Source organism: Jaculus jaculus, chromosome 1 (assembly GCF_020740685.1).
Source record: "Jaculus jaculus isolate mJacJac1 chromosome 1, mJacJac1.mat.Y.cur, whole genome shotgun sequence".
Lineage (NCBI taxonomy): Eukaryota > Metazoa > Chordata > Mammalia > Rodentia > Dipodidae > Jaculus > Jaculus jaculus.
The window spans coordinates 82,746,116-82,868,011 of record NC_059102.1 but is presented as its reverse complement, the minus strand read 5'-3'; the positions used below and the strand labels follow the sequence as shown (position 1 = coordinate 82,868,011).

The following is a 121,896-nucleotide window of genomic DNA, read 5'->3' as shown; positions in this document are numbered from 1 at the left end:
AAAGTAGCCTGAGGACCTCTATACTTAAGCTAAGTACTACTCTATCCCACAGCAAAGAATTTCAGGGGGTGGAGAGATGGCTCAGAGGTGCTTGCTTCCAAAGTCTGACAGCTTGGGTTTAGTTCCACAGTACCCATGTAAAGCCAGGTACACAAAGTGGCCCATGCACTCAGAGTTTGTTTGCAGTGGCAAATGAAGAGAGAATGGTGTATCTATTCTCTCTCAAATAAATAAATTATAAAAAATAAAAAAAAAATCAGGATGTCAGAGTGGGTAATTATAGGTAAGGTATATTACATGTGTCAGACTTAATTGCAGGAGAGAGAGAAAAAGACAGCTTTACGAAAAGAAAAAAAGCACACAAGACATAAAAGCAAGCTTCTTAAACTTTTTTAGTTTTTGGTGTTTCGAGGTAGGGTTTTGCTCTAGCCCAGGATAACCTGGAATTCACTATGTAGTCTCAGGCTGGCTTCAAACTCACAGCAATCCTCCTACTTCTGCCTCCCCAGTGCTGGGATTAAAGGTGTGTGCCACCACGCCTGGCTGCAAGCTTCTTAAGAGAGAGTTATATTTAAGTATCCTCATAATGAGTATATATAAAATTCAATATAATATAGTGTATATTATATTATATATATAATCTATCTTTTGGGGCTTTCTAAAATTACAAGGTTGAAAAATTAAGTAAAGTTTAAAAATTAAGGAAAATACAAGAACTGATATTTATTCCTCTTATAGAATTTCCTTTTTGTAAATGATACTGTAAGGTAAATGAGGTGTATAGTTTAGATTTAGAGACTAGAGAATAGTGCTAATATGGTTAAACACAATCATGCTGGCCCTAAGTAAGCATCATTCATTTATTGTTTTTAAATATCCTTGTCTGAGATGCCTTTCTGAGAACAAGCATCATCTCTGTAGGCACTTTTAGTTTTATCAGTTGTGTCGAGGTTTCTTGACTCCCAGCCAGCAGGAAACAAAAACTTGATCACAGGATTTAGCTTTTTTTCTTTCTGTATCATTTCAGTTTTCTCTTTCTTGCCTCAATGAGAGAGGAGATAGAGAGCATTTTACAGGAATGACCAAGGGAATTCTAGAGGAAACTAATCAAGTCAGTTGGAGGTGTGACTGGAAAATTAGTGTGTAACCACGATCCCAGGACCCCAATGGTCGGCTGCTAGTATTTCAATGCCCCCCACCCCGGCTTTTTTTAATTTTTATTTTTCGGAGGTAGGGTCTCACTCTACCCCAGGCTGACCTGGAATTCACTACGTGTCTCATGCTGGCCTCGAACTCACAGCGATCCTCCTACCTAACGCTACCTCGAATACTGGTATTAAAGGCGTGAGCCTTCACGACTGGCTCAGTTCTGTTTCAAACGTCCAGACTTCCCACAGCAGGCAGTTTTCTCTCATATCCACAAATCATCTTCTCTTCCTGTGGCATGTAGGTACAATCATCAACTTCACACCCTTGAAAACCGTGTAAGCTTTCCAAAGCACTTGAAAAACTTGGTGAGGTAGAAAAAATGTTATTGTATCTGAGGTGTTTGGTCAAGGTAACAGTTAAAGAGAGTTGTTTGCATTGTTGAGTCTATTTTTGCTAGGATACCTGAATGGGAAAGCTGGCATCTTTTAGAGATCTCCTGAAACACAAGTCATGCTTTACTTAAGCATGGATTGAGGTTGCTATCATGGGAAAAATCTTTGATGGCAGAGGCATCCCCATAGAGAGTCTGAAGCAGGTAACCGTGCAGTGCCTTTTCATGTTTCAGGTGCATCCTTGGAGATCACCTGGAGATCATATTAAAGTGCAGGTACGATTGAGCTGGCTTCTACAAGATCCCAGAGATGCTAAACACGGCCGATTGCACTTTGAAGCAAGGTACCAGGAGTCAGCCAGAATGCATCAGGGCGGAGGGAGGTCGGCGAGCTGTCTCCTAAAGGAAGGGGGATAGGTGCAGTGTTCAAAGATGAGGCCCTGTGGGGACAGAAAGAGGGGCAGCCTGAGCAGGGCCCGGGAGAAGGCGGAAGGGGAGGGTGGAGGCGCAGACCTACGCCAGGTACGACCGCTCAGGTAATGGCGGCCCGCCTGGCACGCGGCTTGGGGGTTCCGCGGTGCGACTTGTGGTCTTTCGGCCCTCGGCGGCTGCCATCGCAGCTCCCGGGCGCGAAGCGGAGACGGCGGCGGCGGCGGCGGCGGCGGCGGCGGCGGCCGATCCGTCCCCGCGCGGGTACGCGGGCATGCGGACACCCACTCGGCCGGTGCTAGCGCTGCGCTCCCGGAAGCGGAAGGGGAGCGCGGCCCGGCCTGGGTGGCGGCGGCGGCGGCGGCGCCGGAGCCGGCGGTGGGGACGAGCTGCGGGCGGCGGCGCGGGGCGAGCCCGCGGGCGGTGAGTGTGAGTGTGAGCGGGCGCGGGGAGCGGGCCCTGGCGCCCTCCGGGCCGAGCTGCGCCGCGCCGCGCGTCCTCCCCGGCCGGCTGCACCTGCCTCCATCCCGGCCTCCGCGGGCCTCTGGCACGACGGCCTTCCGTCCCCGGCATCGCCCGCAGACCCGCCCGGTCCCTCGCCGAGCTGCTGGGGTGGGTACCCGGCCCCCGGGGAGGGAGCCGACCCGGTGCCCGAGTTTCTCGTCTGTAGACTAGTTTGTCTCCCTCTTCGCTGCGGCCTCTCATTCATTCCAAGATCTCGGGTGTCTACCTGCAGGGGACCCGACTAGCTGGAGGAGTAGTAGTTTGCACCTGCATTGACCTCCCTCCACTTACTCAGAGGCCAGCGAAAATGGCTTGAGGGAATAGCAGCAGTTTGCGCTTGTTACATGCTCTGTAAGCTGTAGCTGCATTTTAACTGCGGAGACCATTTAAATTATTGTCTTTCTCAAGCTGTATTCGGGTCACATTTTAAAATCCCTTGTGAGTCAGATGTCTGTATCTCCAGGGCCAAGAGTACCTGACCAATTATTATTTGACAATATTGCAAATGTAGCAGCAGCCCATAAAAGTACAAGAGGGAAATGAAATCAAGGTCATTGTGGGTGGGTCGTAAATGACAGTGTAAAAGTTACAGTTCAAAATAAATACAAATAAGGATCATTAAGTGCGAGTTAAAAAGGATGTGTCAAACTGGGCTTCCGCCTACTGTGCTAATATTTGCACCAAAGAAAATTCACTATCCACTTTGTGGCTAAAAAAGAATCCAGATTCTAGATCCATTTCTGTAGTATGGCCTTCTGGGAAGGTGACCTAGTTTCTTTCCTCATCCATTCAACTAGGTAGTCAGTTTAGTTCCTTAGGAGTACTTTAAGCTTTTTCATGTTTATTTGTTAAATACCATGCTTATAAATAGTTTGATTTAAAACATTTACTGCATGAAAAATATTAGTAAAATGTTCACGTAGCATCAGAAGTCCAGAATCCATTATGAATGAAAACAAGAGAATTAAATTCAGTATCTTTGGAGTGTTGAACTTTTTCATTAAACTTAATTAACATCCTTTAGAAGTTGTGGGTAAATACAGCAAATAGCACAAATTTAACAGAAACTGACTGTATATCTGTGGGATATTTTTAAAATTTACAGTGTGTGACTCAGAATCTGTGGGAAAGCACAAGACTATAGTAATGCCATGGATTAGTAAAGAAACTGATCGAGAAATCTAGTAATGTCTGCATGGAGCTTTTATTAAGAGTGAGTCAATGAAAACTTTTTCAGCACAGGAAACTACACAGTGGCAATGTCACTCTAAAAGCATAACAGGGAAAGCAGAGGAAAAGCTATTTTCCAGGAGGCTTGATTTTTTTTTTAATTCAGGAATGTAGATATTTTACATGTTCTTAATAGAATATGAGGGCTCAGTTTCAACTTTTCACATGTGCTGAAAATAATCTAGTGGAATCTCTATGTATAAGTGCCTCTTGTGAAAGTAGAAGAATTTTGAAGTACATACAGTCAGTGAAAAGTGCAGCTTGGGGCTGGGATACTTATGGTGCTAGAGTGCTTGCCTGCGATGTGCAAGGTCATAGGTTTGAGCATTGGTACTGGGGGCAACAAAGAGAGCTAAAAACAAGAATAAATGGGAAAATGCCAGTCTTTTTCATCTTGTCAGAATTGCGATTTATTGAAGAGCCCCTGATACATTGAATCAGCTAGTTTAAAATGCGTATTCTCATATGTGAAGCAGTTAGCTGACCCCAGACACTGCAGTATAGAGATGGTAGTTTATTTACCTCTTTCCTTGTTGAAATCTACTCAGAGTAAATAGTGACATTTTCTGAGTATGTCTTTTACCTTTCAGGCCTCTTGCCCCCTCTACTAGTCCTTTCCTGATAGATTAACTTTCTTTCCAGTTTGAGAGGTTGAGTAGGTAGATATCTATTCTCTTTACTTATCCATTGCCCCTTTCACAAGAGACCAGATTATGTAAAAATTAGTATTCTACCCTTCCCTGATTTTGACCTAAAATGCTCATGTGTGATCTCAGCCAGTTTCTGATTTTAAGCCTTTTATTTGTGATTATTGAGTGAATGACATTTTTGTTGTTTTGTTTTTTGGGGGGTAGGGTCTTGCTCTAGTCCAGCCTGACCTGGAATTCACTATGTAGTCTCATGGTGGCCTTGAACTCCTGGTGCTCCTCCTTCCTCTGCCTCCTGAGTGCTGGTATTAAAGGCATGTACCACCATGCTTGGCTGAATGAATGACTTTTACAAGCAGGTAAGGAGAGATTTTTCTCTTCTAGTGTTAGTGCTTAAATCCTTCCTCCTTGATAGATTCTGGTATGCAAAAACAACCCCATTCAGCCTCTTTATTTCCAGTGTGTGGTCCAGTACGGCTACTAGGAGGCTGGTAACTGGTGTACCTTACTTTGGGGAACACCATGCCTTATTTATACCAGGAGAAGCTTTAGTTTCCTCACTTTTGGGTTTACCCTATCTGCAGGTTTTCTTCGTGCTGTTTTTGTTTGGAGCAAAAGTTATTGCTGCTGCCTGAGCCTACCCTACATTTAATGTTGTGTTCTCTATTTTTTTTCCTGCACTCCTACCTCCTTAAATCACGAGTCCCACAAAGAATTTGTACTGACAATATTTGGTAGTTTTCAGTCAGTGCTATTTTGTGTTAGGTGATTTAGCAGAAGTATATCACTTTAGTGCAGGATTGTTAATAGAGGCACAGCAGTTAGATGTGTTTTTCACTCCTGGATCAGGTATACAGAACAAGTGTATGTGGGGAGCAGCAGCGTATGCTCAGTTTTGCCCAGGATGGAGTGACTGAGAGACTTGCTCTACTGAGTGGTGGTACGAGTTATTCTGTGCCTGGACACTATCATACCCACATATCTTTCAAAATCTTGGAGAACTTCCGCCTTTGTGTCGGAATGCCTTGTTTTAATCATCCATTCTTCATTGGCTTCTGGAGTCAAGTGCTGATTTCTTTCATGCCTCATTCCTTAGCTCGCATTCCCGCTTTATGCTACTGAAAATTAAGATGATAAATAGTTTAGTCACTACTTTCGATCTGACCTCTAGTTTGGTTTTGTACTTGACAATACTCCAGGGCAACATGTGGAACTGCAATGTCCCCACATGCTTATAGTATAATGTTAATAGACTACAGTGTGTGAAGTTTTCTCTGACAAGTTGTTCACAGGCTTTTAGTGTGAGAGAAAGTAGAAATTAGATCAGTGGCTAAAATTTAGCAATACCTTCAATGATGGGTCCTAGAAATTGTATTATTTGTGAGTTCTTATTCATCTATAAATAAGCCCCCTTTTCCACTTCTTTTTTTAAAAATTTTATTTATTTGAGGGCAACAGACGGAAAGAGAAAGAGGCAGATCGAGAGAGAGAATGAATGGGCACGCCAGGGCCTCCAGCCACTGTGAACGAACTCCAGACATGTGTGGCCCCTTGTGCATCTGGCTAACGTGGGTCCTGGGGAATCGAGCCTTGAACCGGGATCCTTAGGCTTCACAAGCAAGTGCTTAACCGCTAAGCCATCTCTCCAGCCCTCCACTTCTTTTTAAAGTTACCATTGGAGAGACATTGCTTCTCTGCTAGGAGACACTTCATTTGAGCATGACAGCAGTCCTGTAGTTAAAAGAGGCCATGCCAACAATTTGAATGTGGCTCTCTATTTTTTAACATTTATGCAAGATTTAGGTCTACTTTGTTGATTCTAAGCTGAATACCTGTGTGGCATTTAAAAATTGAGTTAGGAGCTGGTGAGATGGCTTGGCCTTGCCTGCAAAGTCCATCGATCCCAGTTTGATTTCAGTGCCCATGTAAAGCCAGATGCACAAAGTGGCTTAGCATCTGGAGTTCATTTGCAGTGGCTAAGCTCCCTGAGATGCTCATTCGCTCTTTGTCTTTCTCTCTCTGCTTGCAATTTTAAAAAATTGTATTAGCCATTAAAGGCTAATTATTAATTGTATTAGCTATTAAAGGCTATTAATGTTAGATTAATCAATTTTCACAGTAGAATAAAGTCAAAAGTCATATTTTATAGATAATTTATCCATCAAACATAAAGGTTTACAATTGTAGTTTTAAAAATACTTATTTGCTCTCTTTGTGTGTATGGGCATGCCAAGGCTTCTTGTCACTTCAGATGCCAGATGTTTGTGCCATTTTTTGATTCTGTTTTTATGTGGGTGCTGGGGAATTGAACTTGGGCCGGCAGGCTTTGCCAGCAAGCACCTTTAACTGTTGAGCCATCTTCTAAGCTCCCTGTAGCTTTGTCTTTTATATTAATTTTTGGCTGCAATAATGTTTTACGTTCCACATCTAATAAATATCTAATAAAGTATCCATTTTCTATTGGCCCAGAAGAATAAAGTTTCTTGTGGTGTGTTTGAAAAATTGTTTATTGTATTCTTTCAGAAATAAAGTGTCAAAAAGTTAATGATATTTATAGTTTTGAAGCATTGGGCATTGTTTCCCTCAAAGTTTTAGATTTGGGGCTTAATATTACTTTTCTCCCATAAAGGTGATATTTAATCTCACAGGTGGGATATTGATCTAAACCTGAAATGTTCATTATTCCTTGTATGCTTTATCTGCCACATGGCTCTGAAAAGTAAATTTGAAAGAGGCTTTCTTAATTTTAAGTCACCAAGTGACTGGGATTTGACTCATAGATGACTAACCTATGCTATTACCTAATAATGTGACTGACAGAAACTATTAGCTAAAACATGTGGAAGCCACTCTGGAGTCATGACCTTAACAGCATTACTACTGACTTAGCTATGGTTCAATGCATAATGTTGTATCACATTTGATTCTGTTTGATTTTTTTTTTTTTTTCTGGAAAAAAATTACTATTGGGTTAGTAGCTACTGAAGTTTGTCATGCTATGTTTTGTCCCAAAGAAGCAAGCTCAACCAAGGAAACCACTTTAGGTTAACCAGCTAAAGTAGACCATAGAAGTAGACCCTAGGAAAACAGACTCTGTGAGAATGCACAAGCTTTTTTGTTTGCATCCCTGAGATTATAGAGGGGACAGAGATGTAGTGGTACTGATTTTGATGGATTTTCACTTCCTCAGTATAAGATGGCAAACAGTATAAACACATTCATAATCTTTCTTTCCTCTTCTCTTGGATAATGAAACTTGGACCCATCCTGATGACTTCCCTTTGCTTTCAATGTACCAGTAGGTCCTTTCAGTTTTGTTCATCAGGTTTCTCTGGAAGATGAGCATGATGGTGCATGCTTATAATCTTAAGTCCTCAGGGCTGAGGCAAGTGGATTGCAATGAGTTCATATATATATATATATGGGTTATATAGTCAGACCTTGTCTGAAAAGAACTTACCCTGCCCTGCCCCCCCCCCAGCCAAAATAAAACAACCACCACCACCCTTACATTGTCCTGCTTCATTATGCATGCCTTCTGTTTTGTCTCTTGTGTGCACATGTACCCACACAGACTACTTTTTAGATTAACATTTTGGGGTTGCAATTGCCCTGTGCTGTTACCATTTCTGTCCTGGGGAGTAGTCAGTTTTCCTTGATTCATTAATTGAACCCAGTGCTTATCCATTTAGCCAAGTGCAGCCTTCAGGTTGCTGGTATTCTCAGAATGTGAGTTTGACCTTGGAATTTACTCCTTAAAAGCCTTAATCTTTCTATTATGTGAAGTTCATAGTCAGTGACATGATTTTTACAACATTCTAAAATCTGAGAACTGTTCTCTACCTGAGAATAAGGAATTTAGTTTAATAGGTTGTAACCATTATATTATTATTAAAGTCAATGGAATAAGAAAGCAATATCAGTTATATCATGTTTTAGCGGTAAAACTTTTGTTATTCATACTTTTCTGTGTTTGTAGATAGTATTATAAAAATTCTTAGCATTGATTGTGGTCAAGAGTTGGGCACATCTTATCCAGTTCTTTCGAATGGAATGATTCAAATCATTTTTGTTAACTTAGATTTTCTCTACTTTCCCTCATACCTTGATCTGTTCTTCATTTTGGTCAGAAGTACCTCTGTTTTTTGTCTAGTTATAGACATCAATGTCTCTACGTTTTTTTTCTTGATGATAACTTTTATATGATAAATGTGAAAGGTGTTTGTAACTCACCCAGTACACATAAAAATATGAAAATTACTGAAAAAGCTCCAAGAACTAATATCCTTACTCTAAGACATGCATTCTTGCTCCTCATCCTCTGTCTCCTTTTCTTTTAAACAATATTTTACTTTATTTATTTATTAGAGAGAGAGAGAAAGAAAGAGGCAGGGAGAGGAAAAGAGAGAGAGACAATAGGCATGCCAGGGCCTCAAGCCACTGCAAACTCCAGATACATGTACCCCCTTGTGCATCTGACTTTATGTGAGCACTGGGGAATCAAACCTGAGTCTTAAGCTTTGCAGTTGAGCTACTTAACTGCTAAGCCATCTCTCCAGCCCCTCTGTCTGTTTTCTTTTGTAGTATTGATCATATCTCTTTGCTAGTCTTCCTCCACTGAGAATGATTTTTTCCCCATTTATATCCTGTACCAAAGAATAGCATATAGTTAATAAATATTGGTTGAATAAAGAGGTGAATTGATATATCCTATGTAGAATTCTTTATATACATGAACTTGAACTGCAGGAATTTACTTTTATAGTTGATTCAGTGGTTTCTTAAAATATTTTGATCTGAAACATCTACATTAAACCTTAATGCTCTTCATCAGTTATGATTACATTCTTATAGCTCCCCATCTTGTAAGATACCACACTAAATTTTCTCATAAGATGATTTCATATTATACTGTGATTTTCTGATTTATGGCTAAAGAAATTTAATGAAGCATAAATGTGGGATACGTAATGCTTGTTTGATTTTTATGGGAATTGGGTGATTTTAAAAGGCAGAACTAGCTGAGTCATAATGACACATACCTTTAATCCCAGCACTTGGGAGGTAGAGGTAGGAGGCTTGCTGTGAGTTCAAGGCCAGCCTTAGACTACAGAGTGAGATCCAGTTCAGCTTGGGATAGAGTAAGACCCTACCTCAAAAAAGAAAAAAAACAAAATAAGCCAGAACTTCCATGAACAGTGGTAATCTATGCAGATGGCGGGTAGTGGAATATGAACAATGATAATCTATGCAGATCAAGAGGAATGGAATATGAACAATGGTAATCTATATAGACAGGGAGGATTGAATATGAACAGTGGTATTCTATGCAGATCAGTGAGAAGAAATGGAATATAAACAACGGTGGTATATGCAGACAGGGTGAGTAGATAGAAAATGAATAATGGTAATCTATACAGACCAGGGTAAAGAGATGTAATATGAACAGAGGTAATCTAAGTAGATCGGGGGGGGGGGGGGGGTAGAATATGAACAGTGGTAATCTATGCAGATCAATGAGGATAAAATATGAACAATGGTAATGGTAATCTAAGCAGATCAGGCAGAATGGAATATGAGCAATAGTAATCTATGCAGATGGGGGGATATGAACAATGGTAATGTATGCAGATCAGGTGGGATGGAATATGAGCAAGGGTAAATGAGCAATGGTAATCTGAGGATCAACAGAAATAACATAAACAGTGGTAATCTATGCAGATCAGGGTGAACGGATGGGATGTGAATAGTGGTAATGTATACAGATCAGGGTGAAGGAATGGGATGTGAACAGTGCTAATTTATGCAGATGAGGGTGAAGGGATGGGATATGAACAGTGATAATCCATGCAGATCAGGATGAAGGGATGGGATGTGAACAGTGGTAATCTATGTAGATGAGAGTGAAAGAATGGGATGTGAACAGTGGTAATCTCTGCAGATCAGGGAGAAGGGATGGGATGTGAACAGTGGTAATCTATGCAGATCATGGTGAAGGGATGGGATGTGAACAGTGGTAATCTCTGCAGATCAGGGAGAAGGGATGGGATGTGAACAGTGGTAATCTATGCAGATAGGGGTGAAGGGATGGGATGTGAACAGTGGTAATCTCTGCAGATCAGGGTGAAGGGATGGGATGTGAACAGTGGTAATCTATGCAGATCAGGGAGAAGGGATGGGATGTGAACAGTGGTAATCTCTATAGATGAGAGTGAAGGGATGGGATGTGAACAGTGGTAATCTCTGCAGATCAGGGTGAAGGGATGGGATGTGAACAGTGGTAATTTATGCAGATGAGGGTGAAGGGATGGGATATGAACAGTGATAATCCATGCAGATCAGGATGAAGGGATGGGATGTGAACAGTGGTAATCTCTGCAGATCAGGGTGAAGGGATGGGATGTGAATAGTGGTAATCTATATAGATGAGGGTGAAGGGATGGGATGTGAACAGTGGAAATCTCTGCAGATCAGGGAGAAGGGGTGGGATGTGAACAGTGGTAATCTGTGCAGATCAGGGAGATAGGATGGGATGTGAACAGTGGTAATCTATGTAGATGCGGGTGAAGGGATGGGATGTGAATAGTGGTAATCTATGCAGATAGGGATGAAGGATGGGATGTGAACAGTGGTAATCTATGTGGATGAGAGTGAAAAAATGGGATGTGAACAGTGGTAATCTATGCAGATAGGGATGAAGGATGGGATGTGAACAGTGGTAATCTATGCAGATCAGGGAGAAGGGATGGGATGTGAACAGTGGTAATCTCTGCCGATCAGGGAGAAGGGGTGGGATGTGAACAGTGGTAATCTGTGCAGATCAGGGAGATAGGATGGGATGTGAACCATGGTAATCTATGTAGATGAGGGTGAAGGGATGGGATGTGAACAGTGGTAATCTATGTAGATGTGGGTGAAGGGGTGGGATGTGATCAGTGGTAATCTGTGCAGATCAGGGAGATAGGATGGGATGTGAATAGTGGTAATCTATGCAGATGAGGGTGAAGGGATGGGATGTGAACAGTGGTAATCTATGCAGATCAGGGTGAAGGGATGGGATGTGAACAGTGGTAATCTCTGCAGATAGGGGTACGGGATGGGATGTGAATAGTGGTAATCTATATAGATGAGGGTGAAGGGATGGGATGTGAACAGTGGTAATCTATGCAGATGAGGGTGAAGGGATGGGATGTGAACAGTGGTAATCTATGTAGATGAGGGTGAAGGGATGGGATGTATATAGTGTCAATCTATGAAGATCAGGGAGATGGGATGGAATGTGAACAGTGGTAATCTGTGCAGATTAGGGATATGGGATGGAATGTGAAAGGACAGCATCGGGTTCTGTTGAGTCACCTTGTTTCTGAATTGACAATTTTTTGCCACTTTCACAGATATTGAACTGTTTGCTGTTTTTATATTTATGAGAGCGTATTTGTTAAACCATTAATAGGTACTGATGGAGAGCTGTAATTGAAGAGACATGTATTTGGTGGAATATGGTAAAAAAATAACCAATAGATTAAGGCAAGATAAAAGCTAAATGCAAATACCAAGTAGTCACAAACCATCTCAGGGAATTTGTGAGTGGTAAGTTTGTATTTGACTTTACATGGGAATGTTTGATTTTGTGTCATATTTTTTTTGGAGTCTAATGCTTAGATGTACTTAATTGTTCACTAGCAAATGTAGTTAAGTTATGCTTACTTGCATTTATGTTAAGTTTTTTTTTAAATATTTCTTTTTCTTATTTTACTGAGAGAGAGACAGAGAGAATGGCTGTGCCAGGGCCTCCAGCCATTGTCAAACTCCATGCCACAGACTCCACCTTGTGCATCTATCTAACATGGGTTCTGGGGAATCAAACCTCGATCCTTAGGCTTCACGGACAAGTGCCTTATTTTTATTTTGGTTTTTTTTTTTTTTTTTTTTTTTGTTTTGTTTTTTCGAGGTAGGGTCTCACTCTGGCTCAGGCTGACCTGGAATTCACTATGTAGTCTCAGGGTGGCCTCGAACTCGCTCAGGCTGACCTGGAATTCACTATGTAGTCTCAGGGTGGCCTCGAACTCACGGTGATCCTCCTACCTCTGCCTCCCGAGTGCTGGGATTAAAGGCGTGCGCCACCACGCCCGGCTTATTTTGGTTTTTTGAGGGAAGGTTTAACTGTAGCCCAGGCTAACCTGAAATTCAGTGTGTAGTCTCAGGGTGGCCTTGAACTCACAGCAATACTGCTACACCTCTGCCTTACAAGTGCTGTGGTTAAAGGCATGCACCACCACACCTGGCTCATATAAAGTTTCAGCTAAACATTTTTTAATGAATATTTCCACATGAAAAAATAATTTGTAAGTAATACAAACCTCAGAAACATCTTTCCACATTATACCATCTTATATGGCTTTATTCATTTCTCTGTACACTCCATTTTAAAAACTAATTTTAAATTATAAACAAAGGCTCAAATTATGGACTGGGAAGATTGCTCAGTGATTAAAGACTTGCTTGCAAAGCCTGTCAGACTAATTCAATTCCCAAGCCACCCATATAACCCAGGTGCAAAAAGTGTCACAAGAGTCTGGTGTTTATTTGCCATGGTGAGGCCCTGGTTTACAGTTCTGATTTTTTTCAAGTTTAATTTACATTCCATGGAACCATAGATTTTTGTTTTTGCCAATATAGCTCGTTTTATTCTCTCAGGAATATCTTGTAAGTAGCCATAGGCAGGTCGAGACATGTAGGTCTGCTTCCTTTTATCTCCCGCTCCCCCAAATTACAGCTGCAGGGGAAAAGTCCACCCTATTGATTTTAACTTATTTAATCATTTCCCTCTTTTGCACAAGAGTGTACCTGGTGCCATTTTGTATGATGACTAAAAGTGTCATATCCTTGGTCATCCTTGTAGTATACATGTACTTGCATTACTCCTCAGTATTTGTGCTTGTAGTGCTATGAATAAGCTGCTGAGCTTTCACGTTTAGATAGATGTCACCAAAGCACTCTCCACCATGGTCATACCAGTTTCCCTTCCTGGCAGTGATGTGTCAGAGTGCTGCTCTTCTACGCTGGGCCCTTGCTTCATTGTATAGCATCTGTCTAAAAGTTTTTCCTAATCAGTAATGAGTAGCAGTTGGGTTTTCCTGGTTTGTGAATTGCTTGCTTATGCATTTGCTTGGTGTGTCTCATCTTAGTTATGTGTTAAAAATATTTTTTTCCAAAGATGATCAATCAGGTGGGTCTTAGTTGTGGACACCCTAATTCCTAGCATTTAAAATCACTTGCTTTTGACTTCTGGAGTTGGTATTTAAAATTTTGAAATTTAGATGAAAAAGCAGAATCACTGTGTACTAAAGTGCCAGGGGAAATTCTGTATGGTGAGTCAGTCAGATCAGCTTTGAATTATGAGTTAACTTTAAGTCAACACTGATAGGGACATTGCAGATGTGAGAAATGAATGATGCAGTATGTTTTTCATACAGGATAGCAATGAAACCATCTTGGAGAGTCATAGAAAAAGTTTAGAGAGGGCTGGAGAGATGGCTTAGCGGTTAAGCGCTTGCCTGTGAAGCCTAAGGACCCCGGTTCGAGGCTCGGTTCCCCAGGTCCCACGTTAGCCAGATGCACAAGGGGGCGCATGCGTCTGGAGTTTGTTTGCAGAGGCTGGAAGCCCTGGCGCGCCCATTCTCTCTCTCTCCCTCTATCTGTCTTTCTCTCTGTGTCTGTCGCTCTCAATTAAATAAATAAAAAAATTAAAAAAAAAAGTTTAGAGATATTCTACCACATTTCTTGTTAACAATTTTGGCTAATCTCTATTTATTTTTAAAATTTCTATCCTGATGTTAGTTTTCTGTGGTAGTAGCTTTTTAAATTTTTTATACCTGGTGTCCTGAATATTCTTCTGAGGTAGTGAAATGCAGGAGGCTGAAATGGTAAGAAAGGGAAGGTTGAATCCCATCCAAATAATTTGAGCATCATAAATATTTATTCAGGATAGTTTATGACAGTGGAGTTATAATTTCCTTAAAAATAGGTTGTGCTGTAGTAATTTATATCATTAAGAAGCTAGTCAGCGCTCACAAGATAGCAATCTTAAAGAATGTTGAAGTACCAGCGTATCCAGTGGTCACCACAGAGTTTGAGTTATGAGCTCACCAGTTAATATCCAAATTAGGATGTTGGGATCTCTGGCTAATGAAAGTATTTTATAAATGTGGTTCTCGTACCTGGGCAGCAGCCTTGTGTTCAGTTCAGTTTTTGCTCAGGATGTGTAATAGTTTCTGTTTGGCCACAAACCACGCCTGGTAGATATTAACCGAGGCGACCGATCTTGCCACTCTACCAGTTACGTGTTTGTAGTTCTAATCTGATTTGGAGCTCTTAGAAGACTACTGTTTTCTTCTCATTATCAGGATTATGTGGCATAATTTTTACTAATCAGGTATTAACTTTAAATATTCAATATTCTGTTTCTTGTTTAACCTTTCTATCCTGGGTTCACTTTTCCTTGGGAATGCTTGTTTTAGAGTGTGGCATCTTGTATGTTTTTATTTAGCAAAGACAGACCACCTTAAGTGATAGTATATTGTGTTATTTTCTGTGAGAGATCTTTTAATAATAAGAAATTTTTGTTATTTTCTGGGATAGTGAATAAAAATGGAGTTCATAATTTGAATATTTGATAATTTTCACACTTGCTTTGCAGGCTTGTATGTCTTTTCTATTTCTGATGTTAATACATTAGAAATGAACGATGTAACAGCCTAAGTAATTGTTGAAATTCACAATTTTGTAGTCCTGAATAGAGCTGAGGCATGGAAAAGAGAAAAGTACATGAAAGTAATGTTATAAAAAGACTATTGAGAGACAGCCTTCTGTCCTTTCTTTTAGCACCTCCTAAATAGTAAGTCTGTAAACAACCATTAACTTTGAGACCAGCTTGGGCTACAAGCTTTGGTAGCAAGAGATTTGGTCTTGCTACCAAATCTCAAGTTCCACCCCAGGAAAAAGAATCAACATTCTTTTAATGTTTGCATTTTTAGCTATGTAGGTAGCTTTTTTTTTTTGAGGCTGGGTCTTACTCTAGCACTGGCTAACCTGGAACTAATTCTGTAGCCCAGGCTGGCCTCAAACTCATATCAATCTACCTCAGCTTTCCAGGTGCTGGAATTATAGGTGGGTAAGAGCCACCATGCCTAATTCTCAACTTCTACTTTCTAAAAGGCCTAGCTATTATTTCTATTTATAATTTCTAGATGAAGATTAAATGAACCATATCTGGTTTGAATTGTTAGACAGTACTATATTTGAGTTGTTGTCTCTTTTTGAGGTGAAACCTGGGTGTGTGTGTGTGTATGTGTATGTGTTTGATTAAAATCAGGCTTTGAACAGTAGATAAGTGGTAGCCCTAAATTGTGAACCTAGCCTGTTCTTTTCTTTTGTATCTGTTGCCCCAGTTGTTTGCAGTGTATGAGGATGACAGGAAAGATGTTCTTTAAAAAGTAAGTATCACTTAATCTTTCTTAGCTTCGAGGCTCTTCAATGGAAGATAAATTATTCATAGAATGAAGTACAGTTTGGAAGTCTAGGAGTCATTTTTGATTCTTTGGTAACTCATAATGGTGAATCAATTAGCAAGGCTCATGGACTTGATTGCATTTTATCACTTGTTTCCTTCCCTCCTTAATTTTGCCTTTTGTATTTTTTTAGCCTAACCGATAACTGTCTTGCATTTTATTCTGTACAACAGAGCTTTAATAATTATTTAAAGTATAAATCTTACTTAGCTCCTTGATTTGATGGTAATCCTGTGACTAGGAATGAAATCTTAGTATTCCAAATGACACCATTTCCTTCATGGTGTAGATCCTATTCCTCAGTGTCACTGTCTGCAGCAGCTTTATGACATGTGATGGTGATTTGTGACACCTCTTGTGTGCTCACCTTCTTGCTCTTCTTCAGTGTTCTTCCTCATCTTCCTCCTGCTCTTCTTCAGTGTCCTCACTCGTCTTCCTCCTTCTCTTCCTCTGTGTTCTCCCTTGTCTTCCTCCTTCTCTTCCTCTGTGTTCTCCCTCGTCTTCCTCCTTCATCTTCCTCTGTGTTCTCCCTTGTCTTCCTCCTTCTCTTCCTCTGTGTTCTCCCTCGTCTTCCTCCTTCTCTTCCTCTGTGTTCTCCCTCGTCTTCCTCCTTCTCTTCCTCTGTGTTCTCCCTCGTCTTCCTCCTTCTCTTCCTCTGTGTTCTCCCTCGTCTTCCTCCTTCATCTTCCTCTGTGTTCTCCCTCGTCTTCCTCCTTCTCTTCCTGTGTTCTCCCTCGTCTTCCTCCTTCTCTTCCTCTGTGTTCTCCCTTGTCTTCCTTCTGCTCTCCCTCAGTGTTCGCCCTCATGTTCCTCCTGCTCTTCCTCTTTTTTCACTCACACCTTTCTTCTCATTTTTCTTGTGTTTTACTACTGTTTTCAAGTTCTTTGTTGGATAACTTGCATTCAGCTTTCAGTGTTGAGCTCAGTTTGGATTTGTTACGAGAAGTTTTGCTAAATTCCTGATATAACTTAGTTTCAATCATCTGTGTGCTTCATGGCTAGTCCCCAGATATGGAATTTACCACATTATAATGGCTCAAGTTGCAGTTAGACTCTTTTTTAAAGCAAAGATTATGTCTTACTCATAGTTATGTGTACTATATCTTTCAAGTTAGTAGTATGCATTGGAGTCTGAACAAATGCTTGAAGTGAGCAGGTTCACTACCTGCTGGAGCTAACATTTCAATGATGTTTCGTGGGCTACTTGATTCTTTGCCAGCAGCCGGTAGTATAATGCATCTGCCGAGCTTTGTGGGTATTCTAGCAGATAGATGGTGGTGATGAACGTTGTGTACTCTTTAGATACTCCCTAGTGGAATCTGGTTTATTTATAGGTTTGAGAACTATTGTCTTTGTTTCTTATTAAACCATTATGTTTTATGTAAAGTGTATTTCTAATATTATCTGGTAATTAACAGTTTAGCCTTTATCAAGTTGCATCTTTACGAATATATTTTAAACTACTTTGTGGATATCATTATAGAGGTATCAGCATTTGGAGACTGGCTTAAGGATCTGTTGGTGGTTTGTTATCACTCAATTGAGTGAAAAGCTCTATTAAAGCAGGAGGTGTCTTGAATTGTTAACAGTGACATCAACTGGACTTCATTCTCTGTGTGTAGTGTTTTTATCAGTTTGTAATTTTTATTTTTTAACTTTAGCACTGAAAAGATTTTTAAAATACTTTATTGTGGTTTGAAGTGCATAATTCTTAAGTTCATCACTATTACGTTTACATATGTACCTACAAAGTGCCAATCAGGTCAAGAGGCAGAGCATTATAGCTCCACAAAGATACTCTCAAGACTCTTTCCCATTATAGCCCCCCCCCCCCACAAGACAACCAGTACTTTGAATTGTGTCACTGTCAGTTAATTCTATGGTTAACAATACTAACATTTTTTGCATACATATTTTGCTGGGCATATGCTCTCATTTTTTGTGTTTATACATGGAATAGCTGGATTAAAGATAAACATGTGTTTTGATTTCAGTATGTAATGTACCCTTAATAGTGATCTATTAATGAATAAGTTAAATTATTTGAAACTTTAAAAATGAATATTTTTATTTATTTATTTGCAAACAGAGAGAGAGAGAGAGAGAGAGAAGACAGACAGAGAGAGTGGGTGTGCCAGGGCCTCCAGCCTTTGTCAACGGACCCCAGATGCACGTGCCACTTTGTGCATCTAGCTTACATGGGAACTGGGGAATCAAACTCAGGTCCTTAGCCTTTGCAGACAAGCATCTTAACTGCTGAGCTATCTCTCCAGTCCCTATTTGTAGCTTTTGATGAAGTTTCTGTTAATTTCCTAAGTGTTTCATTACTTAAAAAGGATGATATACAAAGAAAATTTAGATGTCATTTTATAGTTGCTTGGAAAAAAATTTTTTTGTGAAATAATTTTTTTCTATGCTAGTAACTTCTTCCTTTCTTTCCTTCTTAGGGTCGTCTGTCCTGTGGGTTGGCAGACTGTTGTAGGCCTGCACAATGGGTCTGCGGATTCACTTTGTTGTTGACCCACATGGTTGGTGCTGCATGGCTTTGATTGTCTTTGTCTGGTTGTACAATATTGTTTTAATTCCCAAAATTGTCCTCTTTCCTCACTATGAAGAAGGACATATCCCAGGCATATTAATCATAAGTAAGTTTCTAAGTCTTTCTTTATGTAATTAAAGATTTTCCTTGTTGTAAATGTTTTTGATGTGTAGTGTCACTGTGTCTTTGAATATATTTATTTTGGTATTGCTGTTAATATTATTATTTATTAAGTTACAGAACCTTAAAGTAACATTAGCCTTTATATATTTGCAGTTAGATGAAAGTTTTATATTCACAGTATCTAACTCTGAAAGTATAAAAGACCCTTTAAGAAAACTGTAATGATGTGTGTGTGTTTTTAATACTTTTGTCTTGTATTTAAACTGCAGGTGTGAAAGGTGTTTTTTTAAAATATGTATTTTTGATACCAGAGGTTTAAATAACATTTTTTTTTTTATTTATTTGAGAGCGACAGACACAGAGAGAAAGACAGATAGAGGGAGAGAGAGAGAATGGGCACGCCAGGGCTTCCAGCCTCTGCAAACAAACTCCAGACGCGTGCGCCCCCTTGCGCATCTGGCTAACGTGGGACCTGGGGACCCGAGCCTCGAACCGGGGTCCTTAGGCTTCACAGGCAAGCACTTAACCGCTAAGCCATCTCTCCAGCCCAACATATTTTTACTTTTAACCAGTTGTAGTAAAAATGCTACAACAAAACAAACACACACACACACACACACACACACACACACACACACACACACACAAAACAACAAAGAAAATGAAGAGCATTTGACTCCGGTACTTGAAGTACACAAAGTTTAAACTGGTTATGACAAAAGTCTATAGTTGTGTTTCTTGAACTATAAAGAAGGCAAATTTTGGCAATCTTTAAGTATATGTGGCTTAAAAATATTTTTTAGCATTTGGCACCATATGAATGCCATTATATTTGATTTTGCATTACTGTTTCACAATGAAGCTTCGTTTAAGGCTTTGATTTTTATGATTATAAAAGAAGTAAGGCACAACCACAGTTTTTCTTTCTTATTTAAGTTTTATCACTGTTGATGTTATTCTTTTTGTTGAAAAAGTAAAACTATTGAAACTAAAAATTATAGAGTAATATTGCTGTTATGCTGATTTTAAATACACAGTACATCATACATACTTTATAAGCAAGTCACATGGAGATAAAGTTGAAATCATAGAAGATGCAAATGGCCTTTCAAAATCAACACAGTGTGCTCTGAAACTTTGTGATGGAATACCATGCATCTGTGATCAATGAACTATGTGGTTGTGAATCAGACACAGACTATTAGCACGACTACTTGAGCTAAACCTCTGCATGGCTCATAATTTTTAAAGTGTATAGTTAATATTATGCATGTTATTGTTCTTTCTTCCATTCTTACCAGTATGTGCCCATTTGCAAAACAAAAATGCCAATAATCAGTAATAGTCCTGTAAAAGATGTTAACTCTGTTTAGTCATTGACTGATCTTGCTCTAACCTTAAAATTTTGTGACTATTGACCTCTGTTGCATTTATTGTTATAAAACCCCTGAAAATTATCAGCCATTTCAAATATTGGCATTACCTTGGTGTATTCACTGCTGTATGCATTATTGTTCTTTGTTGCTGTTTTATGTCTTCATATTAGCAAAATATGAATTGTGTGAAGAAAAACCCTGATCTTTAAAAAAAAAAATCCCCCTCTCCTTCTGTAGCAGGTAAAATATTTTTTTTGTTCTTGAGAACTTAACTATCAAGAATTTAGTAGAAGCAGGTATACTACTCTCATTTTGATGTTTTTGTTAATGTTTCCAAACAATGCACTTTGAAGTCAGAATCACTTCTTACTGTTTTCATATACTTCTGATGTGCTTTATCACATTAGTGATCAGAAATGAGGTATAATTCTCCAATCCCTGCCCATAAGAGCTAAATAGGATCTTACTGTAAGTTGAAGGGAGTTCTGCTCTAACTCATGGATTGTGAAGTATGAACTGTTGTTGAGTTTGATTGACTGTCGATAGATTGTGGTATGGCGTATCTGGAGGCTATTGAATGCAACTTACAATGTGTAACAAAAATTTTTATTCTTTTAGTACTATATATATATGTGTGTGTGTACATGTACACACACACATATATATATAAAGACAGAGTCTTCCAGTGTAGCCCAGGCTAGCTTTAAACTTGCAATCCTTCTGGTTCTTCCCAAATGCTGGGCTCACAGTGTACCTTCACTGTGCCTGGCTTAAAAAGGTATTTTTTTTTTAAGAGAAAAAGGTTGATGTTTCTGGGGGGGCGGGTGGTGAGAATTTCATGAGACCAAAATCATTGATTAAAAAGCTGATTATGGGCCAGGCATGGTGGCACACACCTTTAATCCCAGCATTCAGGAGGTAGAGGTAGGAGGATTGCCATGAGTTCAAGGCCACCCTGAGACTGCATAGTGAATTCCAGGTCAGCCTGAGCTACAGCGAAACCCTGCCTCAGAAAACAAAACAAAAATGCTGATTATAGTAGCACTTTAAACTTTTGCATAATTTCTGATATAGCTTATTGACATACTTGACCATGTCACCAAAACAAATCAGATGAAAAAAATGCATCATACATGGCATTTGCAGTTTTCTGTACTTCCCTCATTTGGCTCATAAGAGCTATGAAAAGTATAATCTCTACTATACAGATGATAAAACTGACTCCAGAATGTATGCCTCTAGTCCTAGCACTTAGAAGGCTGGAGCAGGGTCGTGTATTTCATCCTGGGCAACATAGTGAGACACTTTAGCAAAGCAGATGGACAGATGACTAGTGTCATACAGTGAACATTTCGGCTGTTTACTTGAACATGTGCAGTGTGTTTTTTAGTCTTCCAACATAATGCCTATATTTTAATTGAAAATGTGCAATTATGGTGATCAAATCTCAATTTTTCCTTACTGTTAATTTTTCCTGGTTATTTTAAAGTTCAACAGTTTCCCATCCTACTTGAATCATCTTAAAATCCCAAAGAAAGGGCAATGTATTTGAATATCACTTATGCAGAGTAATTTTAAATAGTGTTAATAAAAGGTTAATGTGGATTATTATTTAAAGTATTATTTTGATACTGTCAAATAAAGTATGTGTTGTTAAAAGGGAACTCATTTATACCATTATTGACTAGAAGCCTCTGTTACTGGTTTGTATCTGATTTGTAACAAGTTACATCAGTTATTATGCAAAAGAATATAAAATTGGTAAATTTAGTATAGTTCTCTTGATAGTATTATTTGGTAAGTGAAATGAATTTTTCATTTTATTTTTCCTTCTGATATTTTGAAAGTTATCTAGATGGGGTCAATTAAAATATACTTTTTAAATTTTAAATATTCTTGTTGATAAAATGACTTATTTCTTTATTTTATAGTCTTCTATGGCATTTCTATATTTTGTCTGGTTGCCTTAGTGAGGGCCTCCATAACTGATCCTGGAAGACTCCCTGAAAACCCAAAGATCCCACATGGAGGTATGGTGCTCTCTGGATTTATCAGTTGTGTCAGAATTGTTATCTTTATTAGCACATTTTATTGCCTTTAAAAGAAAGTCATTTGATACCACTTCGAAGTGTTTGGTAATGTGCTTTGTTCTCCATATTTCTGTGTTTAAGCTTGTAGGCCCTCTCCCACTTAACCCCTCTCCCTGCTGTCCTTATCACCGATGTTGTTTTCAGTTTGTTGTTGTTGTTCAGTATAGTATCCTTAGTTGTAGAAAGATTTCAGTCACATACATAATAAATATTTATGGAATGTAATAGAACTACCTGAGAAATTCTACTCACTTAAGAACATAATTTTATTATTGGTGCCATTCACCTCATAAATTGAAAATACAATATTGTTTATAGTAAATGTTTATAGTACTATGAACATTATTGCATATCTTATATTTTAAAAATATTTTAAAAATTCATATTTTAAAAATTCAATGAGGACTTTGCAAATATGTTTTTCTTTTTAATGTGTATGTATGTGTGCTGTGCATGCATGTGTGTGTGCTTGTTCATATGTGTATAGGCATATAAGCACACCCTGTGGAGGCCACAGGACAATGTCTAGTGCCTTATTCCATTACTCTCCATCTTATTTTATTTTTAAAAACTTAGTTGTTTATTTATTTGAGAGAGGGAGGGAGGGTGAGCAAGTAGCATGCGAGGGCTTCCTGCCACTGCAAACAACTCCAGAACATATGCACCTCTTTGTGCATCTGGCTTTATGAGGGTACTGGGGAATCAAACTTGGGCTGTTAAGCTTTGCAAACAAGTGCCTTTAGCCACTGTGCCATCTTCCCAGCCTTCCACCTTATTTTCTGAGCTAGAATCACTCACTGAACTCAGAGTTACTGACTAAGCTAGACAAGTTGGGCAGCCAGCCCTGTCTCCCCCTTGGCACTGGAATTACAAGTTTGTACCACCCTGCTCAGCATTTTATATGGATGCTGAGGATCCAAACTTTCTGCATGCTTATGTGGCAAGCACTACTCAATGACCACTTCCCCAGCTGTGAAAACCTTTTACTCTTGTGTGATATAAAGGTAGTTACTGATGGTCATGTTGCCAAATAACCACTCAAACTACAAAAAGCATGAAATTGTATTGCTTGATTATATACCAGATATAATATACTCACTCATCCTTTATCTTGGTTACTTACTCTGTACGTTTTGAGAATTCTACATGTTACATTTTTGAAGTCCATTATAGAACCAGATGACATTTTTTTTAGTATTATGGTGGCCTCTGAGCTACTGCGCATAAGAATTGTCTGAAAGCTTTAAAAATCCCAGTTTCTAGGTCACATCCCATATTAATTAAATCAGAATATTTGGAATGGGACAGCTATTAGTATTTTACAAGGTGTCAGTGGTTCTAGTGTGAAGCAAACTTTTGGTACCAGTGTAATAATTCCTTATGAAATGAGATTAAGTGAAAAGTCACAGAGCCTTCAATATTGTTCTTTATTTTATTTTTAGGCATATGTACTCATGTGTTTATATGTACATGTGTGTTTATATGTGTGTCTGCTTTCATGTGTGTATAGAGACCTGATGTCAACATTGTGTTTCCTCTATCACTTTCTACCTTATTATTTTATTTTTATTAATTTATTTCCAGGGAGAGAGAAGGGGGGAGGGAGGGAGAGAGAAAATGAATGATGGGCATGCCAGGGCCTCCAGTTTCTGCAAACGAATTCCAAATACATGCACCACTATGCGCTCCTGGCTTTATGTGGGTACTGGAGAATCAAACCTGGGTTGTTAGGCTTTGCAGGCAAGTGCCATAACCATTGAACCATCTCCTCAGCCCTTCCACTTTACATTTTGAAATAGGGCCTCTAACTGAATCCAGAGCTCAACAATTCAGCTAGACTAGCTAGCTATAAGTCCTGGGACCCCATCTCTACCTTCTTATAGGAGCCACCACTTTTGGCATTTTTACATGGGTTCTGAGGATCTGAACTCAGGTCCTTATGCTTATGCAGCAAGCACTTTACCCACTGAGTCCTCTCTCCAGTCTCTTGATTCTTGTTTTTTATTTTGAGATTTGTTATTTGGGGGCTTACTTGACCTTGCAAATTTAGAGATTAAATGCGAATGTTACACTGCTGCTTATGTAGTTGTGAACACTACATTGAATATTTAGGCAGCAATAGTAATACTGCCACTTAGCAGTTAGGAAGCTTGTATTTTGGGATGGGAGCAGAGAGGGTGGCACTCTGCAATCTTTGTGGAGTCCTTCTTTCCAAGTAACAAAAAGCCGAGAGCTTTCTAACATACCACATACAGGTGCTGTCTGCTTCAACTCTGAAGTCCAATAGTCTCAGCATGAAGTTTTTCTAACTCGAACCATTTCTGATGCTCTTGTTTGCAGTGGTCAAATATTCAAAAACCTGGAGGCTCCTGACATTGCAGTCAGTAAAAGGTTGTTAATTAATAGGAACAGCCATGATTCAGCTGTTATGAAATTGTCATGCAATTAGATTACTAGTTCTTAAAAATTTAGAAGAGAAAATAAGTATATTAGCTTTTGTCATAATGAAAATGCCAAGGAAGGCAGACATTATAAAGAAAAGATTTCTTTAGCTTGCAGTTTAGGATGCTTACCAGTCCAAATGATGTGATGCTGCCTGTGGTAAGGCTTTAGTCCAATTTCCAGTAGTAGTCTCATTTCCATCTGACATTAATTTTCTAGTCTCATTTCTTTCCTTGAGCCCTCACCAGAAATACCTATGTAACTCTGACTACAATATTCTAAGCGTCTTGTAATCTGTTCTTCCAAACATTTTTCCAAGCTCTGCCAGCAACCTACTTCCAAAACCAGCTCAACATTTTAGGTGCAGTGACTGCACTGGCTCAACTATGGTGAGGCCCTCTTGGCTATGCCACACCATGATGGATGGCAGTTGGGGCAGTGCTTGTAGGTGCAGGTGATTACGTTGCTAAACAGGAAGCCAGAGAAACGTTCCTGAGAACTCATTTCAAGAGGTTAATATCACTTCCAAGGTCAGCCCCTCTCCCCATGACCCAAAGACCTTCCAGTTAAGCCCCACTTCTTAAACATTCTGTCAGCTTTCACATTGTCGTACTGAGAACCAAACTCAACACAGAGACCTTTGGGTTCAAACCTCATCCAAACCGTAGCAACAAGGAATTGCAAGGTGTTTTTAATTTTATTTTTGGTTTTTGAGGTAGGGTCTTACTCTAGCCCAGCCTGACCTGGAATTCACTCTGTAGTCTCAGGGTGACCTTGAACTCATGGCTATCCTACCTTGGCCTCACAAGTGCTGAGAATAATGGCTGCACCACCATCCCCCCCCCCCCCCGGCTGAGTAATTGCAAGTTTTTATGAGAAGTTTCATCATTTAAAAAGAGTCTGGAGCCAGGTGTGGTGGCACATACTTTAATTCTAGCTTTCAGAAGGCTGAGATAGGAAGATCCCCATGAGTTTAAGAAAGGTCAGCCTAGGCTACAGAGTAAGTTCTAGGTCAACCTGGGATAGAGTGAGGAGGCCCTGCTTAAGGAAAAGAAAAATGTCTAACTGGGTATGCTAGCATACACTGTAATCCTATTACTCCTTAGGCTAAAGGACCTCGAGTTTGAGCCCACCCTGGAGTACATAGTAAAACCCTCTCAAAAAAAACAACTAACTAAACAAAAACACTTAGCAACAGCAAAGCCTGGAGTTCAGTCCCCAGCCCTGGAAAACGTCAAGTAATTCAAAATGTACCAATATGGTGAATACTTTACTGTTGCAGTCTGCTTCGAATTGCTGGTAGAAATCATCTAACCAAGAGCAGCTTCTGGAAAAAAAGCAGGCTTATCTTGGCTTACAGACTCGGGGGGAAGCTCCACGATAACAGGGAAAACTGTGGCATGAGCAGAGTGTGGACATCACCCCCTGGCCAACATAAGGTAGACAATAGCAGCAGGAGAGTGTGCCAAACACTGGCAAGGGGAAACTGGCTGTTAACACCCATAAGCCCGCCCCGAACAATACACTCCCTACAGGAAGCATTAATTCCCAAATCACTATCAGCTGGGAACCTAGCATTCAGAACACCCAAGTTTATGGTGGACACCAGAATCAAACCACCACACCAAGCAAGTAAAATCTTAATTCTTGGGATGGAGAGATGGCTTAGCGGTTAAGGCATTTGCCTGCAAAGCCTAACGACCTGGGTATGATTTCCCCAGTACATACATAAAGCCAGATGCATAAAGTGGTGCATGCATCTGAAGTTCATTTATGGTGCTAGAGGCCTTGGTATGTCCCTTCTCTCTGAGTCACTGTTTCTATTCTCTTTCTCTGCTTGCAAATAAATTAAAATCTTAATATTTGGAGGCTACTTGAGTTTATGTGGACCTACTGTATTGTTTTTACATTAAAGACTAGTTCCAGAGTATATGACATATTGCTGGCTTTTTATTTAGATGTTTGCATTTGATAGTGGCAGTTTTTCTTCCCAGAGTCCAGTGAACCTCCCTGTTACCCAACTGAAAACAATATAGGTATTTGCCATATTTTGATGTCTTCATAGGTTTTCTGTATTTCATATTATGATCTTCATGATGTCGTCTAGGTAGGTTAGTCAGTCAGGAGTGTAGATTATCCTAGATTTCACAGCACTATTCCAGAGTGTGTGGAATGCAGAGTCTTGCCTGTTATCTTTGTATCATGGGTATATATATACACATTAATAATTTTAGCTCTTTATTCACCTGGGATATAATTTTGGAGATCATTAGAGTCATCATATGCTTTTGGTATCTAGTGCTCTTGTAAATAAGGTTTAATTTAATTTTAAAAATGCTTTTATTTTCACAACAGTGTCTCTTGTAGCAAATAGTGGCCTCAAAGTCACTATGTTGCAGAGGATGGACCTTGATTTCTGATCCTCCTGCCTCCATATCCCAAGTGCTGGGATCACAGGCATGGGTCACCATGCTCAGTTTATGATGCACTGGGGATCAAACCTAGGGCTTTGTGCATTCTAGGCAAGTATTCTACCAACTCTGCTGCATCCCCAGCCCCGCCAATACCAGATTTTGACATTGAAAATAATATGGCATAATTTAAGTGTTGAAGGCATTGAATTGTGACGTTTATTTAGAAATATTAAAGGTTGTACCAGGCGTGGTGGCGCATGCCTTTAATCCCAGCACTCGGGAGGCAGAGGTAGGAGGATTGCCGTGAGTTCGAGGCCACCCTGAGACTCCATAGTGAATTCCAGGTCAGCCTGGACTAGAGTGAGACCCTACCTCAAAAAAAAAAAAAAAAAAAATTAAAGGTTGAGCAGTTTTATACGATTATGTTCTTCAGAAAAAGAAACTGAAAGCCCTAATACTTTTATGACTCTTACCATTTTTCATTCAATTAATCTGAAGTATTTTACGTACTTTTATGTTTATGAACAACATATATGCCATCCATTAAATACAAACTACTTAAATATAGGAGAATATCTCGTTTTCCCTTGAGGAGATCCTAAAATTTGATTTTAAAGCCTATTGAGCATGTTGATGAAATAGTCAACTGAAATAGTTATATATCTCCTCCCTAAAATGCTAACATGCATATTTGGAATAACAAATATAAAGTATTTGCACTGTAACTTAAAAATATCACTTTATCAGTTTCATATTTTATGGAATAACATTATTCAAACCTTCATTTTTTTCAAACAACTTGCTGTGGTGAGGATAACTCCTATGCCCAGTGAGCGACCTGTGGTTCAGTGCTCAGAGTGTTCACAGCTATGCAGCCCTCTTCAGCGGTGGAACAACTTTGCATCATTTTTAACAAAGCATACTGTATTTATTTCTTTTTACAAAAACTTTGATATGCTGTTTCAAAAAATTGTTATAGGATCTTCAAAATCAGGGGGTGGACTGAGCCTCCTTGCATGCTGCAGTTTGCCAGTCTCAGGCCTAAACCCCAACATCTTAAACCGAAGGTTGTGTAGCTGCATGTGGGGGCTGTGAAAATTTTGGCAACAGCAAAAGTTTTCTGAGCATGCAAAATTCGTTGGAGATCAAATGTGTCATGAATTGGAGGTGTTTCTCATAGTGTTGGCCTGTGCTGTATCGTGGGTAACTTCATTGCAGCTGTGACTGACACACAGCGTTGCCTGCTGCCCGCAGCCCACAGCTCCTACTGGAGACCATTGGATGCTATAAATTGTAGTATTTTTACTGTAATACAAATTTTTAAACTTTTATACTTAGACACTTAGTGACCAACTCTTGTGTGCAGTGGTTATACTGAATGTTCTGGGGATAGGAATTAGGATAATTTTACTCTGCCCATCCTTTAAGTATAATTAAAGTGCTAAAAATTTCTTTCATTAGATATTAAAAAGATGCATTTCACATAAGGAATTAATGTCTCATCTTGGAAGATGGGCTTGGTCAGAACAATTTATAATGAAAAGAAATACTTTCTCTGTGTATGCAAGTCTCCTGTTTTTCGTACAGGACATAATTGTATGCTGTATATGTAATCCAGAGGTAATTGCTACTTGAGTCAAACAGAGCTTTATAAAGAACTCCTATATTGAGGGGAGTGGTAGTATATATCTGGTAACCCCAGCATTCAGAAGGCCAAGGTAGGAAGATTGCAAATTCAAGGCCAGCTTAGGCTATAGAGTGAGATCCTATCTCATGAAAACAAAGCTGCTTCCCCATCCTTATGTGTATTAAATAGTAGTCAACACTATTTCTTTAATTTTTAAAATAAAACTTGTATAAACTTGTCTTGATAAAATTATTCTTAATATAATTATTGGATTTGAGGGTTTTATTATGAGATTTTACTTATATTCTAATAATATGCCTCAAACAGTGACTTTCTATCATTTACTAGGACTATAACAATGATGTGTTATTTTTGTAGTGTTTACCACTAGAAACATATAAATTAAGACATAGGTAGAATAAATAGCAACACTTATGACAAAAGTGTTTACATTGGAGTTTAGAAAAAGAAAAACCTCTAAGAGATATTTGTTGTACTCTCTATAAATCTTGTTGCTAAGCTTCATTACTTATTTGCCTTTAGTAAATGGATTCTAATTTCCTTCTCTAGAAAGGGAGTTCTGGGAATTATGTAACAAGTGTAATTTGATGAGACCAAAGCGTTCCCATCATTGCAGCCGCTGTGGCCACTGTGTGAGGAGAATGGATCATCACTGTCCATGGTAAGGAAAGAATGATACACGTCTACAAAATGAACACACACTGCTGGTAGCTTTGAACAGCTTCGTGGTGTGCTAGTGTGCACCTGCAATCCAAGCACTCAGGAGGCTGAGTCAGGAAATGCAAATGGATGAGGCAAGAGGATCAATTAAGGAAAAGAAAGAAAGAACAATCTAAGAATTTACAGGTTTAAATAAAGTCATCTCATTAAAATATTTTTAATAAGAATATCTTTATTTGATCATATGGTTTTGTTAATTTTTCCACTGAGATCTTGTCTTTGCTGACAAGGAAACATTTCAGCAGAAAAATAAGAATTAATATGTACCCACATATACAAAAGGATTAACATACTTACTTATATATTAAACATGTGAGGTGGCTCAGTGGCTAAAGCTCTTGCTGCACAAGCCTGGGGACCTGAGGTCAGATCCCCGAACCCACCTTAAGCTACCGCCCAGCAGCTCATGTCTGTAATATTAGCATTCCTATGATGATATGGGAGACAGAGAAAGGAGAATCTTCAGAAGCTGGTGGGCCAGCTAGCCTGGCATATGCAGTACTAACCCAGAGATCCCATCTTAAGGTGGAAGATGAGGATTGACACTCCACGTTGTCCTCTGACCTCCACACACATATGTGCTTTCCCTCCCACAGCAAAGGTGTTAACAAAAAAGGCAATGTGTAGAGTATTTGGTAGAGTATTTGATGTGTAGGAAGTACTTAAATACATGCTGTTACTTCATATTGGGGGATGTACAAGCCATTTACATTATGGCTTATATTCCTATGCAATTGAAGAACACATTTTAAATACACTGCTCTCTTCTACCTGTTGGGCTTTTAAAGTATTTTTTATTGGATATGGGTACGATCATTTTGTGCATGTTGGATTTGTGTAAGTGCTAAATAGCTATTTCTGCTGAACTGCCAACATTTTTAGTCAATAGGGGGCTCTCTTGTAATATTTAAAGAAAATCTGTTGAAAATATTTTTTTTAAACAAATGCTGTGAGAATTCTGTATTGTATCTCATTTCAAAGCTGTCACAAAAATCTGTGAACAAAATGAACAAGATATTGTATTTAATTCTGTTTTCCTAGCATTGAATCTTATATAAATATTTAAACTGGTATAGTGTAGCACTTTATAAATATATGTATATACATATATATTTATGTTTGTACACACATGCATGCACATATATGCAAAGTTAACTATATAATAGGCTTCTTTAATTTGTAACTTTATTCATGTAACATTGACTGCTAGCAATGCTAAGCAATTGAGTTTCCTTTGTTTTTGATAACTGACTTTAATGACACTATAAATTAGCACACTTAGTGGATACTGGATTTTTTAAATAAAGTGACTATTTAAAATGGGAAATTTCCTGAGATTAGGACAAAGTAATATTTTAAATAAAAGTATTTCAAGTTTTAAAAATATTTCCAAATCCACAAGGTAGTATAGTATATGACATATTATGAAATTGCCTTCTTTAAGGATTAGTTTCCCAGTAGTTTGTAAACCACAATGTTCCTTGCATTCACAACAATAGCAGATTGAAAAATGCTGTGTGATGCTTGTGTTTAGATAGATCATAATAACTCAGATACTTTTTATGGTAGTTTTTCTGATTAAAAGGGTAATAAATCTCCATGGTACAGTTGGATAATTGATGTTTCCTTATAAAAGAATGCCATAATTTAACAATTTAGAAAGAAACCAGGTTAGGAAATGATTTTTTTTTTTTTTGGCTTTTTGAGGTAGTGTCTCACTGTAGCCCAGGCTGACCTAGAATTCACTATGGAGTCTCAGGGTAGCCTTGAACTCATGGCGATCCTCCTACCTCTGCCTCCTGAGTGCTGAGATTAAAGGCATGCACCACCACGCCCGGCAGGAAATGAAGTTTTTAAAACTAATGATATTTGTTTATTTTTAAAAGATAAGGACCACTTTGGTGAGAAAATAAAGTTGGCTAACTTGAAGTCTAACATTGGAATGGATGATACCCAGTTCTCAGCTTCTTGCTTCCTGGCACCTGCTTAGTCTTGACAAGAGGGAAAAGGGAAGTAGGAATGCTTGGAAGAGTTGAAGGAAGTAGACAGGATCTAAATAGATTTGGAATCTTTATGATTGAATCTCCTGGCATGGCACTGCTGAGATGTTTGGAGTGAAGGACATAGAAAGCATAAATTAGAGACGGAATGTTTGATGTTTTCAAAACTGTTACTTGAGCTTGTCAGCACGTGTGGATTTGGTGGTCAGTTCTCAGAATATTGCAGTTGTTCTGATCTTCTTTCTAAATAGTTTGAATATTACTGACAAAACTCATGTAGATTGCATACTTTTGGGTGTGTTCAACCTCCCTGGTTAAGAATAAATGTTGTGGTTATAGCAGTTGTTTCTGGGGCTTTGGGGAGAGGAAGAATGTGTCAAGGATGCCATCTTTCAAGCAACAACTGTGAAGGAGCATTTTTCAGTGTGTGCCTAAGCTCACTTCTGAAAGCTGGAAAGTCTGACCAACAGGTAGCAAAACTATTGAATTACCTTTGCTACTGAGCATGTGCTCTAAAGTCTGAGAATGCCTCACAAGGCATTGCAGCTCAGTTCTAGATTTGATTTTTTTTAAAAAAAAATAGTTAAAATTTGAAATGGCGTATCTTAGAAGTAGCGATTTAATTTAGGAATGGAACCTGTTGTATCTTTTTAAAAAAAAATTTCCATGGTAGTATGATGCTATTTTGAAATGAAAACATTCATGTTAGATAATTTTGAGATAAAGTTTTCTGTTAGAATGAATTAGGCTAGATTTTCTGTTGGCATTTTAAACCTTATACTTTAAAATTTGGGGCATAATAACTTTATAACCATAAATAGTCATTTTAAGTTAGCCTTGAATCTTTTAGGGTAATGGCATTATCTTTATTCCTAGTTATACTTCACAATTGTTTTGGTGGACTGTAGCTCAAAGTGATTACCAGTAGTTTTGAATACTTGTGTTTTTTTCAAGGTAGGGTGTCACTCTAGCCCAGGAATACATTTTTATTTTCATCAGCCAGGGATAGAATTTTTAAAAGTAATAATACAAAGCAAAACATGTGCCTGGCAGTTATGTGAAATGGCAAGTATACACTATGTTTGCTTGAATGCATTCCCATTGCTCTCCAGCTAGAGGCTGCATGATGGGAAAGCAATGTTGTAAGAGTTCTTCCACCCCCCTCTGTCTCCTCCAACTGCACATTTCTGCCTAGTGACTTAAGTCCTTTGTTTCTGTTTCCATATCAATGACATAAGAAGACTAACCACCATCTGCTCCCCCTGCCTCACTGGGTTTGTGTGACTTGAAGAAATGTACTGTCTAAGTTGATTTCATTTGTAAAATAGAAAATGCTTTTTACAAATTTAGAGTGATCTATATGTATAGCTTGCTTTTAGGTTTGAACGAGACATCTTCAGCAAATTAAGAGTATGTGAGTTTAATTTTAGTCTTACTGATCCTGAAATGAACATCTTATTAAAGTTTAAAATATTGTTTCTTTTTCATTTTTTTCTCCTTCAGGATAAACAATTGTGTTGGTGAAGATAATCATTGGCTTTTTCTGCAGTTGTGTTTCTACACTGAACTTCTTACTTGCTACGCACTGATGTTTTCTTTCTGCCACTATTATTACTTTCTTCCACTAAAAAAGCGTAATTTGGTAAGCTATGTTTCTATCCACTAATGTTAGAGCAGTCTTAGCATACAGTGATTACATTGTGGGTCCTGCAAGTGCAGATTGAAAACAAAAACAACAAAAATAAGTCCCAAATTGGTTAATTTAAAAATACATTGTAACTGAGAAAATAGACCTTAGTCCAACATTTCTTTTTAAATAGATCTCCTTATAGCTATTTTTGTTGAATGGATTTCTTTAGAGAACATATATTAAGTCTTTCAGCATATGTATCTTGGTTTAAAAATACCTAAAATAATGAAAAGTATTGAAGAGAAAAATACTAAATTCTTTCCAGGAATAAAAATACAGACATAGACTTAAAGTTCTCAAAATAATAGTAACTTATTGAGAACAGGACTTTTTGTTCCTTTTATATTTTTTATTTTCTTCCTTTGAGAGAGAGAGAAATAGGTGTGTGTGTGGGGTGGGGGGGGGGAGACAGACAGAAGATGGCCACTTTAGGGACCTTTAGCCCCTGCTAATGAATTCCAGATGTGTGCGTCCCCTTTTGCATCTAGTTTATGTAGGTCTTGGGGAATTAAACCTGGGTCTTTTGCTTTGTAGGCAAGCGTGTTAACCACTAAGGCATTTCTTCAGCCCATTCTTTCATATTTTTTATATTCATTCATTCATTCATTCATGGTAGGGTCTCACTCTAGCCCAGGCTTACCTGGAATTCATTCTGTAGTCCTAGGCTAGCCTCAAACTCACAGTGACCCTCCTACTCCTGCTTCGTGAGTGCTGGGATTAAAGGCATGCATCACCATAACTGGCTTATATTATTTATTATTTAATTTATTTGAGGAAGGGTTACCCATGCTGACCTAGAATTCACTATGTAGTCCCAGGCTGGCTTTGAACTCACAGTAATTCTCCTACTCCTGCTTCCTGAGTGCTGTGATAAAAGGCATATGCCACCATGCCTAGCTATTTTTTACTTGTATCCAGGGTAGCCTTGAACTCATGACCTTCCTGCTCAGTCTCCCCAGGGCTAGAATTAAACACATACATCACTATATCTAGCTTTCTTCCATTAGCTTTTAAACATAATAATAATAATAATAATAACAACTTTCTGGTTGTTTTAGAGCCTTATATCTACACTATTTGAGGCCGTGCTTTCCCGATATTAGAGAGAAAGTCTAGTAAGAGGTTCAGACGTCCTAAAATGGTGATAGTAGATGTGGTAATGATGGTAGCAACTGCTGAGTCTTTTATTCCTTGACTCTGTCAACACTGTACTATGGACATATCATTTTAATGTTCTCAGCATCCTCATGAGAAAATAAAGCCTAATAGCTTAGATAAGATGTTGAAGACAAAAAGGCAGGTAGTGATTATTCCACTGGTTTTTATTTGTAGAGCTGTGATTTGAATCTGCATTATGTTTTTCAGCTCTTATTTTTACATCTTAGCTGATCTTAGATAGTATTTAAAAAACAACTGTGTGCATGTCTTTATGTGTGTGTATGTGTGCATGCATGTGCATATACACACAACTGAGAGACAGTCACAGAGGGATAGAAGATACAGGGATAGAAAGAAGAGAGAGAATAAAAATTTGAGGCAGTTATTTTCTTTACTATTTATATCAATATATACTCTATATATGTAAATTATAAAAATTACATAAAATGCTATGATACATTGATTAAATTTTGGAGTAACAGATCTATATATGTTTAGATTGTTTTAGCATGTTATACATAATTATTTTGAATAATTAAAAGAATATTTGAGGGCTCAGTATTTAAGGCACTTGCTTACAAAGCCAAAGACCCAAGTTTGATTCCCCAGGACCCACATAAGCCAGATGCACAAAGGGGCACATGTGTCTGGAGTTCATTTGCAGTGGCTGAAGGCTCTGGCATGCCCATTCTCTGTCTCTCTCTCACACAGAAAATATTTTTAAAAAATAATATTTGATAATTTTGTTTGACTGTAATTATTAATTTGGGGTTCCTTGTATGCCAATGCACTGATAATTTAAGGTGTTCCTGGAGCCTTGTCCTATGAATTCAAACAATGAAATCCACAGACCAGAGGATAAGGTTCAGAAAGGTTTTATTATAGCTTAAAACTTTAGGAAGAAGAGAAAGGGGGTTAAAGAAAGCAAAGTGGTGCTCTTATCCAGGGAGGCAAGAGGTGGCTTTGAGAAGCCCACCTCTGGATTCAGATCTGAGTGTTTTAAGGGGAGTGGCTATGTGAGAAGGACCAGGTCCACAGATTACTCTGGACAAAGACCAGATTTTTCAGCTTTGCCAGTAATCCTAGGTAAGGATTAGAGTTTCTGTTCTCTAGGAAGGGTGCAAACTTAATCTAGAGATCTTTCTTGGAGGGTATAACATCTGAGTTTCTTCAGGCTTGGTGACATTTCCCTCTTTTAATTAAGGAAAATTAAAAAAAAAAAACACACACACACACACATTCACTTAGGGTTCTGTTACTCTGACTACTGAATTTCTGTCTTCTATCATTAGTAGGTCCTTGTTTTTATTATATATGTTAAATATGGTATGTGTAGTTAAAATTAGGTACTAATAACTGAAAAAATTTTTTAAATTTTATTTTTATTTTTAAATTTTTATTTTGTTTTAATTAGAGAGAGGGGAGGAGAGAGTGAGGAAGGGAGGGGGAGGGAGAGAATGGGCCTTTAGCCACTGCAAACGAACTCCAGATGCATTGTACCTTGTACACCTTGTACATCTGGCTTACATGGGGTCTAGGGAATCAAACCTGGGTCCTTAGGCTTCATAGGCAAGTGCCTAAACCATTAAGTCCTCTCTCTATCCTGAATTTTTATTTTGAAAGCATTTGCTAGGCATGTGCTCCACCACTCAGCCACATCCCCTAGCCCTTCTGTTTTTACTTTTTAGTTGAAGATATGAGATCACTAAGTTACTTATTTAGCCCTGAACTTACTCAGTCACCTTGTCAGACTTTGAACTTACAGAATTCCTGCCTAAGGCTCCTGAAAAGAGAGCATTTTAAATATAGGTATTTGGCATTCTCACATTGAGAGTGTAGTATTTGCTCCTATTACAATTTTAAAAATCTTTCATCTTATAAAGTTTTTGACACTATTACAGTTATTACACGTAAAAGAGCCCTCCAATTAAACTTTCTATTATAATTGATTCTAAAGATATTAAAATTGTTTAGGAGAATTAATGTCATTATTTTCAAAAAGTAAGAGAAACATATTTTAGAAATATTTATGTAGACCTAAAGATCTCAGAGAATGAAGAGTACAAGGATTTGCTACAAGGCAAGAATGTGCCTTAGGTTTAATTTGGCACTCTATTTTTTAAAAATTTTATTTATTTCTTTACTTGGGGGAGAGAGAGAGAGAGAGAATTGGCATGCCAGGGCCTCCAGCTACGGCAAACAAATTCCAAACACATGCACCACCTTGTGCATCTGGCTTACATGGGCTCTGGGGAATTGAACCTGTCTTCTTAGGCTTTGCAGGCAAGCATCTTAACTGCTAAGCCATCCCTCCAGCCTAGCACTCCATATTTTATTAAATTTAATTTCTTAAAGAATTAGCTTACAAAGTAACAGGTTACCTTAGGGCATATATGCTCCATTTTGGTTCGTTCCATCTGATCATCTCCCTGCCCATCTCTTACCCTGCTCTGCTTTCTGGCCCCAGTATACAGTATCTGACACATTCTGTTGTCTTTCCTGCCTTCCTCATTTTTTTTATTTTTAAGAATATTTATTTTATTTTTATTTTATTTATTTGAGAGAGAGAGAGAACGAAGGCAGATAGGGAGAGAGAGAGAATGGTTGTGCCACAGGGCATTCAGCCAGTATAAATGGTGGGGGAGGGGGGAGCAGATAGAGAATGGACATGTCAGGGCCTTCAGTTGCAAATTAACTCCAGACACGTGTACCACCTTGTGCATTTGGCTTACATTAGTCCTGGGGACTCAAACCTGGGTCCTTTGGCTTCACAGGCAAATGCCTTAACCACTAAGCCTTTTCTCCAGCCCTGCCTTCTTCTCTTAAAACTTCTTTTTTCCCCTTAGTTTCGTGGGCCCCTTTCTAGTTTCCTGACCGATCTGCTCTCACCTAAATATACATACTAACAGTTAGAAACTAGGATCTGCATGTGAAAGAACTTATGCTTATTTGTCTTTCTGAGCCTGGGTTACATAGTTTAATGTTTTCCAATTCTATCCATTTCCTTGAAAATTTCATTTTTCCCTATAGCTGAATAATACACCATTGTAACATTTTTGTTATCAATTTTATCTGTTGATTTATTTGTACAGTGATTCCATTTCCTTGCTATTGTGAAAAGAACATAAGTAAATACAGTAGGGTGTGACATCCTTTAGCCATATGGCCAGGAGTAGTATAACTGGGTCATATGGTAGTTGTAATTTCAGCTTTTTGGGAAGCCTTCCACACTGATTTCCATAATGGTTACACCAGTTTACACAACTGACAGTGATAAAGGTTCCTCTTTCCCCACATCTCACCAGTATTTGTTGTCATTTGTTTTCTGATGGGATGAGATGAAATCTCAAAATATTTTTAATTTCATTTCTTTGCTGGCTAGCGATTTTCAACACTTTAAAAAGATCTATTGGCCATTTGTATTTCTTCTTTAGAGAATTGTCTGGTTAATTAGCTTATTGATTGGAAGTTTGGGTTTAATTTTTGCAGCTTTTCATGTATTCTACTTGTCTATGAATAATTGGTGAAGATTTTCTCTCATTCAGTTGGCTAGTTGTTCACTCTAGGAGATTTTTTTATTTCATCTTATTGTATTTGTTAATTCTTGGAGGGCATTTCCTATACCATTGAGGTTCTATTTAGAAATTTCTTGCCTATATCTATTTCTTGAAGTGTTTTCCTTTAGCATTTTATCATTTCCAGTTTTAAATTAAGGTCTTTGATCCAGTATGAACTAAAGTTTGTACTCAGTGAGAGATGGATCTAACCTTCTTTTCCCACAAATGGTTGCTAGTTTTGCCAGTACCATTGAAAAGGCTGTATTTTTTCCAGTGCATTTTGATACTTTTGTCAAAAGTGTCATGGCTGTTACTTTATGGACTTATGTTTGAATGTTCTGTTATGTTTCCTTAGTCTGCATGCCTGTATTTTCATGTGTATATCATACTATGTTGTCTTTTTGTCATCGTGGCTCTGTAGTTTAGCTTAAATCCAGTAATGTGATACCTCTGACTGTGTTCTTTTTGCTTAGAGCTGATTTGTAGGTCAGGTTCACTGATTTGTAGGTTCAAGTCATCTACTTGATCTTTAAATTAAAAAAAAAAAAGGATTTTGAAATCTTCCTGGCATTTCAACTGTGTCATCATCTTTGTTTTCTAGCATGAGACACTGTCAGCCTGAGGAGTTGCCATAGTGGGAGTGTTTTTGCATGCTTGTTGTTATTGTCTTTTGCATATCTGCTAGGGCATATATGTGCTTTGGTTTGTGGCTTTCCACTTTTTTTTCTCCACTGTTTTTGTTTGCTTGTTTGTTTATTTTATGTGAGTCCTCCTGGTGGGTTTTCTTCACTTGCAGTTATGTTCAAGGGAAAAGTTGACTGCAGCGACAACTATGATGGGTTGATAGAAATATTAATTTTAGTTGCAGGGAGGAGATTGTGCTCTTGACTTGAGTTCCTGTAAAGTTTGAAGAGAGGAATTGTAGAGTCCTGGCTGGGGAAAATGTAGTACATTTAAATGTAGTATGTATATTTAAGTATTGAAATAAAGGGGGGACAGAGAAGATAGAGTAGGAAAATAGGTTACAGATATGAACAGCAGTAGAGAAAGTATTATATATTAGCTTGTATATAAGAAGGATAGCCCTAAGAGCTTTTTCTAACAACATACAACATATGAGTTACACACTTAAAATCTGAAAGTGTACATACTGAGAGAAATAATTGGAAAATAGAAAAAAGTTAAATAATTTTTCATACAAGAAGATACATACATACACACACACACACACACACACACACACACACACACATGCATGTGCATGCTAGGGAGGTGGCTCAGCGGTTAAGTGCACTTACTTGTAAAACCTGCAGGTCCTAGTTCATATTCACAGTATCCATGTAAAGCCAAATACACAAAGTGGTGCACATGTCTGGAGTGTGGTAGCAGTAGCTCTGGCACTGTATTCATTCTCTCAAATATATAGAGTATTAAAAAAGTAGAAAATAAAAATTCAACAACGATAAACACAAATGAGCAATAAACTGAGATAGGTATTATGTTCTCAGCCTGTGCTCCTTCTTGGCTAAGGAGATCCAGCTCCTGTGTTTACCTCAGATGTGTCTGTTAGGACTCTACCTCAAGTTCTGTCACAGACCTCCCATGTTTCCCATAACTTCTCCCTGCTGTGGCCACACTTGGGCTATCTCCACATTCTGTTTGTCTTGTCTCTGTTGTTTTGATCTATTTGCAGCAACACATTCCCTCTTCAGCCCAAGCTTTCTGTATTCCCAAAGGACGTGGGGTGATGTATGGTTTGAGATTCTCAACTTTAGAGGTGCTTATCCTTTCTCTGGAGCTGTGTCTGTGAGTAGTTTAGCTATTTTCCTTGGCTGGGGAATTCCCAAGAGTTGAGATTAGCTCCTGTTGAGTTCTAATTTCCTTTTGCAGTCTTATCTATTCCTATAGCACATTGGTCAAAATGTATTGAATGCTTCATAAATTTGCATGTCATCCTTATATAAGTCTATGCTAACTAATCTTCTCTAAGCCATTCAAATGTAGTATATGTGCCACTGAATTAAGCACCCATATTTACTGTTCTTAATAAGTCTTACTGGAGAAAGGGTGTTCGCACTTATTTATGCATTGTTTAGGGCTGCTTTTCTGCTTCAGCAGAGATGAGCAGTGTATGAACAGCTAAGCCCAAATCATTCATTAACTTTTGCTTTTTACATTAATTTTGCCAACTACAGACTCACCTGGGATCAGAGGCCTGGCTTTCCTTATTAGATATATAACTTTTTTTAAAGTATATATTTTATTGACAACTTCTATACTTATAGACAACAAACCATGGTATTTCCCTCCCCTTTCCTGCTTTCCCCTTCATAACTCTGCTCTGTGTCATATCCCCTCTCATTCTCCATTAGTCTATCTTTTTATTTGATGTCATCATCTTTTTCTCCTATTATGAGGGTCTTGGGTAGGTATTGCTAGGCACTGCAAGGTCTTGGATATCAAGGCCAATTTCTGTTTGGACAGTTGCATGTAAGGAGTGGTACCCTTCCTTTGGCTCTTACATTCTTTCTGCCACCTCTTCCACAATGGACCCTGAGTCTTGGTGGGTGTGAGATGTTTCAGTGCTGGACACTCCTCCATCCCTTCTTCTCAGCACTATACTACCTTTTGGATCATCACAGTGGTCATTGCATTCTGAAAAAAGAAGCTTCTCTAACCAAAAGTGAGAGTAGCATTAATATATGAGTATGAACATTAAGTGTAGTGATTTCAGGGCAACTTGGTGAGAATAACATGTGCATTTATCCAGACAAGAGCAGGCTTTATACCCCTAAGGCTCATGACCTGCCCTGTCATAGGATTTTGATTAGGTTTTCAGTACCAGGCATGTATTCCCTCCCATAGAGTGGGCCTTCAGTCCAGTTAGAGAGCAGTTGGTTTCCCCCAGAGCAGACATGCCACTGTTGCACTCATTCAGTCATTTGGCCTGTCTGGCCAAACTTGAGGTTTCCAGTGTCCACTGTTTTCACCGCTGATGACTTCTGTCTCCAATAAGACTGTATACAGTGCTGCTTTTCCCAGCTTTCAGTTGACTGGGCTACAGGGAGAAGGTTTTCTGCTCAGCACCAACTTGATTTCTCAGTGACTTTGCCTCTTAGGCATGTGATGTCTCTAGCAATAGGGTCTTACTATCTCTTTCTCATGGGGAACCAAGGGCCTTGGCATTGAAAATTTTCTAGTAACAATCTTTTGCTTCTGGATGTGCCATTATTCAAGAAAATAGATTTTCTTATGTCTTATTCAGAATATCTTGAATTTGGATTGACCCTCTCCCCACCCTTCTTTTATATAGTCTCTTTCCCTGACTTCGCTTAGGCCTTTCTCCTCCCTGTAATCTGTTCTACTTACATATATGCAGTACCATCCTCTTAAGACCTTGTCTCTCCTCCCTCCCTTTTTCTAGCCTTTTTCTAGCTTGTGGGCCTCTGCTACTAATTTTTGGTTCTAGGTCACACACAAGTGTATATATTTGTAGCTTGGATCCACATGTAAGAGAGAACATGTGATGTTTGGCTTTCTGGACCTGGGTTATCTCACTTAGTATAATCCTTTCCAGATCCATCCATTTCCCTGCAAATTTCATAATTTCATTTTTCCACTGAATAGAATTCCATTGTGTAGATGAACCACATTATCCAGTCATCTGTGGCTGGACATCTAGGCTTGTTCCACTTCCTAGCTATTGTGAATAGATAAGCAGTCAATGAAGTTGTGCAAGTATCTCTAAGGTAGTGAGAATACTCATTAGGATATATGCCTAGGAGTGCTATACCTGGACCATATGTCCAATCTATTTTTAGCTGTCTCAAGAACCTCCACACTGATTTCCACAATGGCTGTACCAGATTATATTCCCACCAACAGTGCAGACGGTTTCCCCTTTTACCATATCCTCGCCCACATTTATTGTCATTTGTTTTCTTGATGGTAGCCATTCTGACAGGAGAGTGATGGAATCTCAAGGTAGTTTTAATTTGCATTTCCCTGATGGCTAAGGATGTAGAATACTTTTATTTTAGATGTTTATATGCCATCTGTATTTCTTCTGGTGAGAACTCTCTATTTAGTTCCATAGCCCATTTTTTTATTGGGTTGTTTGGTTTCTTATTGTTCTGTTTTTTGAGTTCTTTGTATATTCTGGATATTACTCCTCTGTCAGATGTGTAACTGGCAAAAATTTTCTCCCATTCTGTAAGTTGTCTCTTTGCTCTATTCACAGTGTCCTTTGCTGTACAAAAGCTTTGTAATTTCATGAGATCCCAGTGGTTGATTAGTGGTTTTATTTGCTGAGCAATTGGGGTCATATTCAGAAAGTCATTACCTATGCCAATATGTTAAAGGGTTTCCCCTACCTTTTCCTCTAGCAATTTCAGAGGTTCGGGTCTGATATTAAGGTCTCTGATCCACTTGGATTTTATTCTTGTGCATGGAGAAAGACAAGGATCTATTTTCATCTTTCGACAAATAGATATCCAGTTTTCTCACCACCACTTGTTGAAGAGGCTGTCTTTTCTCCAATGAATAATTCTGGCATTTTTGTCAAAAATCAGGTGGCTGTAGCTGCCTGGATTAACATCTGGGTCCTCTGTTTTGTTCCATTGATTACATGTCTGCCTTTGTGCCAATACCATGCTTTGTTACTATGACTTTGTAATATAGCTTAAAATCGGGTATGGTGATACCACCAGCCTTATTTTTGTTGCTCAAATTGTTTTGGCTATTAGTGGTTTTTTTCTGCTTCCAAATGAAATTTAGGATTTTTTTTTTCTATTCTTGTGAAGAATGACATTGAAATTTTAATGGGGATTGCATTAAACCTGTAGATTGCTTTTGGTAAGATTGATATTTTCACAATATTGATTCCTCCAATCCAAGAACATGGGATATCTTTTCATTTCCTTGTGTCTTCTGCAATTTCTCGCTTGAGTGTTTTAAAATTCTTATTGTAGCGATCCTTCACTTCCTTAGTTAAGTTTACTCCAAGCTACTTTATTTATTTATTTTTTTGAGGCAATTTTGAATAAGAGATTCCCTGATTTCATTCTCTACATGTTTGTTGTTAGTATATAGGAAAGCTACTGATTTCTGTGTGTTTATTTCATATCCTGTTACATCGCTAAAAGTGTTTATAAGCTCTGACAGTTTGCTGGTAGAGTTTTTAGGGTCTTTTATGAATAGAATCATATCATCTGCAAATAGTCATAATTTGATCTCATCCTTTCCAATTTGTATCCCTTTTATGAGTGTCTCTTGCCTTATTGCTATAGCTAAGACTTCCAGTACTATATTAAATAAAAGTGGGGACAGTGGACACCCTTGTTTTGTTTCTGAATTTAATGGAAAAGCTTCAAGTTTTTCTCTATTTAGTAGTATGTTGGCTGTAGGTTTGTCATGAATAGCTTTTATTATGTTGAGATATGTTTCATCTGTTCCCAGTTTCTGTAGGACTTCAACCATGAAAGGATGTTGGATTTTGTTGAGTTCCTTTTCTGCATCTATTGAGATGATCATGTGGTTTTTGTCCTCTAGACCATTTATATGATGTATTAATTTATTGATTTGTATATGTTGAAACATCCCTGCATCCCTGGGATAATGCCAACTTGGTTGGGGTGAATAATCTTTTTGAGATATCCTTGTATTCTGTTTGCCAGTATTTTATTCAGAATTTTTGCATCTATGTTCATGAGGGAGATTGGTTTGTAATTTTCTTTTTATGTTCTCTTTGTCTTTGTCTGGTTTGATATGAGGGTGATGCTAGCTTCATAGAAGGAGTTCGGTAGAATTCCTTCCTTTTCTATTTTATGGAAAAGTTTGAGAAGCAGTGGTGTTAGTTTTTCAATAAAGGTCTGTTAAAATTCATCAGTGAATCCATCTGGGCGTGGACTTTTTTAAATTGGGAGGCTTTTTATAACTGCTTGGATCTCTGTACTTGTTATAGGTATATTTAAATGGTTTATCTCATCATGATTTAATTTTGGTCGGTCATATGAATCAAGGATATCATCCATTTCTTTCAGATTTTCAAATTTAGAGGCATATATATTCTTAAGGTATGTCCTTATGATTTTCTGAATTTCTTTGGTACTTGTAATGGTGCCTGTTTCTTCTCTAATTTTATTAATTTTTTTCTCTTCTTATCAAATTTGCTAAGAGTTTAATAATCTTGTTTATCCTTTCAAAGAACCAACTCTTTGTTTCATTGATTCTTTGGATTTTTTTTTTTTTTTTGGTTTCTATTTCATTTCTGCCCCAATCTTTATTTCTTCTCGTCTACTGATTTTTGGTTTGCCTTGTTTGTGTTTTTGCCTTGTTCTTGCCTTGTTCTTGTTCTTGTTTCTCCAAGGCCTTACGGTGAAGCATTAAATTGTTTATTTGTGAACTCCCTAACTTCTTAATATAGGCACTTAGAGCTATAAATTGCCCTCTTAGGACTGCCTTCATTGTGTCCCAAAGGTTTTGGTATGTTGTATTATCACCATCATTTGATTCTATGAATTTATTGCTTTCCTTTCTGATTTCTTCAATGACCCATTGATCATTCAGTAGTGTACTGTTTAGTCTCCATGAATTTCTGTATGATCTGTAGCTTTTCTTGTTGCTGATTTGAGGTTTAATACCATTGTGGTCAGATAGATTACAAGGGATTATTTCAATTTTCTTATATTTGTGGAGATTTGCTTTGTGTCCCAATATATGGTCTATTTTAGAGAATATTCCATGTGATGCTGATAAAAATGCATATTCTGCAGCACTTGGATGGAATGTTCTGTTAGGTCCGTTTGTTCCATGACATCATTTAATTCAGATATGTCTATTTTTTGCTGGGATGACCTTTCAATTGATAAGAGTGGGATATTGAAGTCTCCCACTACAGTTGTTTGATGTTATCTGTGACTTTAAGTCTAATAGTGTTTGTTTGATGAAACTGGGAACCCCCATGTTAGGTACATATATGCTTAGGACTGTAATGTCCTCCTGTTGGGAGTGTTCCTTTAATCAATATAAAATGACCTTCTTTATCTTTCCTCACTATTGTTGGTTTGAAGCCTATCCTTTCAGATATTAGGATAGCAGCCCCTGCTTGTTTCCTAAACCCATTTGCTTGAAATACCATTTTCTATCCTTTCACCGTAAGGCAGTTGTCTATCTTTTATTGAGAGATGAGTTTCCTGGAGGCAACAAATGGCAGGATCCTGCTTTTTAATCCAGTCTGCAAGTCTGTGTCTTTTGGTTGGTGCATTGAGGCCATTGATATTAAGTGTTATTGTTGTTATAAAGGTATGCATTTATTCTTGCCATTCTTCTTATTTTGTAGTGTTTCCTGTTTTCCTTTTCCTCGTTTAACTGTTATTTGACTGTAGTTTATTTTTTTCTATTTCTTCCTGTGTGTGTTTTGCTTTCTCTTCAGCATAAAGAATTCCTGCAAGTATTTTCTGTAGAGCTGGTTTAGTTGTCATAAGTTCCTTTAGTCTGTTTTTGTTGTAGAATGTCCTTATTTCTCCATCAATTTGGATAGATAGCTTTGCAGGATAAAATAATCTTGGCTGATAGTTGTTACTTTTCAGAATTTGGAATACATCATTCCGAGACCTTCTGGCTTTTAAAGTTTGTGTTGAGCAATCTGCAATTATTCTGATGGGCTTGTCTTTGTAGGTTATTTGCTTTTTCTGTTTAACTGCTCTCTATATATTTTCTTTGATTTGCGTGTTTAGTAGTTTAATTTTTTTGTTTTTATTTTTATTTATTTATTTGAAAGTGATGGACACAGAGGGAGAGAGAGAGAGGCAGATAGAAAGAGAGAGAGAATGGGCATGCCAGGGCCTCCAGCTACTGCAAACAAACTCCAGATGCGTGTGCCCCCTTGTTCATCTGGCTAACGTGGGTCCTGGGGAATCGAGCCTCCAACTGGGGTCCTTACGCTTCACAGGCAAGTGCTTAACTGCTAAGCCATCTCTCTAGCTCATGTTTTCATCTTTATTCCTTTCATTTCTTCTCTGATTTCTTTGAGCATAGATATCATTTTTCTTGAAATCTTTGTCAGGCATTTCATCTAAAACAGTCCATTGGTGTTCATTTCTGATGGACTTACAGTTTTTGTTGGGACTGTATTGTCTTGATTCTCTGCATCCTGAATTGATTTGATGCTTGGGTTTTCTACTTGTCTGCAATGCTTCCCAGACGCGATCCACTTCTATATACCCTCAGGATATGAGTTCAAGGTGCCAGGTGTAGCTCTTGTTCCCCAGTCAAGCCACAGAAGTAATCCCAGGTGTTGAATTTTTTTTTATTATTTATTTTTTTTTTTGAGAGCGACAGACACAGAGAGAAAGACAGATAGAGGGAGAGAGAGAGAATGGGCGTGCCAGGGCTTCCAGCCTCTGCAAACGAACTCCAGACGCGTGCGCCCCCTTGTGCATCTGGCTAAAGTGGGACCTGGGGAACCGAGCCTCGAACCGGGGTCCTTAGGCTTCACAGGCAAGCGCTTAACCGCTAAGCCATCTCTCCAGCCCCAAATTTTCTTGTTAAGCAAGTATTCTAGTGGACTGGGTTGAACAATATACTGGCAAATTCTAAACTTCAACTGAGCAATATACACATTCAATAAAAACCAGCACAGAGTATGCAGTTTTGGGAATAAAACAAACAGCGTTATAAAGCCAAAATCCCTATGGTGTGTGTTGCTCAACACCCTTAATCTTGTCAGCTGGGAGGTAGAGATTTCTGTTCTGAATTGGGTCCAGGTCAGCCTGGATCTGAATCAGACCCTCTCCCCAATGACAGAGGCCCTATAAATATGAAAGCATCAAAGGCAATAATATTCAACACCCAAATACAGGTTATTTGAAAATGGTGAATTCAACCAAGAGTATACAACCCACAACCTGCCCTGATAAGGAAAGAGAGGTTAGCTCTTCCATTGCAGGCCTATGTACGTGTGTGTGTGTGTGTGTGTGTGTGTGTGTTTCCAGTTGGCCTCGTTACCTTTTGGGGTGGCTTCCATTCTCACCAATGCTGAGTGTCCACCTTGATCTCTTGGTGTTGTGCTGTGGAGCTGGAGTTCTGATCCGCTGTACTGGCTGTGCTGCCACTGGGGGCTGAATGCTGGAGGTTCTCGGTTCTGATGGTGGTGGATGGGAGTGTTCAGACTTCTGGAGTTGCTCACACTTCCATTAGCTCTTTAGTTGATCTTAACTGTCTTCCCTTCAGATTTTTTTTTAACTTTTCAAGAAAGCTGATGAAGTTGAAAAATCTGTTGTTTAGTCTGCTGCTGCTTCCACCTGGTGCACCTGGCAGGGCAGCTGGGCAGGTGCGCAGGGTCCATGAGCACCTCAGTGGGGCTCTGGTAGTTCTCCTCCTTCCTGGTGGATCTTGGTCTCTCAGGATTGTCTGCTGTGTCTAAGAATAACCTATACTCCTTCACTTTTCAGATGAGTGTATTTTGCTGGGGTGTTGCGTAAATCCCTCCTTAGGCTGGTTTGCTGTGGTTCCAGTGCCGCCACCTTACTCAGAAGGCAAGATGTATAACTTTTGATAGATTCTTTAACCTCCTGGAGTTTTAATTTTTCTTTCTGAAAAATGTGAATAATAATGAAATTAAATGAGATAATGTATGCAGCTGGGCATGGTGGCTCACACCTGTAATTCCAGCACTTTGAAGACTGATGTGAGAAAATCAGGAATTCAAGGTCAGCCTTAACTATATACCAAGTTTAAGGCCAGCCTGGGCTACATGAGACATTGTCTCTAAAAAGTAAAATAAGTATGAAGGTAATGCAAGTATCAAGGTAATATGCAAAAGTACCTGATTGATAATAGAAGTTCAGTTTCTGTTACATGTGGTTTTATGAAAACTCTCAGATGACCATTTTCTTTAGCCTGTTACTTTTTTTTTTTAATTTAATTTATTAGTTTTCATTTCAGTGAATACAGGCAGTTTGGTACCATTATTTAGGCTCATCTGTGATCTACCCCCTCCCATTAGACCCTCCTTGTTAATGAAAATGGGTCGTGCATTGTGGAGTTAGTAGCCTGTTACTTTTTATGCCAAGTTTGTAGACTAGTTCACCATATACTGGGAGATTTATGGTAAGACTAGAGAAATTCCTGTGATCAAATAGTAATAAAATGATAGTACTTAAAGATTAAGACATCTGAAATTCCAAAGTAATTTCTTTCTTTAAACAAAAAGTTAAATTGGGTAGATTGATACTAGTTAGAGGAGGAATCACTTTTTAAATTAAGAAACTGATGGTAGGTAATATTAGAATATACTTTCAAACATATACTTTGTATATATACTGAATGTTGAACAGAAAGGCTAGCACCATAAAAGTGTGCTAACATATTAACATACTTGGAAGAAAATGTACAAAAAATGAGTACAGATTGAATTTTGAAAACTCAAACCCGAACAGTGCTGCTAAGTGAAAATCAGATGAAGTGATCATATTGATTATAGTAAAGCAATCTTTGTATACACAGTAACTTATATGTTATCCTAGGGATCTAACCTTTATGTATGTCTAGTAGGACTGAGCATGCCTTGTTCTCATGCCCTGACTTAAGAATCCTTTTTTTTTTTTTTTGCATTCAGTAGATTGCGGAATAGAAGATGCTTTTCTATAATTTATCATCACATTTGAGGTAATAAAATGGGAAATCAAAGAGATCCATTTCCAAGATCATTTTGCATGGCATTAAGGAATCTTATTTAAGATACATTCTTTGAGGTGGGCATGATGGCTTGTACCTATAATCTCAATACTTGGGAGGCTGAGGCAGGAGGATTGTTAGAAATTTGAGTCCACACTTTGTGAGTTCCAGGACATTGAACACTACAGTGTGAGATTCTGCCTCTAAAAAAAAATGAGCAAAACAGGACAAAAAAGATACATGCTTTGATGAATGAATCAATTCATGTATATTATCCAGTGAGCATTTGGACATATGTAGAGGACGATTTATCACATGGTACATAGTTTAACAGAAGATTTTATTTACTTACATTTTTTTTTTTTTTTTGAGGTAGCATCTGACTGTAGCCCATACTGACCTAGAATTTTTCTATGTAGTCTCAGTCTGGCATTAAACTCATGGTGATCTTCCTACCTTTGCCTCCCAAGTGCTGGGATTAAATGTATGCACCACTGTGCCCTGTGAGAAAAGACAATTTTAATAGACTAATTTGAATACATGAAAAATAAATGATTATCGTTAGTGTACCTACCACTTTTATGCAGTAAAGCTAAGATCTAGAACCAGACTTATAATTAAACTTTGGGTAAATGCTTTATAATATATGTAGCCCAAAATATTTCTAGAAGCTGAAGGAAAATGCAAGGCTATTAGTCATTTGATTTCCATGGAAATGAATTCTATCATTTTATTAATTTAGATGTTGAGAATCTGAAGCTTTACAACTACACATGTACAAGCTTAAAATTCTTGTGTCTTGAAAGATTGACTTGTATCAGTATAAAATACACCTCTTTATCTGTAGCAGGGATTCTGATCTCAGGGTCATTCTTTGTTGTCATTTTTCTTTTTTTATCCTGATAGTAGTTATATCTCTTGGTTAGTGTTTTTGTGACATGTCTCTTTCTGTCTTTTTTTTTTTTAAATTTTTTATTTATTTATTTGAGAGCGACAGACACAGAGAGAAAGACAGATAGAGGGAGAGAGAGAGAATGGGCGCGCCAGGGCTTCCAGCCTCTGCAAACGAACTCCAGACGCGTGCGCCCCCTTGTGCATCTGGCTAACGTGGACCTGGGGAACCGAGCCTCGAACCGGGGTCCTTAGGCTTCACAGGCAAGCGCTTAACCGCTAAGCCATCTCTCCAGCTCATCTTTCTGTCTTTTTATTTTCTATCTTTCTTGGTTCTTCTGTCTGAGTCTTCCATCTGGTCAATATTCATTTTGATGTATCAACTCACAAGCCTCTTGATGCTTTTCCTAGTCCTTCCACCTGCATACAGTTCTAAGCCTTTTTGGGATTGTTTTTCTTCCTACCTTTTACACCAAGTCTGCTAGAACAAATTCCCTGTTTTCATAAACTTGAACATATCTTTAATTCTTCTTTATTGTTGAAGCTTTACTGGCAACACAGGATTATAGATTAACCATTTCTTTTAGTTTTAAAAAGTTTTTCCAATGTCTTTTGGTTTCTATCACTTCTGTTATTAAGTCAGTTGCTGGCTATATTAATACTTCAACATATCTTTTCTCTAGCCACTTTTGTAGTTTAAAAAAATCTTTTTTTAAAGTCACTATCTGTGATTCTGTAATGTATTACAGGGTTGTTTTCTTTGCATTTTTCTTATTGAATACTTTGGGTAAATTTTTAAATCAATGGTCTGATGAAATATTTAAGTTTACTTAAATATTACTTCAGCCCATCTTTTTCTCTCACAGACTTGAGATGCTGATAATGTGTTTATGAGGCCTCACTGCACAGCATGCCTTTGCTTTCTTTTCTGTGTCTTCTGCCCCCATCCTTTTCAGTATTTTCTACAATGAATCGTAAGATTTGCTAATCATGGTTTTTCTGCTCTCATCTATTGGGTTTTTAATTCTGTTATATAATACCTTTTACCTTTTGAATTTCCATTTGATATTTTTTTCAAATCAGTTTTCTGGTGGAATCCTGCACCTTGTCATTTTATTGAATATTTTATTTTAAGTTATTTCAGTGTCTCTCTCTGATATTGGCTCCATCTTGACATGCCTAGTGAGTTTTTATTGTCTGGTGGATAAATTGTGTGACAGTTTTATTTGGTTGATGTTCTTGAACGCCAGGTATGATTTGCTCTTTTATCTATCTGTTTTGTATAGATGAATGAGAAGGATCATGTAGCCTCAAGTAGAAGATTGGTAGTGTTGTTGTTTTTTTTTTAATCAGTAAATCACAATATTCCTCTTACCTACAGTAAGCAGTTCTTTTTGGAAGAGGATGATCATTGTATTTGTTAGCATTTTTGTAAAGCTTTTTGGTTGCTGAGTTTGCCTTGAGAAGGACTGATTTCAGACTACCTTTACTGTACTTCCAGAGCTCTGGCTAAGGACTGAGGTGTTGTTTACTGTGGGTTGGGTCTCTGTCTGCTTCCCTAGGTGCAAGGCAGTGGAGGATGTAGAATTGTCCCTAAGGCATTTCTGCTCTCTGGGATCCTAGCCTTTTAAGTTCTGGCTAGTTTGGCTACTCTCCAGCATCCTTCAGCAGCTATTTTATTAATTGGATTTTATCTGGCTTTTCATAGTGTTTGGAAGGTTGGTCTCCTGCTCTCATAGGTGTCAGTGGTAATGACACTTGTTAAAAATTCTTCTCAGGTGATTGTAATCATTGTTGTCTAATGGCACAGCACCAGGAGGCAATACTTGTGTCCTATCTATGTAAATGATGTCCTAATGAGTATAGCACATGTTTGTAAACTGAATAATAGAGCATTGTTCTTCCTGTAGAAGTTCTATTGAAGATGGTTTTCCTTTTCTCTTAAGGCAGTAAAAAATGACCATTAATTTCAGTATAGAAGTAACCATTATTACCACTGACATTTAAAAAATTTTTATATGGGGCTGGGGAAATGGCTTAGTGGTTAAGGTGTTTGCCTACAAAGTCTAAGGACCCTGGTTTGACTCCCCAGGACCACCTAAGCCAGATGCACAAGGGGGTGCAGGCCCCTGGAGTTCATATGTAGTGGCTGGAGGCCCTGTCGTGCCCATTTCTGTCTTTCTGCCTTTTCTTCTCTCACTCGCCCTTTTTCAAATAAATAAGTATATAAAATATTTTTAAAAATGTTTTATATGGGAATATTCTTGGGTAATCCTATTCCATAGGGATTTTAAAAAAAGTATTTCTTTGTGTCCCTTTTATTTTTCCTACGTCATTCACTTTGTCTTCCCTTTTATTACCTGCGATATGGAATACAGATCCCCATAAGTTCTCAAGTGTGTTTGGAAATTGTTTTCAGGATTACTGTGTTTCTTTCATGTGGAATAAATGATGCAGCTGCATATGCCATAGGCTTTGCTCTTCTATTCTTTGGTCAGCCAGACAAGTGAAAAGCTGGTCTGCATTTTCCCTATACCCTTTCAGGTAGATAGATGGCAGCATAGTATCTTTTCTAGCCTATCTTTGGGTTCCAAAGTGAAGTACCTTATTTTCTGGGTTGGAAAAGAAAGCATTAGCTACCCTTAGGTGTTTGCTTGTTTTTTGAGGTGAACATATGTGTTGATTCATTTAAACAAAGGAATGTAAGTTGCCCTTTGCATGGCACTTAACTTGTGTTCAGAAGATGGTGGTACATTATGACACCTCTTGGAAAATAAACTTGAAAGAAAGCAGGCTGTTCACAAGTTGTGGGAAATGAACTACTTAGAAGTATGATTTTCTGGTTTGTTTTTCTTGTTTTCTGTTTTTAGAAGAGCTGTTTCTGAAGTGGATTACTTTAATTTCTTTTCAGTTTTTTCCCCCTTAATGTAACTTAATGATTTAAACCCTCATGCAGTGCTGGGGATTGATCTCACGTCTTCTGCATGTTAGGTAAACACTCTACCACTGAGGTGCAGCTTTTAGTTTTTTTCTTAATCTTTACTTCTGACTATCCATCATTCCTTGCTGTTCAAAGACTTATATGTTCTTAATCAGTAAAGTTTTTAGGAGATACTTGAATATATCCTTTGTTGAGGGAAGGAAGGAGTAGGAAGTTTAGGAGGAGTAAGAAATTCATGGCTCACCCTAAATTGATGCTTAAATTTAGGATTTATTTCTTAAGCTAAAAATATTGATATGTATTCTGTGTCTTCTACTAAGGAAAGCCTATGCGATCTACTCTCTTAGAAAACAGTAATTTAAAAATTCCAGAAGTCGCCGGGCGTGGTGGCGCATGCTTTTAATCCCAGCACTCGGGAGGCAGAGGTAGGAGATTGCCGAGAGTTTGAGGCCACCCTGAGACTACATAGTTAATTCCAGGTCAGCCTGGACCAGAGTGAGACCCTACCTCGAAAAACAAAAACAAAACAAAACAAAATTCCAGAAGTCTTAAGTACTGTAAGAAGCAAATGAATAGATATCTAGAAAAATTGCAGACACATGAGTAATCGACTCTTTTTCTAAATAAATGGAGATAAAGCAAACGTTTTTGAAAATGTATAGACTATAAGCTTTGAGTCTAGAAAATTCTGTAAAATTAAATGATGTTTGTATTTATCACACCAGTATAATGTTGGATTTTCCTTTAGATTCCTTGAACTAATGTTTTGCTTTAATGGAATGAAAATGATGTAGGCTAAAAACATGCATACAAGTACTCTGAGGTTGCCATTCTGTATTCGATAAAATGTAAGTTCTTTTTTAAATAAATAATTTGTAGATCTTAATATCAGGGGCTGTGTAGCTAATCATTTGTGACATGCTGCTTTCGTTCTAAAATTATATCTTTTAAATTATTTTTAGGAGAAGTAGATATGAGTGACTTCTGATTTATTCTTTCATAGTTTTTTTGTGAAAGGAATAAACATACTGTACTTAATGATATGAAAGCAGGGCTGACAGAAGGGAAAGAGAGTAGAGAGAATTTAAATAAAGGACATGCTGCCAACATTCAGAAGAAGAAAATAAATAATGTGCAGTAGCCAGCCAAATTTTTTTGCTAGGAAGATACATCATTGCTATTCTGATTGGCTCATGGCTAATAGTGTTGCTAGGGATTTGATGTCAGAGAATTGTGCTGCAGAGTCATTTGCCTAGGCTTTGGCTAATAAAGAATAGAAATAGCTGCAGACTTGGGTGTAGGTAGCTCTTAATATTTATAAATCTCTTTATAATTTATTTTTATGTACTCAGCCGGACTGTAGACTATAACTTCTGCTCTTTTTTTGTTAACAAAAATATTTTAGAGCTGGAGAGGTGGCTTAGTGGTTAAAACACTTGCCTGCAAAGCCAAAGGACTCAGGTTTGATTCCCCAGTACCCGTATAAGGCCAGATACACAATGGTGGCACATGCATCTGGAGTTTGTTGTGGCTAGAGGTCCTGGCTCATCCAGTCTCTCTTTGTCTGCCACTTTCTCTTTTGTCTCAAATAAATGATGTATTTAAAAAAACTTAGACTTTAATGGTTTTGGTTTTGTTAATGCCTGCAGAGCCACTTACTCGTGTGATCATTGAAGAATGATCACTGCTGAAGTACAGTAAACTTTATGGATTTTTTTGCAGGTGTAGCCAAGAATAGTGTGGGATTATGATCAATATGAGAAAAATTATTTTTAATGCTAATAGGAAAGTAATTTGGCCTTTTTGTTTATGTATCCTGAAATACCAGTAGAGATACTGTCCTTTTATAAAATACTGTTTTTGTTTTCTGTTTGGAAGTTATAATTGGGTATATATGTATATATGCACATGTATGTGCCTGCTCACACATATGCACACAAACACATGAAAAGTAATACTTTGACAACACATGTCTGTATATAATGTGCCTACATTTTAGATCACCATTTTCTTCATCTCGATTTATTTTTACCTGTTAAATGTCATATATTCTTGTATATCTGCCATAGAGAGTAAACTTGCTCTAATTGTCTGGTATAATATGTAATGTATATGTACAGATGAAACAAGTGGACTACTCTTAGTCTAACAATTGTCAGTTTTATTTGTCAGTATATTCCTTGTTTGTGTGTTCCTTTCTGACAGATGGTGGAACATAGAAACCTTGTAATAAATTTTGAACTTGTACAGTATTACCAGGTTAGCTGAATGTATACCTTCATTAAATGTATTTGTATAGCAAACTGTTTCTAAATATAATAATATTTATTATAGAAGACATACCAGTTTTTGTCTATAAGACTATGAATCTCCTTGAACTTTTAAATGGCTAAAACCTGGCAGCAGTTTCTTTGTCACTGTCTTAATTTTACCAAATACTATTATCACACTTCATTAAATAGTAAACCTAGCAAGAAAATATATCTTCCTATTATCCTACTGAATTGCTCTTATTTGTCTAGAAATTTTACTGCTAAAATATGACAAGAGAGGGGAAATTTTTCTTGTCTGTAATAGTCACCATCAGCCCTGTAGTCAGGTGCCAATAAAATTTGCTCTATAAGATAGTTGTCAAAATGTAATGTTTAATTCTGGATACTCAACAATAGTCATTTGAGAGGTATAAATAGTGATTTTAGGGCTGGAGAGATGCCTTAGCAGTTAAGTGCTTGCCTGTAAAGCCTAAGGACCTGGGTTCGAGGCCTGATTCTCCAGGTCCTATGTAAGCCAGATGCACCAGGTGGCACATGCATCTGGAGTTCGTTTTCAGTGGCTCGAGGCCCTGTTATACCCGTTCTCTATCTGCTTCTTTTTCTGTCAGTTGCTTTCAAATAACTAAATAAAACAAACAAACAAAAAATTTAAAAATAGTGATTTTTTTCCTTAGATATTCATTTTCATTAGGATGTAGTAAGACTGTAAAAGTTCATTTTCCTCAGAGTAAGGGTATGTATAGAGGGATTATTACTGTAAGAGTAATTGTCACATGACCCTAACTTTAGCATGTGTACTTGGCTATATATAATCATTTAGAAAAATCTAAATACTAATTGTTATATGTCTTATATATAATCAAATTGTTTCTCTTAGAAAACAAAAAATCAGATCTCTTACCAGTGATACTCAGGTTATCAGTGGGGATAAAGGAGACATCTAGATCATCCCCACAAGAGGATATTTTTGTGGTATGTAGACATCTTTGGTGTCACAGGTGGGACAGTGCTACTGGTTTCTAGTGGATGGAGGCCAGGGCTACAGCTAAGTATCCTACAATGTTCACAACAGTTCTTTACAGCCATTGGGGTCAGTAATTCTGATATTGAGACTCTGTCAAAGTATTGGGATATGATTTCATGTAAGTTTTCCTCTCCTGCACTGCTGGTTACTATGAAAGAACATGTATGTCTGTGTATGTGTTGCCCAAGGTTTCTCTTGCTGCATGTTTCTGCATTCCCTTCATATGTTGATAAAGGAGATTCTGCCTTTTTTTACTTCTCTTCTTACTCCTCCCTCCCTCCTTTCCTTCCTTCCCTTCCTTCCCTTTTTCTTTACCTTATTTATTTTTCTATTGAGTACCTACTATGAGCTAAAGCCTATTCTAGGCTCCAGGGATTCATTGTTGTAAAAGATCCCCTTCTTGAAAACATACACTTGCTGCTAACTGGGAGAGACAGCAAAGAAATACTTAATATATTAGATGAGATAAGTACTATAAAAATTAAATTAGTGCAAAGGGACAGGAAATACTGGGATTTTCCACACTTCGGTTAGGGAAAAATTCATTGATAAGATGATGCATTTAAGCATGAAAGTGAGAGCTTGAGTATGTAGATATATGGAGAAAGAGTTTTCTGTAGAAGACCAATGCTGTGGCCCAGTTGTGATACACACTTTATACACACGAATTAATAAGATCAGTGAGGTTAGATCAAGGGAGCCAGACAGTGGGATGGATGAGGTCAGAGAGTCTACCTTACTCTTCTCATATTCCTTTCTTTTATAACTTTTTCTACATCAGATGTGCTATTTTCATGTCTTAGGAACCATATGAATTAAATTGTAATTCCCATTTTAGGTATATTATGAAAGAATTCCATTTCTGTTCGAAACAGCACTTTTCTAGTCTAAATTTTGTGATTACATTCTTTTTTCTCTAATTTAACTTATGTATACTTCATATAGTCAATAGAGTTCACCTAGAGGAGTGCACACACTCCCCTGTGGGTCCTACACTCTGCTAGTGCATCTTTCATGCTGTACCCTTCACACTGTCCTAGAGTGCACCTGCCGGGGTGCACACCCTCCCACGTGGCTCCTGAACTCTCAGTGTGTCTTAAATGTGGACCTTCACACTGTCCTAGAGTGCACCTGCCGGCGTGCACACCCTCCCATATAGATCCTGAACTGCATCTTTGGCAACTTTTGGGCATTCAGATAGTTAATTTAGAACTAAAGAGTGGTGTCTTTCCTTTAGATACTCATTTCTATTAGGGTGTGATAAGATTGAAAAAGTTAATTTTCCTATGGGCAGGGGTGGGATATGGAGAGGATTATTATAGGATAAATTTGTAACTTTTCTACCTATATTTTCTAATACGTTATTTTTGTTTTGTTGGATATAATTAATATTCACTATTGTGGTGATTGGTATAAATATTCATAATATTTTTTAGCATATATTATATTCATTCTGTTGATGGGCATTGCTTCAGTTTGGGCTGTTACAATTAATATTCCCAGTTAAGGGCTGGAGATACGGCTCAGCAGCTAAGGCACTTGCCCTCAAAGCCAAAGGACCCAGGTTCGATTCCCCAGGACCCATGTAAGCCAGATGGACAAGGTAGCACATGCGTCTGGAATTTGTTTGCATTAGCTGGAGGCCATGATGTACCCATGCTCTCCTTCTCTCTCTCTCTTTCTCAAATACATAAACAAAGATAAAATATTAAAAATATATATTCTTAATTGAGCACCATTGCTCAAATCTCTTGATGTGTATGTGCTTCTGCTTTACCTACTGTGCAAGATATTTACTGAGCATACGAAGTTTCTGGTAAGATGTTCCTATATATTTTGGCCATTTAACATTTTTCTTTTTGTGACTTGCATGATGATTTAGCTAGAGACCTATTTTGTTTGTATCTGCTATTTTCTTCTGTTTTCAATCTGCTGGTGGTACTTTTTGATAGTTTTTTTTTTTTTTTTCTTTCTCAAATATGCTCTTACCAGCCTTTTCCTTTTTGGATAATATTTGTGAGTTCAACTTGAGTTTTTTAATGAATCCTAAAATAATGGATACAATTATCCAATGTTTTCTTTTACATTTCTACTTGAAATTGATGTTTATGATTCTTGTTAGATAGGAGATAGGATTTCATTGTTCCACAGATTACTAAATCATTTGTTGAAATAAATAATTCTTTCCCCTTCACTGTGCAGTGCCAACTTTATCCTAATAAGTCAAGACACACATTTGTATCTGTCTGTTTCTGACTCTTCTCTAATTCATTGGTCTAGTGTCTCTCTTTGTGATGGTTACACACCGTCATTCCAATTATAACTCTGTTATAGTTTGTAATCTTATCGAGAAAAGCAGCATTTTTCAGTCTTTTTCATTTGCATTGCCCTTTCAATGAGTATTTTAGACATTTTCTCCCTTCTATCTCCTCAAGTTTATGTAAGGGGAAAGATTTTGTCAAGGTTGTTTTGTATAGGGCCCCCCAACCTTTGTCACAGATAAAAATTTTATTCTTTTTCTCTCTCTTAAGGGTACCTGCTCTTTTGAAAATATAGTAGGGCAGGTATTCCTACCAGGTTTGTTTGTTTTCTATGAAATTTAGAAGTAGCTTAACAATTTAAACAGACCAAAAAAGAAAACAAAAAGTAAAACAAAACTTTTGCCAGCCAAATATATCCTCTCTCATGGAAATCTTTGTTTTTAGAATTATGTTAAATGTGTAGAGGAATTTAGATGGTTGAAAAAATTAATTTTACTTATTTGCAAGGAGGGAAGGAGAGAAAGAAATGGGTGTGCCAGGACCTCTAGCCATTGCAAAAGCACTTAAGATGCATGTGTCACTTTGTGCACTTTATAGGGGTAATAGGGAATTGAACCCCAGCCCTTAGGCTTTGCAGGTGAGGACCTTAACTGCTGAGTCATCTCTCCAGCCCTAGATGGTTGAAATTTTTATATGAATGACTTTTCTGATCCAAAACCATAGTGTAGCTTTAAGAAGAAAGTTGAAACATAGGTAACCCTATAATCTTTGTAGATCTGCATTCTAGATCTATCACATATGAAAAGGCATAACAATTTCAGTCTCACAAGCTCTTTCAAAGAGTAGGGAAAAAGGAAACCTTCCCTAATTCATTTGCTCTGTATAGCCTATAAAGGAAAATAAAAGAAAAAAATATATATATAGTCATGAGCATGAAGAAAGGTGAACAATTCATTCCTAAACAAACTGTTAGCCAATGGAATCAAGTTACATTTAACCAGCCTGGTCAACTTGAGTTTATCCTAGGACTTAAATAGGGGTTTCCATTTGAAAATTAGTCCACATACTTTATCACATTAGCAGATTAGATAAAATTTAAATGAACTTCTCAATATATCTAGAGAAGACAAAACTCAGTATCATGCATGTTGTTAACTTTCAGCAAACAAGAACTTCCTTAGATGGAAGTTTTCCAAAAACCAGAAACAGTGCTGCCACCCACTGCCAAACATAACATGCTAAGATGAAGTGCTGACTCCTTTCCTCAGTGTTGGAGGCTCAGTGTCTCTGCTTTTATTCGACATATTGCTAGATACTCTAGCCAGTGTGGCAGGTCAAGAGAGAAAGAGAAGGCATAATGGCTGAAAGTATACCTTGCTCCTAGATGATGTAGTTGTATAATAATTTCCATGTAGATTCTGGATTTTTAAGAAAAGTTAAAATATTTTTACTTTAAAATGATATATTTAAAAAATTAGTTTTTTTTTTTTTTAATTGGTGTTTGTATGTGGTGGTCAGAGCACAACCTTAGGTCTTGGCCCTTGCCTTCCACTTTGTTTGAGTCAGGGTCTCTGTTGTTCACTGCTGTATATGACAGGCTAGCTGGCCTGAGAGCCTCTGAAGATTCTCTTGTTTCCACCTCTCTCTTGCTGTAGGCTCACTATGATTACAGTTATGCACTACTGTGTTTGGCTTTATTGTTTTGAGGATCTGAATGCAGGTTCTCAAGCTTGTATAGCAAGCACTTTCACCCTCTGAACCATTATTCCAAGCCCAGTTTATTTTTTTATGTTAATAAAACTTTAGTTATTGAACTGGCTAGCACATACCATTATGAATAGAAAACTCCCAAGAAATCTTTGAAATAAATTTGACACAAAAAGTGTAAGGCCTGTAGTAAGAAATAGGATGCTTGATTGGAGAAAAATCTGTTAATATGTTATTTAATGTGATGTAACTTAATTATATGAGTTTGCTAGAGTGAATGTAGCAAAATACCACAAACCATGTAGCTTACACAGAACTGTTTCCTCTTAGTTCAGGTGGCTCAAAGTCCAACGTGGTGTCAGTAGATCTGACTTCACCTTTCTTGGTCCCTTCCCTTGGCTTGTGGGATATCCATCTTCTCCCTGTGTTCATACATGGACTTTCCTGTTTAGGAGGAATCCTAGTGTTTGTTTCTGTGTCCATATTTCCTTTTATAACATAAGAATATAAATCACTTTGGAAGAGTGCCCACCCCAAGGGTCTCATTTTAATTTAGTTATTGATTTAAAGGCCTCATCCAAATATGTCAAGTTATCATGTACCTTTTACTGAAGTACTGGGCATTAGAACCTCAGCACATAAATTTTGGGTGGACATGTTCAGCCCATAGCACTGATTATATAGTAAAGATCTTGAATACCCATGGGTTCATGTACTTTTTTAAAATATATTTTTACTATTTTATTTATTTATTTGAGAGCAACAGACAGAGAAAGAGGGAGAGAGAGAGAGGGAGGGAGGGAGGGAGAGAGGGAGAGAATGGGCGTGCCAGGGCCTCCAGCCACTGCAAATGAACTCCAGACGTGTGCGGCCCCTTGTGCATCTGGCTGACGTAAGTCTTAGGGAATTGAGCCTTGAACCCGGGTCCTTAGGCTTCACAGGCAAGCGCTTAAGTTCTAAGCCATCTCTCCAGCCCTCATGTACTTTTTTTTATTTGAGAGAGAAAGGCAGAAAGAGTAGAGGGAGAATGGGCACACCAGGGCCTCCAGCCACTGCAAACAAACTCCAGACGCATGTGCCACCTTGTGCATCTGGCTTATGTGGGTACTTGGCAATTAGACCTGAGTCCTTAGGCTTTGCAGACAAGTGCCTTACCTGCTAAGCCATCTCTCTAGCCCAGTTCATACACATACATACACACTTTTTTTGTTGTTTTGTTTTTTGTTTTTTTAATCTGGAGAGAGAATGAGAATGGGCAAGCCAAGGCCACTTGCCACAATCAATAAACTCCATATACATGTGCCACTTTGTGTTTTTGGCTTTATGTGAGTGCTAAGAAATCCAATCTGGGCCAGCAGGCTTTACACACAAGTGCTTTTAACTGCTAAACCATCTCCCAGCCCCAGTTCTTAGGCTTTTGATAAAATTTCTTTAAGGCATTGGGCTTGGTAATACACACCTTTAATCCCAGCTCTTGGGAGGCAGCGGTAGGAGGAACACTGTGAGTTTGAGGCCACCCTGAGATTACATAGTGAATTCCGGGTTGGCCTGAGCTAGAGGGAAACTCTACCTCCAATAGCCATAAATAAATAAATTAATTAATCTTAAAACAATTCTTTAGGGCAATATTTAAATTGGAAAGTCTTACATCTTAAAAAAATGTATACAGAAGTGAAGATATACCTTGGAGGACAGTGTTAAAGACTCAAAATAAGGATTTAGTCTTGATGTTAGTTATACCTGGATGAATTTGGAATACAGTTGTTTTTTGAGAATATAATTTCTGGATTAAAGCTTTGTTACTTGATATAAATATTTTAGAGATGTCAAATGGGATATCCATTGTGCCATAGAGCCTGTCTTATTTAAATACTTCAAATGTATAACCAAATGGATAAATTTTTTTTTCCTTTAGTTTTTTAAAGTGGGGTCTCACTCTAGCCCAGGACGACCTGGAGTTCACTCTGTAGTCTCAGACTGGCCTCAAACTCATAGCAGTCCTCCTGTGTTTGCCTCCTCAGTGCTGGGACTCTAGGCATGCTCCAGTAGGCATGTGCCACCATGGCCAGCTTTAAAAGTAGATATGCTTAATCTTGTTGTGACCCCTGACATTTATAATTTATAGTTGGCCATTTTTTTAAAAAAAATCTTTCCACTGGTCAAACATGGTAACTTTAGTCCAGTAATTTCAGTTGTAATGTAGTGTGAATGTTTCCAAAACTCCCTGCCATGTTTAAACCATGCAATATAGCCATGGAGTTCATGGGGAAATGTAAGCACAATGCTGAAAATTGTCATCCATGGCCCTTATAAGGGTAAGAGCCTAGAGAAACAGCACAGTTGAGACACGTTAAGTGGGTAAGAAAGGCACAGGCCATCTGATAAGCATGATGCTTTTCTTGAAAAGCCTCAGGTTTTCTTGTTTGAGTGGGAATCAAAACTGCAGAATGCGAGCTATTGTGACGTGATAAAAGGAGGGGATATTGTAATGACATGGTGAGCATGGCTCATCACATGTGATAAATGCAGGGAGCTGGGCATGTTTGAGGAGTGCATGTTTAGTCTATTTCTTTTTTTTTGAAACAAGCCCAACAGATGGGCATGTTTTTTTCTTGTGTGCGAGAGAGCAGGAGAACTGTGCACCAGGGCATCGAGCCCCTCCAGTCTAACTCCAGACGCACGCACTCCCACATGTGCATGTGCAACCTTGCGCACTTGCATCGCTGTGCATCTGGCTTATGTGGGACCTGGAGAGTTAACATGTGGCCTTAGGCTTTGCAGGCAAGTGCCTTAACTGCTAAGCCATCTTCTCAGTCCATTTTTTGTGTATTCTTATTGGCTTGGTTTAGTGGGGTGCAGTTTTCCTTCTTTAGAAATGCGTAAGAAACACAGTGTTCTTGTAATGTCAAGCTATTACTTAATATATCAGTCACGTTAGATCAAGTTGGCATTGATAGAGAGCAATATAGAACTTAACTGTATTTACTTTTTATATCACTCATAGCCTAATCTTTTCATTTTTAGATTTTATTAGGATTCTGAATTAAACTTTTTTGTTATTATGAAATTTTGATATGACTATAATAGTTGATTGCTAAACCTCTTAAGTGACTTAATGAATTTTAAGGTTTTGCTGGTTAGTGAATTTTTTTTTCTTTTCGGTTTTTGTATTTTTCAAGGTAGAGTCTTGCTGTAGCTTAGGTGACCCAGAATTCACTTAATAGTCTCAGGGTGCCTCGAACTCACAGCTGTCCTCCTAACTCAGTCTCCCAAGTGGTTAGATCACAGGTGTGCGCCACCACGCCCTGCAGATTTTTTTGATTGCTTGGTCTAGTAGCTTATTTGTATGATACAAAAAATCATCAGTTATTTATTTTAAGTGAAGACATAATCTTTACTGGCTTCCTTACTTTGGGTATTTTATTTTAAAAAATTTATAAGTCTTTCTTCTTTTCTTTATAGGACCTCTTTGTTGTTCGACATGAACTGGCCATTATGAGACTAGCTGCCTTTATGGGCATTACTATGTTAGTTGGAATAACTGGACTCTTTTATACGCAGCTAATTGGCATCATCACTGTAAGTATATTTTAATGAGCATTACCTAACTGTGGACTTATTTATTGAAAAAAGTTACAGAAAATTTAGAAGTTGGAGAAATTGTAATATTTAATATATTTTCATTTTCATATCCTTATGTAATTTTAATGTGGTAATAATTAGATCTATAGTATACATTACAATTTTGTATCTTTCTTTAAAATTAAGATTTTTTATGACTATAAACTTTATAGCATTTAATAATTATGTTTAATGTTAAGTAAATATGCCATATTTTAATTTTTCTGTTAAGTGGCATCTAGTGTGCAGTTTTTCTAGCCTTCTTCCAAGGTTTTCATTTCCTTTCTAGTCATTTTTCTGTATTACAGATGATACAATTTGCAACAATTTTTGAATAATAGAATTAATCAGAAATATCCTCCCCAAATTATTTAAGGTCTATTCCAAAAAGCAGAGATGTTAAGACAAACATTTCAGTAATAACTGTCTTATCTTTTCTTATTGTTTTCTTTTTTTATGTGCAAACTCATTTCATAATTGATTGTCATTGTTTCATATATCAGACAGGGTGACTGACAGCTCCTCTGGTAAATTTGGTATAGAAAATTCCTGAAGTGCTATCCACTCTATTTCTTATATTTTTACTTGAAAAATATAATTAAATAGTACTTACTTATTTCTCTTTTTCATTATTATCTACCTAGGATGCAACTGTTTTTTATAGCACTTAATCAGTACAATTGTATCACACACTTGCTGGTATCCTATTAAGTACTCTTCCCCTTGTAGGTGCATTTATTTCATAAGCTTATTAGGTTATTTAGAAATAATAGGTATAGGAGCAATGAGAGATAAGATTGAAATACCATTGCAGTATCAATCTTTCTTCATAGATTCCTTTGTTACAACAAAAAAGATTTCAAAAAATGTCCAAACCATATTAATATTCAAATGATAATCTATTGGAGAACTTTCTCATACATTATTGAAGGGAGTATAAAATTGGCATAACCTTGTTGGAAGGAAAATTGTTAATGCTTATGAAAATTTAAAATGTAAAAACCTTTTGCCCAATCTGTACAAAATAACCGTATAAAGGTTGTTTATTTGAATGTGTGTGAACATGTATGCTAGTAAGGCCAGTAGCATTATATGAAACATGCAAGTTCTGTATAACAATTTAAGTGCTTAAGAGGATATATGTATTGAAAAATAAATACAGCAAAAACGTGCCTCAACACCTACCATAAAGCAATACTAAACAATAAATAATTATAACTTTTATTATAAGTATTATAAGAAAAGTCTGAATGTGCATTATGGATAAAGTTTATTTCTAATATTATCATTTCATGGTTGGTTAAATGCATGAGTTTGGAGGTCCAACATATGTGTGTGTTGTTATATATGAACAACCAGTTGATTTTCAACAAATGGTTTTGGGACTACTCGATATTGATATGCAAGAGAATGAGGTTGGATCCCTGCCTAATTAACAGTATATACAAAATAATTAAATCAAAATGTAACCTAGTGTTAAATGTAACATCTGAAACAATAACTCTTAGAAAGAGACATAATTTTGAAAATGATGGTCAAAACTGTCTTAAAAAATTAATTGGACTTAAACTTATAAATGTTTGTGCTTCATAAGACTATCAAGAAAATGAAAAGAGAGCTTAGAAAATAAGAAAAAATCATGTGGGGGTGAAAGTGCCAAGTCCTAGCCACTAGACCACCAGGGAAATTTTGCGGAAGAGGGGGCGGAAAGAATGTCAGAGTACATGTTGGGTCATGATATGCAGAGACATTTATCATACCAATAACTGTGGACTAACTCCACAATGCACGACCCATTTACATCAACAAGGAGGGTCCATTGGGAGGGGGTAGATCATGGATGAACCTAAACAGTGGTACCAAACTGCCTGTATTTGCTGAAAAGAAAACTAATAAATTAATTTAAAAAATAAAATAAAATAAAAAGAAAAAAATCATGTATCTTTCCAGTGACTTATATCTAGAATATATAAAGAACTTTTACAATCTACTAGTAAAAAGACGATCTGGTTGAAATGTGGTGAATAGAGTTATCCAAAGAAGCTATGCAAGCAGGTAATAGGCATATGTGAAGATAGTCAACTTCATCGGTGCATCAGAACCCTGACATCTGTCCTCCTTCAATAACCACTACAGAAGCTAGAGAACTAGGTAGATAATAAAAGTCATCATTCACTGCTGAAGATAATGTAAACTACACAGCCATTTTAGAAAACACTTTGACAGTTCTTTAAGAAGTTAAACATAGAATTATTATTAGACTCAGCAACTCTGTTGCTTTGTCCAAACCAAAACTTGTACCTGTGTATGTGTATAACAGCATTATTTTCAGTAACCTAAACAGAATAGGCAGATGCCTAGAAGCAAAAAAAAAAAAAAAAAAAGTCTGCACATTGCATTCAAATCAAATCATTTAATTATGTCTTTTTTCAGTTAGCATGCTTTCAAAGTTCGCCATGTGGCAGTACTTCTTTTCACATTTTCATGGACACATATATATACTTAATATATACTGAACTTCATGGATTCATTCATTAGTTGACATATATTTATATTGTTTTAAATTGTATACTAACAATTATAGATCAGAGGTACAGAGGTTCTTTTATTGAAATTAATTTTACTGAAATTAGTGGGTCATATAAAGTCAACTTTTATAAGAAACTGCTAGACCTTTTATCCAAATGACAACCATTTTTCATTATTTAATAACAATATATGAGAGTAAGTAACCTATTAGTGACAGTGCCACAATCAATGAGTGTTCTCTGTAAAGTCTTCTCAGCTTTTATAGTCATTCACAACTGTAATGAACTTTTAGTTCATAAGTCATGTCACAATATCCAAGTTGTGCTTTCATCTTTTGAATTTCTAGTTTTGAATTTAACAAAATTGCAGGTAGTTATTTAAATCCCTTTAACAAGATATTTCAGATTTTCTCTAATTCTTACTATTTAATGACTGGAAATGGACATTTGGAAACATGCAGCTGTAAAGGGTATCACAGGTTTTTTTTTAAACTATTTAATTTTTATTTAATTTCTTTTTTTAATTAATTAATTTTGTACTCAGTGAATACAGTCAAGTTGGTACCATTGTTAGGCTCATACATGTTCTACCCCCTTCCCCTGACCCCTCCTTGTTGAGGTATATGGATCATGCATTGTGGAGTTAGCCCACAGTTATGGGTAGGAGAAATGTCTCTGCATATCATGACCCAATGTGTGGCTCTGACATTTTTTCCCTCCCTCTTCCATAAAATTTCCCTGAGCCATGTTGGGTTCATTTTTGGTCTGTGTCAGTGATGAGGTGTTGGGGGCCTCTGGGTCTTTAGATATCTGATTTGGTAGGAGTTTATTGTTTTCTGTGTCGATCTCATTCACCCTTGTGCTGGTACCCAGTTCACCAAGAAAACAGCACCCTTGCTTGTTTTGCCAGTTGTTCTTAGCTTCATCTGGGGCCCTTTTGAGGTATGATGGAGTGGTTCTCACTGTAGGATATGTGTCTATCTGAAAAAGAGAAGCAGATTCTCCAGTGGAGAGTAAAGTTAGCACCAGACAAATGGGATAACCCTTATATTTTTAAGAGAGAATTAAATAGGTGTAGACCCTCTTGTAGCCCATGATTGTTGGTAGCTTGATAATGGAGAGCGGGCTCATGTTTGGATATGGTTCTGACTTGTTTCCCAGCTTCAGCTATGGGTCTCGTTCCACTGAGGGGATCAGTTAGCCAAATCAAGAGCAGCTGGTTTTCCACAATGACTGTGTGGCACTATTGCACTTGTATGAGCATCACCACAGGTTATTTGCTGCCAAGTAGTTTAGACCATGAGTTGCTTGCACAGATATTGGTCATTTTCCCCCAGTTGCCCATGTAGCACCTTCTGGCTGTAGCCCTGCAGACTGTCTGGAGAATGATTCTCTTTCAGCTTCTAACTATGTCATTCCATTTTACATGTTAACTGCATATGGTGTCTTCAGCAGTAGGGTCTTACCATTAGCCTTTGGTGGCTCATCAAGTACTCTAACAGAAATCTGTCTTCATTTTAGGAAACCTTGTAGGTGTCTCTGATCAAAAGCTCATTGTGGATGGTAGCCCCATGCTAGTACTGGGAGTTACAGGTCAGTGCCCACTAAGAAAAGGAAGAAAAAGATAACTGATATAAAAGAGTTAGAAACAAGAGGTGGGGGGAAGCAGGCTGGAGAAGATTAAGGTCAGTCTTTATCATATCCTCTCCAGTGTCTTATGGCTCAGGTGTTCCCTCAAGGGCCTGGTGAAGGTTCAACCATGTGGTCTTCCTTAGGATGTAGAATTTTATGGTACCATTGCCGCTTGGGTCTATATTTGTGTGTCCACCCCTCTCCTCCCTCCCCATCCATCCTATTATCTTAGTCCTAGAGATGCTTGCTGGGTATGTAAGGCATCTTGGGTAGATTCAGGTTAGGTGCTGTAGGTGAGTGAGACTATGTGGTGATTATCTTTCTGTGATTGGGTAAGTTCACTGAGAATGATCTGTTCCAGGTTCAACCATTTTTCCTCAGGTATCAGGTTTTTAAGTTTAGAATGATGATTTCTTTTCCACCTAGCAGCCCTGTTAGCTTCAAAGATTGGAGTTTGACAGCAAGTATTTTAAGTTCGTTTAAAGATTACTATGCTAAAATTTTAGTGTTCTCTTCTGAGTGGACATAATAAGTAGGTTATTATTTTTGCTGGATATATATACAAAAATTTGTGGAGAGACAGAATACGAATGAAAGAATTGAACAAACAAACCAAGGCCTCTTGCCTGTGCAAGTAAACTTCAGATGTATGTGCCACTTTGTACATCAGTCTATACGTGGGTACTGGGGAATCAAACCAGGCCAGCTTAGGGTGACAGGCTTTGAAGGCAAGTACCTTTAATTGATGGCCATTTCCTCAGCCCCTTTTTGTTGATTTTTTTTAAATATTTATTTATTTATTTATTTTATTTATTTATTTGAGAGTGACAGACACAGAGAGAAAGATAGATAGAGGGAGAGAGAATGGGCACGCCAGGGCTTCCAGCCTCTGCAAATGAACTCCCTAGTGCATCTGGCTAACGTGGGTCCTGGGGAACCGAGCCTCAAACCGGGGTCCTTAGGCTTCACAGGCAAGCGCTTAACTGCTAAGCCATCTCTCCAGCCCTGATTTTTAAAATATGTATATGGTTCCAATATGGCTATTCCATTCTGCCAACATGTTAATATTCATTTTCAAATTGTACAGTTTTATTTTTTAGTATTGAGTAGAATTTCACTATATTAAGTCAGGAAATTGAGCTTTGCTCTGATGTTTTTACAACTGAATAGAAATCACATTTATTAAATAACATTCTTTCCAAAAGTTACACCTTTTTTCTAAGTACATAAAATGTTTTCTCAAAACCCTGTACCAGACAGAGCTATAGTTGTAGAATTGGCATATCTGTGAAACATTCTAAAGTGATTGCAAGTGCTACGAGAAAGAGGAGGAAGGGGACAGAGAATGAAGTCTGTTAGTCTGATTTTTAATCAGTGTAGTTAAAAATGTATGATAGAAATTATAATAAGTTTTTAAATGTTATTTATTTGCGAGTGAGTGAGTGTGTACTTGGGTGCTCCAGAGCCTCTTGCCATTGCAGAAGGATTCTAAACACATGTACCACTTTGTGCATTTGTTTTTATTTTTTATTTTTTGAGGTAGGGTCTCATTCTGGTCCAGGCTGACCTAGAATTAACTGTGTAGTCTCAGGGTGGCCTTGAACTCACGGCAATCCTCCAGCCTCTACCACCCAAGTGCTGGGATTAAAGGCGTGCACCACTATGCCCAGTGTACATCTGGTTATATGTGGGCACTGGGCAGTTGAACCGTAGTTGGAAGCCTTTGCACGCAAATACTTTTAATTTCTGAGCTGTCTCCTCAGCCAGTTAGTTTTAATTATGTATATTGGACTATTATAGTAAATCTCAAGCACTACTCCTTCTGGACTAAATAAATAAATAATGGTTTCTAGAATGTGCTCTCCACATTGCTTGAAAGGTCCTTATAAAGTTTAATTCCTTAAGGTTGCTGTGTATTCAGCATTTAACTTCTGAAGCTAGTGAATTATTAGCATCTAAATAAAATAGTTCTTAAGATGTTAAAGTTAAAATAGGGCTGGAGAGATGGCTTAGCCATTAATGTGCTTGCCTGGAAAGCCTAAGGACCTTAGTTCGATTCCCCAGGACCCACATAAGCCAGATACACAAGGTGGCACATGCATCTGGAGTTCATTTGCAGTGGCTGGAGGCCCTAGTGCACCCATTGTCTCCCTTTCTATCTGCCTCTTCTCCCCCACCCCATGTCAAATAAATAAACAAATAAATAAGATATTTTTTTAAAAGATAAAGTTAAAATATAGCTTATACAGGGCTGGGAGATGGCATTTGCCAAGTCTGATGGCTCAGATTTTATTCCCATTACCTGTATAAAGTCAGGTGCACAAAGTGGTATATGCCTCTGGAGTTTGTTTGCAGGGACGGGGGAGGCCATGGCATGTCTGTAAGTTTCAGTGTCTCTGTTTCTCTCAAATAAATAAATAAATAATTAAAATAAATTATGCTTACCTTCAATAAGATACATTTTTATTCCATTTTTTAAGATTTCTTTTTATTTGTTATTAGAGACAGAGAGGGGGGAAGAGAGATAGAGACAGAGAGAGAGAGAATGGGTGCACTAGAGCCTTTAGCTACCACAAACGAACTCCGGACTCATGTGCCATCATGTGCATCTGGCTTATGAGGGTACTGCAGAATCGAACCTTGGTCTTTAGGCTTTGCAGGCAAGTGCCTTAACAACCAAGCCATCCCTCCAGCCCTATTCCACTTTTTGATGAAACTTGAGATTACCTATAGGAAGTTTCACATTTGGATATTTGAACCCAAGGATCAGTATTTATAGTGAGAGAGAAATGATAAATGTGTGAGGTAGTAAGAGGAAGGACAGAAGTGGGGAAAGGAATCAGTAAATAGAATAACTCCACTGAAATCTTCTTCCTTCTACTGTTCCAGAAACCCAAGACATTTGGGGGAAAACACTGGGAAGGATGCCATCTTCTTATGGAAAGTGTGTATTCATAACTTGTATGTAGGCCTACTAACCAAGAAATAAGCAAAACAAATGCTAGTTCTTTGATCTTACAGCTTGAGGCTTCAGAGAACCAGTTACTAGTTTTCAATCATTATTTCTTCATCTTTTCACTTTAACATGGAAGACTGAATCATTTCCTGTACAAAAGGGAAATCCCAAATTCTTTTGAGAATAGGAGTTAACTAGAATAAACATGGAATTGATAATCTGATGGCATTTTAGACCTAGCATAAGTACCTCATCTGTGAGCTAGATAAATAGGAATTACTTGAAAAGAGTAAATTTCTAATCTCATTTCCATGGTTAGAAGATCCCAACAAAACCATCTTTCTGTTAAGTACTCTAAAGTCAAATTCTAAAGGCTTACTTGGCTAATTTTTGGAATTAATTTCAAATAGAATTTAAATATACATCTTTGTACAACTGTAAAACATCTGCTTTGGTACTCTATTTAGGGAAGCAAGGTATTTTAGTATCCCTTACTGAAACTGTTTAACCCTTTGTCCTCTGTCTCTGAATGAGTGATAGTGTTAGAACTCTTGAGCAGCGGCTCCCACACAGCCAAGAGTAGAATCCTACCTGGTGAGTGCCGGTGCTAGCAGTGCTGGCAGGTTAGCCATGTTCCAGTGCCTGGCAGCTGTAATGCACAAGTGCCAGGACTCTGGGCCGGTGCACTTTGAGGGCTTCTCACAGCTAGCTGTTGTCTACCCACATCCTCTGACAGTTACCCATCGCTGTGCACAGCATTCTCGTGTCCTTGGCCCTGTGGAGTTCTGTCCCAACGCAGCTTCTCATTGAGTCTCTGGAACTTGGAACTTTTCTCAGATGTGATATTGGGGGTGACACAAGGAAGATGTATTTAGTTGTAGTTTGGAAATGCTGAAATTTCATGAAAATAGTGACATTTGCCTTTGGTCTCACAGTTACTATTGTTGGAATCTAGTTGAGTTAAAAAAGATAGTGTATCTTCCTCTTTTAAATTGAAAGGGGGAAAATATTTCTCCCTGTATTCTGCTGACTTGTGTTTGACTTACAGTTAGTGTTTGCCTATATATAGAAAGAATCCAAATATAAGGTGAGTTAATTTTAACTTGGTTAATCTTTGTAAGGAAAAGTATTATCTTTAAAATGTTTATCAGGATAAATGAGATTAGCTACTAAATAGCATTTCATTAATTAATTAGTGGATTTCCTTGCTTTTTAGACTAGGTACGCTGAAATGTAGTGATGATATTACTAATCCTTAGAATGAAGTTTTTGCTAAGTGTCCTTGTGAATCATCACAGTGATCATCCCCATTCAGATCATGTTTGATGCCCTCAGTCCAGGTCATCACTATTGGCATGTGAATTCTTGCTAATTAGGCTGAATCCACCTGTAATTTTTTCCTAGTAAAGGAGATATGTATGCCATTTTTGCTTTCTTTCCCAAATAATATATTAAATGAACAATATATTTCTAATCATATTACTGTATGAAATATCTTCTTAGTACCTTCTTAAAACCCTTAAAACTATCATTAAAATTAAAACATTGTTTCTTAGATGCTTTGAGTGCTATATTTATATTGAATATGGTATTTATTAGAATTTTGGAAATAATAAAGAATTTTATAGAAAGCATTTTCTCTCTTCCTGAGGCATTAGTTTAAATATCAAATTTCATTTCATAGAAAATAAAAACTATAATTTTATGAAGAATTATCAAAATTACTGTATTATCAGAATTATTGTGGGTAGAATTGAATGGACTTTAGTGTACATAAGTTCCTATGTGAAAGTACATTTAATCATACATTGTTTTTCTTTGCTTACATAGTAATTGGCACTTAAATATGTTTTGGTAACTTTAAAAAATTATTTGTATTTATTTATTTGAGAGAGAGAGAGAGATACAGAAATAGGCAAGTAGAGCGAGAGAGTGAGTGAACCATGGTTCGTGAGCCTTTGATTTGTTTCTTCAGTGGGGTGTGGTAACTATTGTGGGTGTAGGACTTGGTATGAGTGATTGTTCCTGCCTTTGTATCTTTCATTATGAAAAATTGTTAATTTTGAATTGTTGCATTTTGCTGTAGTTGATGCTGTTATCTCCAAACCTCAGGATGTGCTTAGTAAAAACCATCACTAGAACTAGAACTTAGGGGCTGGAGAGATGGCTTAGCAGTTAAGGGGCTTACCTGCAAAGCCTAAGGACTTATGTTTGACTCTCCAGGTCCCACAGAAGCCAGATGCACAAAGTGACGTAAGTGTGCAAGGTTGCGCATGGGCACAAGGGCACGCATGGATCTGGAGATCAAGTGCAGTGGCTGGAGGCCCTGGCGGCACACCACTTCTCTCTCTCTCCCACTGTCACTGTCACTCTCACTCTCTTACATAAAAACAAAAGGCCTGGTTTGTTGGGCTTGCCCCCCCCCCCAAAAAAAAACCTAGAACTTGCATTATTGAGAATTTATTAGCAGCTTTAATATTTAATTTATTATTTACTCCCCAAAGAAACCTACAAGATAAGGTGGTTGGGAGAGATGGCTTAGCAGCTAAGAGCTCATGCTGCTTAAGCACGAGGACCTCTCCAAGTTAGAACCTATGTCAAACCTATGTAAAAAGCTGGGTGTCGCCACCCACGTTTGTAACCCAGTGAGAGGGTCTGGAAGACTGCTGGACTCACTGAGGGATAGCTGCTCTGAGTTGAAAGAGAGATCCTTTCTTATGAAAGTATGCACAGATGTGTTTTATGAGCAGAACTTCCAGTGTTCTCCTGGCTTTTGCTTATGTGTGCATCTACACACACATTCATGCTCCATGCATAACATGCACCACATATACCACACTACACTTGAACACATGCATGCATAGCAAAGCTTTTGAAGTAACCATTATTACTTGGAGATTGTGTTAGGGTTTTTATATTGTTTTAGGCTGGGCATGGTGGATCATGCCTTTTGTCCCAGCACTTGGGAGGTAGAGGTAGGAGGATCACTGTGAGTTCAAGGCCATCCTGAAACTACCTAGTGAATTCCAGGTCAGCCTGGACTAGACTGAGACCCTACATCAAAAAAAATAAAAAAATAAAAAAAATTAAGGTGGTTTGATGAAGAGCAGTATGTAAATTATGTTGCAATGAGATTCTCAGTGGCCACATATAAAAGATTTTCTGATCCCTCTCTTGGGTTAAATGTTTATTTAAACTCCACATTCCAAATAAAAGACATAGCTAACTTTCTGTGAGAGATGGATGCTTTACAAACCGTTTATTTCACATGAGGAAAATGATGAGTTCTGACTTCAAAGGAGGACAGAGAGAATTAAGATAAACAGGACATTCTCTGTCTTTCCATTGGAAAAAAAAATAGAATGAAAGTGAACAAAGAACTTTGCTGTTTCTGGCCATGTCCAGTTAATTTTAGTGCTGCAGATGTACACTATAGTTGCCTATTTTAAAAATATTTTATTTACTTATTTATTTATTTATTTATTTGAGAGAGAGAGACAGGCAGATAGAGTATGAGCACTCCAGGGCCTCAGACCACTGCAAACGAACTCCAGATGCATGCACCATCTTGTGCATCTGGCTTACCTGAGCACTGAAGAATCAAACCTGGTCCTTAGGCTTTGCAGGCAAATGCCTTAACTGCTAAGCCATCACTCCATCCCCAGTTTGGGAAAAACCTAAATTCAAAGTTAAATGGTAAGACGTCAAATGGAACTTTCTCTTACCATTGGGGAAAAACAGAGGTAAGATGAGTATAGTATCTCTGAATTGTGAAAAACTTGAATAAAAAAATGCTTTAAGCCAGAGTCATTCAACGTAGAGTCTTAGAATTACGCAGCTAGAGTAGCAGTTATAGGTGTCAATAAGACCTGTAATGGGAACAAAGTACAGGTGACCTCTGAAGCTGGATGGATGTTGAACTGTCATAGAAGCTCTCACTGGAAGATCCCTTACTTTCATGAGGTCTTAAGTTTGGCAGGCCTACAAATTCCATTTGGAAATGTTTCCCAAGTTAAATAGGCCCACAGACCAAGGCCTTTCAACGTTCTAGAGAGATAATCTTTCAAACAGTTTGATTATCTATTCTTTGTTGTTAGATGTGCTAAATCTTCTTCAGCAGTTCTCTCCCCCATGCAACTATGTGTGAGGTGAACTAGTACTTGCTGGGTGAGAACAATGGCTTACCCACTTCCCTGTGGAGGGATTTGGGTTTTTAGGCCTGTGGAACAGGAAATTTTGGATGAGAAATTACCTTTTCTCATTCCTTCACCCATCCCCATTTTTCTAACATCTGTCTGATAAATGCCTCCCTCCCATCTGCTAGGAAAATTTTCAAGCCATTCCATTATAATCATATTATTTTGAGTGCAATTGTTATTTTGAAAAATATAGTTAGCGGTGCTTGGTGGTGCATGCCTTTAATCCCAGCACTTGGTAGGCTTGAGATAGGAGGATTGCTGTGAGTTTGAAATCAACCTGGTACTACATATTGACTTACAGGTCAACCTGGGCTACAGCGAGACCGTACCTTGGGGCGGGGGGGAAGGTATAGTCAATTTTTTTTTTTTTTTTTTTTTTTTGGCTGAACCTAAAAGATCACTTCTTAGGCTAAGATTTGCCATCACAGTTACAGTGTTAATTGATAAGACCTATGCTTCTCTTGTCTTACTGATTTTAGTTTATTTGTTTTTGTTTTTTTTTTAAAGGCTTACAGTTCAAAATAGTAACACATTCTGTTATATTTCTTGGTTATACAGTCTGATGGAAGTTTTAGGTATTTTAATCATTAGACCATGTATCAACCATATATTTCTCAGGAAAAAGGTAATCTGGTTTTAATTTTAAATTCTCTAAGTAGCTGAGACTATAAATTGCACTTACACTCTTTCAGGATAACTGTTGTCTTAGTGGTTCTTTGCTGATAGACACTAAAAGAATGGAATATCTTGAGAATGTTTTTAAAAAGTTCTACAAACTTTGTAAACCAAAACAAAAAGTAAATTGAACCTAATTTGGCACTTGAGAATTAGGTAGCTTTCGGCTGGGAGTCAGTAGTGACCTCTGTCCTCTTCTGCTGCTCCTCTTCTGATGGGATGTGAGAGCATGCCCTGCCTGGGCCGCTCTGACGTGCTGTGTACACTCTAGTACAGAGGCATGGTGTGTTTGGTATGGCCAAGTACATATATATTTTAATATTTTATTTATGTATTTATTTATTTATTTGAAAGAGAGAAGAAGAGTGCTCCAGGACCTATAACTACTACAAATGAACTCCAGATGCATGCACCATCATGTGCATCTGGCTTTACATGGAGGCTGGGGAATCAAACCTGGGTTTAGGTTTTGCAGGCAAGCAAGTGCCTTAACTGCTAAGCCATCTCTTCATCCTTGTACATTTTTCATTCAACGGTATTGCAGGTAGCTGAGTTATAGAGAGATGAGCCCTGCTATTTCTAGAGGCAAAGAAAATAGTCTATTTTAGCCAGCCTCATAAACCTTATTCATAAAGTTATATACAATATCACATCCTTTCAAAGCATAATCACCTATTCATGAAGATTAAAAATAAAATCTAGCTATTTCCTGAAATAGACTATCTAAAGGGAAAATTAAATATGAAGTCTTTATAGCTGATTCTTTCAGTACCACAAATAAATTCCTCCAGGTTACAGTGTGGTTGTAAGTTTCTATATAGTGAAAATTCTCCAATATCATGTCTGAGCCAGCAGTGACTCATTTATCCTGAAATAGTCTTAGGCTTGAAGTTTTCATGTCTGTGATGTTAGGCCATTCACACACCTTTCCTGGTAGCACATCAACTTGGCCTCTCCTATATTTTTCTCTATACTTTTGCAAAGGTTCTTGGAACAACCTGTTATTACCAGACTCTGTAGGAAACCACTAAAGTAATTTTATTGGTAGATATAGAACCCAAAGCCTAACTTTCCTCCAAGTCCTTCATCAGTGTTCTCATGTGTTTGGAGAATGTGTTTGCATTTAGGAAAAAACAAAACTTTTTTTGAGGAAGTTGTGCAACAGAACCAAGAAAGATTAATTCTAAAAATAATTGCCATTGGATACATTGAACTTCAAGACACAATAGGAAAACTAATGTGTACAGAATATATAGTTTCTTTACAAATCTTAATAAGAATCTGTTAACCAAACTATTATTTGCTGCTACTCTTAAAACAAAATATATTTTTAATTCTGTAGACTGGTTATGCAGTTCATACTAAAGATCTGTTGTCATGAGCTATTCATAGGACATCTCAAGTATTTTAAAGTAATTGTACTATAAATTGCTGTCATTTATATAAAGTTCTATAGCCAAATAATTCTTGGTACTTAAGTTGTCACTACAAGTATTTATATGAATAGTTGTGGTTATTTACATATTACATCATATATGATTAAGATATTAAAGTAGAATAAAGGGAGATGAAAATTTATCTGACGTTAACGATTTATTGAGAAATCTTTCATTTGTGCTCTTTTAAATTATGTTTAAATCATAATTTTTTTTCAAAGTAGGGTCCCTAGCTCAGGCCGACTTGGACCTCTCTCTTGTAATCTCAGGTTTGAACTCACATCAGTCCTCCTACCTCTGCCTCCCTAGTGCTAAGATTAAAGGTATGTACCACCACACCCTAAATCATAAATTTTTATCCAAAAGTAAGTTTGTATAACTCATATGTTAATTATTTAGATATTGTAATAGTTTGTCAATCTAATGATATATGTTCTTTTAACGGTTTATATCAGTTGCATATTAAAGATACAATAAGAAATTGTATTGTAAAGCTTGACTTTAATCTTTAAAAAAGAAATAGTTTTTACTAAAGAATGCTGATCAGCTAACTTTAATTTTCAGAGCCATGGGTATTGTAATATGGAATATTTATAAATAATGAAAGTACAGTAAAAGGTTATATTTTAATGGAGTGGTACAAGTTTTTAAACTTTTGTATTTGAGTAAATTTTTGACATGCTATAAGGTTTTATATTTTGTTTTACCATGGAAATTCCAAGATGTTAAGATAATTTAAAATTCTTAGTTCTTATATATAAACTTTTAAATTCTCCATAGCATTTTTCTAAATAGGAGTTAATACATCATGAAATAGTTAAATATTTTTTATAAATTTGTTACATGAGTATATATTTTTATTCTAATAGGATACAACATCTATTGAAAAGATGTCAAACTGTTGTGAAGAAATGTAAGTATAAAAATGAGTTGCATTATAACCTTATTTAAAAATTGAAACAACTGGCCATATTTGAGAACTGTGCACATATAATAGAAAGATAATTTAATAATGCATTTTCCTTGGGTGCCTTGTCTGAAGTCTGAGCTAGACAAGCACGCTCCAGTTTTCTAGTAGGTGACTTCCAGCCATGATAGTTTTTAAACAAAATAAGTACTGATCTCTCTTGTTCCTTGTCTGACTGAAGTTAAATTATTTGTCCTGAAAGTACATCAAAAGAGATATGCTACTGTGTTGTTGACATACATTCTGTTAATCCTGAGATTCTCCTGTGCTTCAAAAGTTGCCCTTGGTTGATTGACGATGCAGATACAATATCTGCTATCCAGAGTTGAAACTCAGCTGCACACACAATGAAAGAAAAGCTGTATTTGTGATGCTGGGACACAATTCATCAGAGTCCAGTAATGGATCCCCAGCCAACGTGTATTGTTTTAACTGACTGAAGTGCACCATGGGAGTGCTGTCTTTCACTAATAATGCTGTCTTCTGTAGATCCAGGCCCCGAAAGCCATGGCAGCAGACCTTCTCAGAAGTTTTTGGCACTCGTTGGAAGATCCTGTGGTTCATTCCTTTCAGGCAGAGACAACCACTGCGAGTTCCCTACCACTTTGCCAATCACGTCTAAACAGATGGATGGTGGGCACAGATGGGTCCTCCATGCTGGAAATGCGTTACAGGTTTTATGATAATAGAACTATGACAGTCTTCAAGTCAATTAAAATCCACCCACCAATCTTAGGCATCATAATGTGCCCCAGGCTTTATTTTAATAGTGATCTTGATCCTGTTGTGGGACTAATACAAGATCTATATTTAAGTTTTAAAAGCATGTTTACTTTCAAATTAGCTTTCCACTGGGAATTCTTTAAATGCTTTTGTTACAAAACTCAAAAGGTAATGAGTAGGATGAAATAATTGTACATAAATTTGTTTTAGTACTGACATTGTTACACATTTTAATTTATGGGAAATTTGAGATATTTATTTAAAATGTTTACTTTTAAGCAGTACTAACCAAATCTGAATTTAATTCTTCAGGTTTACAAAACTTGATAAAATTTCCTATGTGTAAATTTTCTTTTTCAAAAAACGTTAAAATTCTTAATACTTCATTTTCTATGTGCTTCAAGATTTAAAAAAAAAAAATGCAGTATAGGAGTGAGATCCATACATAACAAAGGGCAGTGTTTGCTGAGGAGTTGCTTTCTAATACTTTCTCATTTTCATTAAAACCAAAATTAAAAAAAATAACACTAATATAAAACACCAACTACCTACCTTGTTAAAAAGAAAAGTTTATTTTTACCCACAGTAGTATTCCCTTTACTGTTGTATTTGATTGCTACTAGAATGTTTTCTCACAGGAAAAATTTTGACCAGTGGGTGTGTTTTATCCTAATATGCTAATGAGCAAAAAGGGTAGAAGATTTGCAATAATTTAATTTACTTTTTTGAGTACAGTTTTATTAGAAAGCATATGTCTTAAAATGCTAGTATAACTAGATAATATGTAATATACATTATAAAAGGAATATTGTGCTTTTGAAGTATGTGTACTTTCTACTTTTATTTATCTACTAATAGTTCTAAAATTACACATTGAAGGTTTAAATATAATAGATACTGGCCAACTTACATCACAGTTGAGGAGTTGTTGGTAAAAGCAAGTTACTAACTTTTATGTACCAATATCACCCAAATTGAAAATTAAATGTCCATGCCAGCTATAATTTGCATTACTCTAGGGATCTTTTTATTAGTAGTTAATGTTAGGAATTGACCTTAAAATTTAAAAAAATATACATATATATATATATATATATATATATATATATATATATATATATATATATATAAAATGTTCTATAGTAGTGGTGATCTCTTGGAAAGCATAGAACCTTTGTATGAGAAGATGTGTAGTAAGCTTTAATTTTTCCCCTTAGAATACTGGAAATTCATATGTTTTTTAAAGATGCATGTACTCAATGATCTTTGCCCTAAAGAATATTGAGCAAATCTACTGTCTTCATATTGGACCATATTCATATTTTTCTGACAGTTACTTGTGAATTAAGGATTCATACCTGGAATATTGTGAAACAGAATAGTACCATTTTTAGCCATTTAGGTATACTGTGGCTAGTTCTTTCACAAACTGTACATATCTTATACAATATTCTAAAATAATAAAATGAGCTCCTGTCAGAAATGCTAGTATCATATTTTCATGTTCTAATGATGTTACTTAAAAACTTACAAGTGGCAGATGAAAGTATTTATTGGTGCTAAGACACATAGTGGATTTAATATAGGAAACAGTTTTAAAGGTTAAGGGAACATAAAATTGGTATGTTTGCTTTAGGCAAAGAGGTTGGATTTTGTGCAAGCTAACTGGCCTAGTTGGCTGATATCAGAACTATGAAGAGAAAGAAATGTATATATAATATAGGGAGATGCAAATTGAATGCCTTGTTGCATACATTCCTTTATGTATGACCTTGAGCAAAAGCAGAACCAAGTGAAGGCTTGGGAAAGCTTTTTATGGACTTACTGGTATTTCCTATAGTAGCAGTAGATTGACTAGAAGGAAATGGTAAGGTCTCTTTCCCATGCTGAGGATCTGTGTTTGGGTTGTCTTAGATTGACGGCTCCTAGGGCACACTCCCTTCCCTTTCTTTTTCCCCTTGGGTCCTGATTCCTCTGAAAGCAGCTCTTTTAAGTTACTGGACCAGAAATTATATGCACATTTTATTTAATATGCAGAAATGCTAATAACTATATTTACATAAGAATCTATATTGAAATATATCTATATATCTTGTGTAGTGTTCTTAAATTTGTATACCTAGCCCCGCTATGGAATTTGTAATATTTACTAGACTACTAGGGAAAAGTCAATTGTCAGTTTTCTAGGGAATAAGCTCAGTGTTCTTTCTGCGCCCTCTTTTGGCTAATTAATGTAATTATACTGTGTCTAGAAGCTTACTGTACCATGTGAACAGCCAAGTTCTGAACATGGCCAGCAGTACAGACATAGAAGGAGCATATATGCAAATGTTAAGCTTATGAAAATGAATGTGTTACTATTTATGATGTTACTTCTAGTTCTCAATAGATAACTGGATTCATTTATGTATGCTGTTAGTATATTTTTATTATCACAAATTTAATCAGGATAAGCCATTTCATTTATTTTACTTTATAGCTTATTTTGACAAATTAATTTCTTAGCATTAGAAAATTTTACCTAAAATTAATTCTCTGTTACAAAACAGAAATTTACTATAGTCACAGTAGTAGCAAACAGATATCTGGTATGTTTTACTGACTATCTAAAAAATCCATTTAGTTTTTCCAATTTCAATTTTAGAATGATTTCCTCCCCAATGGCCCAATTATCTTAAAACAAGTAATAATTGAGTAGTACTTTTCTATTTTCCTTTCCTCTTAAACCTTCTTAAAATTATTCCTGAGCTTAAGTAGCTAGTTTATGTGATATTCTGAATAATCATGAAATAACTACAGGTACTGAGCATTAGAAAGTAACAGAGCAGTGAGTGTACTGGTTAATTTGTATATTGGATTAAAGTATTGCTTTATAGAGTTTCCATTTGATTTTAGAAAAACTGCATGTTAAATGATACTTTTTTGTTAATAAAAGCATTTATGCTTTGGAGATGATGATAGTGATACCTACTAAGAAATCATAGCTGTTGGGCTCATAGTCAGCACAACATTTGAAGCTAAATGAAGTTAGGTTTAAAGTCATCAAACAGTAGGCACTTATAAAGCGATTTTGATGTTTTATAACTCAGGCCTAAGGTTTAAGGTACTAAGCTAGCTGATGTTCCATTATAATAAAATACTATTTTGCTTAAGAGTTGTTTTAATCATATTTGTGGTTAACAGAAAAAGACATCCATTGAAAATTATAGTTACCATATTAACATCTTCTGAAGAAGATAGTTTACATTTAATGGTGATGAATGCTGGGGATATAGTTCAATACTAGACTCTATTCTAGGTCTTGGATTCAATTCCAGCACCAAGAAGAAAAAGAAATTAAAAATACAAGTATTTGTGAAATTATTATCAGTTAAATCAGTGCATTTTTACTGATGTATAATGGTACTTTTTAATTAAGACTAGTTATTAATTCCAACTATTCTCAATCATAACTTTCAGATTACTTCCATGCAAGTAACTATGGGGATAGTTCACACAAAATGGTGTTTTAAATGTGAGTGCTAGTCATGAAGACTCAAGATAACACTTGCCACCAGGAAATGCTGACTAATCTAGTGTCATGCTATTTTCTACATGTTAGCTCATGGTGTAGTTTGAGTGCTCGTACGTGCACTGCTAAAAACCAAATCACATCTTGTCTAGCAGCAGCTTCATATGGCACAAGTGTTCATTAACAGAGAAACTAGTTTCTGGCTGGGCTGTGTCTGTTCTCTTTTCTTGTACATCATTTATTAATCAATTACCTAACTATAGTTAGTTCATTTAGTAAGTTTGAGATGATGTCTGATATACATATATATAGAATTTATTACAAACATTAAATAGTTTACTAATGGCTATATTATTAGATTTTCACCTAGCTGTACTATTGCTTTGAAAAAGTTTTGGCAGATAGTTTGTACAACCTATAAATTGAGCATGTTCTGTTTGCTGGTGTTATTAATCATGCAGTTAATCTGTAAGTGAGGCTGTTATTCAGTGTTGCTGACATTTGCTGCTTTATGTTGTAGGAATCATACTCCGAATTTATCTATAAACCCAACATTTTAGTATGTTCTGCATTTAACCATTCTCAAATTGTAGACTATTCTACAGTATAGGAGAAGAAAGTATTAGAAACTATTGATGTAAAGTATTTACTAATATTGTTATTCACTATATGAACCAATATTTAGCATTTCTGCTACCTTTGGGATAATGGTGGTTTAACTTTAGGAAAGTGACTTTCACTTTTTCATTATCATTTTGCAATTTTTAACAAAATATATTTTGTTAAAACCAGTAAAATTTTTATCAGTTCTTTAGATGCTGAATATTGTCCTGTAGTGCTAATTTGAAACAGAAATAACAGTGTTTTTTTGTTTGTTTTGAGACAGGGTTTTATTTGGCCTTGAACTCAAAATCCTCCTGCCTCAGCCTCCCAAGTGCTGAAATTATGGGGTATGCCACCATACCTGGCTCAGTATTTAAAAATTCTTCAGTCACTGAGATGACTGATGTTTTTCATTATCATTGTATTTATTATGACTATTGTAACTTGCCCCTGTGTCTACTTGAGTAAAGAATAGCCAAAAATTAGATGGAGAAAGTGAAGAAAGTTCATGAGATAGAAAGAAGGGTGGAGGAGCATGAATAATCAGCACCTCAGCATTGTTGACTGCAGACAGTGGGCATGTTCTCAGAGTCCCCAGGTGGTGTCAGCTGTTGAGACCGTTGTGCTATGAGAGTGAATGCATGTGGACATATAGCTTGAGTTAGTCTCCACTTTTATTGCCCTTTCCCTTCAGCTGACCAGATATCATTGAGAAATTGGTTTAAATTTTAGATAAGTTACTATGTAGGATATGTTAGTGAGCAGTATTTGAAACATGTACATGTTAAAAATGATTTGGAAATGAAACTATTTACTGTGAAGGAAGAGTGATAGGTTGCCCAAGATTTGAAAAAAAAAAAAAAAACTTTTTTAGGAGCTTCTTAGGATAAAGAAAGGATACTAAGTCTTAGAAAAAGTTTTGTCATCAGAGAAAAAAAATTAAATATAACGGGTAGTTTACTCTTCAGCATTTGGGCTCTGTCGGAGTTCCTGATACTTTGAAGGTATACATTCTGTGGACACTTGTCTCTTGTGCAGTGCTTTCTACATTCAGCACAGGTCTTTTTGACATCAGTAGCTTTATGTATAAATAAAACAGCAGCAGCAGAAGGTGTGCTTCTTTTTGTAGCTTTGTTTGTCTGGCTTAGCGTAGACTTTGTTTATAGGCTACTAACAAAAGGGAAAGCTTTTCTGCATATTGCGAGCTCTGTATTCTTGCCAGTGTGCATGGATGATATTTTAACCTACTGGTGCCTGAAATTAGTGTTTTACAGCCTCAGCAACTGAAACATCCTGGTGCTATTTAGTTTAGCATTGAGTGACATTTTTAATTCTTGTACCAAAGAGTTGATTTTTTGGTTGACTGAGAGTTAATGTCTCACAAATTTGTGTTTATGCAGTAGAAGTGAACAGAACTAAGAAGAGTTTCATTAACAGATCTTTTTGCATTTGCTGGCCTGCTGTAATCAACTTTAAATCTCTTATTTTAGTTTATTCTTATTTCATAGGCAGATTAGTAATACATTTGAATTTTGTGTTTTAATGTAGCCTGGCTACTTTAAAGGGTATTTCAATAGATTGAAGTAGGCTGAAGTTACTAAAAAGGTCACTGAAGCATTTTTTCACATTAGTTTTTAAAAATTATTTCAGCAGTAATGAATAGAAATTACTTTTAGTTCTGCAAATGAACTATGTAGCATCCTGGACACTTAATCTATTCTCAATCAAAATGCTAACATGAAAGGTAAATAATGGCCCATTTTGACTATAAGTCAAAAATTTGACATCTTTCTTTGTACACAACCTTAAATTGCTTTAAAGAATGATACAATTGTCTATTTTAGAATTAACATAAAATTAAAGAACACTTTAAAAATACACATACATTCCCAAAATATAATACAAACATACCTTGGATTTAGGCAAAACTGCTAATAGACAATTGAATTTTCTAAACAAAGAAGAAAAACAGATGGCTGGATGTTGTTACTCACTGTATGGGAAGTTTCGGAGTAAGATTATTTTAAAATCTAAATTTGTTTAGTGATCCATTTTACATAACTGGAAGAAAACACCCTGTATATGTACTTGTGCTGCTGTACTGCCATGTTTACAACTTTGGATCCCTATTTGTCCCTCCATACTGAAAGCACTCATTTAGCATTTGTCCTTAAAACTGCAGCTGAATGATTAATCATGTTGGCCAGAAGGTAACAATGTGAATCTATTGGAAAGTAGACAATCACATTTGACATTGTCTTATATCATTTTTGATCAGCTAAAATCCATGACTCCTTCAATGTTCATACAATATACAGTTCTGCAGTGAGTTCTGAGGGGAGAGTAGGATCATCCAAACCCTATGAAACACGACTTCCACTCGTATGTGCCATGTCGGGATCCAGGTAGGCAGAGGAAGGGAAGCAGAATGGGATGGAGTAACATTACCTTTCTAGGATCTGCCAACAATATTTCTTATTGGTTCTGAGCAATTTCATTGTTTGGCCTTATTAAATGAATATGACTGAATGCAATTGTTTTTTCAAACTGTGGATAGTAGGGAATTTACCACCATCTGCTATCTCCCAGAAAAATTACAAAAAAGAAAAAAAGCTTAGTTGAGAGAAAAAATAACTAATGACACAATATTAAAAGAAAATTCTGCCACAGACAGAGATACTCAGATAAATGAGCTGCAAGTCAGAGGACAAAAATAGGTTCTGGGGAGGACAGATCAAGGACCATGGTGTGCTCTGTGTTTCTGGAAAGTTCAAACTGTGTTATTTTGAGGTTCCTAAAACTTTGTATCAGTCCCAAATTGGGACATATTAAAACCTGAAATGAAAGACCCTTCTTGTATTTTAGTAATGCTATATGTTCTAAGTGCCATAGGGAGATTGCGCTTTAAATGTTGCCAGGCAACATGAAATGTAAATCTGAGGCCTGCATTATCTACTAGTTTGCCTTGTCTTTTCCCCTAAGAAAATGTTTCACTAGAGTTTCTAGTGTTAGCGGTAATAGAAAAAGAGTAGTTGAAAGATTTAAGAATTGATTGGAGAGAAGAACATGACAGGTGGGAACTGTGTGTCTGTGATATACTCGTTGAAATGGAAATCTACACTGGTGAAAATGAAAACCATGTACCTACCTTAAGAACAATGTTTTTTAATTTATTTTAGTGATTTGGTTTTGTGTAATATTCTCTTTTCTTTGCGGGTTGTTTTTAATTTAAATTGTGGAATTTTTACTTCTCTTGAAATGTATTATGTACTGTATTTTTAGAAATCTTATTTTTAAATAAATATTTTTGAAAAACATGAGTGTTTTTCCCCTTGACCTCCTGATTGATTAAAATCAACCCAAACACCGAATTCTACAACTACCAGTAATGTAGTAACCCTTTATTATTATTTTGTTGCTTTGTATAGTCTGGGTAACTATAACTATCAGCCTTACGGTACTATTCTGTCATGACCACAGAATTCATTAAGTATGCAGGAAAAGCTACGTATACATATTGGGACCAAAACTGACAAAATATAATATTCCTAGGTAAGCATATTATTTTAGAGATAATCCAGATGGCTACATTCATGCACACAATTCATTTAGTATTCTATAAACACTAGTTTATAGAACTATTTTTTTCTTTGAAGTGTAATTTGCCTACAATAAAATGTAAACTATAATAGATATCTAGATACTGCTTTAAATTTAGGGATATTGCGTTACTACATTATTCCTTGCCCTTGCAAAGTCACATTCAGGATTCTTGTAGACAGACTGCCTAAGCCTCAGATAACACTTTACTACTAAAGTCATAAGGAAGAAGAATAATTGAGTATGGATGGAACAGAAACATCATCAGTTCTGAAAAGGAGATCAGTCGGTCTCTGCCAGGGGAGGGTTGGAAACTGTTGAGAATGAAAGGCAGCAGCTTACCTGTGTTGTTAAAATTCTCTCTTAAGTGAACTATCAACAGAAAAGTAATTATGATAAATATTCTGGCTTAACAAGTGATTTGAAGATAAAACTATCCATTTTGCTGCACTTGGTAAAAGTTATCATTGCCTTCTTGATAAGAGTTTCAAGGTCTGCTAAAATTACTGTATTCCTTTCACTGAGGAAGTAATTATGCTTAGTGGTGCTAAATTACAGTAGTTCTCAACCTTTTTCATCTAGAATTCTATGTCATAAAATTACTACAGATTTTATTATCTTTGCATTATTTTGTCAATATTTACTATATTAGAAATTCAAAGGGACATTTGGATTCTTCCATATTTGAATATAAGTTCATAATGAATTTTAATTTGTGTTGCTACATAGCTCACATCTGCCTAGTTAGAAGCTTCACTGTTTAGTCAGCCATGTTGTTAGGCCTGGAGAAGCTTAGTCTTGAGAAGATACTGGATCTGGAAAGGGAGGAGTATCTTTTCAGGTAAGGGCATATTCTTCAGTGCTACCCAAGATCACAGGAATGGTTTCTTAGTTTCAAAGAGTAGCAGAATGGACTTTGGCTCCAAGGAACTTTTCATATGCTCTAAAATCCATTGGTCTTCATTTTAAAAGTTCTCATTATATAAAAGACATTGCATTGGCATCACCACAGCATTGGAAAGCTGCAAGCTGGGTTGGAGAGGTGGCTCAGCAGTTAGCTTGCAAAGTCTGATGGTCTTGATTCAATTCCCAGTACCTTCTTAATGCCAGATGCATAGAGTTGTATGCATTTGGAATTTGTTTGCAGTGACAGTAGGCCTTGGTGCACCCATACATTCTCTCTCTCTCTGAAACAAATGAATACTTTTTTAAGAAAGCTGCGGGCTCATAAGGTTGGTTGACTTTCATGGAAAGACCAAAGGTCAGTATTGACCACATGCTGCCATTTATTTTTCTTGAAATAACTGGTTCCCTTCACTTGTTTTCAAAAAGATGCTTAATAAGCAAGTCCAAAAATCCACTTTCCCTTTCTTTCAGATACTCGGCAGTGTTCCATGGCTAGTTCAGCCTGTGACTCACATTAGTGTCAGTGCTTTACTCAAGAATCAGCAATCATACTTCCAAATTCTCCTGAAATAAATGTGTCCATCCCATTTTGTCAGGCACACTGTTCAGAAGAGCAAGATAAAACAAAGATATTTGTTTTACTCCATCAAGAGCACTGTTAAATGAAACTGGCTTGGCTTGTCACTTTTTTCCCCCCAGCCAAAGTTTGTGAATGAATTTGGGGAAGACAATGATGGAAGGAGGTAGGACAGACCCATATGCATCTGAAACTCACTTGTTCATTTGCTGTGTATTGGATCTTGACTAGAAACTTTGGCTGCGTAGAAAAAGAATTCCTATCTGGGGATTCCAGCTTTTAAAAGATCACTTAAAATATAGTATCCTTTACAGATTGACGTTTGTCTTATGAAGACACTATCGAAGATGCATCGTATTTCTGAACTGTAGAATCATTCGAGAAGCAGCCAGATACTGCAGATGGGCAAGTGCATACAATTGCTGCTCGAGGCTGACCAATTATCCATATGAGCAGCAATTATATTAGCGTGCAAGGGCAATTGGAGAGAAAATTGGACCCTGTGGACATCCAGCTGAGCAAACAGTACTGAGGAAGGATAGAGGATATGTTAGTCTGAAAAAATTGACATCTAAGCTTACTTATAAAAATATTTGTATCAGTTACAGCACATTCTATGTATGGCTTCAGATGTCTAGTATTTTTTCAGATTAGTTTTTCCAAATGAAAGGGTACGTTTGCTTAAAGATTAAACACCCAAATAGCAATGTGTTTGCTTGTAGAAATGCCAGAACAGGATAGGAAATTTGGAATTTACAAATAGATGCATTGAGATGCTGCTGTGGTTGTGCACATGGATATATACTCAGTAAGTTTATTTCTGGTACAGTGTAGATGATACTTATCCTCTTAGTACTGAAATTTATAACATCTTAAAAACTAGATGTCTGCCTTAGATCTAATTTGTGATAATACTTGACCAAACTAAATAGTTGGGGGCCTTGTTGGATGTGGAATATTTATAATTCCACATCTAAATTGAGTGGGTAATCCTTCAACAAGCAGTGATCACTAGGTTTATGAAATGTTGTCTATATATAAGCTTTGTTGCCATAGGCCAAATACCTTCATTCAGTTAAATAGGTTTATATTTTAATGCCACCTGTAAGTAACCAATATTGAGAAGTTTTTGAGTGGTGTATTGTTATAACTTGATGTTTGACTTAGTTCTTGAATATCCAAGACAATTTCAAATGTTCTCATCATGGAAGTACCCACAAATATGGCAAATATCAATCCATTCAAATTGTACTATGTAATCTTCTAATTTTTATCATTTATTTTGTATGTATATTTTTCACATGTGGAAGTTTGGTAATTTGTATGACTACGGTAAGAGGGTTCCCAGTAATTCCCACCTTTGGTATTCAAATTCCTGTAGACTATTTTTCCTTTCAGAGGTGAATACCACACACATTTTTTTCATGATAAGAGTAAGGTACAGCAATATACATATGTATGCAAATACCATGATGAGCACACATTGTTTTCTGTGCTATATTAGTTACTTTATCATAGTTGTGGTAAATACCTGACCAGAAGCAACTTAAAGAGGGAAAGGGTTTATTCTGGGTTACCACTTTTGAGGGAGCACATTCTATCATGTCTGGGAAGGATGGCAACAGGAGCAGAAGGCCTGCTTGTCATGTTACATAGTCAGGAAGCAAAGTACAGTCACTCAGTGGGGCTGGGCTATTAAAAAAAAAAAAAGCCTAATTACCCACTTCATCAAGCAAGCCTCCTCCTAAAGGTTTCAAAACCTTCCCTAAGAGCACTGACCATTTGGGGACCAAGTGCTCAAATACATGAACAAATGGGGGTGATATTTTACATTCAAACCATAACATTCCACCCCTGGCCTCAGTAGGCTCATGGCTATATCATACAAAGTACCATCAGTCCAGTTTCAAATTCCCATTGGCTTTAACAGTCTCAACATTGTTCAAATCTCCAAAACCCAAAGTCTTTTGTGACTCAAGGCAACCTCTAACTGCCACCCTCCTATAAAATCAAAACAAAAATTGCATACTTTTCAACATGATGGCACAAAATCAACATTCCAATTCCAAAAGGGAGGAATGGGGGGGCGGGGATAGAATGGAAAGATTGGAGCAAAGTACGACACAAACCAAGCAGCACAAATACCAAAACCTTAGCTCCATGTTTAGCACTGGGGACTGCTATTGAAACTCTCTGGGCTCCAAAAGACTTACATGGGTGTGCCACCCAGGTCTGCTACCTTCTTTGACATTCTACACTCAGCCTATACCTTTTCTTGGTGGATATCCCATGATCCTGTCATCTCCAACATCCTCATGTCTCCATTGCAACTTAGGCTTTATATTTACTGCTTTACATATTGCCTCTCAGACTCCTTTTATGGAACCCGTCCCTGCTGAGGCATTGCCCAACTTCAGTGGCTCTCTGAAACCATGGAGCAAGATGTCATCACCCCCCCCATCTTCATTTTTTTCATGCCTTTAAAATCAATACCACATGGATGGTGCTGCCAAGTTCGGCCTACTTCAAAAAGGAGACTGGCATCCTTGGACCACAGTTGTAGCAGCCTCTGTATGTTGATCCTTGGGAAACACTTCCCAAGGAAGTTGCTTTGCAGCAGGAGGGAACTCCTCTTTAGACCCTCTCCTTTTAAAAGAATTTGCATTCTCATAAGTTAGAGTTTTCCATGGGTGGGATCTTGCTTTGAGGAGATCTTTCCTACTGTCCCAGTACAAAGCTGTAGATTTCTCTTTAATGATCCCAATCCTTAACAATTGCAATTCCTTGCACACTCAGGAAATTTCAAACTTGTTTCTTGCCTTGCCAAATGCCACATGTTCATCTTTTGGCTCTGCTTCTTCTCTTTCACTGTAGATCTGGATGAGAGCAGTTAGCAAAATCTATGTCATCTATGCCACAGACTCAATGCTAATCTGCCTTGAAATTTCCTCCAACAAACAAATTAGTCCAAAACTGTTAAATAGAGCTGTGCTCAAGTTCTTAGGGCATAGCAGAAAGCAACCACATTCTTAGCCATAATATAACATGAACTGTCTCTAGCCCACCTCCTGATACAGTGTTTCTCCCCCTCTGGAACCTGTGAGTCAAGCCTCCACTATACACATACCTCACAGCATGCTGGTCTTCAAAACTATCAGAATGGTCTAAGCTGTGCTTGTAGTGTTATAGAGCTTCTCTAGAACAAAGTCTCAAACTCTTCCACATTGTCCCCACCAAACCAGTTCCAAAGGCCTATGAATCATATGGTTAGGTTTATCACAGCAACACCCCCACTTCTTGGTATATTTTTTTATTAGCTATTTTAATGTTGCTGTGAACTATCCCTTTTGTTTTTTCTGATGTAGGGTCTCACTCTAGCCCAGGCTAACATGGAATTCACTAGGTAGCCTCAGGATGGCTTCAAACTCATAGTGGTCCTCCTATTTCTGTCATCCAAATGCTGGGATTAAAGGCATGTGCCACCACACCTGGCTTGAAACACTTATATCATGCATTTGATCAAAATCCTTTTGGGCTGGTGAAATGGCTTAGCAGTTAAGGTGTTTGCCTGTGAAGCCTACGGACCCAAGTTCATTTCCCCAATACCCATGTAAGCCAGATGCACAAAGGGGTGCATGCATCTGGAGTTTGTATGCAGTGGCTAAAAGGCCCTAGTGCACCCATTCTATCTGCCTCTCTCTCAAATAAATAAAAATTTAAAATAATCTTCATTTGCCCTCCTTCCACCTCCCCCTTCTAGTGAACCTTTTTGTCTTTCCAACTCATTTCTTCTCCCTTGATATTTTACCCCCTCCTCCATGAGGAAATGTTGATGAACCCACCAAATGTTGTGCAAGTAATAATGGCCACTGTGAGGTTATGAAAACAACATCCACTTCATGTCCAAAATAAAGCGTTCTTCCACATTCTCTGGCTCTTACATTCTTTAGAAGTCTGGGAAGATGATGCAGTTAGTTCCACATTGCTGGGCTAAACATCCAACCAGACATGGCTGATGGGTGGAAAGGGGTTTATTTCAGGCTTCCAGAGTCCAGGGGAATACCATCAATGGTGGGAGAAGCAGGCTCACTAGTATAGATCCAAGAAGAGAGAAATAACTGCAACAAGCGAAGACCAACACCAGCAAGCATGAACTGCCGGAGCTCAAACTACTCTCTACACACCTTTATCCTGTAATAAAATCTACCCCAAACACACTGTAGGGCTGGACTCTGATCCACTCCCAGTGACATGCACCCTGTAGCAGGGATCTGCCTGCTAGGGGCTCAGGTTGCAGGTTTAATTTTAATGAAATACCTGAGTCTGTGGGCCATACTTTTAAACTATCACATTCAAACTACCACAAAGGGGCTGATATAAATGTCTCATTTAGCACAACATTCAATTGTCACTTTTTAACACTTCGATGAATTTTGAGTTAAGAGTTCTCCCAACTGTGAAAAGAAGCTTCTCTGACAAAGTGAGAGTGCCACTAATTTATGGTAATGGGCATAAATATTTAGAGGGTAATTTGATGAACACAACATATCTATTTAGCCAAACAAACTTCCCTCCTAGTACCTGTGACCTCTTTACCATGGACTTTTGAGTAAGTTTTGAGTACTAGGCATGCATTTTTTCCCATGGATTAGACTTCAGTTATAATGAGAGAGCAGTTGGTTACCCCCATAACAGACATACACTATTGCATCATTAGGTACATCCACCCTGGCTGGCCAATTGTGTAGCACATAGGATCTATTGTTGGATAATACTATTGATGAATTTTCTTCTTCAGTAGCCTGCATAGCACCTGCCATCACTATGACAGCAGCAGGGAGAAGGCTTCCAGTTCAGTTCTAGCTTGATTTCTCAGTGTTCTGCAACCAAAGCATGTACTGTCATGAGCAATGGAGTATTATCAGTTCGTTCTAGTAGGCAACCAAGAACAGCAGCTGAGCTGCTTGCTGTTGTGCAGTGTGCTCCAGGAGGCAGCTTCCATGAGTCCTCACCTATACGCTGGGGTACATATGCAAAGCACTCTAAATCCTGCCAGAGTTACATGGATATCTATGCTTATTATTGTACTAGTCATAATAGCAAGGAAATGAAACTAGTCATTGATTCTGACTGAGGTGAGGTTTTATTTCAAAGCAGTTTTAATTTATATTCCTAGATAGCTAAGTATTCAAATATTTGTTGATCATTTGTATTTCTCCTTTGAGAATGGTTTATTCATTTAATTAGTCCATTTATTGACTGGGTGGGTGATTTGGTTCTTTGGTGCTTAATTTTTGTGCTTCATTATATGGCCTAGAAATTTGTCTGATGTGCAGTTGGCAAAGTCTTTCCTCATTCTATCTATAAACTGTCTCTTCATTCTGTTGGTTGATTCCTTAGTGACATAGATACTTCTTAACCTCATGCAATCCCATGTGTCTTTTGTTTATTTCCTATATGATTGGAGACCTTGCCAAAAAATTTCTGCTTTTTCCTATGTTTTTGCAGTTGCTTTCCCTCTAACAGTTTCAAACTTTCTGTCTTGCACTAAGTCTTTTTTTAAAAAATCTGTTTGAATTTTTTTTTTTTGTGCAGAGTGAAAGACGTGGATCTAATTTCATTCTTCTACATGTAGATACCCATTTTTGGCAGTACCATTTGTTGAAACAGTCCTTTTTTAATGCATGTGTTTGACACCTTTTTAAAAAATGAGTTAGTTGTAGCTATGTCGGCTGACTCTGCTTCTTCAATTCTATTTCATTGGTCTACTGCTTTTTGGTTTTTGTGCCAGCACCATGCTGTTTTTGTTCCTATGATTCTGTAGTATAATTTGAGACCAGGAATGTAATACTTTCAGCATTGCTGTTTCTGCTCAGCATTATTTGTGTGTGTGTGCATGCATGCACGTGTGTGCTAGGGTCTTTTGCCACTGCAAATGAGTGCCCATCCAGCTTTGCATGTGTAGCTAGGGAACTGAGTCTGGGTTGGCAGGCTTTGCAAGCAGCATCTCTAACCACTAATGCAATCTCCCCAGCTCCACCCTTGTTTTTTTCTAACAAAGAGTTTCAAAGCTATAATTGTCCTCTCAGCACTATCTTTACTTTATCACATAAATTATGATTTGTTTTTCATTCCAACATTAGTATATGTGCTGCCAAAGCAAGCACAAATTATGATATATTTTTATTGAATTACAATACTTTCATTATTCTTATGATTTGCTCTTTGACCATGGATTGCTTAGAAGCCTGTCTCCCTATTGCCAAATATGAGATTTATCCATTTTGTTTTTGCTGTGGGTTTTAACTTAGTTTCATTTGGAAAACACACTTTGTTTGATTTTATTCCTCTAAGTTTTTAGGGTATTTTATGGCTTAGCATATAATGGCTCTTGAAGAATGGTACATGGTACGCTTTGAACGTGTTATTCTTATAGTTTGGGGCACATTGTTCTAAGTGCTAGTGAGAATAAGTTGCATGATATATTTATGAAATTTTCTGTATCCTCAAGTATTTTCCGTATCCTCAAGTATTTTCTATATCCTCAAGTATTTTCTGTTTCAGTTGTTATCAATAAGGTATTGAAATCTCTTCATAGATTGTTGAATCATCTATTTCTCATTAATTCTTGAACTGTTGTTTCATGTACTTTATGCATTTATAATTGCTGTATGGGCCCTTGGTTTATAATATAGAAAATGCAAATGAAAGTCAGTCTTACCTGTAATCCCATCACACCATCACACAGGAGGCTGAGACATGGAACTATAGTGAGTTCCAGGCCAGCCTGGGACATATAGCCAAAATTTGTCACAGAAATGTGTCTTTTTGAAGTTATAACAATTATACGTCATAAAGATATATATATGTGCATTTTTATAATATATATGTTACTGAGAGAGATGAGAGAAGGGAAGAAAAATGGAACAATATTAGAAAAATATATTTTACTGGGCTAAGTATAAATATGTAACAGACTTTAGTGTGTTACAGTAGACATTCTAAGTATTGGAGTACTCAGTAAGAAAACGAGAAACTTACATAAAACAAATGGAAGAATTAAAATGTCACACTAAAAATATATTTAAATAAAGAATGTAGTAGAGACCATAGGATAAAAAGATGCAAGACACCAAAAACAAACAGCAAGTGGCACATAAATCCTACCATACCAATAATTATCGTAAATGGAACAAAAATTCCAATTAAAAGGAAAAAAGTCAGACTGGATAAAAGCAAGATCTAAATCTATGTGATCTTTTGTTTTGCAGTGCTAAGGCTGGAACCTAAGGCATGTTCATGCTAGGCAAGTATTGTACCACTGAGATACCCATTCCCCTGTCCCCAACACGGCCTTTAGGGGAGATAAAATTCGGTGCCTAGAGATATAGCTTAGTTAGTAAAGTGCTTGTTATACAAGCTTGTTACATAAGGACCTGAGTTTCCTAGCTCTTATGTGAAGCTGGGCATGGTGTGTTGTGTCTGTAATCCGAGCTCTAGGGAGGAAGAGACAAGAGGATGCTGAAGCTTGCTAGCCAACTAGTCCTGCTGAATTAATAAGCTCCAGGATCAGTGAGAATCCTGTCTCAAACAATAAGGCAAATAGTGATTTAGGAAGGCACTGGTTATCAACCTTTGGTCTACACACACACACACACACACACACACACACACACACACACACTTATGACAAAAAAAGATAAAATTTAGATACAAAGAAAGAAATAGGTTACAAGTAAAAAGATTGAAATGAAATGTAAGGAGTCAGCAAAAAAGCTAGACTAGCCACCATGATGTACAAAATAGATTTTGTGCTCAGAAAAATAGATGGAAATGAACATGGACACTTTATGAGAGGTATACTGGAAGCTCGTCATCATTCTGATTGCTTCATGACAGGTTTTCCTGAGATTCACTTCCAGTACAGATGATGTCATCTGCTAATTCGTGCTGTGGGGCTCTCCACCCTGGTTTTAGAACTGCCAGTTGGGGCTCTCCACCCTGGTTTTAGAACTGCCAGTTTAGGTCATTTGAATTTAATGTAGTTATTATGGTTCTGTTTGAATCTATCATCTTGCTGTGTGTTTGCCCTTTGTCACATATCTTAGACCATTTGTGCTGCTATCATAAAATGATTTAGACTGGGTAATTTATAAGTAGAAATGCATTTCTTACAGTTCTAGAGGCTGGAAGGGTCATAGACAACATACTGGTGGTTTTGGCATCCTCACAACTAGAAGGGACAAGTGCTATGTCCTCAAATGGCAGAAAATGGGAGAACAACCAATGGGCTGAATGCTTTCTCTCAAGCCCTTTTAGAGTCTTTGTAGGCTGATTACATCCTGATGACCTGCCCTCCTTATTCTTTACATTGAATAGTAAACTTCCACATCTAAGGACAGTCACAAACATGCAAGCTAGAGATCTCATCTATTCCTTGGGCCCTTCCTCTGCCTCTTCTAGATCAGTACTTTTTTTTTTTTACCCTATTTCATCTCCACTCATAATTTATGAGCTATACTTCTAATCTTTAATGATTTTTCTTAGGGATGCAGTCTGTCTTCAAATAGCATCACGTTTCTTCAAGCATAATATGAAATAATACAACATTTGCTTCCATTTCCCCTTCTGTTCCTTTGCATCTTGATGTCATATACTTTACAGATACATGTGTTACAAACCTCGCAGTACATTTTTACTTTCTTTTACCAGTCAATTATCTTTTAAAGAAATTGAAAAATAGGAAAAGTGTCTTTTACATTTGCCCATATGTTTCCCATTTCTTGTGATCTCCATTTTTCCTGCAGATCTTGGTTTTCATATAGTATCTTTTCCCTTCTGCTAGAACTTCCTTTTTCATTTTTTTGTGATGCAGGCTGCTGGTGATAAATTCTCTTAGCATCTGTTTGTCTAAAAAAGTTTTTTATTCCCACTTTCATTTCTGAAGGATATTTTTGCTGAATATAGAATTCTAGGTGGGTGGATTTTTTTCCTCCCCCATAATCAGCCTCTTTCATTCTATTATTTTTGACTATACATGTTTTCTGGTGAGAAGTCTGTTCTGTTCTTTTTTTCTTTTACTAAATGTGTCACTCTGTTTTTAAAATGATCCTTTTGCCTCTAGTTTTTAGTAGTTTGATTATAGTGAGCTAAAATGTGATTTTCTTTGTGTTTGTCTGCTTGGGGTTAAGTCTCTGAGTTTATTGTTTTATATAGATTTGTAAAACTTGGATCATTTTGTCTTCAAATCTTTTGTCCACCTCCTCACTTCAAAGCATGGTACATCACTTGATATTGTCTCACTTTACTGAAGCACCATTCATTTTTCTCAGGGTTTCTTTTTTATTTCCCTCTAAACTTCTATAGTTTGTATGTTTCAGGTTTATTCTCTTTTCCTCTTTACTGTATAATCTGCTGATAAACCAAATGCAGTGAATTATAAATTTTAGATGTTATATATTTTATCTCTAGAATCTGTATTCTGTTTTTTTTATTAATAGTTTATATATGCGCTTTCCTTTGAATACTTAAGCCAACTCAAGGCCCATATGGTAAAGGTTTGGTCCCCAGGGAGATGGTGGAACCTTTAAGAAATGAAGCTTACTGGGAAGCCTTCAGACCATTAGGAGTGGTGATTCTGAAGGGGTCAGGGTCCTACAACCCCTTTTTCCTCTTTTTCTTCCTGACCATGGTGAGTGGCTTTGCTCCACCCTTCTTCCACCCTGATATGCTGCTACACCCAGAGCTCAGGGCCAGCCAGTCATGAACTAGACCCTTAAGTTCATTCTGACAAACACCTGAGTATTTGCTAGAGAAGTAGAAAGTGATAAAAACTGATTGTATCCCCCAAATCATGGAAATGCTTGAACCTTTTAATGAACACAGTAGAAGTATCAGTGGTTTCTCATCCTGCTTGTCCCTCAAACCCATCACCTATATCCTATTCTCTCCAAGGCAGGAAACAGAGTAAATACTCAACTGGCCTAGTGCTCACGAGCTCTCAGAAGAAAGGGAATCAGAATTTCCCCCCTCATAAAAGAAGAGGGGCGTTGAACTCCCAAACTTATTTAGGATTTGTCTTAGAATAATATCATTTTTTTCTCTCTTTCTCTCTGCCTCTCTCTCCTCCAGGTAGGTGAGATATCAGGTATCTTTTCTGGAGCAAGACAGGTGTGCTATGAGCCTCTTTTTGGAGTGCCCATCTGCAGGTGGAAGTGAAACTTCCTTGCCAGCTCTTTGCTACAGGTGGTTGCCTGGGGTGGGAGATGGAGAGGGATGAACTAGCACCTTCTGTCAACTTACATTTTATGCCATCATTTTAGGTCATTGCTACAAGTCCAGGACAATAACAGCCATAAAACTATACTTTTAGTATTTTTTAGAAACCCAGCACTTACGTGCCTTGCATTTTTATTTTAAAACAATTTTTCCTGTTATCCTGGTTTATGGGTGAGAAAAATGAAGCTCATTCTGCTATTAAACAACATATCCAAAATTTAGACCAGAATCTGCATGTTGAACCATCAGTGAAGTGTTTTTCCCAGAGCATACTCTCAAGAAATTGATGTGGTTGAGAATTTCCTTTCTTCAGGGGTGTCTTCCTGGAAATCACCTGTAGAGGTTTTAGGCTACACTGGGGCTCCAAGATGTAAGTTGTTCTCAGCCAGAACACCCTTTCTCCTTGGGGTCTCTCACTTTGGGAATCTGCAGTTCAGCAATACATCATGAATATGGTTTAGTGGAAGTTAATTAGAGCCTTGAAAATTACCATCAGCTTTAGTCTATGTCCTCTTTCCCCCACTTGTTGACTTAGGGACTGCTGCTCTGTGAGAGTTAATTCCCCTGTGGATTTGAATTAATTCCTTCCGGCTACAAACTGTGATAGGAGCATCCACTGGGCAACAGCACCAGCTCTCCTGGCTCTGCTTTGCTAAAGACATGTGAGGCCTTGTCTGAACACAGACAGTGGTGCTCCATGGGAGTTGTTTGCAAATACCATTTATTTAGTTGCTCAGACACTTTATAAAATTTTGTTGTAAGCAGTGGAAAATATATTCTTCATTTGCTTTAAAAGAAGATAATGCATACACATACACACAGAGAGAGAGAGAGAGAGAGAGAAAGAGAGAAATGGGAGGCTCTTGGCAGCCTTACCCTGACACCTCTTTGTAGCAGCAGCAGCACTGTGTAAATGAGAACTCTCTCCAGTTGTTCACTGCTAATGGAAAGAAGAACCAAATGAATAGCACAGGACTCTGAGCCATCCATCTGGACAGTCTCAGTGTCTGCAGTCCATCAATGTTTGACTCTGTTGCAAGGGCCTGGTATGGCCTTCCTAGCTATCCAAGTGCTACTGGAGGCTTACATAGTCACCAGAAGAATGTCCAGCCAGCCTATCATAGTACACAGTGACTTTTGTAGGAGACTTGGGTCTCCTACATGGGAAGCAGACCTCCCATCAGCACCTTGAGGGACCTAGTTGTGTGGTGAGAGGTTTCCAGTACACGGTGCTTATAGATCAGGCCCCCAGAAGTGACTCTCCAGATGCTTTAGTCAGATCTCACCTGGATCTCTCCTCTTAATTCAGTAGCTGTTGGGGTATGGGCATGTAGCAGACAACTTCAGGTTTGCTCAGATGAACTTCCAGACCAGGCACAGTTATGGAGGAAGGATATTTATTGGAGCTTACAGATCCAGGGGAAGTTCCAAAATGGCAGAAGAAAATGGCCTGCCTTTACAGGTCCAAGGAGAGAGAGAGACACACACACACACACAAGCCAAAAACCACATAACACACCACACTTCAGGAACTCTAGTTAGTACATTTTGCACATTTTAGATAGAAAGCTCAAACCCACTACCATACCTTAAGATTGCCCAGTGACACCACCTCCAACCAGGTGGCTGCTGATGCAAACTACAAACTAATAAAACACTGAGTATATTGGGGCCATTTATTCAAACTACCACAGGACATTTATATTTTAGTCCATTGGTGATTCAGGTATGCAGCAAGGGTTAATACTTAACTGTTTTCAAAAATGTTATGCTAAATGTATCCTTTCAATATAAATTACAAGAATGGTTTCTCAAAACAAGACTCTAATCCTGGCTTGCTATATACATATATGACCTTATATAATCCATTTCACTGTTCTGTGCCTTGTTTTCATAATCTGATATGAAAATTGTTATATCATTTTCTGTATGGGGTAGTGTGAGGAGTAAGTGAATTCTTACACATTAAACACTTTGAATGTAGTAGTCTCTCAATATGTTAGTATAATTTCTTTTTTAGAAATATTTATTGATTTATTTGCAAGGGGAGAGGGAGAGAGCACAAGGAAGCACCAGGGCCTCTAGCCACTGAAAATGAACTCCAGGCATATGCATCACTTTGTACATCTGGCTTTATGTGGGTACTGGAAAATTGAACCTGGGCTGTTAGGCTTTGTAGACAAGTGCCCCTAAGCACTGAGCCATCTCCCCACCCAAAGTATTATAATTTCTAAGTGAAAGTTTATTTAGAAGAAAAAAGAAGAGTGGCTATATATTTACCTTGAGGATGTTTTATTAGAATCATGTAGGAAAATAGGAAAATCTTATTCTATATATGTCTACTCATTACATAGCAAGAGCATCTGGAGCTAGCCTGGAATGCCAGTACATTTCCCTTTTACTCCTGTTTTCATTTATATCTCTCACTTAAATGTATGCTTCTTCTATTCTTCAGAGAATATTGCAAAAGAGGGGACAGAAAGAATGTAAGAGCCAATGGATGGGGAGGAATGCTGTGGAATATTGTCTTCTGGACATGACCTCACAGCACCTGTCATTACATGCACAAGAACTTTCACAATATTGGGCCCATCAACATTCCATTCTGGATGGTAGAGGAGGCCATCATCCTTCCCTGAGGAGTAAGTGGCAGTTAATGGTTTCTGGGAGAGCAGGAAAAATTTTCTTCAGTGGTGTAGCTACTGGTATACTATACAAGCTGTGGTAAATAATCTTCCACCCATGCTCATACAGGCAACCCTAATTAAACTCTGGGTGTCCCACACCCACACACACATATACATAGAGTACAATGACATTAAAGTAGAAGATGGGCTAGGTGTAGAGATGAAAGTGTTCAGTGAGAGAGAGAAAAAAAGGAAAAGAACATAATGGGAGAAAATTATGATCAAAGTATGTTGTACATACATTTAAATTTATCAATAAAATGTCTCTTTATGAAGCCTAATTTTATTAAGTTATTCTTTTTAATCTCTAAAACTAGTCTTTTCATTCTGGTTCTCTTCACTTTCTTGGAGTCACTCTGAGAGCCAGATGAGCCACCCACCCACCTGTGACATTATGCATCTGGGCACATACTTGCAGTTAAACTTGGAGTTTAGCTTGCTTCAGTTAGTATTTGCTAGGTGCAACGAGGTATGAGGCAGTTTTGGGAAAGAACCTAACATTCACTGAGCAGTTACTTTGTGCAAATACTGTACTGAGACCTATATTAATTCTCTTATGCAGTGCTTTAATGTTTATGATGCAGTTAGCAGTACTTGACAGTTAAAAGATCTAACAAATACAACCTTTTATCTTTCTTCTTGGTCATAGTACCTCAGGAGATTCAAAGACGGAGATGGAAATGTCTCACCCAGTGATGGTGCTTGTTGTTTCCATAGCACATTACAGTGTACTCATCTCCATTCTGCATTCTAATTGGGGCTAAGAGTCCAGACCTTCTGCTTTATCCTGTATCCCATGTCACTTTATAGAATCTTGATGCTGGGGAATACTTTTGTGTTAGCCCACATGTTTGTCACAACCGTCTCATGAAGAAACTAATAATAAACCAATGATGAGCAATATTTAATATGCAATGGTCATATGCTGGGCAATATGCTAAGAAATTTCCATATCTCATTTCAACCTTAAAATAGCTGGCAGGTCCTATTCGCATTTATATTTTACCATTGAAACCAACTTCCTTGCTAGTGCCAAAACTCACATTCATATCTGCCTGCCTCCAGCTCTCAAAATCTTAAAACACTTCACCTGATCCCACCATGTTTTTTTTTTTTTTTTTTAATGAGGAAGCCAAGCCACAAAGGAGTTTTGAACTTGTCCAAGGTGTCACAGATAGATAGAAATCACCCTATTTTTTTTTTTATTAGTTTTGTACTCAGTGAATACAGTCAAGTTGGCACCATTGTTAGCCTCCTCCCTTACCGCCCCCCTCCACAGGGACCCTCCTTGTTGTGGAATATGGGTCATGCATTGTGGGGTGAGACATCAGTTGTGAGTAGGAGGCATTGTCTCTGTGTATCATGACCCAAAGTGTGGCTCTGATGTTCTTTCTGCCCCCTCTTTCGCAAATTTCCCTGAGCCATGTTGGGTTCATTTTAGGTCTGCTTCAGTGATGAAGTCTTGGGAGCCTCTGTGTCTCTTGATATTTGGTTTTGTAGGAGTTGAGTGTCCTCTGTCTCTCTCTCCTTCACACTGTGCTGGTACCCAGTTCGCCAAGAACGCAGCACTCTTGACTGTTTCACCAATTAGTGTTAGTTTCAGCTGGGGTCCTTTTGAGGTGTGATGGGGTGGTTCTTTCCTTAGGATCAGTGTCTATCTGAAAATGAGAAGCAAATTCTTTTAATCTCTAAAACAGAGTAAAGTTAGCACCAGCTAAATGGGATAACCCTTATTATTTTTTTTTTTTTAGGAGAGAGAATGTAATTTATGTAGGCCCTCTTGTAGCCCATATTTGGTGGGAGCTTGATAATGGAGAGCAGGCTCATTTTTGGATATGATTCTTTTGAATGACATGTTCCTGGTGAGTCAGCATTCCAAGCATCACTAGAGGAAAGAATAGGAAAGAAACTGGGAAAAAATTACAGGTGTGTGGTCATTTGGATCAGGAAAGGCATATGAAAGAAGACAATAGGCCTAATAAGATTCCTAGAAACTGAAATAACCAAGCAGAATATTTCAGATGAGTGGAAGAGAATGAGCAAGGCAACAAGGCAGGATGGGTTTAGCAAATGCTGAGAGTTTACCACAGTGTGAGGCACACACACAGAGTATCAGTTAGGCTAGAGGGCCACACCTGCATGTGTGCAGACCTGAGGTGTTGCTCCTGCACCACTGAACAATGGGAGCTGGTGGCTTAGTCCATAGTGGAGGTTGGCACAAAGCAGAGAAGGAAGGGTGAAGTACCACCTCAGGGCATTGCTACAGTCACAGGGTAGACAGGTGATGAGCAGCCCAGGTAGGAGGAAGAAAGCAGAGAGGCAAAGAGATAAACAAGAAAGGACTGTGTCAAGAAAATAAAGAAAGGGACTTCTAGAAAAAATAGGAAAGATTAACATTGACAAATGTGCAGGTGACCAGGGAAATGACATCTTAAGATTAGATATCATTCTAGGGTAAGTAGGAATGGAAAAGTTGGAGAGGGGGCAGTCGAAGTCAAGGAGTTAGAAATGAGTGAGTTGCACCAGGCAAAACAAGGGGCAGCTAACTCAGAAATCTGGGGGTAAAAATATCATCCAGACACAAACGAATTCAATTCTATTTTGCAATGTCAAATGACATACTACATCCCAGGCAGGGGAAGTAAATTCTTTTAATATACCAATCTGCATTTTCAGGAAATTTAAAGAAAACAGAGATAAAAATGTTGGGAATCAACATAAGGCAGTTCTCTTCAAGAGGATGGGTAAAAGATACACAGCCACAGGATGAAAATTAACTTGAAGTTTAAGAAAAGACTCCAATCCTGGCTTTGATACAGCCTATCAGCAATCAGAGAGAAAAGCTATGCACTCAAGTTATCACCAAGCCAGCATACTTGCGTATGTGGTCCTGTTGTACTTAATGTGGGCATCAAGATAATGCCTCTCCATCTCCTGTGGCTGAGAGGAGCTGGAGGGTGGGCCCTGCTGCTAGATGAACAAGCATCTTCCTCACAGTGCCATGGTGTTCAGAGTGCCCTTCTTCATTGTTTCATTTGACGGTATTCATCTCCTCCAACACATCACAATGAAAGTATGAAAGCCTTTACTTTCCCCCAGTAATTACAGTTGTAACATGCATTGCAGTGAAGTGTAGTAGGCTAAAGTGGGCCCTCTCAAAAAAAGCCCATCAGTATTAGAATACATGAAGACAGCATGCAAGCTTGTGGTTCATCATTGTATGATGTGCTGACTCTGTTGTCTTTTGGAATATCAATTTATACAGAGGAAACCAGGTAATACTCTGGTTTTATGCTTGGTTATCCTTGACCCCAAAACACACACACACACATACACACACACACACACACACATGAAAAAACTGAAAATAGTATAGCAAGAGAATCAATGTTGACTCCTTATGCTGAATACTTACTCTTAGATAACATGGCAGTCTCAGTATTTTATGATGTTGTCATGTAGTTCCTTTAAATAATTTGTCTCTCTTCCTGAATATATGGGGGGAAAAATATCAAGCAACCAACAAAATGTTTATTGTCTCATCTCTCTCCTTCAGGCCCTCCTTACAAATTAAGAAACTTTTGTTTGCTCTATTATTGTGTTCTGTATATAAATTATAGCATGTGAAACAGTCACCTCATAATTTTAATGTGATTTCTAATAAGATAGAACATCAAAAAATAAAAATTATTACTTAGCTATTTATCCTAAGAGGTATCACAATGTTTGTTTTTTACTACATCATCCCCTAATCTTGTATTTGCTGTGCACACTTATCACATAGCTGTGGTCACAGTCTAATACAATTTTTAAGTCTTGTTCAATTGATTTGATATCTGAAGCATCATTCTGTGAACTGAAAAAAAGATTTCCTACCTTGGCAAGGAGGCTGACCAAGAGTTTGGCACTGATAATCCTCTCTCAAAGGAAACACATTAGTTAGTAGGATCTTAATCCAGCTATAGCCTGCTGGGTGTTTTCTTCCAGTTCTTTAAAACAAGGAGACCATGTTACCATCAAAAGGCCATCTTTCCACAGGGCTTTCATCTTATTCCCATTATTCTATCCCTATCACTGGCTAGCCAGGCTCCTCATCTGTACTTGCTAAAACTGGGATTGAAACTGAGAGGGTCAATCACTCTTCTCAACACTGGCCCAGAATTGTGTTTATACCGATGATGACGAATAAGCCTGTCTATCATATGTTGGCAATGGTAAGTAGTGGTTGTGCCTAACAGGAATGTGGGTGTTTCATCTTAGTAGCAAAAGGTCATGATCCTTTAGCAATCTGTATCTCAGACACAGGAGGGTGGTTTACAGCACACATGCCTGAGATGTATTTAGAACCCAGTGTATGCCATATACTCTTCAAATATGATATATTCCTCATCTCAAGACAGGAAAGTAAAGGTAAGGTAGCCACCAGCACTCAGAAATGATGGAACTAGAATTACTTGATTATTAAACTGTGAAATCAGCACAGCACAGAAATCAGAGTGGGTACTTGTAAATTTATGCTGAAGAAATTCATCAGAATGACACCCAGGACAGAAGACGTTGCCAGTAGCTATGTTTCGTGTATAAGAAAATCATCAACCAGAAGGTATTTGATTGCTAATAAAAGATTAGAAAGGAGTGTGTCATTGAATGATATGTGGGCTGTGCATTCCCAAACAGAGCTAGTTATCTTTAGCAGGCACCTCAGAGTTTTCTGAACGTCATACATTGCACTGGGGAGCCAGGAACCCAGCCATCCCCACCGCTTAGGACTGGGTAAATGGCTCAAGTATTACCCCCACCATTTTTACTCTCAACACTGCCCCTGTTTGATCCACTTCTCCTTCTGTCTGTACCTACCTCATTCAAAGCCTACAAATGTGGATATTTTAGAACCAGGATACAAAGGAGAGAGAACATTAACAACCAGGTTTTCCCTCAGTTCCTGTTTGAAAATTACAAACTCTGATTGTCACTTCTAGACTTTGGGGCCTCATCCTGATAGGTACATAGGATTGTGTTTATAGGCATAATTGATGGGCTTGACTCTTGCCCTCAAATTCAGCATTAAAATCAATAACAAGTCACTCTTGCTCTTTTTATTTTTTTTGTTTATTTTTATTTATTTATTTGAAAGTGGCAGAGAGAGAAAGAGGGAGAGAGAGAGAGAGAGAGAGAGAGAGAGAGAGAGGGAGAGAGAGAGAGAGGGAGAGAGCATGCCAGGGCCTCCAGCCATTGCAAACGAACTCCAGACGTGTGTGCCCCCTTGTGCATCTGGCTAACATGGGTCCTGGGGAATTTTGAGCCTCGAACTGGGGTCCTTGGGCTTCACAGGCAAGCGCTAAACCACTAATCCATCTCTCCAGCCCCACTCTTGCATTTTAATTGTTAGAATTTAAAACCTGGAGCTTTGTAACATGAATTTTGAGACTGATGTTAACATCATTCATGCTTATCATGAGATTTTTATCCCCCCAGGAGCTTCACTTAAACTAACATGTAGCTCACAGTTTCACAGTTGACTTAAGTTAAACTTCTGGATTTGGCTAGATTCATTTCCCTATTTTCAGAATGTTGCTTATTTTAATAATGGACTCTGTGATTGAAATTTAATTCAGTAAGTGATGGTTTAGACTAGCTATGTGGGAATTCAAAGCAAAAAGGGATGGGCAGAGGAAATAGTAAGTTACTCCTGTAGATCCAACTCTTAATTCTAAAATGAAAAATTTAATTAAAGCACAAAGGTTTTTCTCTCCTTCTCTCTCCTCAGTCTAAAATGTTGTTATTGTTTTAAACAGGCTTCCATTTACCTCGATTCCTTTACTTCTTTTTAATTTGGATATGTTCTTTTAAGCCAGCATAAGCTTTTTTTAAGGAACAAATTCAATTACAAATAATGAACTTAAATCTAGATTAATAATAAAAGAAAGACACTGATGGGATGGAGAAAAGTTTGTCTTCTGAGTCAGCTGGAATTTAATTTCTCCTCCCCTTCCCTTCACCTGAGTGGAGGAAGCATCTCCTATGGGCCCAGCACTCACTGAAGGTTTCAATGTTGAAATCAAGGGTCTTAGCAGGAAAGGCAAACACAAAAACAAATTACAGACAAAAAGTGGTTGAAGGTAAGGGCAGGAATATGTCCTAACCAGTATGTGAACCTGTGAATGTTTCAAGCAAATTACATCATGAAGATAGTTCTAAAAGAATTTTTTTTTTTAAAAAAAAAAAAAAGATAGTTCTGTGGAAACACACAGGAGAGCTGTGGTCTTGCTTGGGAGATGGAATTCTTAATGAAGAAAGGATATTTAAATAGGTTTAACTAATTAAAAATATTCACTCGAACCAAAATAGGTTAGTATGTGTAGCAGTTGTATATGGCTTATCAGTGTTACTGATTCTTTCTTTGCTAGAGTGCAGAGTGATTTCTACTTTTTGGATTTAGCTCTGCTACTGTTTCTTTTGTTTGTTTTTTAAAAATGTATTTATTTGGAGAGGGAATGAGAGAGGAAAGGAGAAGAAGAGAAAGAGAAATAAGAGAAACAGAAAGAATATGGGCATGCCAGGACCTCTTGCCATTGCAAACAAACTCCAGATGCATGTGCCACTTCGTGCATCTGGCTTTACATGGGTACTGGAAATTGGCCCTGGACTGGCAGGCTTTGCAAGCAAGTGCCTTTACTGCTGAGCCATCTCTCCAGCCCACTGCTACCATTTTTAAATAAGATACCTCTGAGACTCTCTTGACATTTCCCAATAGTGTGTATTATGTTTTGACATTTCCATAAGGAAGGTGGATTTTGCATCACTAATCCTCTACCTCTACCACCCACTTCCTGGTTTTTTTTTGGGGGGGGGGTGGTGATGGTCTGTTGTCATAGTAGAAACAAGATCATCTGCCTTGAAAGACTAGTCCAATATAATGCTGCCTGAGAGCTCTGCGTGAAGAGCCAGGCCTATTGGCTAGAAGTGTCGCCATCAAGATTTCTCACAGGCCAGGAGTGGTGGCACACACCTTTAATCCCAGCACTTGGGAGGCTGAGGTAGGGGGATCACTATGAGTTTGAGGTCAGTCTCAGGCTACATAGTGAAATATAGGTCAGGCTGAGCAAATCCAAAAATGCATTTTTAAAAGATTTTGCACTATATTTAGGAAAGAGGGAATGTATTTTGGATTGTGGGATAAAATGGACAGGCCCCTGTGATAGACTGGTAGCAAAAATAGCCACAGTATTTTCCTCCCTTGGTGTACATTCCTTATAATGCTACTTACAATCTCCTCCTCAAGTGGAAGAGTCTATTTCCTAACCTCTGGATCTGGCTTGCCTTAGGATGGCTTTGGGCAACAAAATGTGGCACAAGGATGATGGGGAAGTCTGAGTAGAATGAGGGATCTTGATTTTTTCACTCACTATTTTGGAACCTGTCCAGCTGCCCCTAGAACAATCTCAGCTGGGCTGCAGGTATGCATGTAGTCCAGAGACATCTTGCTCCCCAAGCTGCAACCAGTAAGTCAAGACTCCAGAAGCAGTAAGTTGGCTGGCTTATAATTTATAGTTGAACAATTGAGATAAAAAACAAAACAAAACAAAAACTCTCACCCAACTGAGTACTGAGGTGCCACTTCACAGAATGATGGGTGAGATATGTAATGGTTAACTGATGGTGGTTGGGGTAATTTACTTCTCAAACAGCGCTAACAAATGTAACTCCCAAATAGCCATTTGAAGAGGCACCGTGGCTCCAAGGGCAGGGTGTTGGTTAGAATTATGAGATCTAATCCTAGCTTTTCTGTGCTCTTAAATACCTGTGTGTCCCTCAGGATGGCAAGCCACTCAATCTCCACTTCAACACGTTAATCTAAAAGGTGGACCAGGTAAGTGATAGTTAAATGTACTTCTGTGTGTTAAAAATAACCATCATGGTGGACAGACCTGTAATGTCAGCACTCCGGAGGCAGAAGCAGGACTGCCCCAAGTTTGAGGCAGACCTGGCCTCCATATGAGTCCCATGTCAGCCAGGGCTACACAGCATGACCCTGTTTCAAAACTACTAAGAAGAATTCTGTCCCTAGATCAACAAAATGGAAAATCTGTAGTTCCTTCTTAGTTCTCTAATGATTCTAATGTAGCCAGGCCAGAGTCCACAAGATTCTCAAGGTCCTTTCACAGTATTAAAAATAAATAAATAAATAAGGCAGTGTCCTTGTCTCTTCACTGGGTTTTACTGTGGCTTTTGGTGTCTCTTCCTAAATCTAATCCTGTTTCTGCAGCTGTATCACATGTCTCCATGATGCTTTCTTGATCCTCCCCAGTCCCAAAGCCCACACAGCTGTATGAAGCTTATAGTTGCGTCAGCCCAACTTTGTCATCAGCCCTGTGATGTACCAACAGTTCTGATTTTTACACGCAGTGCCAAATCTGTTCTTAGTTCTCCAATAACTCTTTTGGTTATTAAAGAAAAAGGTCAGTGGAAGTGGGCTGTCTTTATCACTCCATCTTCAAGAGAAAGCCAGCCAGCTTAACTGCTTCCTTCACATTCTTGCACATGCAGTGCTTTGGAGTCTGTCAAGTAGCTACAGGCTTTCTGCGTTCTTCGGTGGCTCTGTACAATGTTATACTTCGTTCATCCGCTGATTTCTTAGGCTTCCTGAGCCAGCATTTTCAGTAGAGCGAGTCTTCTGTGCTTGCTTGTTTCCCATCTTCTGAATGCTCTTTCACTGGGGCCTGGTTGCCCGAACCAGAGTTGCTCCTCAGTGGCAGGCGACAGCTTCCCTATGTATTTCCACATCTCACATCAAAGCCTCGTTTGTTCTCAAACCACACTTGTGTGTGGTGGGAGAGGAGGCAGAAAGTGGAAGAGCCTCTATTAATTCACCCATATTGTATTTCTTCTCCTCTTCATCCTGGGGGGGAAATCATCTTGGGATATCAGACAAAAACTGTAAGGCAGATGGCGAAACCTAAGTAGCCTTAGCCTCAGGACAGTGGTGGGGCTTGCAAGGGGCAGGCCTCCAGGGATCTGGAGAGTGTTCTGCTCAGCTCAGGAGATGGAAGAGACACTCTGTTGTTGCTGGGTGACTGGAAAGTTTGGCTGTGCCTGGCTCTGAAAGGCTCTTTGGATTCTCCTGTGCATCCATGAAGTTGGTCCTCCCAGAAACAACATTAAGCAAATCTGGACAGTGTACAAATAGGTACTAAGTCCTATTGAAGACTTAAAAACCATTTGAAGGGAGGTCAATAAAGTTGATTTAACTTTTTCCCTTATGTATCTAGAGTAATCCATTGTATAACGCACATCTGGTGTAGAGTTCTTCAGTGTGCAGCTGCTCTGTGTGCTCAGCCAGTATGAGAAAACAAACAACCTGTTAACAATTTTCTTTCTCTTAAATACAATATCATCTCAGCAAAATTAGCCTATACTTAGAAAAACTGACTTCATTTCATTCTCATTTGGTCATGAGTTCAAGCTGCTTCTCTAGTTGGGTAGATCTTTGTTTACAATTTGCAGAGGAGCTGGCTTGGATGATGATCAGATTGTTTTCCCTCATGGAGACTTATGTTCATCCTAGTGTGAACTTCTTTGCATATTAACACAAGCTCCAGAGTGTAGGTCCCACATGGTTTGGGGTGGACATATGTCTCTGGGGACTGAGTGTTTGGTACTGTGTTGGGAAAACTGAGTTCACACAGGGATGGATACCACTGGCCAAGTGACCCAAGACAATTCATTACATTCCTGCTACCTGGTTTCAGTCTTTCTTATTTCCAGACCTCCATTGGTAGTTATTTTAAGCAGTTGTAATGACCTACTCATTTCAACATTTCTTTTTCTCCATGAGTTGCAAGTCAAGAAGAATGTGGAAAGCTAACAGGAAGATCCCTGCAAAATGTATAACCATTCCCCTCCCCACCCTGCAGCATCATTCTTGGATAGGTGCAGGGAGCTCTGTGTCAGGAGCATGATGTGAGTCAGACATACAGGGTGAAGGGACTTGGCAGGGAAATGAATGGACCAGATAGTTTCCATTGCAGGCCAGGTACTGGTTTCCTGCAATCAGGAGCTCCAGGCCTGAGAACTGTCAGTTCTTTCCTCTTGAGCATTTTTTCTGTGCAAGCTTAGTCTCTTCTTTATCCAGTACCAAAAAGAAAAGTAGATGAGGTTGTCCATGCTCTTCTGTGTTCTCAAAGTAGCATAGCTCAAAGAAAATATAATGAACTTCATATATATGATTTAAACAATTCTAGCAGTCTCATCTTAAAAAAAATAAAAAGCAGTGGGGTAAAACTTTTGCTACATTTTATTTCGGTCAAGATAATAAATTACACAGGTGATGATGATGATGATTTGGGTGCTGGGCATTGAGCCCAGGATCCCTTGAATGCAGGGCATCTTTTCTACCTCACAAACACCTCAGTTCAGACCTGCCACCTATAGCTGGCATTGCCATACTGGGCAAACCATTGCTTGCCTGGGTTTGCCTCAGAGGAGAGGCTTGGTGGCAATGGGGTTGGTTTCCTACAAGAACTTGGGCCTTCTGGCAAGGAGCCATGGCCACACTAGTCCTGGACTGGGTGCTGTTGCTCTCGTCTTGTTTGCAGGGAGAGGTCAGCCTCCCTCCTGTGGGGGGGTGGTCTGCAGCAGGGAGACCCTTGGGATCACTCCAGCCACAGCTTCCAGCACCCCTCCTTTCCTTCTGGTGCAACATGACCACTGGCCAAGTAGGCTTGCAAGCATGCCTACGGATAGGGCCCTTTTTGCAGCTCTCATGAATTGCTCTTTCTTCCCTGAACACACACACACAAAAAAAACATTGCCTGACTCCTTTTACTCCCCTCTCAGCATGACAAAGACCTGGAGCTAAAGTACACAATACTCCCTTTGTTCCTCAGCTTGGAGTGGAACCTTGTACCTGCTTTAGATAAGTCTTCCCCCTGGAAAGCCACATTTTTGTCTCTATTCTTCCTTTCCATTTTTACAGAGCCAACAATCAAACCTTCACTTTTAACATTTAACCTTATGGAGTGTGAGCAAGTTTCGACTTGGAACTGTGTTTGAAATTTCCCAGCCCCCTCTGAGGTTTGACTTTCTGCAATGAAGGCTCAGAAATGGGCATGGGTTCTGAAGGCTCCAGAAATCCCCTTGCATGACGGCTCCTAATAAGGGGGTGTCCATACGTCGTTCCCCCCCACCCCGGTTTATCATAAAGTCATGTCCAGACTTCAGGGAAACCATTAAAGAAACAGTTCTGTGAAACAACCAGGCAGGGAGATCTCCTTAGATGGAAGCATGGATGTCACATGGTTTTCTGGAGAGCCACCAGTGTTGAGTAATAGAAACTCCAGAGCGTCCCTCACCTCACCCTGGCCTCAGGTAACCTGCTCCCAAGAGAATGTGGGATTTCGGGTCATAGGCAACTCTGTTCTCTTATTTTAGACTGGAAAGGAACTCAATCAAAGATTTTCTGACACTGTCTTTGGTACACGTTAAAAAACAACCCTGAACACAGGCGGGGTTGTGAAATGTTAGCTTACTTTGCAGAGACTCCTTACAGAGACCAACCCTCCCACCCCCCCGCCGTGGTCCTTGGGGTCAGTTCAGGGCCTTGCTTTTGCTAGATAAGTGCTATACCACTGACCCTTGTTTTATCTGGGCAGGTTTTCTATGTAGCCAAGGAGACCTGGAATTTTCAGTCCTGTCTCAGCCTCCACAGTGCTGGCATTACAGACATGAGCCATCACTCCTGTCCTAGGACCCTTTGAATGTAGATGGGTGGAACAGGTCCTATTCAAGGAGGGCCTTGTGTTTTTGGGCGGTTTCCCACTGCGTTGGTTAGTCCTCTCCTCAGACCCCTGGTTCACTTGGGCTCAGCCCTCTCTCAGAGTCTACTGTTCCATGTCCACTCTGTGCATGTGTGCTGGCTGTGACCTACCCACGGGCACTAGCCATAAGCTTTTGAAACTTTTTATTGACAACTTCCATGTACATAGACAATACTTTTAAATTTTCTTTTTTTTTGTTTTGTTTTTTGGTTTTTCGTGGTAGGGTCTCACTCTAGCCCAGACTGACCTGGAATTCACTATGGAGTCTCAGGGTGGCCTTGAACTCATGGCAATCCTCCTACCTCTGCCTCCCGAGTGCTGAGATTAAAGGTGTGTGACACCACATCCGGCTTAAATTTACTTTTTAATGCTAAGCGCTCCCAGAATCTGTAGATGAGGGGATGGAAAACCACACAGGTCCAGATTTGAGCAAGTGGCCCAATTTTATTTTTTGTTTGTTTTTTCGAGGTAGGGTCTCACTCTAGCCCAGGCTGACCTGGAAATAACTGTGTAGTCTCAGGGTGGCCTCAAACTCATGGCAATCCTCCTACCTCTGTCTCCCAAGGGCTGGGATTAAAGGTGTGCTCCACCACACCCAGCTGGCCCTTGTTTTTTAAATTGTGTTAAAATATGCATAACAAAATTCACTGCTATAACCACTTTTTTTGAGGTAGGGTCTCACTCTAGCTCAGGCTGACCTGGAATTAACTGTGTAGTCTTAGGAATATTTATTATCTGTCCTATCTATCTATCTATCTATCTATCTATCTATCTATCTATCTATCATCTATCATTTACCTAGATATAAATACGCAAGGATAGATACAAATAAATTGATAGAATATGCAGGTTTCATGTACACATTGCATATACAAATACATACACAAATATTTCCTTCTCATCCATTCTATCATTTATCAGGTCTCCCATTTGGTTAAAAAAATGTGACACTTTCTCTTGCCTTGCAAAATGTTCTCAGTCATATTAAGTGGTCTCATGTCTAACTATATTCTTCTAGGCAGACCTTGAGTCAAAGGCCTCAAACTGAACTTTGTTCTCTTCATGACTTTTAAGGTATTTAATGTTTGTCCCTGTCAAATTGTTTTTGCTTAAATTTAATTTTTTATTTGTATATATTATAACAGGTTATACTCTTTTAAAATTGGTTTTATAGTGACAGACTCTCCATTAAGGTCTGTTGTATAAGATGGTAGGTAGTCTGTGTTCCTTCTGGACATAATGATTTTGAATTCTTTTAGTGATATCTTTTATATGTGTCTTTATACTTCTAGTTTGTTCAAATGTCTTCTTTTGAGTCCTCAGAATTAGCATTTTACACTACTTTGCCCTCTATTGTGTGCTTTATTTTATGTTCTTGGACTTTTTTCTCCCTAAATCCCTGTCTCCTCATCTGAATTTTTAATTTGTGAACTGAAGATGGGTGAGGAAAAGGTATGCAGAAGACCCTGGCATTTGGAGGGAAAACACTTTTCTCCAGATGTCATCTCCACTTACTTTACTTAAAAAAAAAAAGTACCTTGACTCATGTTCTGTGTCACAAGCTGCATGGCCTGGGGTTTCGCTGTAACTAGTTCATTTCTGCATGTATTCAGTTATAAGAACACAGCCTCTTCCATCGATACATGGAGGGATGGGGATTGTGCTGGTGATGATGATAGGCACCCTACAGAGATAATGAACAAACTGCTGAAATCTGTCTGCTTTAATCTCGTAAATGACACAGAGCCCAGAGCAGAAACACTGGTAGCGGTGGCTCTTCTTTGTGTGTGTCGTTGAGAAGCTGTGTGCTTCTTCAGAGGCACAGACAGCTCAGCAGCCTGTGAAAACAGCTTCCTTCTCTCCAGCACCTGACACTGCCGAGCAGTGGACCTGTATTGCTTAAACCAACCATCCTATGAAACTGAATTGTCATCCTCCCATTTCACAGAGGAGTAAACCCCAGAGACTTGTTCAAAGTCATATGGCTATTTAATTATGAGGCGCAGAAGGTGAACATAGAAGTCTGTCTCAGCCCATGTGTCCCGTTGTGTCAGTTTCTCCAGATCTTGGAAAGGATGTATGGAGTATGGCCCAATTGGCAGAGTGACATGAAAAGGTGATCGAGGAGAAAACCAGTGGTGTGTTGAAGAGCAGAGTTCAACTATGTTGTGAGCATCAGAACACTGGGATCTTACTGTATTCATCTCCAGCCTTCAGCATGCTGGGCTCATCTGCTCCATTTGTTTGGGTAGAATCCATAATTCTCACACATGACGGCATATGTTCTGTGAACATGAGGAAGGACACACCCACCTAGCAATACTTGGCAGCTCTAAAAATCCAGAGTCAGCCTTTGTGTCACACCTCTGGACTCACCCCAGCACCCCCTGTGTCCCATAATACCCAGTTTTGCAATCCCTTACCCTTGAGCTCATTCCCTCTGCTCTTTTGCTAATCTACATGGGGGAATCCCCACCTCCCTTCCCTAGAACAGCAGACATGGCCTCCTGGAGGGATGCATGCAGGGGCTTCCACCAGAGGATTTCCTTTCCTGGGTCCACCCAGCTTTTACACAGCACATCTCAGTACTCTGTGTGCAAGTGCCCAGCACAGCTCAGTGTCCCAGCCCAGGAGTTAATGAGACTTTATTTAATTAGGGGACAAATTAATCCACGGATGGCTACATGGGTGAATATATTCCCATGTTAACTTTCCCTGTGGACTAAGAATCTTGCAATTCTCTAGAACCACTCTGCCTCAACAGGAACATTTCCCTAGTCGGTTCCCTCCATGGTTAGCCTTTTCCTATCTTTACTTTTGCTTATTTATATTTAAATATTGCATAATGGAAAGTGGCCGACCCTTAATTTCTGACTACTTTTATTATACCCAACTGAGTACACATATTCCATTCCACTACTTTGTTATTCTTTTCAGCATTCAACATATGTGTTATTCATAAAAATGTGACTTCCTGCTTTATTTCCAGTGAAACACATGTGAAGTCCATAAAACTCTAGTGGAGAGAATGAAATGCAGTGCAGAGAGAAGACTGTATCTATTCCTGCTGTTCCCCACTGTCGACTCCTATCATGTAATTCTACTTAGCACTTTTGGGCCATTTCCTTCAAAGAAGTTTCCAAGCATTACCTAAGTGATGTAGTATAGGTAAAGGGTGGGATGCCAGGAACTTGGGCCATAAATGCAGAACTGTTAAACACAGTGCCGAGGAAATTAGATTTTAAAGTTGGAAAAGAAGCACGGTCCTCACACTAATACCCTGTCTTACTTCAAATGATCAAATGTCCATCTCTTCTCCAACATCTCCTCTTTGAGGACAAGGAGGATATTATTAGGAGGAAGGGAGTAGAGAAATGACTTTCTAAAGATAAAACAAAGCTATAATCCTCAGTGGTCAACCCCATAAAAGGACTTTTTTTCAGGACTGACAGAAAAAGAACTGCCATCAGCTCACAGTTAGGTGTGCTGCATGATGACTGGAGAAGCCAGGGTCAAGAACATGCATGTTTTAAATTGAAATAACAGCACTTGTTCTTTGTTAAATGCCAACTGAGTACCAGGCATTGCTAGATGAAGTATCTTTCTTTTCCTTTTCCTCTTTCTCCTTTTCTTCCCCCTTCCCCTTCTCCTTTTCCTATAGCCTCCATAGATATACACAATATACCCTAATCACAAACTTTTCCCAGTACCCTCTTTGTCTTCTCTGACCCCTCTATTGATCCACTTATTTCCAACTAATCCCTGTTCTATTTGAAAGTCATTATTATTTTATTATTATTTTTTGTCCTCCTATTAGGTGAGTCCTATGAAGGTAGGTAGGCAGCCACTGTGAGGTCATAAGTGTCATGGCTATTTTGTACCTGGAAGACAGTTTACAATGCACTCTTCCTTTTCCTTTGGCTCTACATTCTTTCCATTACCTCTTCTGCCATTGTTCTTGAGACTCAGAGGGTATGATAGGAATGTCTCACTTAGTGCTGAACACTCCACTGTCACTTCTAAGCACATTGGTGAGTTTTGAGTCTCTCCAGTAGCACTGCCATATGAAAAGAGAAGTTTCTCTGAACAAAAGTGACAATATCATTAACATATGGGCATAAAGTAAATATCTAGAGGGCAAGATAAGATATGAAAGATGGGCTGGAGAGATGGCTTAGCGGTTAAGCACTTGCTTATGAAGCCTAAGGACACTGGTTCAAGGTTCGATTCCCCAGGACCCATGTTAGCCAGATGCACAAGGGGGCGCACTCGTCTGGAGTTTGTAGTGGCTGGAGGCCCTGGTGCACCCATTCTCTCTCTCCTTCTCTCCCTCTGCCTCTTTCTCTCTCTCTCTGTCACTCTCAAATAAATAAATAAAAATAAACAACAAATAAAAACAAACAAGATATGAAAGATGTTTATTACAGAAAAAATTCAAGCAAGTTTGAAGTTATAGGCCAGAGACTGCTCTTTAGCCTTAAGATGAAATTTTTAAGGAGATTACCATAATTAAAGGTGGACCAATATTTTGAATTGGGACAATGAGAAAGATATGCCCTGAGGGTGAAAAACAACCCATGGAATGCTCAAACTGGAGTGAATGCAAATTCCTTTGAAAGGAGGGGGCTTGAAGGAAGACTGGGGAAGGAGTGTCCTTATCTTGAAGGTCAAGCTTTCTTTCTCACCCTACCTCTGGATTTATGAATTTGTCTATGCTACCCACCTGGTACCAGGTTTGGAAGCATGAAAAATTCAAGGAAAGGGGTCATGAAGTACACTTCGTTCCAGGAGCCACAGACATGATGCAACTCAAGCAAGGTTGAAATTCCTGTATAGAGATCCAGTAAGGTCATTTTATGGAGCTATGAAGATGAACCATGTGTTTCAATGGAAACCCAAGGAGTTTAGAGAGACCACGATTGTGAGACAGCTGCTAACTAAGAAAAGCTGCCAGCTCAGAAGGTAGTTTCCCCCAGGCTATGAGCAGCCCAACTCGAAGGTCAGAATTGGAACCCCAGACACTTTGTTACTGGTTATGGATATTGGATCTGCAAATGTTTGATGTTTGACTGCTGGTTATCGATTTCGCATTGATTGGCCCAGTCTCACCTTTGGATGGACAGATGCCTTCTTTTTTCATTGTGAATGTTTACTCTGTGCCATTATGTTTTGGAAGTATATAAATTGCATTTGGATTTTACAGGGCTCAGTTAAGAGACAGTTTTGAATCTCACATGAGATTTTGGACTTTTCAACAGTACTAAACTTGGTAAAGACTATGAGAACTTTTGGAGTTGGACTGAGTGCATTGTGAGATGATTACGAGTCTATTTTGGCCAGGGGCAGAATGTGGTGGTTGGAATGTAAATGCTCCATAGCCTCAGGTATTTTCGGGTAAGCTTCCTACTTAGTCTCCAGCAGGAGGAGGCGTGTCACTGGGAAAAGATCTTGAGTCGAGCCCTAGGTGTGTGTCCAGTCAGCCTGTGCTTGTTTGTGCCACTTGTCTCTTTGTTATGGACGTGCACATACCTGTGGAAGCCAAAGGACAACCTTGGGTTGTCACTCCTCAAACACCACCCATCTTTTTAGAGTCAGGTTTCTCATTGGCATGGAACTAATCTGGACTTCACTGGTTAGCCAATCTGACTGAAAATAACAGCTCTAGGTTCCGGGAGAGACTCAATTTCAAGGAAACAATGCAGAAGAGAGATAAAGGAGGATACCATGCATTCTTCTGTGGTCTCCAACCACATGCTGCTAGGGTGTACATATCTATACATACATTCTCACTGGAAAGTCAATCTAGCTAATGAGAAGCCCTGACTCTAAAAGATGGATAGGGTATGAGGAAGGTTGCTCTCTACTCTCCACATATATGTTCACATGTTCCCACACATATAAGTGCATTGGCACATATGCATACACACACAGAAGTGTACCTGAACACATGTGCACATACACACACATCAAAAGGGAATTGTTTATGCATTACAATTATCATTTTGTGGAAGGCATTTATGGAATAAAATCAGTATTTTAAGTGAACATACTATTTTTACCAAATAGTTCTCATTCTGTGGATTTATTGTAAATACATGCCTAAATTTGAGAGCAAAGCCATATGAGAAAGGAAGTTCAGCTCAATTTTATCTTAATATCAAAGGATGGGGCAATATGCCATTCTTTAATAATTAAATGAGTCATGATATAGCCATACAATAGAATATTATTCAGTCACAAAAAGAATGGGCTGGAGAGATGGCTTAGTGGTTAAGGCTTTCTTGCAAAGCCAAAAGACTCAGGTTTGATTCTCTAGGACCCACATAAGCCAGTGCATAAGGTGGTGCATGCATCTGGAGTTCATTTGCAACAGTTAGAGGCCCTGCTGTGCCCATTCTCTTACTCTGTTGTCAGGAGCCATAGAGCAAAAGCCTCTCCATTTTGCCTGGGTCTGCTCATAAGCTGACTCATTACTTAGAAAGCTGGTCCATCCAGCTTTCTGTTACTTCTGGAACCAGTCAGCAGACTGCTTACAGAATCTTATCTTTTGCAAAAGGCCAGTTTATGGTCAGGATGTGAAGCCTGGTGCAGTCAGGATGTTAAGCCAGTGAGGCAAGATTAGATGAACACCTAATTACATCCCCTCTAGGTTTCCTGACAACTCCTTGCCCTGGCCACGTCCCCTTCCCCCTAAAACCCTATATAAACCTACATGTAAGAATAAACTCTCGAGGCCTTGACAAATATCTAGCATGGTCTCCTTGTGTCTGTTTGCCATTTTTCATTCAGATTAATTTTCCCCTTGTTTCCTTGTTCGACACCCTGCTGGCCGGGGCACTCTGTCTCTCTCCCTCTTTACTTCTCTCTCTCAACTAAGTAAATAAAAATAAAAAATAAAAAGAAATAAAGTGGTGATAGCATTACATCTTAGAAATAAACTGACAATGAAACAAATTAAAGGGTCCAGAGAAAGACCTGACCAAAGATGCTGCATTCATACTCAATTAAAAAATGACAAAAAGCCCAGTCATTTAATCTAGTTGTTTTTAGTAGCTTTAAAAGTATGAATTAAACAATAGTGTTGTATTTGTGCCTATTGATGGGCAAATATCTAAGGAAGGATGGCATTAGTGTTGGTCAAGTCATTGAATTACCATCTTTCTGCTGATCAATTTACTTCATTTTGTCTACTTATTCATACAGTTATTTAATTAATACATAGTGTATAAAATGCTATGGATTGTGCCAGGCACTTAGTTCTTTTTGCTGGAATCTGGCTGATGAGAATTTGAATTGCAGCAGCATAAATCTATACTAACAATGTTCATGCCTTTACTGCACAGCTTACCTTCTAGGAATTCATCTCACCGCATCAGGTAAGTATGCACAGAAGCAGTTAGAAGGATATCAATATTTATGCTGTTTTGTGGAGGATGAAGAAATAGCCCAAACCTTCTCCATCCTCATGTGAACACTTCCTGTGTGTGACATTGCAGTTTCTCTCTAAGGCATAGAGTCCATTTCTCTACCTCTTGAATGCAAGCTGGACTTGAGTTGGCCAAAAAGATATCAGTAAACATATTAGAAACTGAGTGTTATGAGCATGCTATGTTAGAAATGGATGAACATATTTGTGTCAGAATTTATTGAATAAGATCACAAGATAAATATATATGTATACACACACACACACACACACACATCCAGAATGAGAACAAAGGGGCTAAAGAGGCCTTACTGGAAGCAGAGGAGAGGAGATAAAGATGCAAAGAGTGGCTGTTTGTGGCTAGATGGGGTATTGAGGAACTCAGTTGTAGTACTGATGGAGGTGTGCTAAATTAAGCTGTCATGCCCAGGATCATTGAGGCAACATGAAGTACAAAGAAGAAGTGGATGAGTGGATGTAGAGAAAACTTTGAGTGGGCCAAGTTAAGTAATGGAGACCATGCTAGACTCGAGCCCTGGAGACAGGGCCTGTCAGTTTCTTGACTCACTTGCTAGATGGTTAAATGGCAGGTTGGTGGGGCCATCACCAGTGTAGTGTTAGTTGTCCCTTACTGTGAAGATCTAGATGAAGGTACTACATCCTTTGTGGATCTGGTGTACTTGGAAAGTTCACAGCTCTGGTTTTTCTGGTATGTGTGTGTGTGGTATGTGTAGTATAGTGTGTGCAAATGAGGGTGTGTGAGTTTGGAGGCAAGAAGAGAACATCTAGTGTCCTCCTTTCTCCCTGAAGTGCATGTTTCCTTGAGACAATGTAGTTTACTGAACTGGAGCTGACATTTTCAAACATACTGGCCAACCAGGGAGCCCCAGCAGTTCTCACTGAACCCAGCACTGCTCTTTTTCCATGAGACTCTCACCCCAGCAATTTTCCTGTCTGCTCCCCACAGTATTGGGTTATAGGAATACCTGGCCACACACAACTGTTTATATGGAGAATCAAACTCGGGCTAATCAGGCCTCATGCTTGCATGGAAAGTGTTCCTAACCACTGAGCCTCCTAATATGGGCTCATTTTAAAATTTAACATGTCTATGTGTGCATGTCTTCTCATTCTACTTCGATAAGTTCCCAGGTGGAACCTTTCTTCCTTGCATGAGCAAGTTATGTATCAGTCTGTGTCTTGTGATGGGTGCTAGGCAGGTGGTGGTATCTACAAACAAGATGTCAAGTCATTCTGCCTTCATATTGAAAATGGAGCCAACTTCTACTTTGTGAGAAATGGAGTCACCAGGTCAGGGCACAGCCTGGAACCATTGTTGCACAACATGGAATAACTTAGATTAGGACACAGCCTGATCTAATCACAGACCTCTTCCTTAGCCTCCTAAAAGCTAGGATTGTAGACATGTACTTCCATATCTATTTAAGCCATCAAATTTTGGGATGGTTTTGTTCCCAGAGAAAGCTAGTAGGTAAGTCATTGCATACAACTACCAAAAAATCTTGTTATTTTTCTTAACAGAAGGATGTATGTACAGTTAGTTGATTAAAGGAAATATCACTTATTCATAAAATGGAGTGTGAGACGTCCTGTCACTGAGAACAGTGGTGTGGATACCTATTTAATGACTTATGCATTTATTCTCTGTGGGCTGTTAAATGAAAGGAGAATTTTAAAACAGCACACAGAGTATGATTAAACAAAACCAAATAAGTAAACCATGAACATTTCTGGCAGGTAATGTAAATGGGGGCTATTTCTAATGTTTTAAGGATTTTAAACATAAGTATTTTGTGATTTCCTATGTCTCCATTATCTACTTGGATTAAGAGAAACAATGAATTTTTTAATATGAGAGATACTGTATCTGGTCTGAGCCTAATGAGTAATATTTTTGTTAAATGATTTTTTTTAAAAACAGTTGTCTGTGTTCTATCCTGCTCCATGTCTTTCCTCACTGCCTTTGTGAAACTCCCTTTGCATCTCTGCCTTCAGGGCTCCCCCACCTTGTGTCCCCCGATTTCAGCCTCCCTTTCTGTAGGTGGTGGCCTCTATGAAACTTTCATTACAATTTCATTCTTTGCTTTCCTCTCTGTCTCTACTCGGGTTCCCATGAAGGATCTGTGTCTGTAAATGAGACCTGAGAGCACTTGGCTACAGATGCACTTTTGTCTTCTCAGAGAGCAAAGAAATGCGAGAGGACCGGGGACAGAATGAAGTCATCAGGTGCTGGGGGGTGGTGCTCAGAGTGGTGCTATGAGATGGCATAGTCCGTGCATGGAG

General features: G+C 38.1%; 1 protein-coding gene across 5 annotated transcripts; it reads left to right on the top strand.

Moving 5' to 3' along the window:
- Nucleotides 1–1,705: 1,705 nt before the first annotated feature.
- Nucleotides 1,706–79,255, top strand: Zdhhc21 (zinc finger DHHC-type palmitoyltransferase 21). 5 transcript variants are annotated; one of them, XM_045132151.1, is made up of 8 exons: nt 1,706–1,744; nt 18,368–18,565; nt 21,890–21,988; nt 29,102–29,213; nt 32,776–32,914; nt 62,914–63,030; nt 77,368–77,411; nt 77,955–79,255. In XM_045132151.1, exons 2-8 carry the CDS (start codon nt 18,412–18,414, stop codon nt 78,085–78,087), a joined length of 798 nt encoding a protein of 265 aa, XP_044988086.1. In that variant the 5' UTR covers nt 1,706–1,744; nt 18,368–18,411; the 3' UTR covers nt 78,088–79,255. The 5 variants fall into 5 exon arrangements, with proteins under 5 accessions (XP_044988086.1, XP_044988089.1, XP_044988083.1 ...); XM_045132154.1 differs by lacking the exon at nt 1,706–1,744 and adding an exon at nt 1,845–1,884; XM_045132148.1 differs by lacking the exon at nt 1,706–1,744 and adding an exon at nt 2,062–2,076.
- The last annotated feature ends 42,641 nt before the right edge of the window (nt 79,256–121,896 follow it).

Bases quoted from the DNA above. Each gene is read 5' to 3' on its own strand.
- Zdhhc21 (XM_045132151.1), top strand. From the start codon at position 18,412: ATGGGTCTGCGGATTCACTTTGTTGTTGACCCACATGGTTGGTGCTGC. The intron at 32,915-62,913 runs GTAAGCTATGTT...TTTTCTTTATAG, and splicing joins CACTAAAAAAGCGTAATTTG to GACCTCTTTGTTGTTCGACA. The intron at 77,412-77,954 runs GTAAGTATAAAA...TGTCTTCTGTAG, and splicing joins TCAAACTGTTGTGAAGAAAT to ATCCAGGCCCCGAAAGCCAT.